Source organism: Mytilus edulis, chromosome 4 (genome assembly GCF_963676685.1).
Source record: "Mytilus edulis chromosome 4, xbMytEdul2.2, whole genome shotgun sequence".
Lineage (NCBI taxonomy): Eukaryota > Metazoa > Mollusca > Bivalvia > Mytilida > Mytilidae > Mytilus > Mytilus edulis.
In genome coordinates this window covers 29,831,314-29,975,492 of record NC_092347.1, presented here as the reverse complement: position 1 = coordinate 29,975,492, position 144,179 = coordinate 29,831,314, and the positions used below count along the sequence as shown (strand labels likewise).

General features: G+C 31.9%; 8 protein-coding genes across 24 annotated transcripts in view; 4 read left to right on the top strand and 4 right to left on the bottom strand.

The window, feature by feature from the left end:
- Positions 1–3,197, top strand: part of LOC139519377 (MIF-like protein mif-2) — a 3,285-nt gene extending 88 nt beyond the window's left edge. Inside the window, exons 2-4 of one of the 2 annotated variants that reach the window (XM_071311389.1) lie at positions 208–330; positions 1,901–2,073; positions 2,943–3,197. In XM_071311389.1, coding sequence (XP_071167490.1) covers positions 223–330; positions 1,901–2,073; positions 2,943–3,054 — 393 coding nt within the window. In that variant the 5' untranslated portion in view covers positions 208–222 and the 3' untranslated portion in view covers positions 3,055–3,197. Of the gene's footprint in view, positions 1–111; positions 331–1,900; positions 2,074–2,942 lie in introns of those variants that run through there. The other variant, XM_071311388.1, reaches the window with a different exon arrangement.
- Positions 3,198–10,556: 7,359 nt separating this feature from the next.
- LOC139518413 (macrophage migration inhibitory factor-like) lies at positions 10,557–18,984 on the top strand. Its single transcript, XM_071309959.1, has 4 exons — positions 10,557–10,610; positions 12,032–12,203; positions 18,351–18,523; positions 18,825–18,984. Exons 2-4 carry the CDS (start codon positions 12,096–12,098, stop codon positions 18,925–18,927), a joined length of 384 nt encoding a protein of 127 aa, XP_071166060.1. The 5' UTR covers positions 10,557–10,610; positions 12,032–12,095; the 3' UTR covers positions 18,928–18,984.
- Positions 18,985–24,567: 5,583 nt separating this feature from the next.
- LOC139519376 (toll-like receptor 2) lies at positions 24,568–27,446 on the bottom strand. The gene has a single exon (XM_071311387.1). It carries the CDS (start codon positions 27,421–27,423, stop codon positions 25,009–25,011), a length of 2,415 nt encoding a protein of 804 aa, XP_071167488.1. The 5' UTR covers positions 27,424–27,446; the 3' UTR covers positions 24,568–25,008.
- Positions 27,447–52,325: 24,879 nt separating this feature from the next.
- Positions 52,326–55,655, bottom strand: LOC139519375 (uncharacterized). The gene is made up of 3 exons (XM_071311386.1): positions 54,629–55,655; positions 54,115–54,207; positions 52,326–52,809 (listed from the first exon to the last, which is right to left on the bottom strand). The coding sequence occupies exons 1-3, from the start codon at positions 55,467–55,469 to the stop codon at positions 52,394–52,396; spliced, it is 1,350 nt and encodes a 449-aa protein (XP_071167487.1). The 5' UTR covers positions 55,470–55,655; the 3' UTR covers positions 52,326–52,393.
- A 6,176-nt stretch (positions 55,656–61,831) lies between these two features.
- On the bottom strand, positions 61,832–69,227 carry LOC139521332 (toll-like receptor 4). The gene is made up of 4 exons (XM_071314811.1): positions 66,638–69,227; positions 65,921–65,966; positions 62,719–62,861; positions 61,832–61,855 (listed from the first exon to the last, which is right to left on the bottom strand). The coding sequence occupies exons 1-4, from the start codon at positions 69,113–69,115 to the stop codon at positions 61,832–61,834; spliced, it is 2,691 nt and encodes an 896-aa protein (XP_071170912.1). The 5' UTR covers positions 69,116–69,227.
- A 10,670-nt stretch (positions 69,228–79,897) lies between these two features.
- On the top strand, positions 79,898–83,176 carry LOC139518412 (heavy metal-binding protein HIP-like). The gene is made up of 3 exons (XM_071309958.1): positions 79,898–80,086; positions 81,593–81,676; positions 82,728–83,176. Exons 1-3 carry the CDS (start codon positions 80,014–80,016, stop codon positions 83,123–83,125), a joined length of 555 nt encoding a protein of 184 aa, XP_071166059.1. The 5' UTR covers positions 79,898–80,013; the 3' UTR covers positions 83,126–83,176.
- A 6,887-nt stretch (positions 83,177–90,063) lies between these two features.
- Positions 90,064–140,739, bottom strand: LOC139519389 (band 4.1-like protein 4A). Of its 16 annotated transcripts, XM_071311426.1 has the most exons (31): positions 140,343–140,705; positions 131,241–131,345; positions 130,024–130,066; positions 129,417–129,498; positions 128,889–128,986; positions 128,271–128,391; positions 127,942–128,029; positions 126,933–126,953; positions 123,425–123,513; positions 122,493–122,556; positions 119,146–119,237; positions 116,018–116,089; positions 115,193–115,305; positions 114,209–114,290; positions 113,643–113,723; positions 112,972–113,085; positions 112,384–112,446; positions 111,947–112,060; positions 111,640–111,672; positions 111,189–111,305; positions 110,704–110,772; positions 109,845–109,925; positions 109,100–109,222; positions 105,429–105,471; positions 104,848–104,934; positions 103,727–103,782; positions 103,135–103,206; positions 96,005–96,106; positions 92,749–93,149; positions 92,087–92,715; positions 90,064–90,520 (listed from the first exon to the last, which is right to left on the bottom strand). In XM_071311426.1, the coding sequence occupies exons 1-31, from the start codon at positions 140,487–140,489 to the stop codon at positions 90,371–90,373; spliced, it is 3,552 nt and encodes a 1,183-aa protein (XP_071167527.1). In that variant the 5' UTR covers positions 140,490–140,705; the 3' UTR covers positions 90,064–90,370. The 16 variants fall into 16 exon arrangements, with proteins under 16 accessions (XP_071167527.1, XP_071167524.1, XP_071167525.1 ...); XM_071311423.1 differs by having other exon boundaries at positions 92,087–93,149; XM_071311424.1 differs by having other exon boundaries at positions 92,087–93,149; positions 103,135–103,203.
- LOC139519391 (small ribosomal subunit protein uS19-like) lies at positions 140,675–143,776 on the top strand. Its single transcript, XM_071311439.1, has 5 exons — positions 140,675–140,783; positions 141,582–141,682; positions 142,155–142,287; positions 143,111–143,212; positions 143,621–143,776. Exons 1-5 carry the CDS (start codon positions 140,781–140,783, stop codon positions 143,732–143,734), a joined length of 453 nt encoding a protein of 150 aa, XP_071167540.1. The 5' UTR covers positions 140,675–140,780; the 3' UTR covers positions 143,735–143,776.
- The last annotated feature ends 403 nt before the right edge of the window (positions 143,777–144,179 follow it).

Here is a 144,179-nt window from a genome sequence, read left to right as displayed (position 1 = left end):
AGTTTAGAAATTCAAAAAAAGAAATTGTCAAACTCGAAACTTTTTGTCTGAATTTAGTCAAATAATGTCGGCTTGTGTGTATATCTGTAGTAAGTAATAAACACCTCATCATTAATCTGTCAAGGAATATATATATCTTGACATGCTGGCAATGATTATATGGTCACTTGCAAATTTTATGAAACCTGTATACTAGTATTCTTACAGTGAAAAGTTATCATCATGCCAAAAATAATCATCCACACAAACTTAAAAGATGAGGATATTCCTGCTGGGTTTGAACATAAAGTGGCGGAGAAGGTATCCGAGGTTGTCAACTATTCAACAGAGGTAATATTTATAGATATAGAAAGATGTGGTGTGAGTGCCAATGAGACAACTCTCCATCAAAATAACAATTTATAAAAGTAAACTATTATAGGACAATGTGCGGCCTTCAACACGGAGCCTTGGCACAAACCGAACAATAATTTAAGCTATTGTATATTATGTATATTTGTTTGATAGGACAATATCGAGAAAACAGTAAAACAATGTCAGAGACATCTTGAGATGAATTCATCCACGTTACTTTCTATACAATATGTCGATTCTGATGCAATCAAAGCACACATTGAATTCGGATACTGTGGATTCATTTATTTTCCTGGGTATAAAGGAAAACTTGTATGTTCGTTGATATTTAATTTCGTGGTTCAGCCAAGATCTGCAAACAAGCATATCAAATATCTGCCATTCATGGAACATTTAATTTCGTGGTATACCTATTCCCACGAAATCCACAAAAAATGGTATCCAACGAATAATAATGAATCCACAGTAATAGACGACCACTTAGGAAGTTCGATATTAAGAACAGGCATATGAATACGCTTTTATTTTAGTAGTTCAGAATAAAAAAAAATCAATACAGATCATTTATATTGTTTATCACAAACATGTTCAATACATGAAAGTAATGACATTAAATGTTTGAATTATAATTCTTTAATCGGATTGGCTAACAGCAATCTTGGGTCTCTCTGAAATTAACCTTTATTTCAAAATGATATGTAAATTTTCTTGATGATACGAGCTTAATTCCAGCATAAAGTGAACATTTGAATAAAAGAAAAACTTGATAGAAATTATGTGTTCGTGATTCTAGCGAAAAGTAAGCAATTAAAAGTTTTGAGTTCTTCTTTGGTAATTGTATAGGAAAGCGTTGACCGTGTGAACATTTTTAGAAATTAACGCTTCATGCAGATTGTACCAACGGTCAACGTTTTTGCATCCCAATAAATTTACAACAAGATCCATTCAATTCTAAAATCAAAGCAAATGTGGGATTCACCTCAAGAAGACGGTTATCCATTTAAATATTCAACACAGTGTAATACACCTTAAGTAGACGGTAATTCATCGACATATTTAACAATGTGGTGTTCACCTCAAATAGACAGTAATAAATTTGTACATTCAACACTTTAAGATACACCTCAGCGAGACAGCAATCAATCTACATATTAAATAATGTTGAATATTCCTAAATGAGACAGTAATCTTGACATTAAACCGAACGATAAAAAAGCACACGCCTCTCAGAGGACTACGATTTGAATTCCGATAGAGCATGGGATAGTAAAGTTATTCCTGGATGGATTATTAAGTCTAAATTTATTGATGCATATAGCATTGTTTGTTGAAAACTAGTTCTATTGTTTACCTTTGCTATTTCTCATTTCAAAGGTCAAGTAAATCTGCTACTACCAATATTAGATTAGAAATTAAACATGAATAAAACGAGAAATCAACCACTTAAAAAAGAATATAAAAACAAGACACAAAAAAAACCACTTTGGACATTATATCCATGTGAAATTTAGAACTAACATTAGCTCTGAGCTATTAATATTTTCAGTGTATTTACGTTAGTATCACCAGAGGAGATAGAATGAGCCATAACGGTAGTAGTGCTCCAATGGCATTTATAGATATGATGACTTGTGCCAGGTTTAATGAGAAAAACAATCCAGGATATTCTCGTCAGTTCCTGAAGTTTTTCTGTAAAGAACTAAGACTGCCTTTGTCTAGGTATATATGCTTGATGATATCGCTATAGCTTTTAAACATCGACCTCAGTGAAATACGTGAACAATAGATTCCAGATTTGATTAAATAATCATAGATCTTCAATGAGCATACTAGTATACTAGAATTATAGAAATATAACAATTTCACAATGATTATCATAGCATAACAAATTAATTAAGATACATTTGTGCACATACAATTAGAAGAGGCTAACAATATACTGAATAATATCATCTGGAAAATGACAAAGTTAATTAACATACACTACGGTCTGCTCTCTGGTCTGACTGTTGTCTCTTTGACACATTCCCCATTTCCATTGTCAATTTTATACTTTAAATTAATTGAAAGTTTTTATATCAAGTATCATTTCATTTCAGTGAAATTTTATATCTTCCATAGTCTTTTGCAATATAAATCAGTTAAGACAGGACACTTAAAAAGATGTCCATTATTTTAATAGCAATATAGGCAAGAATATTTTGTTTTTGCTGAATATAAAAAAAACATATTGTAAAACAAAATAAATTTGCGTAAAGAAAAACAGATGTGGTGTATTTGTCGATTAGAAAGTAACCCAGTGATATCTTGGTGTTAACATACGATATTCTATTTAGTTAATCATAACGGACTTGTGTGGGTTTGTATTGGGAGGGGTAGAATTTGTTTTATTCTTTATTTTTTTTTTTGTCATTTAGTCTTTTTACTTTTTGGTTTGTGAACAAAGTATATCTGCTATACACCTTTGAATGGAAGAGCAATTGCAAAGTCATAGTAGAGCATTTGATTAAAAGTTTAAGATCGTGATGTCATATTTATTTTATTGTGTGCAGATAGAAAAAGTGTAAACTTATACTTGTTTATTTCAGAGTTTTGATACAATATCATGATGCACAAATACATGATTTTGGATGTATAAGACAACCACCAGAGTATAAAGTTCCAGAAGCTTTCCACGACAGTACAACCTACAAACCTTAAGTCAGTATCACCACATAAGTACAATGGCGGATCTTGACGGTAGTGATATACAAATCGCACTCGGTTGTCTATAAAGCATTAGCAATAAAATAACATTTTACATACACAATTTTAATAAATAGAATACATTTACTTTACTTAAATATTGTTTTATGTAAAAAAAAAAACCAAAATAAAACCGCATGTGAATACCAGGCTTTTTATCTAATACGCCCTTGGGTGTTCCGTTAACCGAGACTCTTCTGTGGTGCTCGAACCAGAAAGGTTGGAAGGTCAAACCAATTGCTTTTTGAAGAATATTGAAGACCAAATATTCCAAAACCTTGTTCCAAATCCAGCTAATGATATCTTTGTCAACGTACTTATTTTACTAGTGGCTTCTTTTTAATGGGACATAATTATTCAGGAAATTAACAATTAAAGAATGAAATTTAAACAAAAATGGAAAATATTTTCTTCATCTGATATAACAATGAAATCAGGAAAATAGAATAACTATCTTGTAAGTTGCTATTGTTAATTGTTTAAGAGGAAATTTCAAATCACTATCTTCAGTGACCTTTTTATAAACCAATCAGTGGCCTGCTTAGTATTCATTTGAAATTACTTCATGTATAATAAGGCCGAGAACAACTCAAGAATCAATACAAATGGTAGAATCTGCAAGCGATTAAAAGAGAAGAAGGTTAGAACCCAATAAACATGAGGTAATGTTGGATGACTACAGAATGTTTGCCTTGCAACAGACCACTCAAGTACCTTTAGAATTTGTTGGAATGGTCCTTTTCCTACACGAGGAGTTAAATTAAATGTCCAAATTTCGATCGAATATGGTTGAGAGTTAATGCATCTTGCACAGAAAAACATCCACTAATTATGTATAAGTAAGCAATGGTTTTACTGCAGGGACTGAAGAAGTCTAGGGATGATGATTTTTTTCTATATGACACAAAAACATTAGAAGTGTGCATGGATTAGAGGAACACTGACATGTAATTAAAATTGAAGGAAATTTGAAACAGAAAAGAATGTTGAAAGAAAAACTTCAATACCGAAACATATGAAATAAGTCGGAGTATGTTGAACCAAAAAAGATCTTCACTACAAATATATGGGGAAAAAAAGAAAGTCCGACACAAACGTATGTGTGTTTGTTGAGAAAGGAAGAACAAACAACAATTATTCATCCCTAATTTTATTAATTTTGTATTTGCATTATCTCATAGATCAAGTTTATTCGTTCAATGTATTTTCATTTGTGTTACTACGTCTTTTGATTGAGATAAGCCATTCCAATTGATACTTTATAGTGTGTCTTTCTATGTTGTGATGAAGGTTTGGTACCATTAAAACATTTAAACTCGCTGTAGTTGTTTGTATCATTATGTTGTCATTTTAATGTTATATTTAACAATGCCATCAAAGTGCGAGGTTTGGCATGCCACAAAACCAGGTTCAACCCATCATTTTTTTCTTTAAAAATGTCCTGTACCAAGTCAGGAAAATGGCCATTGTTATATCATAGTTCGTTTCTGTGTGTGTAATATTTTTACGTTGTGTTTCCGTTGTGTCGTTTGTTTTTTCCTATATTTGAGTGTGAATTCACATTACTATAAGACGTGTCACGGTACTTTTCTATCCCAAATTCATGTATTTGGTTTTGATGTTATATTGGTTATTCTCATCGGATTTTGTCTAATGCTTAGTCCGTTGCTGTGTGTGTTACATTTTAATGTTGTGTCGTTGTTCTCCTCTAATATTTAATGAGTTTCCCTCAGTTTTAGTTTGTTATTCCGATTTAGTTTTTTGTCCATAGATTTAAGAGTTTTGAACAGCGGTATACTACTGTTGCCTTTATTTGCACCTGTCCTAAGTTAGGAATCTGATGTTCGTCGTTCCTCGGTTTTTTTTATATAGATTAGACCGTTGGTTTTCCCGATTGAATGGTTTTACACAAGTATTTTTTTTGTGGCCCTTTATAGCTTGCTGTTCGGTGTGAGCCAAGTCTCCTTGTTGAAGGCTGTACCTTAACCTATACTAGTTTACTTTGATAAATACTGATTTGGATGGAGAGTTGTCTCATTGGCACTCATAACACATCTTCCTATATATATTCGTTGTGATTACAATTATTTGTAGATCGATAATAACAAATCACGCTTTTCAGTAGGTCTGAGGTGAAAGTGTTACTTTTGAACAATATGAATAAAGTGTTATACGAAGTTGTTTATTAATTGTTTTTAAGAATAAGTTGATGTGCTGTATTACTTTTTCAAATGTATATTGAAGTGGTATCCTTTATCAACAAAAAGTTAAGATTTTGGCAATTAAACTAGGAAAACAAAAATGTTCAGCGATTCTTATTGCCGTACAAAAGCAGTGATAAGGTATCCAGTCGTTTGATATGGTTGAGCTTTTGATTTTGCCTATTTGAGTAAGGACTTTTCGTGTTGAATTTTCCTCGGAGTTCAGTATCTTTGTAATTTTACTTTTAAATGACAAAAAAATAAACGCAACAAATCATTAATGACACTGATTTTAAAAAAGATAAAATATTTATTTATATCTTCCATGTTAATCAGATGTAATCGTTTCATATCTTATTGTCTGTATCGGTTCAAGTCCAAGGATAAATTACTTTGTTGTCTGAAGTGAGAAGGTCAAATAAATGTAATTAATAATATGTTATCGTAATGAAGGCTGTGTAAGTTAAATATACTTGATTATTCATGTTGTGTTGTCCTTGAATATATGGAAAGTAGAGCATATGTGGTAGAGTGGTCTAGCGTGTCGGCCATTGTACAAAGCGATTTGGTGCCACGATATCTCAGTAGTATGAGTTCGGATCCCGGCGAGGCAATTACAAAAAAAAATTAACAGATATAACATTATTAGGTTGGTGTTTAGACGAATCAATTATAAATGTTATAAGTACGTCTAAACAAGTCTCAGCTCTTTGACATATCCATACCTAATACCGGAGTCACACATCAGCGTAGAGCACCGACGTGCGCGGGTGTGGTCAAATATGTATTCTGCTAATGCGTTAGTAATTTTGGACCAATTTCACTTGTCAACCATATCTGTATCGTGTTCTAAACGAGTTTTAAGCATATTTAGAGCGTATGAGAAGCGTACATAAGCGTTTATCGGGTGTTCAAGTAACTTATGTTGGCGTATGTCTGGGGTTTTTTTTTGCTGACGAAGGTTTAAGTCGGTCTAGACGCCAATGTGTGAAACAGCATCAACTGAAGTGAATAAGAGTTATCATGTATATAACGTGCATATTGCATCATGTACTGTGTAACAGCTCTAGATCATACACACGAAGAAAGGATAAAAGAGGTCACCGAAAGCTGAATTATAAGGTCAGTCTAGTTTGCCGAGTGGTCTAGAATGATGCAGACGGTGTTGCCTCGATATCCCAATAGCATATGAGTTTGAATAATGACGAGGGAAGAATAAAAATATGCTTCTTACAACTTATTTTCGCGGATACTTTATTTCGCGTATAACCCTTTCTAGACCACTTCGCGGCTATTTAATTTTGAGATTTTCAATTTACTGGATGTATTATAATAAGCAAAGATCAAAGTTTTATTTATTCGCGACGATTTATATTCGCGTTATTTTTCTACTCGCGAATTACGCGAAAATAATTCACACGCGAAATTAAGTTGGTTTACAGTATTTGTAGATTTAATAATGTGGTTCTGATATTTCGATTATTCTTACCCGATTTCCCCTTTACCGAACTGTTTTTATTTTATTATTTAAGCAATGTATGGTTCAATAACCAAGTCAGGAATATTATATGGCAGATATTATCTAATAGTTCGTTTCTATGAATGTTGCATGGTTGTTTGTTTTTTGTTACACTTCTGTGTTCTGTTATTTCATTATTTTCCTCTTATAATTTCTATTTTGCCCACGGTTTTAGTTTGTAATCTGGATTTGTCTCCTCTCATCGTTTTGAACAGCGGTATACTACTGTTGCCTTTATTCATTGGTTCAAATTCGATAATGACGTAAAGTTTATTTGCTTTCCTCTGAATTTTCTATTGTGGTGTCACGGAAAATGAGACTATGCCTGATGACTTCCCATAAAAAGAACACATTTTTGCAGATCATTTGAAAAGAGTTTGCATGTATATTACTTAATAATAAATTAATTAGAGAAACAGATTCCAACACTTTATTTGGTTATGGAATTATTGTAAGGTTTATGCAGATATACAAAATGAAGTAATAGTGCCAATGAGACAATCTCTATTTAAGTCCCCACTTGTAGAAGTACATTAATATAGGTCAAAGTTTGGCCTTCAACACGGAGCCTTTCTCACACTGGTACCAAATATACCTGTATGGCAATAATCATCTGACCTTGACCTCATTTTAATGGTTCGTTGTTCATTTTAATTTTTTCCCTGGTTAGTTTGTTTCTAAGTTACTATATGCAAACGTCAACTTTATTTAAAGCATGGAATGTTTGTAAGGTGTACATGTCTGTCTGGCCGAGTTCATCTAACCTTGGCCTCATGTTCGAGGTTTATTTTTTAGATGTGCAATAGGTCAACTATATTTAAAGCTTATTTTGTGTATGGAATGATTGTAAGGTGGACGTGTATTTCCAGCTTGGTTAATCTGACCTTGAACTCATTCATAAAATCAATGGTGAGGGAAAAAAGCGAGACATTTCAGCATGTGCACTCTTTTTATATTTTTTTTAGATTTAAGTTTTGACCCTAAACTTTTTTTTATTATTTTATAAGATATTATAGTTATCAAAGGTACCAGGATTATAATTTAGTACGCCAGACGCGCGTTTCGTCTACATAAGACTCATCAGTGACGCTATATTAGATTGATGAATATTTTTTTAGTATAGTTTGTGCATGGTGATCACATACTCTTCTTGTTTATCTCTGCATGCATAAATTATCGGCAACGAATACCCATTAAATCGAGTACGAAGGATTTAAATACAAGGGCAGCTCGTAACTTGGCTGAGTGCAGCGCAGTATTATTCAACAACTTTTCAACACATCAATATACTGTACAAGCGTTTCTCAATCCCTAGATACAGTATTGTAACGTCCTACCTTAAATTTTCATTTTAGATTTAGAACAGAATTAACAAAATTTGTCTATTGTTCCGGGCTGTGTCGAAATTGCAGGAATTTTGTGTCTTGAATTAATACTAGTATTTGCCATATTGTCTCCACCTTTTCCATTCCAGTAATTAATGGTAATGTGCTTGGCATTATTTATGCTATGGAAAAGGCTTTGTAATAAAGATAAAGTGTTTGTTGTATATATACAAAAAGTTCTTAAAATACATTGTTCTATTTAATCCTTATAAATGTTGGTCCATTAATGGCACTCTATGCAGTACGCAATTATTATTTTTAAACCAAAAATGTTAAGTGCAGATCATTTTGCTGCAAACCTCATTTTGATGATTTTGGAAGAAGAAAAACCCAAACTATTCAAATATGAAAATAACAAAACCATAATCGATTCTCTCAAATATGACACTCATTGATCTTAAAATATACTACTTCGATTACCACATCTATCATTAAAAACAAAAGAACTGAGATGACCGTCTATGCCTAAATAGACGTAAAAATAGTCGAAAAAGAATTTACCCCAAACAAGTTATTTTCAACTATAAATGAGACTAACAATAATGAAGACAATATTTTTTTTATAATTAATAAGACAAATAATAGCCGGAAAATGTCGAATAGCCATGCCCAAGTACTTTCTGAGAGTAAGCAGTCCTATGTTTGATGTACACTCTATCTCCTTTCCTCAGTTGCATGATCGAGTTTACTGTTTGAGCCCCAAAGTTGGATTTAGCAGCATACCCTCCTGTATAGTATTGATAGTTCTTGTTCATCTGGAATTGAACTTCACTATCGCCGTTAGCCATAATAGTACAGGAGAATGAATAGACTCCACTTTTTGGTGCAGTGAACATTCCAGTTGTAGGGTTGTATCCACTATAAAAATTGACTCTAACGTCCTCAAACTTAACTATGTCATTAATGCTAGACAAAGTCTGGGATGTACTTAATGAAGCAAAAAATGTTGGTCTTCTTCCTAAAATTAGAAAAGAAAAATCCTTATTCTGCCTTAATTCATATATTTATATCTAAATATATGGTGTGAACCTTTGGACTACATTGTTGCCCTGAGTTAATGATAATGATTATCTGCATGAGAATATGATAATGTTAATTGTACATATTAGTATTGATACGATGATTACACACACACACAAGCCAACTTGTATCTTGTAAGACATATCAGTCGTAAAAAGGAAATAGACTGGGAATACAAAAGCAAAGTCCAACGTCAAAAATGACGAAGTACTGGCTAGAGTCTATTATGATTGATGTTAATGGGCCATACTATCAACACCAAATACAGTTCCTCGCTCATGGTTTATAGTTATTGAATTAAACATTTACTAGAGATCAAAGTCTTTAACTGATATATTCTTACCTATATAGTGATAATAATAACCAGTCCCTCCATTCACACACAACAAAAACAAGATAATCGTCGTTGAAACCATTTTACTAGTGAGTTGTGGTCGCGCGAATTTGTTTGGTATTGTTTGTTTCTTCGTTTGTAGTGTTTGATATGATTTTGGGTGTTTACCATTATGTAAGTGATATATTGATTACATTTTGTCACGCACTTCCCTGTAATAATTACATTTTACAATAGAAAGTAATTAGAGAACTAGTATAACATTATTTACAGCTGTAAAATATCACGACGAAGAATTCTGCTATAATGATATTGGAGATAATTTCAGTTTTCAATAAAACATAACATGTACATTCACAAAAAAAATAATTCGTAGTCGTCATCCTTACTGCTGTACTTTTGAACCCACTTTTCTTAAATTGTCTTGATCACACTTGGTTTCGATTACATCTGACGAATTGATTAAAAAAAGAAATTCGTATATTGTTAATAAAATAAGCCTTGGCAAATATCTTGTAAATAATGAATATCTGAAGAACATCTTTAAACATTAGATTATTGTAACACATGTGTCTTAGTAGTCTCCGTTTAAACTCATAAAAGAGAGAGTTTTAGCACTATAATACTTGGTTCAATACACCATTTTCTATATAAGGAAAGGCCTGTACTAAGTCACGAATATGACAGTTGTTGTCCATTCGTTTGGTGTGTTTTATATAAAGGCTCATTTGATATTTCCATTCGATTAGAGACTTTCCGTTTTGAATTATCCCCGGAGTTCAGTATTTTTTTTATTTTACTTTTTACATGGTACAGGAGAGGTGTCAGCTACCAAAGGTGTCATCTAACTCAAAATAACAGCATGTAAAAAAAACGAAATTTGACTGCTGAGCAACGCAAACTCAACAAAAAAAACGGGATTGATCACATGCGCTCTGGAAGGATACGCATATCCAGTTTAGTTATCGACTTTTATCTAACCCTAACATATTTGATAATTTACATATTTATTTATAGCTAAGATAACCAATTGTTACACACATATGAAACAGGTAAGTCCATTTTCATAATCTTAATTTTGCATTTTATTACCTTCAGCATTTGCTGTTTATGGTACTGCTACAGGTAAGCATTGTAAGAAGACTACGATCAACATTATAAGCAGGGTTACTCTAACATAAGTTAAAATCACTGGGGAAAGACATTTGACTAACCTGTTTCAACAGATACATGTTTATATGTTTATAATTGTATAATGTATCAGTGTAAATGCACTCAATTTAAAAAATCAGTTTATCCTGCACAATGACGATCACTAAGACGCTTGATACACGTTTATACTTAAGGGATACATGCGATCCCCTCTATCTGGTAAATGACATCACGAAGGCGCGTATAATTGACGAGTATTTTTCCGGAGACGGACAAACTCGAAAGTGGTCAACTCATTACAATTTTGGATAATGAAAATGTAACATACTAATGACAACACAATTTTTAAAAATATATTAAGTTATTATCATTCATTTAATCGTTTTGCAGATTTGTGTTCAAAAAGTGTATTAATTATTTGCATAGGTTGAAGTATCTTTTCGAATCCGTGAAAATCAGGCGTCATGTCTGTAATATAAACTAAAATATGACCACGTATACAGCCAACACGCTATTCTCATTACATACAAAATTTTGTACCTATTGTCATGACTGTACCAATAAACCCATCATAGATACCAGAACTAATATTAGTATATACGCCAGACGCGCGTTTCGTCTACAAAAGACTCATCAGTGACGCAAGATATATGATATGACTTTTGATGTTCACTTAGTTTTCTATCTATGAACTAAACATGTCGCAATATACGTATTGTAGTTCAAAAGAACATAATACACCTGTATATATCATTTGAATACATTCATTGTGTAAAGACAACAAGACAACACTAGTAAATCGATGTTCCAATCCAATCACTTAATAAAGAAGATATTGATCAAGATAAAAAAAGATATAAGGGATTCGCGTACGCAAAAAAAATGATGAATTATTGATTTTTTCCAACTGTTGTAACTACAATTTCCGAATGTAACCTATCGTATTCGACTTAAAATTGGGGTTGTAACACCACGGGTCCACATGTCGAGCAGGATCTGCTTACCATTTCGGAACACCTGAGATAACTTCCTGTTTTTGATGGAGGTTTCGTCTAGGTGAATGTTTAGTTTTTATGTTGTGTTTTGTGTACTGTTATTTTGTCCTGTGGTCTTTTTTTGCCATTGTGTTGTCACTTTATTTTTTATTTATTAGTTTATATATCCCTTTTGTATCACTTCTGAAGAACAAAATAATAGACGAAGAAAGCCTAAGCACGATATGATTATGATAGTGCCCTTAGAATATGAGACGACTTCAACTGCACACATCGTTTCTCAGTGTTTCATTTTGTATCTCCGTCGTACCTCCTTTTATTCACAGGCTTGTAATTGTTGAATTCAAGGAGGACTTGAGATTATTTATTGGTAACAGATAGATTTACAAAATGCCAAAAGCAATAATTCATACCAACCTGCAAGATAAAGACGTTCCAGAGGGGTTTGAACTCCGAGTCACACAAAAGATGGGAGAGGTGTTTGAATTTCCTGTTGAGGTAAATTTGACATCTGCAGAAATAAGTAGATATAAGCTTCACCACTTGGAACTCATGTTTCAAGAACTCTCTTGTTAGCAGCAATCCTCTATTAAGAAAATCGAAAAAGCTCTAGTACAACGTAATGAATTAGAGATATATAATCCGTATGTAGTGTTAATCTTTTTATAAGAACATACGGTGACAAGGGATTCAGTAATGTCATAATCGAAGAAAGAGGATGGGGTAGTTGTTACGGCAACTGGAACATATCCGTGGTTATCTAAGATTTCATATGAGTTGACCAGATCATAATGCATCCGTAAAACTTTCGAAGGAATGCGTTCATCAATACTATTTGGAAACCTTGTTTCAATACTTTCGTTGATTTTTAAAGACACAACCCTGGAATTCGTATAAACAAGGTATCTCTAGTCCAAATGAAGGTGCTACACGAAAATAAAAAGGAGTAGGTCCGGTAAGGGCCGATTTTGGCCTCAAATTTCAGGTTCATCTAACGAAAGTTTTTGGACACTTTTTAAACACGTAAGTGTCTATTTCAATTGATTAGATTAGTTTATGTGAAATATTTTAACTGATTTAGTCATTACAAACGCTCGGATTCAAGCTTAAATATGAAAAATCTATCAAATATGCCAAAAAAAGTCACTTTTCAGATGGTTTTTGTCCAAAATGAAAGTGGCCGCATCCGTGTTTATCCTCAACCTTTATGTATGTTTTGTATTATCATCAAATCCAACTTAAATTTCAATATAATGAAAGAACACGAATGCGGCCACCTTCATTTTAGACGGAAACCGTCTAAAAATTAACCAAAATTCTAAAGTTTTGAAGATTTCAGTAATTTAGCATGACTTAATGATGCCAGTACGCGATATTTGTGCATTGTATCGTCAAAAATAGTTCATATTTATATAGCAGAAGCATTTTACTTTCCAAAACATAGCTAAAAGATTACATTTTCACAATTTTCTAAAACTCCTATATTTTGGGGCCAAAAAGGGGTCTTACTGAACATACTCCTTTTAAAAGAACAATGGGGAAATTAAAATAATCAAAAGAGTTCTGAAACCACTATCATTGTCAATTTTTAGATGTAACTTTATCTGTTGAATTCTTCATTCAAAGTAACCAAACTCTAAATTATTCAGTTAAAGGACACCATCTGTATAATAGACTTTAAAGAAGAAAGTTGATGACAGCTTTTTGAGAATCTCCTGTATGAAATCTGATCATAGGAACAATAGAACAAGTTCTAAAGCTTAGTCATATATGATTCTAATAAGAATACCGGCTGTTAATAAACTCATCATAGATACCAAGATTAAAATTTTATATTTACGCCAGACGAGAACACGTCCTCCAATATTTATAAAAATACAGAATTGGTCTTTTACTTTATTTTATGATTTACTTTTGGATGGATTATTTCATTCTGTCTCTAATTTTACAATGAGGAACTCGTTTGTATATAAAAAAGTAAAATCATAAAAATACTGAACTTAGAGGAAAATCAATTCGGAAAGTCCATAATCACATGGCAAAATCAAATAACAAAACGCATCAAAAACTAATGGACAAGAACTGTCATATTCCTGACTTGGTACAGGCATTTTCAAATGTAGAAAATGGTGGATTAAACCTGGTTTTATAGCGCTAACCCTATCACTTTGATGACAGTCTCATCAAATTCCGTTATATTTACAATGATGCGTTAACTAAACAGACACAATAAATAAAATAGTCAAAATATAGGTACAGCAGTCATCATCGTATAACAATTTTAAAAGGAACAATTTAACAGAACACAAAAACATCTATCTACAAACACATTCATTGATTTGTGTGTCTGACGTCAGAAAATGTTATACGTCACATAGATTTATCGTTCAATGTGCATACAAACAATTTTAAAATTTACATAGGCATATTCATTTACATAAAAGAGAAGTCAAATGATTTTTACTCTTAAACGCGGAGAGGGAATTATTTGTATCAGATCTTTTGAATGATTGGTATCCTAATCTGATTCAAACTCTTCCTAGAGAAGACAAAAAGAGGTGATGAATACCTAGGTGAAATCAACATGTATAGGACGAAAGCATGACCTACAAACCAATTGATAACGAGCAACACAACAAAACGCTAAAGTAACTAAAGACTGAAAGACACAAACCATACAAAAAGACTTGAATTTAGGTGTTCTTTTAAAAAGGGTACGCAACTCCTGTTCGCATGTGATTAGAAAAAGTCTTAGTAATTTAGTAAGTTTGATTTTGATCACCGATAACATAGATGGTGATAATTTCAATTGATGCATCGAGGTTCGTCTTTCAAACCAACCAATATAACGTTTTTTTTAGAGATTTATGTTAAAATAAAAATCGATACTATCTAGCAAAGTGAAAAAAAACATTAAGTTAATATATTTGAAATTTCGACATTAGATTATTCAGAATTTTTCATTTTTTTTTCATTTTTTTTTTAATTAAGTAAATATTCTAACATTCTGCTCTTAGAAGTGGAGCAGGGTTTGTTTATCTTTCCAGGGCACATGAGATCAACCCTCGTTTTTGATAATACTAGGGAGCACATTTTTGTTAAGATGAAAATGCATAGTTGTATTCTTTTCTGTAAATATATTAGAAGAATTTTTTTTAAACTAATTAAAACTTTAAACTTAGTGTCTCCCCAGCCGTAATGCGCACCACTTAACGGGATTTGAAGTTTTAAATGTTTGTCAACTTCGTTTTAATTTCAAACTTTTAACTTGTTTTATTCGAGAGTCTCTGAAGAGCCTTAAGGGCATCCGATACAGTTTCTCGATATAATGTCATTTTTATAATTTTGAAATATGTTGTAGGCCTTGGCGAGTTATAAAATAAAACACAAAATAAAACATAGGTCACCGTGCTTGTTTTCGAGAAAATTGAGGCTGAAAATTGGGGATTTGTTCAATTTTGTAAAAAAAATAGGCAATGTTATAAAATTTTTGGAGCAGATATTCTTCGTCGTAAATTATTAAGATCGGGTTCAATCTGAAGCTGTGATAAGTGGCAATAAGGAAAAAAATAAATCACTATACGAATAACTATAAAATTATTCAAGTCTTGCTTGACATTGCGGACCAGATGCTCAAAGTGGTATTTTTCTAAACCTAAAAAAATGGAAAAAAAACTGTTTCTGAAAATGTCATTTTTATCATTTTTCTGCAAAAACGGCATTTTGTCATGCTTTCTCCAAATCTCAAATAAAAAATATAGGTCACCGTGCTGGATTCCATGATAATCACGATTTATCCTAAAAAATTGCGTCACCCCTTTGTAACCTCAACGTTAGCGCTAAAGTGCACGACGTCGCTGGCAGACAATTTCGACGTTATCGCTTCAAATTACCGGCGACATTTTTCAGATGTATAAATATTACTTGTAAAGTACTATCTATAAATTGGTAACATTGTTTTCGGAAGTAAAATCATGTGAATAACAAATACCTCTCTGTGTTTGTGGTCTAAGTGAGAAACTTCTCAAGAAAAGTTATTACGGACTGTTGATAATTTTTACGGCTTTCAAAAATTTAAGACTCGGCAATTTAGAACATGACATACAGGTACATTTACTGTACACACTCGTTTATTATTTCATACTGTATGATGACCTCTAGATGTTGTTCTTTGTTTTGTTTTGTTTGGTTGGAATGGCTGCTGTTTCATTACACATACTCCTTATATTTATCCTTTAATTCACGTTTTTATCACTGAGAAAATCCGTTTTTGTTGATACGAATTTTCAAAAAGTTAGCGTCGTTTGGACAGTAATCAAATTTGCCGTTACTTTTCTCGTTTGAGTTGTTTTATCTTGTCATTCCGGGACCTTTTATAGCTGACTATGTGGTATGGGCTTTGCTCATTGTTGAAGACCTATAGTTGTTAATTTCTGTGTCATGTTTGTCTCTTGATGGAAGTTGTCTAATTGGCAATTATATCACATCTTCTGTTTTATGTGGTCAGAAAACAGAAGCAAAATGTTACAAAGGAGAATCTTCAATTTGCTAATGGATGCTTTTGTCCAGACAGAGAAACTATAATTTTGAAATTTTTGATTTGGCAAAAAAATTATTGAATAAATAGCGAGAGGACTGGATATATTACGATTAGTTGAAATTAAAATCATTCTCTCATAGCGTAATTTTATTGGTAAATAACTTTATATTTTTTCGCCACAACGCGTACATAAAATACCGCATGTCCATTCCCCTGTCTGTCCTTCTGCACTTCTGGTTAATTAGATTTTTCAAGTGTACAATTCTTGCCATCTTTCTATAAAACTGATATCGTATGGACACGTTCGAAAATCAGTGCATATCAACTATTCTTTAAAAGAGTTATGCCATTTGGAAATATTAATTATATTGAAAATTGCATTGTATTTTCTGTCATTCCGTCATTTCTCTAATATATCCATAAAAAAAATAAAGAAAAAATAAACAGCTGCGCTTCGAGCGCATGAATCGCCCTTCGTCTCATGAAAAAAAAAACCCAACATAATATATGTTTTTAAATAACACGGAAGTCGTACGGAAGTCATGCTAGGTATATCCTCACTCATTCATTATTCTTGCTCAATAATAAGTTTATATATCACAACATGTTTTATATGATCCCCAAATTGAAGCTCAATAAAAAATCAAGAACTCAAAAATGAATTAAAGAATCATCACGAAAAAGTATACAGATCTTAAGAATAATTTAACTAAAACGTATGTGAAGTTCTATGCAATAATTATATATAGTTTCTAAGATACGGCGCGACATGTGAACCCCCAGCCCCTTTTTGTCATAAACTCAATAACTCTAAAATCAAATTATGAATCATTCTCAAAAGTATATACAAGTTCTTCAGAATTATATAACTAAGAAGTGCGTTAAGTTTAGAGCAATAGTCATAAAACGTTTTCTAGATGCAGCGCGAACTGTAAAAAAAACTGTTCTAGTTACAAAGTCCTGTAACTTATAAAGTTCACCAAAAATGATACAGACCGTTTGACCATTATGACTGAAAAAACAACCATGTTCAGTTTAATGATAATATGCTGTACCATATTTACGACGGACAGACGGACGCGGGCATTTCTATACCATTTTATTACGGGTGCATAAACATATTGTTTGCTATTACCTTTTGTTAGATAAACTACGTGCAACGTGGAGGAAATAGAAACTTTGTTCTTTTATAAAAGTTGTATCATTGTTTGTATTAGCGGCATACCATTATTTTTTGTTTACATAAATAAATTAAATAAATTTTTCAGAAAGGAAATTGACTTCTTCGTGTACATACATTTTCGGTATTAGTTTTTAAATATCATTGGTTTTCTGTGCTGTAATAAAAAATCGATCCGGACCAAATCGTGGATAATAAAATTTTAATTGACATGCATGATATTAGTAACACTAAAAGGGTCAGTCGTCTTGAGATTGCTCACTATACGATATTTGTTGAAGATCTCAAAGAAACAGTAATATGTTTTATTTCTTATTATGTTATTAGACTGTTATCCTGGTATAATCAAATGCACTGACTAATATTAATGGCGTAGAAATTAGCATGCGGGAGAAACAGAAATTGGAGCATGGAAATTCCACATTACGTTTCGTATTACGGAAAATGACACGCATTACGTCCCGCAAAAAGTGACGTTTTGCGGGAATTCAAACGCTTAACGTCGCGCCAAGAGTTAACTTCCTTGAAACTGTATCGGATGCCCTTAAGTCGACGAAACGCTTTTCTTGTGAACAAAATTGCCAGACTGTTATCTTTGACGTGTTTTGATTTGTCTACAAAACATGGAGTCGTTTTTGCTTTGTTATCCATTTCGGATATGGTGTTCTCTCTTTTTAATTGATTTTCTTACACTTATGATATTTTCTTTCTCTACCTTTAAATCAAGGCTTTAAAAATTAATGAAATTTTCGTTCATTGGTTTATAAGGCGAAATTGGTGAGATTGTTACATGATATTTCTCACCATAACACCATGTTATACTTTGCATGAAGAGTTTTTGAGAAAATAATTATTCAACTAACTCACGATGTGTATCTTCTGAATAAAATCCATCTGTATCATATAATCAACTTCTTTCAATAAGGTAATCTATGTAACTTTGACAACTGGAGATCGTATAAGTCATAATGGAAGCAGTGACCCTATGGTATTCGTTGACATGGTAACAGTGAATAAGTTCAGTGACGAGAAAAATCCTGGTTACTCCCGTCAGTTTATGAAGTTCTTCAGTGATGAGCTGAAACTTCCTCTACACAGGTATTGCATAACATCAATTTTCATCCATCTTCGTATCATCAACGCTATATTTTATAATTCATACACATTTTCTTTGACACATTCCACATTTCCATTCTCAATTTTATTTTAAATGTAAAAGAAGAACAATGAAAAGTGTTTTTAGAATTAACTGATTTTTTTTTCTAAAACAATGCAAGGTAAAATTAAAATAAAAAATTAGATTTTATAATTGCAAACTAATATTTTCAATAAAGTTGTAATATTTTATACTCTTTATGTTTTTTAGCTCATATCAACGTGTTAGTATTTTATATTTCAGGGTTTTAATTCAGTACCACGATTCACAAATGGGAGACTTTGGATGTAAGAGACAACCTCCAGAGTACAAAGATGACAGATATTTTCTTGACAACTCTAAATAACAACTTTTAATTTCAATATTCTCTTACGATTAAAGATTTGTAAAAAAAAAAAATAAAGCAGATCGTAGATACAGCCACCCAAAAACATTCTAAAATATAGAAATGGTTATTATAATCCTGGTACTTTTGATAACTATTTACACCACTTCTGGCGTACTAAAGTATAATCTTGGTACTTTTAGACGATTGTTTTCATAACGTGAGAAACGCAAATCGCTCCGATTCTATATAACATCAAAATAAAAAAAAATTAAAATAGCATATAGACAGAGTATATAAGCAAAAATGAAAGACAATAATTCAAAATTGACAAAAACATAACACTCAATGGGTGAATGTATAAGTTCCGAGTCACGTACTATATATATAAACAAATAAAGGCAACAGTAGTTTACCGCTGTTAAAAAGTCACAAATCTGGCTTACAAAATAAAACCGAGGAAAACACTTGGAACAACAGAAGTACTGAAGTGCAGCAAAAACCAACTCCAACATACGTAGAAACGAACTATTTGATAACAACTGCCATATTCTCCTGATTTGTTACAGGACAATTAAAAACAATTAAATTGAAACTGGTTTTAAGGTTAGCCAAATTTCCCGCTTATATTGCTGTGTTAAACAAATATCAATAAAATGACACAGCTTCATGACAAAAGAACAGCACACACAAACGCAAGAACACTCAGCACAGAGAAGCGCATGCATAAATAATATAATAGTCGTTACAACATGTAAACCGCAAAATAACAACGAACATCTTTCATTAACGACAGCACAGGACATCACAAACAGTGACGTTTTTTGTAACAAATATGTAATCTTTATATTCATACAATTATTTTCACAATGCTAGTCCAAATAATTTTTATTCTTATGGCGGTATTGAAAGGATATTTTTGAAAAAAAAATGCTGTGACGGCGTAATCATGGTAATACTTATTTGGAAATACACAATACTCTCTCCCTGGAAAATGGAAATTAAATCGACTATACTGACAAATAAGACACATATGAAACGTACCGAAAATATAGAATTCAAACCATAAACGATAAGTCAGAACATAATATCTAACTGAAACCACAAAAGAAACACCATAAATAAACACAACATTGTTGGATGCACAAATACCGAAAGATGTCGTATATCAATGCAAATTCACACTCGGCAAAACAGTCATGTTCGGGAAAAGGTCCCGTTCGGTACTTAGGAATCATACGTAATATCTGTTAAACCACAATCTAAGACGTGGTAAACATGTCATTAGATAGTTTAGACCCAGACGCATCGTATTGATCAACCAATTTGAAATGGTGTCAACAAAATAAGTTTACGGAAAAGTCATATATTTGCCTGTATATTCAATCTTTCCTCTTTATAACTTTGTTGGGGCAGTTTAAATATGGACTAAACACTAAGGTTTAAAATATACAAGGACAAAACAAGAAAACTTTAACACATAATAAAGATGATAAACAACGTCAGTACCTAGAATCTATTCTTAAAGATCATCGTGTATTGTTTGTGAAGAGGATACGGGATATTCATCAACAGGGTCCAAATTTGATTTTATTTTTAGAAAAAGGAAGAGACGTTCTTTGACATAACCTTGGCTCGAACTTTCTGTTAAGAAAGCTGCAAGCTCTTCGATACAAAATGAATTGAGAAAGTTATATCCAATATGCAGCTGGTTGGTCATTTGCTGGTAATGTGGGGAACATTTATTTCAAAATTAACATCCTTTCTCTTGTAAAGGTTTTTTTTAATTACTTAGTATAATGTTACTTTATCGACGTTACATAGTTAAATATGTAAGAAATAAACTAATACAAATACTTCTTTTGTAAACAGTATACAAGTCTATTTTATACAACTATATGTGTATTTAATCAAAATAGGCAATGTACCCAGCGATATGAATTAGCGTAAAGAGTAATGTCATTATCTTTCATGTGAAGAAAAGATATTGATATAGTATTTTCGACTTTTAAAAAGTGTATTAAAAATAATGTTGACTGTCAGTATCCATAATTGACAGAATTTTGTCGACGTATATTTTATATAATGAAATGTGATTTGTTTTTGCTCAATCATTAATGAATGTGAACTAATAATATAAGTGCAGCCAGTTTAGTTGAATTTCGTCAAAATAAGTTTATATAACCGGTTCGCCGACAGGGTTTGCGGTTCCTGATATGATATTAAAACTAATTTTAAGTTTCCAAATCCTTCTCTCTTCGCAAAGCATAACTCTTTCATGCACCAGATCAGTCTCTGGACGCCTAGCATAACATACTTAGTCTTTTTACGCATGAAATCATTTTCTGCAGAAATAGCATGAAATATCTAACATTTTCAGGCAACAGACCAGTTTGTGTATGTATAACATGAAATACTTAAATCAACTCATCATAGATATTTCACCCACTAGACCATTCTCTCTATGTGTATCATGAAACACTTCACTCGTTTACGCACCAGATAGTTTTCTGCATGATAGCATAACAAACTTAACACTTTCCTGCATCAGATTGTTCTCACCATAAATAGGATGGAATATTTTACCCCTTTACAACCCAGATCATTTTTTGAATGAAAGTAAGAAAATACTTAACACTTTCATGCACCAGATAGTTCTCTAAATGTTTAGCACGCAATACTTAACCCTTTGATGCATTAGATCATTTTCTCCATGTATAGCATGGAAAACTTTTCGTTCACGCAACAGGATCATTTTCTGAATGAGAGTATGAAATGCTTAACTTTATCACACATAAGATCATTCTCCGTGCAGAGCATGACATATTTAATCTGTTCACGCACAAGATCATTCTCGTCATGCAAAGCATGAATTTCTTAACGCTTTTACGAAACAGATCATTTTCTGCATGATAACATGAAACACTTCATCCTTTCACGCACCAGATCGGCCTCGACATGGATAACACGAAATACTTAAACCTTTCATTTGACTCATTCTTCTCCCCATGCAGGGCAGGCAATACATAACCCGTTCACGCACCAGATTACTTTCGGCATGAATAGCATGAAATACATAACACTTTCAATCACCAGATCATTTTCCCAATGCAGAACTTAAAATATTTGCCCCGTTCACGAACCAGATCATTTCCTAAATGAAGAGCATGCAATACTTAACCCGTTCACGCACTGGACCATTTTCTGCATGTAAAGCATGTAATACTTATCCCTATCACACACAAAATCACTCTCTCCATGCATATCAAGAAATACTAAACCCTTGCATACATCGAATCGTTATGTTTCCATAGAACTATTCTCTGCTTGCGGTTTATACGAAAGCGATGTTTTAAATTCTATGTATGTTTTACGTTGGTCGTAGACATATATTCACACCATCGTGATTAAAATCTGTACATTGTGTCAATCAAATAGATGCTTAACAGCAATATCAAGTAGATGTCCGTTCTTAATGATTTCAAAGATCAAGTCTAAAATCATTAAATGATATCGTTACAGTTTTGCAAATTCCTCTGAAAACCATGTTTTTTACAACTCAAACTACTTTTTCTGCACACTAAATCGAAATGTGGACTTTTCCTCTTATGATAATGCTATTTATTCAAATATGATTTAACATTAATTTTTACTTGGTGGCATTTTGTCCCAGGTTATATTTGTCTTTCCGATATTGTTTAAATCGCATCCCTTATGTTATTGATTTGGTATTTGCATTGTGTCATAAATCAAATCTATTCGTTCAGTGTATGTTCATTTGTTTATGTTAATATGTTTTTTGAAGGTTGGTAAATATTAAAAAATTTAAACCCGCTGCATTTGTTTGCACCTGTCATAAGTTAGAACATGATGGTCAGTGTTTGTCATTTGTTGATGTGGTTCATAAGTGTTTCTCGTATCTCGTGTTTCTCGTATCTCGTGTTTTATATAGATTTTTTAATATGAAGGAATCTCACCATATAAGAAACTTTATCCGTGAATCTAACAAAGATTGTCGAGTTCAAACAAGAACCTATGTCAAATCAGTTTACATTTTGTCAACTTCCCATCTCTCAGTTAAAACATACATGTTGTATGGTTATTACGTATCTAATGTAACGAAGGTCGAACGGTCACAAAAATTGAAATCTATGAAAACATTAAGTAAATAGTTATCAAAGGTACCAGGATTATAATTTAGTACGCCAGACGCGCGTTTCGTCTACACAAGACTCATCAGTGACGCTCATATCAAAATATTTATAAAGCCAAACAGGTTCAAAGTTGAAGAGCATTGAGGATCCAAAATTCCAAAAAGTTGTGCCAAATACGGCTAAGGTAATCAATGCCTGGGATAAGAAAATCCTTAGTTTTTCGTAAAATTCAATGTATTGTAAACAGGAAATTTATAAAAATGACCACATTATTAAAATAACTTTTGAAATTTCATTTTACAAATATGAAATACATTTGAGATATTTATAGAGAGTTCAATTTTATAAAAATAGCGTGAATATGACATGAAAACGAAACAACGGATGATTCTTCTAGTTCTGTACAACGGCGTTATGGTTAATGCACTATGTACGGGGCATGCATTTAATCCATTGCTGAAAGTCGTATGGTGACCTTTAGTTGTTAATTTCTGTGTCTGTTGGTCTACTGTGGAGGGTTGTTTCATTAACAAGAATACCACATCTTCTTATTTTTGTATAATATATCAGTTGGATGAGTTTAAGTGTAAAGAATAATTTTTAAATGGGAAATAAACTCATCATAGATACCAGGATTAAATTTGTATTTACGTCAGAAGCGCGTTTCGTCTACCAAAGACTTATCAGTGAAGCTCGAAACCAAAAAAAATAAAATCCCAAATAAAGTACGAAGTTGAAGAGCATTGAGGACCAACATTCCTAAAAAAAACTTGCTAAATACAGCTAAGGTAACCTATTTCTGACGTAGAAAAGCCTTAGCATTTCAAAAATTGAAATGTTTAGACTTCTCTTGAACTGAATTTCAATGTACGTATTGTTATGCGTTTACTTTTCTACATTGGTTAGAGGTATAGGGGGAGGGTTGAGATCTCACAAACATGTTTAACCCCGCCGCATTTTTGCGCCTGTCCCAAGTAAGGAGCCTCTGGTCTTTGTTAGTCTTGTATTATTTTAAATTTTAGTTTCTTGTGTCAATTTGGAAATTAGTATGGCGTTCATTATCAATGGACTAGTATATATTTGCTTAGGGGCCAGCTGAAGGACGCCTCCGGGTGCGGGAATTTCTCGCTACATTGAAGACCTGTTGGTGACCCTCTGCTGTTGTTTTTTATTTTGTCGGGTTGTTGTCTCTTTGACACATTTCCCATTTCCATTCTCAATTTTATTTGTAAAAGTAACTAGTCCAATAGTTTATTCAAGTTTGAGAAAAATGCGTATCTCAGTATGTTGGCTGTTATAGTCAAAAACTGGTATCAATTCTGATTAAATTAATCAACTATTTACGCTTCCAAAGCACATTAACTTTATTTGGAATTTATTAGGGGTCTTAAGGCTCTATCTTAGTTTTTTTCTGGAGTTGTGCTCTTCTTAATAGTTGGTTTTTCGCTCAAAGCTGGTATCTATGGTGAGTTAATGTACTGCACAATAATGAATTAGGAACTTGAAATGAACGTACATGTCTTTTATTATATTAGTACAAGTTTTTTTGAAATCTTTGATTATCTATAATGAAATGTATATTTAGATATATCACCACTCATATGGTAAATGAATACACAAACACATTTTTTATGTTATAAACAGGTTATTATAATTCATTTTTTCATAAAGCAGAAAATTGTATTGTGTTTGTGCTTGTGCCTCTTTGTTCCTATAATTCAGCCATGAAACAAGTAATCGATATTGAATCATTTTGGCATAAATAACAATGAGAAAAGAAAATAATGTTTATGCGAACATCATAAAAATAAATGTAAAAGTAAAAATCATATGAATATAAGTGTTTCATGAATGTCAAACTGGAAATTTATACCCCAAAAAAAAATCAAAAGAACCAAAGTCGTAGCTTTTGCCAAGCCATTTTTACTTCCTCATTCTCGACGGGCCATTAGATTAAAAGAACATCTTTCCAAATGCTTGAAAATTCTAAGGGAATATTATACAATGCGATATCTCTTGAAATAACAACTATCTTTTGTAGATTTTTGGAAAACTTTTCATACTTTGCTCGCTCTATTTCAAAACGAGTCCATTCATTTTCAACAATTGATGGCGATACTAGAAATATAACGTGTCTGCATCTATGAATGGCAGTAGCTCTCTCGGTTGCTATCGATTCGCCTACAACGAAATCTCTATCTTCGAAGCAAATTTTGAAACCCCATTCGTCCTCTACTTTCTTTTGTAACTCCTTCACAAAATAAATACAGTCGTCCGAATATGACACGTAAACGTCATAATCAAAATTTAGCTCAAGACCTTTCTCTGCAAATTTCCGGATATTTCGGAAGAAAAAGAAAATTATTCTCCATCTAAAATTATACAACAGAGTAATGCAAATCAGAGTTGACAAAACGGAAACCAATAATGAAATGCCTAACTTGATCCAAATGGTAGAATCACAGTCAATGAAATAATGATGAAAGTCTTCAGCGACAGTTCTGGTATAGTTGATTTTTTTAAGTGAAGAAACCCAACAAGAGTAATTACCATTTTTATCTAACTGTACTTTAGTGGTCAGAATCCAACGCAAAAATGTGGTTGTGCCACATGAACAAATCAATGGGTTATTACTAAGATATAATTTAAAAGTTCCATATTTGGTGTGCTGGGTATCAATCCAATTAATTATATTCTTCAGAATTGTAGTTAACTGATTGTGTGATAAATCGAGTTCGTAGAGGCTATCAAACTGTGTTACTACATCAGGAACAGCATCAAACAAGTTATGAGATAGATTGAGTTGAGTTAAATGTGGCAATTGGCCGAGCGAATTGATTTTCCACATATAGTTATATGATATATCTAAATTATTGATATTCGGACACATACTTAATATTGATGCATTGGTTTGTAAAACACGGTAAAGGTGTGTTTCCTTCATGATGAGTGTTTTCAAATGAATTAAAAATGGAATTTTCCCCGCACCAAATGTAATATCTGAACCTATACCAGACAAATCTAAATGTTCCAAACTATTAAATCCTTCTGAAGTTATAATTGGAAACACATCTGTCTCAAAATAAGAAACCTCGAGATGACGAAGGGAGCTGTTGATGATTTTAATTTCCCTGAAGCCATTATTAGCCATTATATGTGTTAGTCTCAAAACTTGAATTTGGTTTGGAAACGTAACTGTTATATTCTTTACCCCCCATCTGCCTTGGTACTGAAGTTTGTGGATTATTGTATGGTTGTTCACTCTCACCACATCAAGGAAGACTTGGGTTTTGAATCTTAATGGAAAATAGGAAAAATCAATCATTTTGATCTTTTGCATCGTGAATACAAACCAGAAAGGATTTACTCCCCAAGTGGTCAAACTAAAACTATTAGATGATAGCATTATATATTCAAAGCAGTTTGGATGTTTAAACGAAATTAATGCCTTATTTCTAACTGAAACAATCTGATTGTCCGCAAGGTCTAAGGTCTTTATACAGATAGTTGATATATATTTCATCATCTCCAGGGTCAGAACAACCACGTCCAGGTCACGTTCAATATTACTACGAGTTATTCCACGAAAAAGAATCGCATCCATTGATTTATGTTGAAATGGATGTAAAATTCTGAGAGCCTGGGTCAAGTGAATATTGCTGTTAGTAAAATTCAGTACTTTTAGATGTGGAAATGGAATTAAAACGCCGATTTCAATGACGACAAAATCTTTACAAGTTGTCATGTGGAATTCCTTTATATTTCCTGGCATATCTGAAAACGTCTCATTGTACAAAATCTTAACGTGGCAATAATCGAATCTCAACTTTTGTAAATTGTGTAGATTCTTAAATTGCTGTCTAAACGTTGCGTTCAGTACAAGATCAATAGACATTTCACGCAAATAACAAAGTTCACCAACGGGAATCCTATACGGGTTGTGTTCTGATGTATTCATATTTCTACTAATGTCTAAAATTAATAAAGTTTTTAAAGACCGAAACACTCCAGAGGGGTACGAATCACTTACGTTCAGATAATTATAAGACAGAGACAAATATTTCAATAATGATAAACCAATGAAAGCCGTTTTATGCAACACTCTTATAACATTGTTATCAAGCATTAGATGTTCTAGATACTGATATCTAAGAAATACGTTAGCATCCAGTCTGGAAAGTCTATTAAAACTTAAATCCAGTTTCTTGATATCTGGAGGTAAATTGGTCGGAACAGATGTTAATCCTTTGTCTTTACAGTTTGCCACCGTGTATTGTAACAAATCTGATGTGATATTGCATTCTGAAAATACAGCACTACATAAATATAAAGATATCATGCACAAAACTATGAAGAAGTGCATCTTTTCCCAGTGTAAGTTAACACAAAATTAATTTCAAAGATTAAGTACTTCCTGCTATAATCAAAAGTACTTAAATAAAAAGTTAATCACATGAAGTAAAGTTGCGACCGCTTAAAAAAAAGTTGATTATTTCCTGTTGAATTAATTTTTTTTTATTTTAGAATAATTTGCAGTTTTACTTCATAAATCAAAGTTAAATAATTTTGTTAAAAAAAACCACGTGATATATGTTTGATAAATTACTTCAGACAATAATTGTAAACAATTAAATTTTCTTAGTACTGGGTTACAATAAAAATAAAAACAATCGAACTTCCTCTAACTATGTCGAAAAATATAAGTGACCAATGATGTATTTAAATCGTGATATATGAGTTTCTCGTGGTAATCTTCAACTAAAATATGATAAACGGTATGTTTTCATCTTGATAATTGTCGTTTTCTTTGATGCCGATGTTCTGTTGGCATCTTAATATCTTTGCACACTTTTAATTGACTCCGCTCCGGCGCATGTTTCCGATTTCAACATATGTGGTATTTTCATGATTTAAGTTGAGCACAGAGATGTCATATAAATAAAGTAAAAAACCATCCAATGAGTTTTATCAAATTCATGTTGGTGTGTGGTCGTGTGGTCTAGCGGGACGGCTGCAGTGCAGGCGATTTGGTGTCACGATATCACAGTAGCATGGGTTCGAATCCCGGCGAGGGAAGAACCAAAAATTTGCGAAAGCAAATTTACAGATCTAACATTGTTGGGTTGATGTTTAGACGAGTTGTATATACATTATGTACACAGCCATGTATCACCATCATTGATGGCGATCCGATGGATACATCTGTTGTAGGGTTGTCACTGACTCAGACGTACTTATGAATATAATTATTTTCTGTGACTGTATCTTACATTAATTTGTAGGATCCTTTACTATAGATAATTTAGCTGATCTGTAACAATAACATCTTCATGCCTTATATCATGTACTGTAGTACGCCGCTAGATTAAAACTGACGTGGAAAGGTAACACATGCCCACCGAAAGCTCTTTTTTTGAGAGCCCAGGTGGTCGTGTGGTCTAGCGGGACGGCTGCAGTGCAGGCGATTGGGTGTCACGATATCACAGTAGCATGGGTTCGAATCCCGGCGAGGGAAGAACCAAAAATTTGCGAAAACAAATTTACAGATCTAACATTGTTGGGTTGATGTTTAGACGAGTTGTATATATATATATATATCTCCATAAAACGACCAACCATCAAATTAAGTAAGTATCGGATCGTCTATAATTGGCGATATCTCGCAGATAAGAAAAAAAACTATCAAAGTCCCTATGGTCTGATACAAAGATTTTTTTCTTTTTTTACTGAAAACAATGCATGTAATTTTAGTCTCTATAGGCTTAGATTTGAACCTTTTGCTTTCCTACAGAAGAAAAGAAAGATATTATGTGAAATTAAACAGGTACAAAAGACATTGTTAAGTGGTTTTTATACATATTTAGTAAGGTCTTTATCATGGACATCAACTTTTATGTACCTAGCTCTTCACATTTAACTCGATCCTATCAACGCGTTAGACACAGGTCATTTATACAACACATTTTGCACATGTTGTCTGATAAAATCTTCTTTTCTGTAGATTCAGAGTTCTCATAGGAGTCAAACAACTGGATTAAAACATAGAAACACTAATATTTACACATGAAAACCTGTCAACTATGTTTAGTTTTTATTCGATGATTATAAGATATAGTTTTCCAACAATTTAGTACATGTAATTTCAAATTAAATGACATCTATGAATTATCTTCCTGAGGCAATTTGCATGTCATCTCCCTAGAATCCTTCAAGGATGCTATCTCAACCATATCATTTGGGGATCTTGTCTGGGTAATCAATTATTATATTTAAGCCGATGTGCATATGTTTAACCTTAAGCTTCAACTATTGATATTTTTGTTGTAATTTGACTGTGGCAAATAATTGATTTTACATTTAAATTTCGGACCTCCATAACGCCACAGTTGCGGGATATTCCACCTGTCCCACCTGATAATGTTATTAGTATATTGATTACAGTGAATTCGTAAATTTAAATTCGATTACTTAGACAAAAGATAACCGGAAAATGTAGAGTAGTGACTTCCACGAACGCTTTCAGATGTACCAGTTCTATGTTTAACATACACTTTATCTCCTGTCCGTAGCTCGACAAGAGAGTTTACCGTTTGAGCTCCATAATTCGATTAAGCAACAAACCCTCCCGTATATAACTGATAATTTTTGTTAAGCTGGAAATGAATGTCACTGCCACGATTAACCATTACAACACAAGAGAATATATAGATGCCATTCCGTGGCGCAGTAAATTTTCCCGTGCTAGAGTCGTATCCATCTCCGATATTTTTCTTTGCGTCATCAAACTTTACAACATCATTAATACTAGCCAGAGTTTGAGATGTTTTAAATGATGCGAAAAATGTTGGTCTCCGTTCAAGATGGGAAATTTAAAAAAAAAATGTCAGTCATAATCCCTTTGCATTCATGCAGACCTTGTTGATATATTTTATAGAAAGTACGTTTGCTGTTTTAGTTCGTTTATTTTAATAAAAGTTAAATGGTGTATTTCAGTAAAAGACGTTTATAATGTTTGTCTAGAAGAATCATTTCTAGTCATAATTCATTTCAAATAAAACAAAATGGACACAATTTCGTTTCTTTCTTATTCTTTTCATTTAAGAAAATCGTTGACAGGTTCCCAAAATTTCCTTAAGTTAAGGTATACGCAGCGGACAAGGTATCCAATAATATGTGTGTGATAACATTTGTTGTATAACTTGTAATTAGAAAAGACCTGTTTTTCCTTATTCAAGTCTGTTGAATTTGGTTAGTTTTCTTTAATGTGTGTTTCGCGCAGGTGTGCGAATGGTAAGGTAATCATATTGTTATCTTTAAAAGCTCATTGTTTTCATAAGTGAAGTCACCAGTGATACCTGACTGCGTGTTTCATCTTACAGCCAGGAAGGAGAGGGAAATAAAGATATATAGTTATTTATTCCAAATGATAATTTCTCATACACATATGGAACGCCATTTTCTTTATATGATGTGCATTTACCTTTATATGATATGCATTTATCTTCATATGATGTGCACTTGTCATTATATGATGTGCATTTACCTTTATATGATGTGCACTTGTCATTATATGACGTGCAAACACCTTTATATGACGTGCAAATATGCTTATATTATGTGCAAGTATCTTTGTATGATGTCCAAACGTCTTTGTGTGATGTCCAAACGTCTTTATATGATGTCCAAATATACCTATATGATGTGCATAAATACTTATATGATGTGCAAATGTACTTATATGATGTGCAAATATACTTATATGATGTGCAAACATTGTTATATGATGTGCAAATGTACTTATATGATGTGCAAATATCCTTATATGATGTGCAAATATACTTATATGATGTGCGAATGTACTTATATGATGTGCAAACATCCTTATATGATGTACATTTTCCCTTATATTATGTGCAAACATCTTTATATGATGTGGTTGTGTCATTATTTTATGTGCTTGCAATCTTATATCATGTAATTCGGTTACCTTCATTATATGATGTCGAAACGTCATTATATGATGTGTTTTCATCGTCATGAGCATGATTAAGGTTAGAATGATAACTGTCTACGTCATAACTGATTCCGATCTGCTTCTGCGGAATAAATATATACCCGGCTCAAATCAGTAGCTATCGGTTTGAAAATGGTTGCGATTTAAATAGAGAAAAAACCTTGACATGTTGGTTCCTCGATTTAAGATGAAAAAAATCACACCAAATATTGATGGAAAATTGCCAAATCATGAATTTTAATCGATGGGTCTACAATAATGAACATACGGGGGTCTACAATAATGATCATACAGTTAAAAGTTATTAGGTTTAAGAATTAGTTCTTAAATTTGTTGCTATCGCAAGCATTTTCAAGATAAAGTGAGACAGTGCAATTTAACACAAAATAGCGTTTGAAACATTTCGGAGGAAGATTAAGATCCATTAATACAGGAGGTAGTTGAAGAATTTCCCGGCTGCGACGAAGATATGATAATACAAATTTTGGGGCTCTTATTTATAGCTTGCTATTCGGTTTGAGCAAAAGCTCCGTGTTGAAAGTCGTAATTTGACCTATAATTGTTTACTTTTTTCACATTATGACTTGAATGTAGAGTTGTCTCATTTGCACGCATACCATATCTTCTGATTTCTATTCATTGCAAAAGACACTAATGAACTGAAAGTCAATTTAAAAATAAAAAAAAATCTCTTGCATAATCATTTCGGTATGGATGATTGGTTGATTAATTTGTTGATTGATTGGTGTTTAACGCCACTTTCAACACTATCATGCTATTTCGTGGCGGTGAGTTTGTATTGATGGAGGAATCCGAAGTCCTCGGAGAGAACCACAGAAAAACTAATAATTCTATTCAATTAAGATTGGAGTCATTACCTGCTACGTGTGGGATTCGGACTCACAAGTGTTGACAGGCTAGATATTAGGACCACAATGAATAAAAGGAGATATGGGATGATCTTCAACTCGGTCCATAACATGTGCGTGCATCTTTTTATTATGTTGTCATGCATTTATTGCACAGCTTCACTTGCATGATTATGAATGGATGCTTGACCTCCAGCGGAAAATTGATATATATAACTGTATTGTTAAAACTTATGACACAGTAGAAGGCCATTTGTTGAGCCGAAATATTTGTCAAAACGATTTAATAACAACATTTTCGTATTATAACATCTAATATCAGTACCGTTGTGCAAACTTTAGACTGATATAATTTTTTCCTTATCTGCATAGTATCGCCTATTCTAGACGATCCGGTACATAGTAAATTTGCTGGTTGGTCTTTTTTATAGACTTTTATATATATATATATAAAGATATAAAAGGTCACCGTACGGACATTAACAATGAACAAAGCCCATACCGCATTGTCAGCTTTAAAAGTTCCCGAAATGACAAAGTAAAACAAATCAAACGAGAAAACTAACGGCATAATTTGTGTACAAAATATGAACGAAAAACAAATACCGGTATGTAACACATCAACAAACGAAAACCACTGAATTACAGGCTCCTGAATTGGGACAGGTGCATATATATTCGTACGAGAACATATTAATGTGAAATGAATATTAACCCTGTTTTGTACTAGACCGACACCCTGAGTCGGATTTTTAACATGCTAGTTCACAGGAATACATTTCACCTTACCCGGACACATTATTCTGATTCCGAGTTGAACAAGTCTTTCCTTTTACTCCTTAATTTCGCGTGCTTAGCAGGGAAGCAGCAAATACCAATTTTAAATTCTTTGGTTTTGAACCGGCCGGGATTCGAACCCACGACCAGACACACTTGAGGCGAACATGCTACCATGAAAGCACTGCCACTAGACAGTTACTCGTAATATAAAATGAAAGCCGCTCAGATACAACTCCAGACTCTAGTAAACAGGGCTAACATACTGCATTTTTTGTATTGTTTATTGAGGCCTAGTAGTCTCTAATTTTTCTAAGTGAAGGTTTACGGCAGTTACTTTTAATATTTTGCGTTTATCTTTAAAACTACAATAGATTAAAAAAAAGTGCAATGTGTTTTAATATATTCTATGGTAAATTTTAAGGTCCCGTTTGGTCAATTTTGGCTCTTATGAGTTTTGTTGTTTTATTGCCTATTATCTGGATAACTTATCTATAGAGAAACCACTTCTTAGCAAAATGGTATAGACAAGAACAGATTTAAAAATAAGCAAATTATAGTTTTTGTCATTTTAATCATTGGTGGTAGGGACGTGGTAGAAAACATGAGAATTTCTTTAATTTTTTCCAAGTCATTACCTTAAGATAGGAAAAAAAATTAATCAAGACCCCTTTCCAAAGACATACCCCCCCCCCCCTCCCCCCCCCGCTCGTTCTTAAAAAAAACACCAAAGAACAATTACACACACCTTTCTCAATACTATTGTTCGTAATAACAAAAAAGCACATTAAATTTCTTTTGCATTATAAGTTTAAAAGAGGGACGAAAGATACCAAAGGGACAGTCAAACTCATAAATCTAAAACAAACTGACAACGCCATGGCTAAAAATAAAAAAGACAAACAGAAAAACAATAGTACACACGACACAACATAGAAAACTAAAGAATAAACAACACGAACCCCACCAAAAACTAGGGGTGATCTCAGGTGCTCCGGAAGGGTAAGCAGATCCTGCTCCACATGTGGCACCCGTCGTGTTGCTTAAGTGATTACAAATCCGGTAAATAGTCTAATTCGGTAGGTCATATTCATGAAAGGGAAGGAGATTGTAGTTACGACGTAAGGAACATATCCGATATCATTTGTGAAACGGTTATTCCATAACGGTCAACCAACTCGTGATGGCGTCCGTAAAATTTACGAAGGGATGATTTCAACTTCCCCATTTGGAACTCTTGGTTTAATAGCTTCCTTGTGAGCAGCAAACCTCTATCAAGAAAATCATGATAGGAAATGCAAGCACGGGAATATCGTATCAATTGGGAGATATATACCCCGTATGCAGGTGCTGCTGGAATGTTGCTACTTAGAAATGGAAAGTTCACAATTGGAAAGCTGAAATCATCTCTTTTGTCGTAAAGTTTTGTTTTCAACCGACCCTCATTGTCAATTTCTAGATGTAAGTCAAGATATGAAGCCGACTTAACTGTATCTGTAGTATCCTTTATCTCGAGTTCGATTGGATAGATGCGTTCCACATAGTCACCAAATTTTGAATTGTTTAGTGAAAGAACATCATCTATATAGCGGAAAGTAGAGTTAAAGGATATTGCTAACTTCTTATCTTTCTTCTTAAGAAGTTCCTGCATGACGTCAGCCTCATAATAATAAAGAAACAAGTCGGCGAGTAGAGGGGCACAGTTTGTTCCCATTGGAATGCCGACAGTCTGTTGAAAAACACGTCCTCCGAACGTAACAAATATGTTGTCAATCAAGAAATCAAGCATCTTGATAATATCAGTTTCAGAGAATTTTTTGTTTGAATCAGAGTGATTCTTTACAAAGTAGGATTTATCCCTCCCTAAGACAAGATACTTGTATCTACGTTGGCCATTCTTTTTTATGAAGCAAAGTAATATCAACTCTTTCAATTTGTCTTTTAGTTTGGAATGTGGAATACTTGTGTACAGGGTAGAAAAGTCAAATGTTTTAATACTGTTACAAAATGAAAGAGAGTTAGATTGTATGTACTCTAAAAGATCTTTTGAATTTTTAAGTATCCACATCTGATTCACGCCACCTCTAGAATAGGCAGTTTCACAATAACTTTGAAGCCCGTCTTTGATTGCTGATAAAATAGATGTTAATAATTTAGAAAGAGGTTTCGTGGAGCACTTGGAAGACCCAGCAATATACCGTTGTTTGTAAGGACACTTATGTAGTTTAGGTATCCAATACAGTGATGGAAGATCCAGTTCTTCATCTTTGGTTGAAATTCCAAAGGAACATAGAACAGACCTATGATTATCCAGGATTTCCTCTTTGGTAAGTGTCGTGAGGGTATATGTTGAGTTTCCAAGTGAATTGTCAATACCTAATTCGTTTATCAAGCAGTTGATGTAGTGACTTTTACACACAAAAACGATGTTATTTGGGGCTTTATCTGCAGGGACAACAACATATTTGTCATGGAGGTCGGATAGGTGTTTTGCAACATTTGGGTCTTTAAAGATTGACGTAGCATGGGCATTGATGGACCCATTCAGTTTCTTAATTCTGATTTGTATCAACGACCTCACTGCCTTAATCCATTCGGAAAGAGTGTCTACGTCTTCCTTCTCGCGCTTAGCCCATTGCCTGGCATAATCCTCGACTGAATCCATCAAAATTTTAAAGTTGTATTTCCAATTGATGGATTTAGGCTCACGATATTTGGGACCTTCCGATAACACATTTCGTAGAGAAGTGTTATTTACAATGTTAAGGTCACCGGTAATAACGTGGCCAGCAGGATTATATGTGAATTTGGAACTAGCACAAGTGCAATCAGGAGGTTTAGACTTGAAGTCGTCAATATCGAGATCCTGCAAAACGCGTTTGTAATTGAAAATTTTAGTTGCAATAGGTTTGGTATAGGTATAAGAAATTATTGGTACAGACAGGTCTTTGAAATAAGGAGGTATTTTAGATTGCACTAATTTATGATGAAGGATATTGCCTAGGTTGACGCCATCGAGACCTTTGTTGGCAAAGGAAAGATTAAGAAAAGATCTTTTCTCTTTTTCATCTTTTCCAATGCGAACTGGCTTGAAAAGTCTGTGACTTGCAATATCCGAAATTATAGCTTCAAGTTTGTATTGGTTTAAATGAGGGTTTGTAACAGTGGATTCCAAACATAAATTGAACAGAGAATGAAGTTTTAAAAGGGGTAATGAATAAAGTTTCGTGCGAATGTGATGAATACCTAACGGCTTTTGTATGAATGGCAGCAAGTCATTAATAGAGACATCATGCAGAGAAGGTGATGTATAATGACGATGACCATGACTGCGTCTACGTCGAGGAGTCGAGTTGAAAATATTCATCACATTCACCGCGTTACACGAAAGACTAGATAGAATACCTTTACCATCAATTTTGTCATTGCAGCCATAAGGTGTTGCAGTTCCCAATTGTCTAATCCAGTAGTCTTCTTTTTGTCTACGGAGAGTCGTTGAAAGATTAGGATTGTTAGAGCTATGGTATATCTTTTCGATAATGCGAACTGTCATAGAAACGATGGAATAATCGGGCTGATTGAAATGCTGGTATAGAATGTCGTTAGCATTAAGGTTAATGTCTGATCTATGACCGCACATACGTTTGTTAAGCTTTCCTTTCGTTTCACCGACGTATACCAATCCGCAAAGGTTGCACTCTAATCCGTAGACGACATTTATCGATTTACAATTCAGATCATCGTAACTTCTGGTAAAATATGACTTCTTGGTCAAATTGCTAGTGAATTCAGCATCTGTAATTAAAATAGCACAAGTTTTGCAGCCTTTGGTCTCACATTTTGAAATGCGACAGTGTTGTACTGTGTCATCAAACACTAAAATGTCTTTAAGGAGAACTGAACATGGCTGTATATGTGTAATATTGCTATTGTCACTAGGACGATGATCTGAATGAGTCGTGTTTGAGATATTTGTCATGTCTGGTGATGAGGGGACACCTGCCGTATCAGACGACACCGTGTCCATGGTGACGTCTGTTTCGGACCTTTTTATACTGGGCGACGTCCGAGCCAGTTTCCTGTTTAATCTTCGTAAGTTCATGCAATTGTAGTTTTGCTACTGGGCGGATGATGTCCTCGGGGACAAAATGTCCACCAGCAGAGACATCGACCCAGTGGTAATAAAAGAGGGACGAAAGATACCAAAGGGACAGTCAAACTCATAAATCTAAAACAAACTGACAACGCCATGGCTAAGCATAAAAAAGACAAACAGAAAAACAATAGTACACACGACACAACATAGAAAACTAAAGAATAAACAACACGAACCCCACCAAAAACTAGGGGTGATCTCAGGTGCTCCGGAAGTGTTAAAATAGCACGTCAATAGTGGATCTAGAACTTCAAGTGTGAAAATTGTTTGCGACTTCGAACTTAATTTGGCTATTCCGGTTATGGTCTCATTAATATTTATCACACCTTCATTCAATATTACTAGTTTCAGATGAAACATACTCTGCTAGAAGAAATTAATTGTTGAAAATAAGGATTAAGATTTTAACAGTTGAGGCTAGGTGAGCTAGGCGTAAAAATTTACGTCTTTCGAGTCAAAACTATTATATTTTACTGGGGATTGGGGTGGGGGGAGAGAGTACGATAAGGGTCCAACCCTTAACAGTTAAGATTGTTTGTGATACATAATAAATGTGGTCTAAATTTTTCAAAAGTTGAAATTGGACAATTACCTATTATATTGTCCAATATCCGAAATCTAAATATATTGCTAGATTCAGAATATCAAAGAACCCTAATAATTGCTTGTTTTTGGTCCCGTTTTGACTACTTATTTCTAAAAAGTTGTTGTCTGGCAACAAAGTATTTACGGAAAAAGAACACATCGACAAAACATTAAACGGCGGCAAATCTATAACTTTAAACAATTGAATACAACCATTCTATTAAAAAAAAAATCAAAATTTTAGGTTCCCTTAATTTCTTCTATCCCCTCTATATAGGGGTTGCAAATGACCGGTTGTTTATATAAGTAATTACCCTATCAATGTCCGATTTTTGTCCATTTTGAGTCTTTCTTGAGAAAAGTGATATACAAAGAGAAACTTCCAAAGCTAAAATGATCAGCAAAATAAACTTTACAAAAAAATGAACATACTGGAAATTCATGTGTTTACTTCTTTGAAAAAAAACGGCTAACGCTAGGTATAAAGATATTGTCAGATATAAGCCTGGTCCAATGAGCATAGAACATGGCATAAAAGAATCCTTTTTTCATCTAATAACTTTAACTGTATGCTCATTATTGTAGACCCCGTATGTTTATTATTGAAGACCCATCGATTAAAACTAAACTTTGCAATTGATAGTTTGAAAATTTTCCAATAGTATCTGGTGTGATTTTTTCATCTTAAATCGAGGAAGAACCATGTCAAGGTTTTTCTCTTTTTAAATCTAAACCCTTTTCCAAATGATAGCTAAAGATTTGATCCGGGTTGATATTAATTCCGCAGAAGCAGATCGGAATCAGTTATGACGTAGACAGTAATCTTTCTAATGATAATCATATTGAATGACCATAACGACGATGAAAGCACATCATATAATGACGTTTCGGCATCATATAATGAAGTTAACCGAACCACATGATATAAGATTACAAGCACATAATATAATGACACAACCACATCATATAAAGATGTTTGCACATAATATAAAGGAAAATGCACATCATATAAGGATATTTGCACATAATATAAGGATCTTTGCACATCATATAAGTATATTTGCACATCATATAAGTACATTTGCACATCATATACGTATATTTGCACATCATATAAGTATATTTACACATCCTATAAAGATGTTTTGACATCATATAAAGATACTTGCACATAATATAAGCATATTTGCACGTCATATAAAGGTGTTTGCACTTCATATAATGACACGTGCACATCATATAAAGGTAAATGCACATCATATAATGACAAGTGCACATCATATAAAAGTAAATGCACATCATATAACGAAAATGGTCATAACAAGATAGTTTTTGCGTTCCATAAACCCATAAGAAATATGGTATGTTTACCAATAAGACGACTATTCAACAAATTAACAACAAAACGGACAAGAGTATGCATATTTAGACAATTCTTAGTCCTTGTTCGTTAAATTAATAAATGTTTTGATGTAAAAGTTTTGATTATTATACAAAACACTTTTTATGTCTAAACATAAACTATTTTTACGGTTTTGTTTCTACTGAATATTATGTTAACTCATAAAAACCAAGTTTATGATTTCAGTACATCAGGTCGTCTCCATGATACTCACAAGTGGTGCTAGAGTCAAAACGGTTCGTAGAATAAAACATAAAAGGTCACGATTACAATATAATTGTACAATTTCTATGATCTAAATATGTTGTGGTCTATATGAACATTGTTAACAGTTTATGATTATATGTAACACTATCTATCAGAATATTGCACTAAATGTAAGGTTTACTTACCAGTCTTTGATTGGGATTCTATAAAAGTAGGCACAACTCTCATAATCATATGCAGAAGGTCCTCTGTCACACATGTCCCTTTTCCTAGAGTAAAAGATACATTATAATTTTACAAAATGAGTGGTACATAACAAAGGCTAACTCTAATTTTCTTGAAATAAAAGCAATTATTTTCCAAAAAAAAAAAAACTAAATTATTGACTTATTTTTCTAATGATAATAGAACAATTATATGGTTATAAACACGCTTACAAGACTATTTAATTCACAAATGATTGCCAGGCAAACACTTTTAATAAAACGAACTAAACAAACAATCTGAAAATAAAACCAGAGCAAACACAATCAAGTTGCTCCAAAATTTCATCTATTGTTGATGTGTTTTAATCTTTTTTGACAGATTAGTAACATGAAAAATGTTATGAGGCAGACATAAAAAGTTCTGATGTTTTAATGACCATTTGCCTTTGATTTTACGAAAATTGTTATAAGGAGTGGGTATATTGGTTTTCCTTTGTCACTTTACCTCCAAGAGTTCATCATTTTATCCGTCTAGGATCTACGAATCAGAGTTTCCTGTTATTTTGTATCACGCTTTATATATTTTACATCCAGCGATCATCAAATGTATACTTGTATATTGAATAAATAACTCACAATACTTACATCGTATAAAAAAACCTGTGTAGATAAAACGCAGTAGAACTATACTGGTGTTCAAAAAGTCATATTTTAATTGAAAGAAAACAAATCCGGGTTAAAAACTAAAACCGAGGGAAACACATCAACTATAAGAGGAATAAAATGAACACTGAAGTTCAACAAAAACAAACGCCAACATACATAGAAACGATCTATTTGATACCATCTGCCATATTGAAGTATACAATATCTTACATATTTATATTTTTCCCTGGATTACAACTCGCCAATGCTTTTCCGACGTTTACACACAGTAAAAACAAGACAAGAGTTGTGGAAACCATTTTTCTTGTCATGAAATGTCGATAGTTTTGTTCTTTGAGTTCTGTTCCTCCATTTGTCATTTTTATATGATATTCCTAGTAAAAGATGCTGTAATTTGATACATTAATTACATTTTGTCATTCATATTTCATGTATTGTTCCATTTTTTTCTTTAAAAAGTGACAGTATTTACAGCGGTGAAATAACAGTGGGTTAGCCATCATGCTACTGTGATATTGTGTTTCGTAAAAATGTTCGATTGACAAAGATACCTCGCACCGATTCAATCGTGTTTCTTAGCAATCTGTGTTACTCTTCTTGTTGCAATTTTGTTCTTTATATTTCTTTTTAAAAGTTTTTACATATTTTTTGGTTTGTGTCACTATTGAACTTCGAAAGATTCAAAGATCTTAATTTCTCTGAGAAAAAGGGTGGCCATCGTTTCCGTAAAATTATCACTTAAGAGACATATAACCAACAAGTAACTAGACTAATACGCGGCAAATGTTCCATATGTCACAATTCAAACGTTAAAAATGTGGTCAAGAGTATGATGACAAATAAAATATACCAAGTAGAAAAAAAAGCTTATGGGGAAAACGTCTCTTGAGTAAAAAACAATCGCTTTTTAAATTTGTGATCTCGAATATAAATTATGAATTTCGTCGGTCCTCAATAAATGTTCGTCAAAACCTTAAGCCAGTCGAAATAAGATAGGCATCATTATGACCATAGGATAAAATTCAGAGAAAAACAATAAAGTCAATAATATTTCGAATGAAAACAACACGAAAAAACAACGGATGTCTTCCGGATGGTTTGGCGTTTCCTGTACCGTTAATTGCACTCATTACATAATGTTAATACCGGGGGGATTAAAATACAATAGGCTCTTCTAGAAAGAAACATATATGCAACCATCAAATGATTAACAAGTGGAAATGGGGAATGAGGAATGTGTCAAAGAGACAACAACCCGACCACAGGGCAGACAACAGCCGAAGGCCACCAATTGGTCAAATAAAGTAATTTTTGGCGGAAACTATTTTTGGCCTTGTTTCTCTACAGTTTATTTTTATCCATCTATGTAGGTATTGTGGATTCATGGTGTTTAACTCGATATTTGTTTTTTTTAAAACTTGTTAAATGCAATCAAAACCATATCGGTCAAGGCAAAACATAATGACAAACCATTACGCATTTAAAGACTGAAATTTGATAACATGCACCAACTGTAGTCGTGAATCGAATTGGTTTATAACGCAGGAAGAAATAGCACATTAAGTTAATCAAAAATAATGTATATCATCATATCAATTTGGATTATACTTGTTTATCCATATACAATTGTACATTATAAATGCAATATCACATTAAACATATCAGGAGATAAGGAGGCTTAATATTCATACCAAGGATTAACATCCGTTCCGATAAACTTACCGTCTGACTTAAAGAAGTTGGATTTAAGTCATAACAGACTGACACGACTAAATGCCAACAGTTTTGATAGATATAAGAATCTAGAACATATGATACTCGATAATAATATTATACATTGTTTGGATGCGAAGGTTTTCACCGGTTTAACATTATTACGACGTTTGTCATTGGTAAGAAATAAACTTAATGTGTCTACATCGTACCAACCTGGAGTCTTTGAATCCTTACAGAATTTATCAGCTTTAGATGTAAGTAGAAATATGAACACTTCAGAGCATTTGGACAAAAATAATATCCCCGTTAGTGACCTCTGCAACTTAAGTGAGCTGTCTATTGATCTTGTGTTTAATGCAACGTTTGGACATCAATTTTAGAAACTGCAAAATTAACAAAAGTTGATATTTGACTATTGCCACGTTGATGTTTTATACAATGATACATTTTTAGATATGCCGGTACACATAAAGGATTTCCACATGACAACTTGTAAACATTTCGTCGTCATTGAAGTTGGAGTTTTAGTACCATTTCCTCATCTAAAAGTACTGAATCTTACTAACAGCAATATTCATTTGACGCAGGCTCTCAGAATTTTATATCCATTTCAAAATAAATCAATGGATGCCATTCTATTTCGTGGTATAACTCATGGTAATATAAAACACGACCTTGACGCGGTTGTTCTGACACTGGAGATGATGAAATATATATCAACTATATGCATAACGACCTTAGACTTTTCAGACAACCAGATAGTTTCAGTAAAACACAATTCAATAGTTTCGTTTGAACACCCAGACTGCTTTGGACATATGGTGATATCATCTAATAGTTTTAGTTTAGAAACTGGGGCAGTTAATCTTTTGCTTTTTTTTTACGTAGGATGACAAACATTAAAATGTTTGATTTTTCCTATTTTCCGCTAAGATTTAAAAACCCAGTTTTCCTTGATGTGGTGACAAAAAATGACCATACAACAATCCAAAAACTTCAATACCAAGGGTGATTAGATGTGCAGAATATAACAGTTACGTTTCCCAGCCAAATACAATTTGTGAGAATAGCACATGTAATGGGTAGAAATGATTTCAGGGGAAAAAAAGTAAATAATAGCTACATTCGTCATCTCGAAGTTTCTTATTTTGAAACAGATGTTTTCCCAATATTGACTGGAGTAGGATTTAATAGTTTGGAGCATATAGATTTGTCAGGAATAAGTTCTGATATTAAAATTGGAGCGGGGAAAATTCCATTTTTAATCCATTTGAAAACACTCATCATGAAGGAAACACAATTTTACCGCGTTTTAAAAACCAATTCATCAATATTAAGTCTGTGTCCAAATATAAAGAATTTGGATATATCATATAACTTTATATTGAAGCTAGATTTGCTTGGAAAATTGCTGCATTTAACTCAACTCAATCTATCTCATAACTTGTTTGATGATATTCCTGAAGTAGTTACACAGTTTAATAGCCTCACCAAACTCGATTTATCACACAACCAGTTAACAACAATTCGGAAGAATGTACTTCATTGGATTGATACCCAGCACACCAAATTTGGATTTTTTTAAATTTGCTTCGAAGATAGAGATTTCGTTGCAGGCGAATCGATAGCAACCGAGAGAGCGAATGCCATTCATAGATGGGTCAAAATCTTTAATTGTTTTTACATAGGCGGTAATGGTAACGTTTTTTCCTGTAGCTCAGTCCATATCGTAGACTTGGATATGTTTGATAGCTCGTGTTGAAGCTGTGACATTTTCGCATATGTGGTTAAATTTTCGGGGTACGAAGTGAGATTAATTTTTCCGTAAATTAGTTTACCCCGAACATCCTTTTGTGATGCGGCTCCTTGTGGTAAAATATCCCCTTTTTAACACAATAAGGTCTTTGAAAATTAAATACTTTGAACACATTTAATAGCTGCATAGTTTTTACACATTTATTCTAAGTTCCTCTACTTTCATAATCACCACAAATGGTTAAGTTCAGTCATTTGTAAAAAATAGAAACATGTCCAATATCACTACACAGTGATTTTTTCTTTACACGTGACTTTGAGTTCCTCATTTCGAGGCGCATTAGGGATGTTGTCCCATATTTAAATCCATAGTTCTGATTTTTCCAAATATTTTTATGAGATCTTCATCGGTATGACATTCTGAATAGATCTGTGTATTTGTGTCCATATCTGAAAAAAAATTAAGTTGTTTCAGCACTATAAGGCAACGACACTTTTATCGCTATATTTATTTATTTTGAATACAATGTGTATGCATAATTAATTTCTTCCAGTATACCTTCACTAGTCAAAAGAAGGACAAAACATCTGAAGGTAACCTTAAATTACAATACAAAGACCCTGTTAAAGCATTAAATAAAATTTTCTGGTGCCTAATAGTGCATTTTGACAGAGAAATTATGCAAAAATGAAGATTTCATTAAAAAAAAGCACCAAAATACTTGATTATTCTTGCCAGTGGAAACCTGGTATTTTATACTGTAGAAACCAATATAAACTACTTTAAAAGTCATTTGTATTATATAATTAGAGTGCAATGAAGTGCAAATTTTTAAAACTTGTTCTTTCACATAATTCTATTTGAGAAAATCTTGTATCAGTGAGAAATCGACATGAGGTTTTAAAGGAAACATTGTGACATCACACGTTATATGGCGTCATTAAAAATAAGACATATCAAAATAATGCTAATTATAGTTTGCAGTGTTACATGAGGAACAGTTGCTGCAAGGTTTAACTCGAATGGAGTCGAAAAGATCAGTAACCAAGCATTTTCATTTAATATCAAGACCATAGCAACAGTTTTCATATCAGTATATTTTTCACATACCGACTGTAATTTCAATTGCATAAATACCATAAATAAACAACTTAGAGATTGCCAAATAAAAGAAAATGCTTACCAGTTATTCAGGACTTTTAAAAACCTCTAGTTTGGCATCTCAGGTTAAAAAGTAATGATATGTCTGGAACTGAAATATCATAAGACAAACAATTTACTCAGGCTGTGTTATTATTTGGTTTAAATACATATTAAAGTATTATTGAGAGAGCAAAAATCAAATTCTTGAAAGCTTTATCGCAAAGAAAGAAAAATGCTTCTCCCTTGTGGCTTATCAACCTTCATTTAAATCTTTTATATTAGAAGCATTGAGAGGTAGCTGAAAAGGTGCAGCAACCCAGGAAACACATGCCGTCCTTGCGACGTTATGTATTGGTCGCAGGAAGGTCATGACTGACGTTACGTTAGTACGACGTTGTTGCAACGTTGTGATAATGTAATTTTACGTCACGTCAGATACGACGTAGAACCGACGTTAGTATTATTTTTTTAATAACGTTTATATTACGTTGTTGCAATGTCATATTGCGACGCATCTGTCACGTATCTGTGACGTTATAGCAAGGTCGTCATATTTTTGGTCGATTAAGTATTAAGTTGATTTTTACGCTATTATAAAAGAGGAACCATGTTTTTGTCATCAATTATACATCGTAATAATAATAAAAAAATAAAAAATAAATATTTGCAATATGTACTGTACATCAATCAAATAAATCACGTAATTAAAACGTTGTTTCAACGTAATTGTCGACATCCCTAAAATTTACAATAGCAAAATGTCTTCTTCTATTATGCACTAAATTTAATTTGTCTTGTTTCTATTGGTAGAACTAATGAACACTATTTGATATGAGGCAGGCATTACCTGTGAAAGGAGACAAAGTCTGTACGAATTCATTCTTGTTTAAAAAAAGATACGGAAATACGTAACGTTTCCGATTTTGGTTCCGTTGTTAGGCCTTTCAGTCGTGACGCTATTTAAGTGATGACGTCATATTCAAAGTAAACACCATTCACCAAGCCACTGCACTTAGATTCAACGTAAGTATATTTATCTGTATTCTTTAACTGTTGTTTTTTTCTTCTTACTTTTTATAGAGTTTATATCATAAAGGAACAGAATGATGTTCCCGTAAAATTTTGACATCGTAAAACAAAACATCTGACGCCACAATGGAAAAGTGATTGTCAAAAGTTCAAGAGGCCGGTATATGTCAAAATACAGAATTTGGTGTTTCGAACATGCTTTTTGTGCTCCAAGCAATATCACTATCAGCGACGTCACAATGTGCAAAATGATGTGAGAGGTGAATTTATCAGCAACGTCACAATGCGGGTTTTCTTCGTATAAATGTCGAAAAATATAAAAGGTTCACATTGTGCCGCGGGGCTGATAGTTTACAATATCAGCGTGTAGAAAACCCAATAATCTATACATATCGCACCACTATTCTGGTTTTACAACACGTGCATGATGTAATATATGAAACCATTTTAGAAATAAAGGCAACAGTAGTATACCGCTGTTCAAAACTCAAAAATCCATGGACAAAAAACAAAATCGGGGTAACAAACTAAAATCGAGGGAAACGCATTAAATATAAGAGGAGAACAACGACACAACACTAAAATGTAACACACACAGACATGGACCAAGCATCAGACAAAATCCCACGAGAATAACAAATATAATAGAAGATAGACATGATAGATAAGAAATTAAATTTTGTTGTGCTCTTGCTTTATAAATTATTTTTTATACAAAAAACTTTTGTTAATTTCGTCTGCAGAAACCTAAACACGTGTAGCTAATTTGATTCTAATTGAGTTCAGGATAGCAAGCTATCAGTGGTATGTATTTGCCATGTCATGTTATAAACTTTATACACAGACACAGTGATGGCTCAGGCGTCAAAGAAAAAAAATATAATAGCCTTTCAAAACGTCATAATTATTTGGACTAAGTGATGGCATACCTTGAAAATAACTCAAGCGTATTTACAATATAATGTCTTGTGCATTGAACTCATAAACTAAAGAACTGATAAAAATTTAGTATGAATAAATACAAAAGATTTTTTACAAAAGTCAACTTTGTAGTTTTTAATTTCTGTGTCATTTTGGTCTCTTGTATTTTATATTTCTGTTTTTAAATTAAGGTTATGTTTTTTTTTTAATAACATATCTTAATTTTAATTATTATTTGAAAAATCCAGATAATTTTAAACATTTTTGACGTTTAACTATGTTTTTCAATTTGTATTTGTTAAATAGGTATGTATTTGTATATAGTGTCTCATAAGCCTATGTAGGCTGGGTATTTGTCTTATCTCACTATTGTGCAATGTATATTATATATTATCTGTATATAAAAACATCTGTAGACGAGTATGTGACACTTTAATAAAATAAATTATTATTTATAATTATTTATTTTTGTAAGGGACAATATAATTTACAAAAAAATCATACCACTGCTTATTTTATTATTATATATATATAATGACTGAATAAAAAGTCAACGATTAATCTTACAGTGATATTGTTGGCTTTTTTTAAAACTACCTCTACACTTTTTTATTGGGAAAATATGCGTAATTTTCAACAAATTATGAAATTTAAAATAAACCATGAATATGACTGAAACTTCAATTTACAGACCCATTTTCAAGAGTCAAACCCTGCTTTAAAATAAGACCCTTATTTTGTCAGTGATGATACATAAATAGACCCTCAAATGTGCACATATAGTCATTTTAGGCAAGAAAATTGTTTAAATGAGTGTTTTTCAGTTTGAATTCATGCACAATTACTACTGAGACTGCACTGTTTGGGAAAAAAGTTGTCTTTTTGGGAATAATTTTAAGCCATTTTTTTCAAATTGGGATTCTTCTCCAGGGAAAAAAGCCTTTATTCTCCACTTATTTAAGGCAAACAATAACACTGTCTTTTACATATATGTTCTAGACCGTATATATGAGTTTTTGGACCGTATGCGTACTTTTTTCAAAATACTCATACGGTCAAACTAATATAAAGAAGTTGGTCAAGTTTAATGCAAATGCATATATAAACAGATAAAGATAACTTAACTCTCAAATTTATATAAAAAAAGATCAAATGTAATTGAAATAAAAACTTTATATTTTAACTATTTAAAAAATTCGCGCTAATTAAATCTGTTAATTTCTTGTATGTCTTAACATGTCGACCAGTAAGACCTTAATTGAATTATATGATCACTGAAATTAAAGATATCGGAAGAAAACATAATGTGGGAGGACAATATTTAGCAATTTTACAAGCAAACATGTAAATGCAAGGGAAATGCATGAACAGCAAACATTTAAACGCAAAAAAAAAATCCTCATTTCGAGGCGCATTAGGGATGTTGTCCCAGATGTAGACACGTTATATTTCTTGTCTCGCCATCAATTGTCGAAAATGAATGGACTCGTTTTGAAATAAGCGAGCAAAGTATGAAAAGTTTTCAAAATATATACAGAAGATAGTTGTTATCACTAGAGATATATCGTTAGATAATATTCCCGTAGAATTTTCCAGCATTTGGAAAGATTTTCTTTTAATTCAATGGCCAATCAAGAAGGCTGAAGTACAAATGGCTTGGCAAAAGCTTCGACTTTGGTTCTTCTGATGTATTTTAAGGGTAAACATATCTAGCTTGACATTCATGATACACCATTTTCATGTGTTGTGCATATCTGTTTACATCTTTATTCATGTTAGCGTATTTAATCTAAATAGTTTGTCTCAGCGCTTTGAACATTTAAACAATAGCCATTGTACAGACATGATCGCTTATCTTGCTTGTGAACATGTGTATTATAAGAACCTTGATTAACTATGTGCATTGTATCCAGTAAATTAGATTGTAAATTGTGTTTGTATAGTCATGTTGCTGATCAAAGCTGTACTTATAACATGTATAATAGTAGGTATTACAATTGGCAGGGGTAAAGAGGCCGCATAAACCTAGATGTTGAGAAGACTTTTTTATTTTTTGTCTTATTCTTTTGTGTTTTCATTTTGACTTGGTTTTAGAGAAAAAATGTTAAAGCTCAAATTTGAATATGCACTTAACTGTTAATTTAAAAAAAAAAAATGGTATCAAATTATTCACACTCTACAATTAGACTTTTTAAGTTTAATTGGTAAAGACATTTGTACTTTTTTAAATAGTAAGTTTTTTTAAAACATTTTTCAAAGTCGCAATTTAGTTCTTATATGTGACTGAACTTACTTTATAACGATATTAGAACACACCTGAGAAATCGCGGACATTTAGTGCATTATGAAGTATATAAATTGTTGTGAAAGGGTTTTATGACTTGAGGAAATTTAGGAAAGGTATCAAAAGTCTTATCCTGCTGGTATCGTGGTGACAGGACAATTTTTAGCCCTCCCCCTTTTTCCTAAGTCCGTTTTTTTTTGTTTTCTGTTTTTCTGTATACTATGATAAAATTGAGAATGGAAATGGGGAACATACATATACTAAAAACAAAGAGTATTTGCTGTTTACTATCAATTCCAAGTGTACTTACTATCCACGGCAGTCACTGATATATTATACACCTCGCAAAGCAAAAAACGAATTTAGAATAGTTATCAAAGGTACCAGGATTATAATTTAGTACGCCAGATGCGCGTTTTGTCTACATAAGACTCATATCAAAATAGTTATACAGCCAAACAAATACAAAGTTGAAGAGCATTGAGGATCCAAAATTCCAAAAAGTTGTGACAAATACGGCTAAGGTAATCTATGCCTGGGATAAAAAAAAATCCTTAGTTTTTCGAAAAAATTCAAAGTTTTGTAAACAGGAAATTTATAAAAATGACCACATAATTGATGTTCATGTCAACACCGAAGTGCTGACTACTGGGCTGGTGATACCCTCGGGGACAAAACGTCCACCAGCAGAGGCATCGACCCAGTGGTTTAAATAGTCATCAAAGGTACCAGGATTATAATTTAGTACGCCCCACTAAACATGCCCCACACCAACACCAGGAAATCTGAATTGCGTCCAATTGTCGTAGAGGATCACAGAAAATTTTTAATTGTATTATATATAATGAACATTTACAAATGTAAAGCAAGATCTTCATTTGAATGTTGGGATATACAATTGCGCAGCCACGGCCAAATACGATTGAGTTTTATATCGTTCTATGAGGTATTGTATTTCTGTATAAATGAATTGCATAATATTTACCTGTACTTGTACGAAAGGACAGCTAATTTTATACATAAATGCATATTGTATTGCATTAACACTGAATTGTTTACTTGAGGTACAAATCAACTGTACTTTTAGTTGAATATTGGTGGAAGGTTGTGAACACCTGATGTCTGGTGTACATGTTTGTTGAATTTTGGTTGACGGTAGTAGTCGTCATGTTGAATAGGCAGTGGAAACGGTTGAACACGTTCAACTGTTGGTGTGTCAGGTTTGTATATATACCTATGTTGTTTTACAGGATTTTCACTAGTTGACGATCTGCATTGTGCCAGTATAACATGTTGAAGATGGCTGGCTACCTGTTGATCTTGTTGACTGTAGATGTTGTCATGTTAAACAAACAGTCCAATTTTCAGATCACAGTCATTGCTGTATTGTATATCAGATGAGTCTGTTTATGTCTCACTCACCTACACGACTTAGTATGAAAGAATAAAAAGGACACCTCCAATCGTAATTTGCCGCAATGAATGGACTAAAAAGGTTTTTAAATCTTGACAATTTTATCTTGTAAAAACGAGGAAAAAACCCGAATCTTGCATGGCCTTAATCTGCAACAATAGAAACATCCTATGCTTAATCAAAATCATTTATAAATTCAATCCTTCTCTTTAAAATTCCAACACATTACTAAACTATACATGAGAGTTAACCTTTACACTTGTCAACCTGTCGACCTATACATTTATAGACTTTTCAACATGTCGAATAAACTCATCATAGATACCAGGACTAAATTTTATATATACGCCAGACGCGCGTTTCGTCTACAAAAGACTCATCAGTGACGCTCGAATCCAAACAAGTTTTAAAAAAAAAGCAAAATCAAGTACGAAGTTGAAGGGCATTGAGATCCAAAATTCCTAAAAGTGTTGCCAAATACAGCTAAGATAATCTACGCCTGAGGTAGAAAAGCCTTAGTATTTAGAATAAATTCAAAATTTTGTAAACAATATCAATGATAATATATTGTGAACTGTCAACCTGTTAACCTTTACACTTGTCAACCTTGTAGACCTTTATAGTGTCAACCTATAACCCTTTCTAGTGTCAACCTGTCTACCTGATACTCTGTCAACTTATGTACATATAAACTGATTTACTTCTTAAATTTAATCGATTTCCGATTGAACTACAGTACCGTTTATCTTACTTGACCCAACCTTATGAGGTATAGTCATGTAGTTGAAGAACTCCTTTCGGTCAGTTCGATCGAACGCCGACCATGCAGACCTACATTTTTGTATTTACATGTATTCTGGTATGGTGAGGTTAATGAATTCCATCAGTCCCCAGAAGACGGAAGACGGATAAAAAGGAACGGAAAATATTTACCGTCAAATACCAAAAACGTTTGTGGTTAAAAAAATATTCTGAAAATGTGTTATTTTCTAATTTGTGTACACATTTTACCTTCGTTCAGCTAAATAAATGTCCAAGTTTTTGATAAGGGAGCAACCCTTTTATTTTTAGGGGACGGGTGCATGGATAAACTTGTTTTAATTCTAACTTTTTTGTCGAAATTTCGTTTGAGCCTTAATTGTCCTAGCTTGCCAACATGATTTTTTCTATCTTCCAATCATTTTGTTTTGCGCCCCCCCCCCTTTTTTCATTGTGCCTTTTGAATTTGCAAATATTCTTCCAAAATTTGTTTCACCCTAAATTTGAGAGTCCTGCCAGTTTATTTCAAATTTTATCTAGGCCCCTCCTAGATAGCTATGATTTTAAAAAGAAGAACCTTATGTTTTACGCATACACTTGTTTAATTTGTCTTTGAGTCATCGATCATTTAATTTTACGGGCGAGGGAGAGGAGGTGGGATCTTGATTCGGAATTTTTGTTTTTAAAATTTTCAAATGGGTATAATGTAGACATTTTTTTAACTCAAGGTACTGGTCAGCTGTGAAATCAATTTCATTCTGTCAAAATCAGGGCCAGAAATATATTCATTTTAAATTCACAATCCCCTCCCCCCCGAGAATCGAATGGTCCGTGCCTGATACATGAATGTTATTTCAGAATTAAAACAATTTTATAACTATCCAGTATCCGACTGAAATCTAAAATGCTGAAACCGGCAAAGGGAGACAACCACAATTTATAATATGTCTTATAAGTCCGAACAATTGTAAACCTAAGTCACTTGTGTTAGCGAACACAAGTTTCGTTTGAAACTTTAAATTCTCTACTAAGTGATAATAATATTTCGACGCTGTTTTTTTTTTTTGGTTTTTTTTTTATCTAGAGCATTATTTTGGACTGTAAAACAAAACAAAAACGGTGACCTCATTATTATTTAACATCAATGATATTGAAATTAACGTATAAACAACATATCAATTTTATGCATTGGTTAAATAAGTTCAATCATTTTAGAACATTTACATTACCTTATCCGTAAGTTTTTTTTTGAATTAGGAACTTTGGAAGTGTACTCAATCGACCTGCTGTAAAATAAACAGACTTGAACTTCTTAGGAAAATGTAGTGTAATATTCGTTATTGAAACAAACAAAAAATATGTCCATTTCTGCTTTTATTTTTACAATACAAGTGACAAAATTTAAAAGGCTTAAAAACGTACATCTTTATTAATTCATAATCAAATAGCCAGAAAATGAGCTGTAGACATTCTGATTACTGTGAACTGTGTAGCTTCCACGTGACCTCATGGTAACTTTATCTCCTTCCTTCAGATCCAGCATCATATTGGTTGTGCCCATTTCAAACGTTTTACTTGCAGGATTCAAATAAATACTGGTTATCTTCACGTCATTAAGGTAAAGAGAAACACTCAGTTTTTTTCCGTCGGCGTTCATGACGGTAGACGAAATATGATACACTCCTTTACTGGGTGCAGTGAATATACCTGAAGTTGGGTCGTAGCCGTCTTTAATGTTGACGATAACTCTGTTAAACTTGATAGCAGCATTTGATGTAACATTTAAAGGATGTGTGAGAACAGATGAAAATACTGGTGTTGTCTTCCTATTAGAACACTGACAATCTGAAATTAGAAATAAATAATTAATTGTTAAACGGTAAATTGATATTAAATATGAAAAATAAATTATATCAATGTAATATGGCAGATACCGTGTTGTGTTATCTAGTTTCAGAGTATATCATACATTAACGTCTCTTGCTTGAGGGAGATATGAAGATTTGTTAACCCAAGAAAATCAAACTTTTTCGACTGCATCGCCTAAGGAAATGCATTTTTTTTTATTCCATTGGCTTTACTATTTATTTCTTAATGCACATACAACTATTAACCTATATATGTAAACAAACATTCTCATCTGCTTGTTCTTATAACAAACAAAAAATAAAATAAAAACGACATAAATATTGATTAACAGTACCAATCAAAATGTTATTAAAATAATTATTTATTTTAGCATGATACGTTTTTCTCTTAATTGTTTTCACGTCTGAACACAATAATGACTACACTATCGCCCAAAACGATTCACATCACACGAAGTAGTCCCGATCATCAGATGATGATACCAAGCTTTGTTCAACGTCACCTGGAATTGTCTCAACCAATACAATGTTTATTTCGCTATCACCATTTACAAACAGTCAAATACAAAGAATATTTGTTCTAGGTATGTTTACTTTTGTAATTAAAAGTGGTGTTTTAATTGTTTGTTCAGTCAATCATGTTGCTCATTTGTGTTGTAATTTGTAGATTAAAAGATCTGGCAATATATTACATTGTATTGTGTAATGCATTTGGTATACAGTAAAACAAATGTGACCTCATAATCAAATTGTGATCAGTGAAGTATGATTAAACGAACCACACTGTTATTAGAAAAACAAAATCAACCGGTCGGGGAAAAAGATAAATCTTGAAAAAGAAATAGAGTAACAATTTCTCTAATTATGTATCCATTTTAACCGATTTTTATTATAACAACCAGTTGATAAATTTTGTAAAACCGTTGAACGTACAAACAATGTTAGTATCGCTTAAATGTCCCAGTAAATGAACAAAAAAAATCATTAATTTTGTTGTTGCAGAATATAAAGGAATTTTGGGGATATCATTGTTGGTAATACAAGATGAACATAACGTCACTTTATTGGTTGAATTTCCGTTGTTTGGGACAGTTTCAACCATTCAGAATGATTTGGTGTGCTTTTTTTTTCTTTTTTTTTTTAAATATTACTGATAATTTTGCTTTATATTATGATAGGCGGATTATTTTGGAAATAGTAAAACGGAATTTATTTTATGTAGTAAAGATATGTTACTAGTATTATGTTAAATATCCTGCTGTTATTGCATAACATGTCTTACCTTTAATTTGAGCTAGTTCTACCTTCAGTGCTTTATTATCATTTTCCAATGCATCTATTCTCCTTTGAACTATTTTGTAGTCTTGGAACAAATCTAAAACAGTTTTGTTGACTTTTGAAAAACTGATATTCACAAAGGCCAACGGCCGAACTGAATATCAGTTTTTCAAAAGTCAATTAAACCACACATGAACTGAAACAAAAGACAGTATTTGTATATTATTCGACATTGGTATCATTTTAGTATGCTTTCTCTTAATGTTTTGTGCCATGTTCCGAGAGAAATGTATTTAATGGCAATTATTTACCAAAAGCAATTGTACATCAAACGTTTTTTTACCAAAATTATTTACCTAATAAAAGAACGCGACGTTTTGCGTGGTGAATATAAGTTTTCGGCAGGAAAATATGCAATTCATATAAAAAAAACTACTAAAATTTATCAATATGGAACACGTTTATTAAATATAGTGTTGTTTTTATTTTTGACAAGCCATATAAGTATTCATACGAACCTTTATCTGAAGAGTTACGACTGTTTTGTGATTTTTCCTCTAGAGATAAAACTAAGACTAAACAACCAACAAATACTGCAAGGACGACAATAGCTACACCAATAAGCCAAGCCCTTGGACTTACAGCCTGTATTCTGTTGCTTTTATTTGTTCTTTCACTAACACATTCTTCCCTCTGCATATCCTGGTGAACATCATTATCTTGACTTGCAGGAACGAAATCTTTGTTTAAACTTTGTACCATACCTTGAACATGCTTGGTATCATTCTGACGATCTTTAAATCCACTTACATAAGAGTAATCTGGTTCATTATTACCGATACTTTCTACGGATTTTTGTTTTCTGATTCCAGATTCTGAAGCATCTAAGCTATGTTTGTTTCCAGTAGAAATGTGCAGCTGTTCATTATAGTATTTAAGATTTGTTTTATCGATATTTCTATATTCATGCCCAGATGTTTCTGATATGTTCTCGCGATCTCTAGAACAGTCGACGCCGTTTTCCCTATCTGCAATAATAGCTTTAGTGTTTGTTGTTGAAACTGAAACTGTACTGTAGTCATATATATGATGTTCCCCAAGTGTATCATATTGATCTTTTGTGACAATGGATTTCCTTAGTTCTGTATATCCATTATTTTGATCTTGTAGTGTGTCATATCCAGCAAAGTTCTGTTCAGACGACATTGTTCTTGCAAGATCTGTATAGCCAGGAACATTTCGTGTCGCTTCATCATTATATTCGCTTCCCGTGTGTTTGGCCTGTGTCATCCGTTCGGGAGTATTCTGACCTATTTGTTCTCTAGAATGTTCTAAGTCATCGTCAGTTTTCCGTTCCATTGGTTCTGTGGGATGTCAGCATTCGTTGTTGATTCTCTACTTTGAACATTGAACTAATTTTCAGTTCTGCTTCATTCTTGTTTACAAAACAGACACAGTCAAGGTAGAAATTTTACATTTTAACTTTTACAGATGGACGGAAACAAAGTTAGGAACAATCAGCGGGAAATGAGCATTTAAAAAGACAGTTTAATCGGATGTAGTGGTAAATAAATAAGGTGTCTAATTCATAAATTGTCATCAATACATGTTGTACATATATATGAGTCACATCAGAAGAAGAAAGTGTTGTTTAAGATTAGAGTTGTCTTCAATTATATTTGTTGTTTACGCATCATTAAATTGATGGAAAGAAAAACAAATTTGTATTTTTCTCGAGATTTTTTAAGGTTTTTTTTTTTATTTCTAGATTGTTGGCTGCTTCAGTTTTCTAATTTTGTGAAATAAAGACTTTTTACGGATTTTACCTATTTTTTTGTTGGATAAACTTGCCAAATCTATGCATACAATCAAACTAAAATTACGTACCACCTGTATACAGGTTAACTTTAAGTGCCGACCATATGTATATGTATTTAGTTCGTTGCAATATATGACCGTAATTCCCCACAACCCTGTGTATTTTACTCTTATAATAAACTTTTTAGATGTAAACATATTTTATCAAAAGAATTGTTATGTATAGCTACAAAAGGAAAGACATAAAAAGAAATCTAAAAATGATTTATTGACTGGGATTAGGAAACAAGAGAAGTGGTCTGGTGTAAACCCGTCTCACTGAATAATCTGATTGTGTAGTTTCCATCCTTAAAGAAGAAAAACTTAAATTTTCATCTGAAACCATTTATTATAGTCTATAGTGGCTTATACTTTCGATAATAAGTTTTAAACCGCATGGTTGTAAATTATGTTGATGTAGGCATGTCGACAGTCCGTTCCCTGGCATGTTACAAGTGCAAGAAAACATAATAATAGACATTGGGGGTGCATTGTTTTAACTTCCACTTGAAACGATTGATACGAATAGACACACTAATTCTTGTTATAGGCTTTAAGATTATAATAAACTACAGATGCTTCCTGTTTACGTCACTTAATGTAAATACATATTCATATCTACTTATATGTATCAATATCAAGTATAAATGAGGCCCCTCATGGGGGGTCCTAGTAATCACATAATCACCATTTTTTTGCCAATATAATCACATAATCATTAAATATTTGCTTATCTTTAGTAATCAAATAATCATAAACTAAAAATACAGTCCTAGGTAATCAAATAATCATGAAATATTTGGCTTAATAATCAAATAATCATGAAAAAAACGGCCAAGTAATCACATAATCAAAAACCCCATGAGGGCCCTCATAAATCATATCCTTTAAGAATATCGTTGGAGTTGCAAACTTTCCTTCCATTACGCTATTGTGATACATATATTTCCAATATTGGTTAGCAACAGTTTGAAAAAAGCAAGGATACACAAAGTGGACAAATAAAAAAATCATAAGTGGACGACAAAAGCCATAGAATTTCATAAGAATTGCATGGAATCTGATAATCAAATATTAAGTGATTCGGTTACAATAGATATATCAAAATAGAAGGTTAAGTAAGACTATTTTCTCCCCCTGAATTGAAAGTCTCAAAGTATTAAAATCATAAGGCAAATGTTTGCAACACATCAAAGAAAGTTTTAGTAAACTCATTATTAATACCAGAATATGCATTTGGTACGGAAGACGCGCATTTCATCTACACATGACTCATCAGTGACGTTCGAATCAACATTTTGTCTACACATGACTCATCAGTGACGTTCGAATAAACATTTTGTCTTCCATTATCACAATGATTGCTCTTTGTTTTCAATCTTCTTGCATGGTTGGAACTCTTCCCACTAACATTTTTAATGAACAATCGAGATGTTGATGTTTGTTTATGTACACTTGGTAATGTGAGTACCATTTTAAGTAAAACTGTTGCTCACATATCATTTCACCAAAAGCTATATTATTACGTACATAGAATTTGCATAGCGGTCATTTTGCCTTATCATGACGGTAGCCATTACAAAAGGATTAGGTATGCCCCTTAAAAAAAATTGTCATAAATTTATAATTTATAGAGGTTTTTTAATTCATGCCTTTTGGTTGTCTCTACAAACATGACAAAGGTTTGATGAAAAAAAAGATATACGGTTTTAAGATCTTTTAATATTTTTATGCAAATTCTGATAAAGAAAAATGAATTTGCCTACCTACCTACCCACGCCCAGTCATCATGGGTCGGGTTTGGGCAAACTGAAATATCTTTAATTGTGGCCTGATGTCTAATCCTTAATACATGTACCTTTTCTTCTTCACATTGGCTTGAGTATAACCAATTCTTTTCAGTAGACTATATTCTGAGTATAACATAAATATAAAAAAGGAGATATTGCATATATATCAATTAAACCAGCATAAAGACCAAAAGACATTTTTTACATATTTAAGGCAAATAGTCCATTCTAAATGGTAATTGATAATCTTTCTCATGAGGGTTATTTCATGGATGTAGATCATTTGTATCAGCTGTCATAAAATATTGTGCTTCAATAGGCTATTTGCCAATTCCCGTAATTGACCCTGTAATTAGAGATCCCTAATTTGGTTGTTTCCCTTATGACGGACAATATTTTTTATTTACAATGGAGAGCTAACAGACAGAGCAAATTTACCTGTGCGTAATGTGAGTAATCTATAAGGTTTTTTCAATCTTTTAATTACATTACTTTGTTGTTTAGCTTAATACTTTTGACATCAGAAATTGTTTTTCGTGAAAAATGAGTTAAACCGCAGATACATCACTTGCAATTCACCATGCTTTGCATTGGCAAAAGCAAATTGTGTCCGGTATGGAACCAGTCTATTATTGACAAAGGGAAGTAATTTGTTTAAAAAGTGTGTAATAATAGAATCAAATCGGTAATTGGCAAATTGACTATTCTAATTGTAAGATAGGGCAGAGTAAATGTATGCCTTGCCAAAAACAGTTCTGGAAGGGAGGCAAAAGTTGAAAAGGAGTCCTTTTTAAAGGACAGACAACACCATCGTATTTAAATGTTGTCATTTTGATTTCCAACTAAATACTACAAGGATATACTCATTGATTTATAAACATACATGAAGATATGTAAAAGAATCAAATTGTTAGTGTTTACGTAAGAAAAGACAAATATCTATGGTTTATCCATTTATACCAACCAGAAAAAAACTCCAAAAAATCATAATGTATTTGGAATTTTTTTGGATGTTGTGGACAACAAAAAATGTTAAAACAGAGATGTGTTACCCCATACAAAAATAAAACTTTCATTAAACTGGTGTAGATGACAAAAAAAATCCAAGAACATACATACCATGGGTGCTGTGGAAAAAAAACAAATGTAAAACAGGTTTTGAAGACTACAAAAACATGTATAAATAGTTGTTGCGGAGAAATAAAAACATACGTAAAACAGGTGTTGGAGGACAAAAAAATACATGTAAAACAGGTGTTGAGGACATTAAAAAACATACGTAAAACGGGTTTTGAAAACCCCAAAAACATACGTAAAACGCGTGTTGAGGACCAAAAAACATATGAAAAACGCATGACTTAACGGGCGTTTAACATGCTTTTACCCGTAAAACGGGCGTAACACGTAATAATTTTACGCATGTTTTACGCTCACGCACGCATTACGTGCGTTTAACATACGTAATGCATACGTTTCAAACGGGTGTTGTACATGCGTGGTTCTCAATATGGGTTTTACTTACGTTTTATAACATACGTAAAACGCCTGTTTTACGCATGAAAAACGGGTATGCAATTTTTGCTGTGTACCGTAGCTGTATTTGGCACAACTTTTTGGAATTTTGGATCCTCAATGCTCTTCAACTTTGTATTTGTTTGGCTTTATAACTATTTTGATATGAGTCTTATGTAGACGAAACGCGCATCTAGCGTACTAAATTATAATCCTGGTACCTATTGACATCTATTCTAAATTCGTTTTTTGCTGTGCGAGGTGTATAATATATCAGTGACTGCCGTGGATAGTAAGTACACTTGGAATTGATAGTAAACAGCAAATACTCTTTGTTTTTAGTATATGTATGTTCCCAATTTCCATTCTCAATTTTATCATAGTATACAGAAAAACAGAAAACAAAAAATAACGAACTTAGTAAAAAAGGGGGAGAGCTAAAAATTGTCCTGTCACCACGATACCAGCAGGATAAGAATTTTGATACCTTTCCTAAATTTCCTCAAGTCATAAACCCTTTCGGAAAACTCATTCACAACAATTTATATACTTCATAATGCACTAAATTTCCGCGATTTCGCGGTTGTGTTCTAGTGTCGTTATAAAGTTAGTACTGTCACAAATAAGAACTAAATTGCGACGGTGAAAAATGCTTTCTAAAAACTAACTATTTAAAAAGTATAAATGTCTTTTTAAAAAGTCTAATTGTAGAGTGTAAATAATTTGATACCTAAATATCTAAATTTGAGCTTTAACATTTTTTCTTTGAAACCAAGTCGAAATGAAAACACAAAAGAATAAGACAAAAAAATTAAAAAAAAGTCTGCTCATCATCTGGGCTTATGCAGCCTCTTTACCCCTGACCATAGTAATACCTACTACTATACATGTTATAAGTACAGCTTTGATCATAAACAAGACTATACAAACACGATTTACTATCTAAGTTACTTGATACAATGCATATAGTTAATAAAGGTTCTTATAATACACATGTTCACAAGCAAGATAAGCGATCATGTCTGTACAATGGCTATTGTTTAAATGTCAAAGCGCTGAGACAAACTATTAAGATTAAATACGCTGACATGAATAAAGATGTAAACAGATATGCAGAACACATGAAAATGGTGTATCATGAATGTCAAGCTAGTTATTTTTACCCTTAAAATACATCAGAAGAACCAAAGTCGGAGCTTTTGCCAAGCCATTTGTACTTCATCCTTCTTGATTGGCCATTGAATTAAAATAACATCTTTTCAAATACTGGAAGATTCTATGGGAATATTATCTAACGATATATCTCTAGTGATAACAACTATCTTCTGTAGATTTTTCGAAAACTTTTCATACTTTGCTCGCTCAATTTCAAAACGAGTCCATTCATTTTCGACAATTGATGGCGAGACAAGAAATATAACGTGTCTGCATTTATGAATGGCAGTAGCTCTCTCGGTTGCTATCGATTCGCCTACAACAAAATCTCTATCTTCGAAGCAAATTTTGAAACCCCATTCGTCCTCTATTTTCTTTTGTAACTCTTTCACAAAAGAAATACAGTCATCCGAATATGACACGTAAACGTCATAATCAAAATTTAGCTCAAGACCTTTCTCTGCAAATTTCCGGATATTTCGGAAGAAAAAGAAAATTATTCTCCATCTAAAATTGTACAACAGAGTAATGCAAATCAGAGTTGACAAAACGGAAACCAATAAGGAAATGCCTAACTTGATCCAAATGGTAGAATCACAGTCAATGAAATAATGATGAAAGTCTTCAGCGACAGTTCTGGTATAGTTGATTTTTTTAAGTGAAGAAACCCAACACGAGTAATTACCATTTTTATCTAACTGTACGTTAGTGGTAAGAATCCAATGCAAAAATGTGGTTGTGCCACATGAACAAATCAATGGGTTATTACTAAGATATAATTTAAAAGTTCCATATTTGGTGTGCTGGGTATCAATCCAATTAAGTATATTCTTCAGAATTGTAGTTAACTGATTGTGTGATAAATCAAGTTCGCAGAGGCTATCAAACTGTGTTACTACATCAGGAACAGCATCAAACAAGTTATGAGATAGATTGAGTTGAGTTAAATGTGGCAATTGGCCGAGTGAATCTATCTTTAGCATATAGTTATATGATATATCTAGATTATTGATATTCGGAAACATATTTAATATTGATGCATTGGTTTGTAAAACGCGGTAAAGGTGTGTTTCCTTCATGATGAGTGTTTTTAAATGGATTAAAAATGGAATTTTCCCCGCACCAATTGTTATATCTGAACCTATTCCAGACAAATCTAAATGTTCCAAACTATTAAATCCTTCTGAAGTTATAATTGGAAACACATCTGTCTCAAAATAAGAAACCTCGAGATGACGAAGGGAGCTGTTGATGATTTTAATTTCCCTGAAGCCGTTATTAGCCATTATATGTGTTAGTCTCAAAACTTGAATTTGGTTTGGAAACGTAACTGTTTTATTTTTTACCCCTAATCTGCCTTGGTACTGAAGTCTTTGGATTATTGTATGGTTGTTCACTCTCACCACATCAAGGAAGACTGGGGTTTTGAATCTAAGTGGAAAATAGGAAAAATCAATCATTTTGATCTTTTGCATCGTGAATACAAACCAGAAAAGATTTACTCCCCAAGTGGTCAAACTAAAACTATTAGATGATAGCATTATATATTCAAAGCAGTTTGGATGTTTAAACGAAATTAATGCCTTATTTCTAACTGAAACAATCTGATTGTCCGCAAGGTCTAAGGTCTTTATACAGATAGTTGATATACATTTCATCATCTCTAGTGTCAGAACAACCACGTCCAGGTCACGTTCAATATTACTACGAGTTATTCCACGAAAAGGAATTGCATCCGTTGATTTATGTTGAAATGGATGTAAAATTTTGAGAGCCTTGGTCAAGTGAATATTGCTGTTTGTAAAATTCAGTACTTTTAGATGTGGAAATGGAATTAAAACGCCGATTTCAATGACGACAAAAGCTTTACAAGTTGTCATGTGGAATTCCTTTATATTTTCCGGCATATCTGAAAGCGTCTCATTGTACAAAATTTTAAAGTGGCAATAATCGAATCTCAACTTTTGTAAATTGTGTAGATTTTTAAATTGCTGTCAAAACGTTGCGTTCAGTACAAGATCAATAGACATTTCACGCATATTACAAAGTTCACCAACGGGAATCCTATACGGGTTGTATTCTGATGTATTCATATTTCTACTAATGTCTAAAATTAATAAATTCTTTAAAGACCGAAACACTCCAGAGGGGTACGAATCACTTACGTTCAGATAATTATTAGAGAGAGACAAATATTTCAATAATGATAAACCAATGAAAGCCGTTTTATTCAATACTCTTATAACATTGTTATCAAGCATTAGATGTTCTAGATACTTATATCTAAGAAATACGTTAGCATCTAGTCTGGAAAGTCTATTATAACTTAAATCCAGTTCCTTGATATCAGGCGGTAAATTGGTCGGAACAGATGTTAATCCTTTGTCTCTACAGTTTGCCACCGTGTATTCTAACAAAACTGATGTGATATTGCATTCTGAAAATACATCACTACATCATGCACAAAACTATGAAGAAGTGCATCTTTTCCCAGTGTAAGTTAACACAAAATTAATTTCAAAGATTAAGTACTTCCTGTTATATTCAAAAGTACTTAGATAAAAAGTTAATCACATGAAGTAAAGTTGCAACCGCTTAAAAAAAGTTTATGATTTCCTGTTAAAAAAAACCAGTTTTATTAAGAATAATTTGATGTTTTACTTCATTAATCAAAGTAGAAGGATTTTGTCATCAAAACCAACTGGATATATATGTTTGATCAGACACTAAAATGGTCAATAATTCGAAATTTTCTAAGGTTTAGTTTACAATTGAAATGTAAATAGTTGAACTTCCTGTAACTTGGTCGACCAGTATTAGTTGATATATATTGTATATAGTTTAGTTTAAACATATCTATTTATAGTGGATTGGGAATCAAGTTTTGCAACTTATATTAATCCCTTTCCACTTTGCGGGTGCGAGTGCTGCCTTGTAGCCTACTCTTTTTCGAAATCTACAAGGGTGCCTTTAACGTGGCTCTCTCTTAACACGGGTCAGTCATTTATCGTCCCCTTCCGACGGACTATCATCGTTTCCTAAAGACCATACTCGCAGATGTTGTCAAGGGAGAGCCGAAAATTGAGTTCCTGAAATTTTCATCCCAAACGGGAATCGAACCAGGAACCTTTGTGTTGTATTTATCCCAAACGGGAATCGAACCAGGAACCTTTATGTTGTATTCAGATCGTCATATTTTGGTTTCTATAGGTAATCTTCATACTAAAGAATATGATAATATGTTTCCATCATGATAATTGTTTCCCCTTGAATCTGATGTAATATTGCTTCTAAATAGCTAAAGCACAATTTCAATTGCTTCCGCTCCGGCGCATGTTTCCGATTTCAATATGTGTGATATTTTCATATTGAGCACAGAGATGTCATATAAATAAATTAGAAAAACATCCAATACGTTTTATCAAATGTATGTTGGTTGTAGATTATTTTGGTTTAATAGGTGCATTTATTGGCGTAATGAGTATAGTATTGTTTTAAATTATTATCAATTTTTTTTTCGTTAATGTTGTGATCGAAATCATATCTTAAAGCAAGGTGAATGTGTTCACTGTGTACAAAGCTAAATAAATAAAAATCAAGGTTACAAACAGAAACCGAGAAAATCGAACGAGCTCCGTAAGGATCGAAACCGGGTACGTCGAAAGGTTAATTGTTTGCTGTTATGCATTTCAGCATGAGAATGCACACACAGTAAAATGTCACAATCCGGAATAGGACAAAAAGGGGTAAACAACGATTATATTAATTTCATAAAGATATAAATAAGGGCAACAGTAGTATACCGCTGTTCAAAATTCAAAGGTCGATAGAGAAAAAAAAATCCGAGTTACAAACTAAAACTGAGGGAAACGCGCCAAATAAAATAGAACTACGACACAACAGAAACACAACATTAAAATATAACACACACGGCAACGAACTATAATATAACAATGGCCATTTCCCTGACTTGGTACAAGGCATTTTAAGATACAAATGGCGGGTTCAACCTGGTTTTGTGGCATTTCAAACCTCCCTCTTTAATGGCAATGTTAATCATACCAACTATAATACTGCGAAAGCTTGTCAAAAATTGGTTGAGACACTGACATAGCGTATCGATCAACCATTCATGATAGTGAACTTATGTAGTGCTAATTTCATTCGTTCTTTCTCATAGAAAAAATACTAATATTACAATTTTATTAAATGGAATTGAAATGCACTATTGTTTCTTCCAGTATTGTTAGAATATTGTACAGTACTGTATTTATTCGTCTGTGATTTGTTTTCATGGGGAGGGACGGTATGATGTCATAACAACAGGTACAGAACTTTGATCTTGCTTTGTGTAATAACTTGATACGATAACATCTTCAAATTCTCAAATGTGCTCTTTTGTCTTTCCTTTGTCATTTAATACATATAGATATCCATAAAACAACCAACCATCGAATTAAATAAAGTATCAGATCGTGTATAATTGGTGATATTTCGCAGATAAGAAACAAACTATCAAAGTCCTATAATGTTATTGACAGCTAAATAAATACCCTATTCAGCGTTAAAGTTTTATTGGATGCTATACATTATGCATTTATGTACAAAATTAGCACTCCTTTCGTACAAGTGCAGATAAATATTATGCAATTCATTTATACTGAAATACTACTACTCATAGAACGAAATAAAACTCAATCGTAGTTGGCCGTGGCTGCGCAATTTTATATCCCAACATTCAAATGAAGATCTTGCTTCACATTTGTAAATGTTCATTATATATAATTAAATTGAAATTTTTCTGTTAACCTCTGCAACAATTGGACGCAATTCAGATTTCCTGGTGTTTGATTGGGCATGTTTATTGGGGCGTACTAAATTATAATCCGTTTACCTTTGATAACTATTTACACTACTGGGTCGATGCCTCTGCTGGTGGAAGTTTCGTCCCCGAGGGTATCACCAGCCCAGTAATCAGCACTTCGGTGTTGACATGAACATCAATTATGTGGTAATTTTTATAAAATTCCTGTTTACAAAACTTCGAATTTTTCGAAAAACTAAGAATTTTTTTATCCAAGGCATAGATTACCTTGGCCGTATTTGACACAACTTTTTGGAATTTTGGATCCTCAATGCTCTTCAACTTTGTATTTGTTTGGCTTTATAACTATTTTGATGAGCGTCACTGATGAGTCATATGTAGACGAAACGGGCGTCTGGCGTACTAAATTATAATCCTGGACCTTTGATAACTATTCTTTGAATTCGTTTTTGCTCTGCGAGGTGTATAATATATCAATGACTGCCGTGGATAGTAAATAAACTTTGAATTGACACTTTGTTTTTAATATATTTGTGGTCCTCATTTCCATTCTCAATTTTATCATAGTATACAGAAAAACAGAAAACAAAAAATAACGGACTAAGGAAAACAGAGGGAGGGCTAAAAATTGTCCTGTAACCACGGTACCAGCAGGAAAAGACTTGTGATACCTTGCCTAAATTTCCTCCAGTCATAAAACCTTTTAGAAAATTCATTCTACAACAATTTATAAACTTCATCATGCACTAAATGTCCGCAATTTCGCAGGTGTGTTTTAGTATCGTTATAAAGTACTGTCACAAATAAGAACTAAATTGCAACGTTGGTAAATGGTTTTTTTTTAAATGACGATTTAAAAATGTACAAATGTCTTTACCAAGCTTAAAAAGTCTAATTGTAGGGTGTGAATAATTTGATACCCCTTTTTCAAATTAACAGTTAAGTGCATATTCAATTTTGATTTTTAACATTTTTTCTCAGAAACCAAGTCGAAATGAAAACACAAAAGAATAGGAAAAAAAAATAAAAAGTATGCTCAATATCTGGGCTTATGTGGCCTCTTTACCCCTGCCCATATTTATACCTACTTATATACATGTTATAAGTACAGCTTAGATCAGCAACATGACTATACAAACACAATTCACTATATGGGTTACTTGATACAATGCACATAGTTAATAAAGGTTCTTATAATACACATGTTTACAAGCAAGATAAGCGATCATGTCTGTACAATGGCTATTGTTTAAATGTTCAAAGCGCTGAGAAAAGCTATTAAGATTAAATACGCTGACATTAATAAAGATGTAAACAGATATGCAAAACACATAAAAATAGTGCATTATAAATGTCAAGCTAGTTATTTTTACCCATAAAATACATCAGAAGAACCAAAGTCGAAGCTTTTGCCAAGCCATTTGTACTTCATCTTTCTTGATTGGCCATTGAATTAAAAGAACATCTTTCCAAATGCTAGAAAATTCTACGGGAATATTATCTAACGATATATCTCTAGTGATAACAACTATCTTCTGTAGATTTTTGGAAAACTTTTCATACTTTGCTCGCTCTATTTCAAAACGAGTCCATTCATTTTCGACAATTGATGGCGAAACAAGAAATATAACGTGTCTGCATCTATGAATTGCAGTAGCTCTCTCGGTTGCTATCGATTCGCCTGCAATGAAATCTCTATCTTCGAAGCAAATTTTGAAACCCCATTCGTCCTCTACTTTCTTTTGTAACTCTTTCACAAAAGAAATACAGTCGTCCGAATATGACACGTAAACGTCATAATCAAAATTCAGCTCAAGACCTTTCTCTGCAAATCTCCGGATATTTCGGAAGAAAAAGAAAATTATTCTCCACCTAAAATTGTACAGTAGCGTTATACAAATCAAAGTTGATAAAACAGAAACCAATAATGAAATGCCTAACTTGATCCAAATGGTAGAATCACAGTAAACAAAATAATGATGAAAGTCTTCAGCGACATTTCTAGTATAGTTGATTTTTTTAAGTGAAGAAACCCAACAAGAGTAATTACCGTTTTTATCTAACTGTACTTGAGTGGTCAGAATCCAACGCAAAAATGTGGTTGTATCACATGAACAAATCAAAGGATTATTAATGAGATATAATTCAAAAAATCCAAATTTGGTGTGCTGGGTATCAATCCAATTAAGTATATTCTTCCGAATTGTTGTTAACTGGTTGTGTGATAAATCAAGTTTGGTGAGGCTATTGAACTGTGTAACTACTCTAGGAATATCGTCAAACAAGTTATGAGATAGATTGAGTTGAGTTAAATGTGGCAATTGCCCGAGAGAATCTATCTTCAGCATATAGTTATATGATATATCCAAATTCTTTATATTTGGACACAGACTTAATATTGATGAATTGGTTTGTAAAACGCGGTAAAGTTGTGTTTCCTTCATGATGAGTGTTTTCAAATGGATTAAAAATGGAATTTTGCCCGCTCCTATTGTAATATCAGAATTTATTCCTGACAAATCTAAATGCTCCAAATTATTAAATCCTACTACAGTCAATATCGGGAAAACATCTGTTTCAAAATAAGAAACTTCGAGATGACGAAGATAGCTATTATTTACTTTTATTTCCCTGAAACCATTTCTACCCATTACATGTGCTATTCTCACAAATTGTATTTGGCTGGGAAACGTAACTGTTATATTCTGCACATCTAACCGCCCTTGGTATTGAAGTTTTTGGATAGTTGTATGGTTATTTTTTGTCACCACATCAAGGAAGACTGGGTTTTTAAACCTTAGCGGAAAATAGGAAAAATCAAACATTTTAATGTTGGTCATCCTACGTAAAAAAAGAAAAAGATTAACTGCCCAAGTTTCTAAACTAAAACTATTAGATGATATCATTATATGTTCAAAGCAGTCTGGGTGTTTAAACGAAACTATTGAATTGTGTTTTACTGAAACAATCTGGTTGTCTGAAAAGTCTATGGTCGTTATGCATATAGTTGATATATATTTCATCATCTCCAGTGTCAGAACAACCGCGTCAAGGTCATGTTTTATATTACCATGAGTTATTCCACGAAATAGAATTGCATCCATTGATTTATTTTGAAATGGATGTAAAATTCTGAGAGCTTGGGTCAAGTGAATATTGCTGTTAGTAAGATTCAGTACTTTTAGATGTGGAAATGGCACCAAAACTCCAACTTCAATGACTACAAAATGTTTACAAGTTGTCATGTGGAATTCCTTTATGTGTACCGGCATATCTAAAAATGTATCATTGTATAAAATATCAACGTGGCAATAGTCAAATCTCAACTTTTGCAAATTTTGCAGTTTCTTAAATTGTTGTCCAAACGTTGCATTAAACACAAGATCAATAGACAGCTCACGCAAGTTGCAGAGGTTACTAACGGGGATATTATATTTGTCCGAATACTCTGAAGTGTTCATATTTCTACTTACATCTAAAGCTGATAAATTCTGTAAGGATTCAAAGACTCCAGGTTTGTACGATGTAGACACATTTAGTTTATTTCTTACCAATGACAACAGTCGTAATAATGTTAAACCGGTGAATGCATTCGCATCTAAACAATGTATAATATTATTATCGAGTATTAGATGTTCCAGATTCTTATATCTATCAAAACTGTTAGCATTTAGCCGTGTCAGTCTGTTATGACTTAAATCCAATTTCTTTAAGTCAGACGGCAAGTTTGTCGGAACGGATGTTAATCCTTGGTATGTACATTCAGCCTCCTTATCACCTAATATGTTTAATGTGATATTGCATTTAGAATGTACCGTTGTATATGGATAAACAAGTATAATCCAAATTGATATGATGATATACATTATTTTGATTAACTTAATGAGTTATTTCTTTCTGCGTTATAAACCAATTCGATTCATGACTAGAGTTGGTGCATGTCATTAAATTTCAGTCTTTAAATGCGTAATAGTTTGTCATTATGTTTTGCCTTGACCGATATGGTTTTGATTGCATTTAACAAGTTTAAAACCCAAACAAACAAACAAATATCGAGTTAAACACCATGAATGCACAATACATGCATAGGTGAATAAAAATAAACTGTAGATACAAGGCCACAAAATACTTTTTTTGACAAATCGGTGGCCTTCGTTGTTGTCTGTTCTGTGGTCGGGTGTTGTCTCTTTGACACATTCCCGATTTCCATTTTAAATTATATTTATCACAGATGGGAAATGTGCCAAAGAGACAACAACCCGACCATAGAGAAGTTTGTAATTTCTAAAAAATATATACAAATTAAATTCAATCTTTTTTTCTTATTTTTTCTGTATCAAGTACTTTAGAATAACGCACACGGTATTTAAATGTTGATTAATGCCAGCCTATTCGAAATAGTTGTTAATCATTTGATGTTACATATATGTTTCTTTTCTAGAGAGAAAACGGTCCTATTTATTCTGCCATAGGCGACAATACTAACATTTTCTAAATTAACTAGTTTTTATAATAAAAACCTGGATAAAACTGTTATGTGTGGTGTTAGCACTTTATTATTCTATTTTAAAAAATGAAGCCAATTAGTATCATGACCAATTTCCAACGGAGCTTGTTTATGTTATCCATGCCCACTGTCATTTTGCATCAAATTTATGAAATTTTGGAAGCATTTTCGAATAATTCTCTAGAAAATATTTCAATAGGTTTTAAAATTTATATTGTAAATTTACACACTGCAGATATTCATAGATGAATAAAAAAATATATTGTATCCTTACAGCCAATCACAGCGCTCCTAAGTTAACTTCTCACCTGTTTTGGGTACACAAAAGGCCAACCTAATGCTGGGAAAATGTAATACTACCGTTTTCCCTAGAATGGCCTATTTTAATTTAATTCCCCTGTATTGACATTATGTAAAGAATGCAATTAACGGTACAGGAAACGCCTAACCATCCGGAAGACGTCCGTTGTTTTTATGCCCCACCTACGATAGTAGAGGGGCATTATGTTTTCTGGTCTTGGCTCCGTTCGTCCGTCCGTCCGTCCGTCTGTGGTTCCGTTCGTCCGTCCAGGTTAACGTTTTTGGTCAAGGTAGTTTTTGATGAAGCTGAAGTCCAATCAACTTGAAACTTAGTACGCTTGTTGCTTATGAGATGATCTTTCTAATTTTTAAGCCAAATTAGACTTTTGACCCCAATTTCACGGTCCACTGAACATAGAAAATGAAAGTGGGAGTTTAAGGTTAAAGTTTTTGGTCAAGGTAGTTTTTGATGAAGCTGAAGTCCAATCAACTTGAAACTTAGTACACTTGTTGCTTATGATATGATCTTTCTAATAGTAATGCCAAATTAGATAATTACCCAATTTCACGGTCCATGGAACATTGAGAAGGATAGTGCGAGTGGGGCATCCGTGTACTTTGGACACATTCTTGTTTCGTGTTGTTTTCGTTCGTAACTTTTCGAAATAGTATTGACTCTATTGATTTTCTGGGTTTTTTCCTATGGTCATAATGATGCCGATCTTATTTCGACTGGCTTAAGGTTTTGACGAACGTTTATTTAAAACCGACGAAATTTATAATCTATATTCGAGATCACAAATTAAAAAAAATAGATTACGGATTAAAATCGTAGAATTCAATATGAAGAATTGTTTTACTTTGTAATTTGTTAATAATTGCAAGTGATCTATTTTTTAACCCTCAAAGCTGAAAAGGTAAAACATCATAAATTTCATAGAAAAGGAAAATATGGTCATAAATTCATCAGCAGTATATACAAAACGATAAAAGAACACAAACAATTTATGACACAAATAAGAAGAAAAACGAGTTCTTGTTACTCAAGAGACGTTTTTCCCATAAGCTTTTTTTCTACTTGGTAAACTTTATTTGTCATCATACTTTCTTGACTACATAAATAACGTTTGAATGAATTGTGAGATTTGGACCATTTGCCGCCTAGTAGTCTAGTTACATTTTGGCTATATGACCCCTACATGATGAATTCACGGAAACGATGGTTACTTTTTTTCTGAGAGATATTAAGATATTTGAATCTTTCGAAATTAAGTGGTGACATAAACCAACAAATATGTAAAAACCTTTTAAAAGGAAATATAAAGAATAAAAGCGCAACAAGAAAGGTAACACAGATTGCTAAGAAATACGCGTGAATCGTACCGAAGTATCTTTGTCATTCAAAAATTTCTTGAGAAACGAAATATATCACAGAGATAATGCTTGACCCAGTATTATTTCAACAGTGTAAATACTGTTACACTTAAATGGAACAATACATGAAATATGTGTGACAAAATGTAATTAATAAATCAAATTAGAGCAGCTTATACAATAAATATCATATAAAAATGACAAATGGAGGAACCAAATTCACAGAACAAAACTTGCGACATTTCATGACAAGTGAAATGTTTTCCACAACTCTTGTCTTGTTTTTACTTTGTGTAAACGTCGAAAAATCATTTATAATCCAGGTAAGAATATAAATATGTAAGATATTGTATACTTAAATATGGCAGTTGCTATCAAATAGTTCGTTTTATATGTATGTTGGCGTTTGTTTTTGTTGAACGGCAGTGTTCCTTTTCGTTCACTTATAGTTGATGTGTTTCCCTCGGTTTTAGTTTGTAACCCGGATTTGTTTTCTCTCAATTAAAATATGAATTTTTGAACACCGGTATAGATCTGCTTCCTTTATCTACACAGTTTTTTTTTATATAAAATGTAAGTATGGTGAGTTATTTAATCAATATATATGTATTCAAAAGAGGGACGAAAGATACCAAAGGGACAGTCAAACTCATAAATCGAAAATAAACTGACAACGCCATGGCTAAAAATGAAAAAGACAAACAGACAAACAATAGTACACATGACACAACATAGAAAACTAAAGAATAAACAACACGAACCCCACCAAAAACTAGGGGTGATCTCATTAGCTCCGGAAGGGTAAGCAGATCCTGCTCCACATGTGGCACCCGTCGTGTTGCTTCTGTGATAACAAATCCGGTAAATAGTCAATTTCGGTAGGTCACATTCATGAAAGGGAAGGGTATTGTAGTTACGATGTAAGGAACATATCCGATATCATTTGTGAAACAGTTTTTCCATAACGATCAACCAACTCGTGATGGCGTCCGTAAAATTTACGAAGGGATGATTTCAACTTCACCATTTGGAACTCTTGGTTTAATAGCTTCTTTGTGAGCAGCAACCCTCTATCAAGAAAATCATGATAGGAAATGCAAGCACGGGAATATCGTATCAATTGGGAGATATATACCCCGTATACAGGTGCTGCTGGATGTTAAATCTATAAAGCGTGAAACAAAATAACAGGAAACTCTGATTCGTAGTTCCTAGACGGATAGGATGATGAACTCATTGAGGTAAAATGACAGAGAAAAACTAATATACCCACTTCTTATAACAATTCTCGTAAAATCAAAGGCAAATGGTCATAAAATCATCAAAACTTTTTATGTCTGCTTCATAACATTGTTTGTGTAACAAATCCGTCAAAAAAGATTAAAAAAAACCCAACATACATCAACAATAGATGAAACTTTGGAGCAACTTGATATCGTATGTAGGAGGTCAAAGTTGTGTTTGCTCTGGTTGTATTTTCAGATTGTTTGTCTGGTTCGTTTTCGTAAAGGCGTTTGACTAGCAATCATTTGTGAATTAAATAATCTTGCTAGGGTGTTGAAAATCATATGATCGGTCTATTGTTAATAGAAAAATGTTCCAAGTTAATAATTTGGTATATTTTTTTGAAGGAAAATAATTGCTTTTATTTCAGTAAAATTTGAGTTAGCCTTTGTTATGTACCACTCATTTTGTAAAATTATAATGTATCTTTTACTCTAGGAAAAACGACATGTGTGACAGAAGACCTTCTGCATATGATTATGAGAGCTGTGCCTACTTTCAAAGATTCCAATTCAAAGACTGGTAAGTCAACCTTAAAGTTGATACAATATTCTGATAGACAGAGTTGCTTATAATCATGAACTGTTAACAATGTTCTTATAGGGCAAAACGTAATCAGATCATAGAAAATGATTATGAGAGCTGTGCCTACTTTCAAAGATTCCAATTCAAAGACTGGTAAGTCAACCTTAAAGTTGATACAATATTCTGATAGACAGAGTTGCTTATAATCATGAACTGTTAACAATGTTCCTATAGGTCAAAACGTAATCAGATCATAGAAAGTGAACAGTTATATTGTAATCCTGACCATTTATGCTTTTATTCTACGAACCGTTTTGACTCGAGCACCACTTGAAACTTTGATGAAGACGATCTGATGTACTGAAATCATAAACTTAGTTTTTTATTTGTTGATAAAATATTTAGTAGAAACAAAACCGTAAAAAATAGTTTATTTCTAGACCAAAAAGTGTATTGTTTATCAATCAAATAGTTATCAAAGGTACCAGGATTATAATTTAGAACGCCAGACGCGCGTTTCGTCTATATAAGACTCATCAGTGACTCTCATATCAAAATATTTATATCCCAAACAAGTACAAAGTTAAAGAGCATTAAAACATTAAGATAAAAAAAAATTAATTTAATTTAAAGCTCTGATTCCTTTCACGGACTTGGCTATACTTTTTGGACCTTTTGGATTATAGCTCTTCATCTTTTATATAAGCTTTGGATTTCAAATATTTTGGCCACGAGCATCACTGAAGAGACATGTATTGTCGAAATGCGCATCTGGTGCAAGAAAATTGGTACCGTTAATTTTATTAATGAACAAGGACTTAAACGTTGTCTTAATATTCATTCTCTTGTTCGTTTTGTTGAAAATGTGTTGGATAGTCGCCTTATTGATAATCATCATTTTTCTTATGTGTTTGTTTGAGAAATTATCATTTGGAATAAATAACAAGATATCTTTATTTCCGTCTCCTTCCTAGCTGTAAGATGAAAACCGCGGACAGGTATCATTGCTGAGTTTACTTATGAGAAGAACAATACTTTAAAGATAACATTATGCTTACATAAAAATTATTCTAGACAAACATCTTTGGATAAAATAAACCATCAAACTTTTATCAAAATGAACGAACTCAAACAACAGACGTACCTCCTATACATTACATTAACAAAATCTGTATCAATACAAAAAGATAATGATAGCCATTATTTTTTTCGAATTTCAGATCTTGAACGAAGACCAACATTTTTTGCATCATTAAAACATCTCAGCAAACTCTGGCTAGTATAAAGGATATTATAAAGTTTGATGACGCTTAGATCAATATCGGAGGTGGATACGACTCAAGCACGTGAATATTTACTGCTCCACGGAATGGAATCTACATTTTCTCGTGTGTTATAATGGTTAATCATGGCAGTGACATTCAATTCCAGCTAAACAAAAACGATCAGTTATATACAGGAGGGTATGCCGCGAAATCGAGGTATGGAGCTCACACGGTAAATTCTCTCGTCAATCTACGAATTGGAGATAAAGTGTATATTAAACACAGAGTTAAAGCATCCGAGAGCGTGTTTGGAAGCCACTACTCTATATTTTCCGGTTATCTTTTGTCCAAGTAATAAAATTTACTGTTGTCATTATACTAGTAACTGTTTCAGTATCAAACTTGTCATTTCAATTTGAAATCACATATTCTAAATTGTTGGAAAATTCTATCTTAGCAACATCAAATAAAAATTGAATATAGTGAATGGTTGTTGAATTTCAAACTAATTGGAGTAGAAACGTTCCTATCTTCTCTTTGTTTGATTGAATAAAGACTACACCGGAACTGCAGTTAACATGCAATTGTTTAGCGCTGAAACAAACAGTGTCTTAACAGGTGTACGATGTCTACATGTGTCAGTGATCAATTGTTGCAATTTACTAGTATAACAAAAGAAGTTAGAAGTTTCAGATATACATTCCAAGAGTGTCCTGTTTGGAAGAAAGAAACAGTTTTCAGAACTTGATTGAAATTGATGTGTCATATTAGATAAAATCCACACATAAAACATTTAAATTATATTTATTTTGGGCATAACGTCTGCTATTGTAATGCAAAAGTTTATATCTCAGAATTAGGTATGGCAAGTATTAAAAACGGACTCCAAGAGCCTGAATCACTCACTTGTAATATTTTTCTTAAATCCTTCATCAATGATTATTTTTGCTTTTTAATATATATTAATGAGTGGCTTGAAAATGCCATTTGAAAGTTCTTAGTATCTTGTCATATTTTCTTCAAAAGCCCCCAAAAAATGCATTTACCCCTATGTTCTTTTTTATTCATAGTGGCTATGTTTTTGACGTACAAGGAAATATAATACAAACTTTATAATGGATACAATGAAACTCATTCAGCCCAAGTTTGGTTGAAATTGATACAACAGTTACAAAGGAGCAGATATTTATTTAAAGAAAGATATTAGATAGACAAATTGTAAAAAAAAATGTTTTTAAGGGGCAAAAACAGCATTTACCCTATGTTCTATTTTTAGCTTTGGTGGCCATGTTTTTTTATGAACCAGAAAATAAAACACACACTTTACTGAAGATAACCTAAGAACCATTCAGCTGTTCAGTGGAAGGGCATCATGTATTCAATCAGATATGTAAAACTAGTTACTTTTAACCTTTTATCTCAACGACAATGTAAAAATAATATGTCTTTAAAGAAAAATATTGTAAGCTGTTGAATTGTACGCTGTCTAAATGTTGTTTTATATACCTATCTGTATTTAGAGGTAATCATAAATTCATGTCACCTGTCATCATTTTCAGGTAAATCAGAATATCACATGTGTGATTCTTCTCACCATATTTGACAAAGGAGTGCATTCACTGTCAACAAATATGTTGCAATAAATATAACAGAAATATATTGGAAAACGGTCCTACTAAAAAGCGCCCGGGAAAAGAAAAAGCGCCCGGGGAAAAGAAAAAGCGCCCGGAGAAGGAAAATTAGCGCCCGGAGAAGAAAATTAGCGCCCGGGAGAAAAAAATAATAATATTTTATAACATTTTGTTTTTTCCTTAAAAAATAACTAATCATTGCTTGTTTTGTCCTTAATATAAATGGGGATATGTACGATGGTACATCTAAAGTTTTGTTGCACTTTTACATTTTAGATTTCAAAATTGTATATAAGTAAGTAAATAAATATAAATAAGAGTATATAGAAGAATCATGAAAGACATTGTCCTCGATCAAAATGTATATTTTGTTATTTAAAAATAATCGGTGCCTGAGGTCTAATATTTTCGCAACTGCATGGTGAACACTTTTTTATACAGATGCTGAGATAGATTTATTATATCATTTTATAAAACTAAAACTGCTTCAACATGTTCAATGGCTATGCTTATCAGGGTTTTAATGCATAGACTTAAATTTAAACCAAACACCTGTTTTTACCCCCTTGTTTTAACTACGGTACATGTATAGTACTGCTTTTTTTCATGTGCTGATTTATTATGTGTACCTCTTTTAATTTTTGATTAAATTAATATTTATCTGTGAAATTTGGGTTGTCTTATACATTTTTCATTTTGATATCGTTTTTGAAAAACATGTCTTTTGATGTCTTACATTTTATAAATCTTCCGCATAAACTGTGATCCATTGTTATCAATCTTTCGAAAAGTATTCATATATTATTGTTAAAATTGAAATATTCATACTTGTTTTTGTGCTTTATTAAAAATGTCTATTATCTGAATTTGCAAAATAATTGTCTAAAATTAAAAAAAAATAATTTTCATATCTTAACAAATTTGTCTCATGCCAATAAAATATCTATATATTTTCCCCGGGCGCTTTTTCTGTTCCCCGGGCGCTATATTTTCTTCTCCGGGCGCCTTTTCTTTCCCCGGGCGCTTTTTCTTCACCCGGGCGCTCCCGGGCGCATTTTAGTAGGACCCTTGGAAAATGATACATATATGTATTACTCTGTAACTTCCATGTAGGAAACCAATCATTTGTTCATTTACACATTTCCATTACTCATAATAAAATGGCATGTTCAAATTACTACAACTGTCCTGGATATCCAAAAGTTACAATGAGATTTGTCTTTCTCTTTGTACTAATTTTCAAAACGTTGGCTAAAATGAAAATTAAATGCTAATAAAACACGTTTTAAAAAAATTTAAAAAGAAAAGAAAAAAAGAACAATATACTAGCAAGATAACGATATTTATTTATCTTGCTTTCTAGATGAACATTAGCTATATGACCCCTCATGCCACAGAACGAACAGATTGACCCTCATTTTTGGGGGGGTTCTGACCTGGAACCATAGGACTGAAAAAAAAATCATTCAGTAGTTCGTGTTGTTTATTCTTTAGTTTTCTATATTGTGTCATGTGTACTATTGTTTGTTTGTTTGTCCTTTGCATTTTTAGCCATGGCGTTGTCAGTTTATTTTCGATTTATGAGTTTGACTGTCCCTCTGGTATCTTTCCTCCCTCTTCAGTAAGAATGTACTTATATAATTGCATCTGAATTTCAAAGAATTAGGTAAAACTAGGGTAAAAACTTAAACTAAAAAAGTATACTGTTCATCTGAAAATATACATTGTACAAAGGAGGATGCCAATTTTTTAAGCTGAAAAAAAAACATATTCAGATTGTATCAAATCGCGCATGTTCAGTTGAATAATTATTTGGGGGAAATATTAACCAATGGAAACGATTGTCATATTTTTTATCAGATCTAATAAAATCCTTGGATCATTCGAATCGTCAGTTATGAAATAAACCAAGGCATATGTTATTTTGTTTTAAAGAAATACATTGTATGTATAGAAATTTAAAAATCAAAGAGTTGATAGCTGGAAGAAGGTGAATAAAAGGCATCTTGAATTACCATAAAAGCAGCCCCACTAACCCAGCCAGCTTTGGTCCATTATCGTTATGACATATGTTTTTTTTTCTTTAAACAAGAATGTTTCATAAGTACATGGATTTCCCATCCGCACAATCATTTTCTATGTTCAGTGGACCGTGAAAATTAGGTAAAATCTTTAATTTGGCAGTGAAATTAGAAAGATCATAGCATAAGGAACAGATGTGTACTAAGTTTCAAGTTGATTGGATTTCAATTTCATCAAAACTACCTCGACCATAAACTTTAACCTGAAGCAGGATGGACAGACAGACCAGAAAACATAATGCCCATAAATGGGGCATGAAAATAGTAAGACGTGTTACATACCCGCCAACTTTTGAAAGTTCCAATGGGGTTGTTTAGTGCGCGACAACAATTTTAAAGGTTCAATGATTAGTGAGGTATTTTGCACGATCTGGGTTGTCTAGAAAAAGTGTCATATTTGTATAATGAGATTACATGCCTTTTTCTTAAGTCTGTCTGCATGATTGTAGTTATTAAATCGATAGAAAAGATGAACATGTAGCTAGCAGACCAGGGTTTATTGTCTTGTGTAAGAATATTAGATGCTTGTCGAAATATCCAATTTTGAATTATGCACAAAGATGGACCTTTAACAGGTTGGGAACAACACTCCAAATGAAGGGTAACTCTCATTAGAAGAACATTACAACCCACTGTAAATAATGAGCCCCTTTAAATTCATATTATTTGATGTAACTTTTCCCCAAGAACTATGCATCTATCAAGTATTAAATGGTCAAAACATCTCAAAAGAATTTTGTAATGTTTCTAAACTTATTTCTTCTTTATTAATTCAACTCCTCATTTAAAAAAGTTGTTCCAAATATAATGAATTTTCCCACTTTTGAAGTAAAAATCTTAAAAATATTCTTTCTTTTTTTTCAACAGTAAAATGACCCCTTGTTGTAGAAACAGTCCCTCATTTAAGGGACACCACTCATAATGGGGGAGGGGGGTCGCAACCTGTGTGTTGGTCTTTATGAAAAAAGAATAGTACATTGTCCTTTAAATGATTTAATTGAATACAAAAATAAAATGTGTTAAAACAAGTATTATGTCAATAAATTAGTGAGAAAAAATACTATTTATTATCTTTATGTTAGTACTGCATCATTGAATTTTGTCAATCACCCATACTTTTATCCTTAAGCTGTGTAAGAACAAGCTTGCAGATGCAAATTCCTATGCCATGATTTTACAACTAGATGAATACAAAACAAGTTCAAAATCTAGCATGTTAGAATAATCTTCAGAGAAAACGTTTTTGATTGGCTTATTACTTGATTATGAGAAACACAGAATTTGATTGGCTGAACACGATTGTCTTACCTTGGGAATAAAATAAGGAACAGATGATTTTCACTAAATCGTGTTTTAGAGTTTTTTTAAACGATACCCTTAATATTAATATTTTTTAATAAATGCTAGGACCTATTATAAAACGTTTTTAATAAGAGTAAAGAGTAAAGAGAATGAACACAGGGCGAACGTACTATACAAGGCATCAAGGAGGATAACAAAGCTAACAAAGCTATAGATAAGAAATACTTGTGAATCGGGGTGGGGAATTTTTTTGACATTTGCAAATATCTTGAGAATAATAACATCACATTTCAATTATGCCTGACCCAGTGTTATTTCAACACTGGTTTAACATGTTTAACTGTTACATTTTCAAGTAAAAAATGGTATACTACATGCAAATTGCGTGACAAAATGTAATTAATGTATCAGATTACAGCAGTTTCTACACAGCATATCATATAAAAATGACAAACGAAGGAACACAATTCATAGAGACAAATCGTGACAAGTAAAATGGTTTCGTCAACACTTGTCTTGTTGTTACTGTGTGTAAACGTCGGAAAAGCATTGGCGAGTTGTAACTCAGGTGAGAATACATATATGATAGATATGAAAATGTGTATGAATTGGTGTTAACTAGATGTAAGTTGTATTGTATGTAATTTCTTTCTTTAATAGTTATCCCACAAGGACGCGGTGTGTCAGTGTAAGATCGCCCCGATGGCCGGAGGCCAGAGGGTGATTTAACACTGACACACCAAGTCCGAATGGGATAACTATTTTACATCCCAGCTGTTTTAGATTAGACGGAAAACCATTTATAATTCATAAAATCTAGTTTAGAATGCCACACAACCATTATAATATACTTTATATATTACTATATTATGTATACCCTTAATGATCCTCAAACACGATGAGTAGATATCAAATAATGTCAACTCACCACTCTTGCCAATCGGCCCACATTATATCGCCACTTTATAAAAAAAATCGTCCCACCCTTGTTTACCGACTCGCCCCACTTTTGAAAAAGTGTAAAATCAAATTAAACAATCAGTCTGAAAACTCACTTATTCATGTTATTAACGAAATAGGTTTAAACCCCACTGAATAAAGGTTTGACAACTCGCCCCACTTATAAAAAGATCTTGCTTCCTTTAAGTATGTCAAATTACTATTAATTCGTATCCAGTCGTCCTGGTGTAGTGGTATGTGTCGTGGCTTGATATGCTAAAGGTTTTGAGTTCGAATTCCACCATATACACTGGATTTTTTCTGCGTGAATTTTGATAGATTATAATTGATTATAAGTTTTATAGTGGATTTGACATTCCCGCCAAAATGTTACAGAACAAAGGAAAGCATGCAAAACAAAGAAACTCAAACTGGGGTGATTTAGTAGGGGTGATCCGGCTCATATCACCCCTGTTAGAACAAAGGAGCTGGGATGTAATCAGTAATCAATACAAGAATTTGATGATCGGTGAATGTAAATATACACTCACATAAAGCGTGATACAAAATAGCAAGAAACTCAGATTCGTAGTTCCTCGGAAATATGCGACAATTTCATAGACGGACAGATTAAAGAACACGCGGACGTACGGACAGAGGCAAAAATATATAACAACTGCTTTGAAATGTTGATAAAATAAATCTCGTGAAGTCAAAGTCAAATGTCCATTCAATCATCAGACCTTGGTATTGTCTTCTTCATAAATTCTTTATTTAACAAATCCGTCAAAATGATAAACACAAAACAAAAACAGATGAAACTAATGATCGAAGCATCCTGATATCATAGTATTATGTCAACACTGTGAATGCTTTGGCTATAATTTCAAGATTACTTGTTTGGTTCGTTTTAGTAAAGGCGTTTGTCTGGCTATAGTTGTAAAAATAAATAATTTTGCTACCGTATTCATAATTATATTCAGTCGATTATCAATTGTGAAACTGTTCCAAGTCAATGTGTTTTCTTCCGTTTTATGGGAATTGATTGCTTTTATTTCAGAAAAAATATTGTTAGTGTGTTATATGTCAGTATGTCACTCACGTTTGTAAAACTATAATGTAACTTTTACTTTAGGAAAAACGACATGTGTGACAGAGGACCTTCTGCATATGATAATGAGAGCTGCACCTGCTATAAAAGATTCCAACTCACAGACTGGTAAGTCAATCCTAAAGTTAATTCAGAATTCTGATAGTGTTGCCAATAATCATGACCTGTTAACGATGTTCCTATATGACACAACGTAAAAAAAATCATATGAATTGTAGAATTGAATTGAAATCTTATTCCACGAACTGTTTTGATACAAGTGCCACTGAAGTGTCTTATGAAGACGATTTGACTACTGAAATCATAAGCTCGTTTTTATGAGTTTAATGTCTAATGCTTAGTTTGTTTCTGTGTGTTTTACATTTTAATGTTGTGTATTTGTTCTCTTATATTTAATGCGTTTCCCTCAGTTTTAGTTTGTTACCCAGATTTGTTGTTTTTTTTCTATCGATTTATGAGTTTCGAACAGCGGTATACTACTGTTGCCTTTATTTATACAATATTCAGTAGAAACAAAACCGTAACCATCTGGTTAATTTTTTAACAAACATTGTTTTGTATCATAATTATAACTTTCAATTACTAGTAATCTTATTTACGAATTGAACAAGGATTATAACGTTGTCCAAATATAAACACCCTTGTGCTTCGGTCTTTAAGTTCATGGATAGTTGTATTATTAGTCATCATACCACATCCCATTTGTTCTATGTCTGAGCAATAATCGTATCAAATAGTAAATAACCAAAAATCTATATTACTTGTTCTGTGAAAGTTGACAATTGCGGTAAGGGATTATTCCTATTAAGTAGGGAGAGGTGTGAACGATTAAAAGTGCCTGTATGAAACTTTGAGTGTTTAACATCTATATGTCAAGTCTGATATCGGTTGTTAACACATTGTAAGGGGAAACGGTAACTTAAAAATAATAAGATAAACTTAAAAATCGTATACTTAATTTATTCTTGAAAGTTAGAAATTAGTAAAAGAGCTAACGTCAATGGGTAAATCAACTATATTAAATTCTTAATTCGTGAATTCCTGTCATATTTCTTGTCGACAAAAGAATGAACTCAAACAAAACAGATACCACCTTACATATAATTCAACAACATAACGAATGTGCATCAATGAAAAATAGATTTTTTTTTATATTTAGATCTTAAACGAAGACCAACATTTTTTGCATCATTAAAACCATCACAAACTCTGGCTAGTATTAAGGACATTGTAAAGTTTAATGATGTAAAGATCAATATCGGAGGTGGATACGACTCGAGCACGGGAATATTTACTGCTCCACGGAGTGGAATCTATATAATTTCCTGCACTATTATGGCTAGTGGTAGCAGTGAAGTGCAATTCCAGCTAAACAAGAACGACCAGCTATATACAAATGGATATGCCACTAAATCGGGTTATGCAGCTCAAACAATAAACTCACTCGTCGATCTAAGAAAAGGAGATAAAATGTACATTAAACACAGAACTGGTGCTTCCCAACCCGTGTATGGAGAACACTTCTCTACATTTTCTGGTTATCTATTATCTGAGTAATAAAATTGACTGTTCTCAATATTCTATTCACATTTTTAAAACAAACATGTTGTTGATCGTTGTTGTCATTTTTATTTAATACTGAATTCTTTGAAAATCGGTCTTATGATCGTCGAATAAAACTTTCCCATCTTTTGCCGTTTTGGTGGTTTTATAAAAGCATAAACCCAAACTGCAGTTTACATGCAGTTTTTGTTAGCTCTGATACAAATACTGTCTTAACAGGCATTATAATAGGAATATTTTGTATGTGCTGTGTTCAATTGAGCTTTCATATAAGAATTCAAGAGTTTCAAGGTTGTTACTACATTCCACAGGTGCCCTGTTTGAATGAAACAGTTTTCAAATGTTTTCTTAATAAATACATAGATACCATCATAAATTCACATTTGCACCGTTACATACTAATTCCCGAAACTAAAATGTAATCTAAAGGGACATAGTAGAAACTAAGAATTTTAAAGTTTTATAGTAGAAACTAAGAATTTTAAAGGTTCATAGTAGAAACTAAGAATTTATGATAGCTATGAATTCATTTTATGCAATTTTATTTACTTTCAAAATATTTGGTTCACATTAAATCTGTAGCAGTATTGGCTTGCCCTCCCAAACATCTGAGATCACCCACGGTTTTTAATGGGGTCTGCGTTGCTAAGTCTAGCGTTTTCTTTCAGTCATTTTTCTTTTTTTGCCATAACAATGTCAGTTCGTTCTAGACTTATGAGTTTGACAATATCTCGGAATCTTCTGTCTCTTCTTTTTGGGATACAGAGCTTACCACAACACAGCCTTATTTTAAGTGAAATAATCTGCAATTCATATTTTAAAATATATATATCCGCAATTGGTGTTATCCCAAAATCAACAACGTATGTATGACTAAATATTAAACTGTTATAAATGCGTCTGGTTTGACAATATGGGGCTTACTATTAGGAAAATGTTATTAATTGCAGCTAATTATCAGTTAACAGAACTTTGAATTTTTTAAATGCTAAGGCTTTTCTACCCCAGGAAAAGAATACCTTAGCTGTATTTGGCAAAACTTTTAGGAATTTTTGGTCCTACATGCTCTTCAACTTCGTACTTTATTTGGCCTTTTTAATTTTTGATACGAGTGTCACTGATGAGTTTTGTGTAGACGAAAAACGCGTTTGGCGTCAATATAAAATTTTAATCCTGGTATCTATGTTGACTTTATTTATATCAAGTTCGATGGGATAGATGCATTCAAAATAGTCAGAAAATTTTGAATTATTCAGTGAGGGAACATCATCTATATATCGAAAAGTTAAGGACACTGCTAACCTTTTTTCTATATTCCTAAGAATAATATATAAGTCACATCCTGTTCCTATGGAAATGCCGATTTTGTGCTGAAAAATACGTCCTCCAAACATAGCAAATATGTTTTCAATGAAAAAATCAATCATTGTGATAATGTCAGCATCAGAGAAATGTTTTTTCGAATCAGTGTATTTTTTTAGGAAGAAGGATAATGTCATTGAAATATGTTTCAATCCTTAATATCCCTTTCTTAGATAAGATAATACAATGTACGTTGGGCAATTTTATTATGAAAAAAAGGCAGGACCAACTCTTTGAATTTATTTTTATTTTGGATTTGGGAATACTGTGAAAGTGTAGAAAAGTCGAATGTTTTATATGTTTGCAAGATGATACTTTTAGATTATGTGTACTGTAAAAGATCTTTGTAAATTTTTAGTATCTTATATTATTCACATCACCTCTAGAATAGGTATTTTAAAAATAACTTGGAAGCTTTGCTTTTTTTATAAAAAGAGAACAATTTGAAAAATGAAATCTTATCTTTCAAGGCTAAATAATCATCAATGTGATAGATGCATCACATGTGTATAGTTCAGTGGAAAGTCTTTGACATAGTTGTGCATTTACTGTCAACAAATAGGTTACAATATTACATATATTTATTATTTTGAAACTTCCATGAAGGAAAACATTCATTTGTTCATTTACTCACAAATTAAATGATGTCTTCAAATTTCTGGACTACAACTGCCCTGGATATCCAAAATTTACAATAACATGTGTTCTCATTTCTCTAAATAAACTGTACTATCAGATTTTCTAAAAGTAGCCTTGGAAACAAAGTTAATGCTAATAAAACACTTAATAACAAATTTAATAAATAACTAGAGGCTCTAAAGAACCTGTGTCGCTCACCTTGGTCTTTGTGCATATTAAACAAAGGACACAGATGACGTATTTGGCACAACTTTTTGGCATTTTGGGTCCTCAGTGCTCTTCAAACTTTGTACTTGTTTGGCTTTATAACTATTTTGATCTGAGCTTCACTGATGAGTCTTCTGTAGACGAAACGCATATTAAATTATAATCCTGGTACCTTTGATAACTAAGAGTCATGACAAAATTGTGTTTTGGTGATGGTGATGTGTTTGTTGATCTTACTTTACTGCACTGCACATTCTTGCTGCTTACAATTATCTGTATCTTTAATGAACTTGACCCTGTAGTTTCAGAGAAGATTTTTGTATAGAAATATTTCAAAAATTTAGGAAAAACAAGAATGTGTCCTCAGTACACGAATGCCCCACTCGCACTATCATTTTCTATGTTCAGTGGACCGTGAAATTGGGGTAAAATCTCTAATTTGGCATTAAAATTAGAAAGATCATATCATAGGGAACATGTGTACCAAGTTTGAAGTCGATTGGACTTCAACTTCATCAAAAACTACCTCGACCAAAAACTTTAACTTGAAGCGGGACAGACGGACGAACGAACGAACGGACGCACAGACCAGAAAACATAATGCCCCTCTACTATCGTAGGTAGGGTATAAAAATTGTTAAAAATTGCCTACAAAGGGCAAAAACTCCTTAATGGGTCAACAGATCATTTTGGTCTTGTTGACTTATTTGTAGATCTTACTTTGCTAAACATCATTGCTGTTTAAAGTTTATATCTATCTATAATAATATTCAATAAAATAACCAAAAACGGCAAAATTTCCTTAAAATTACCAATTCAACAGCAGCAACCTAATAACGGGTTGCCTGAATGGTCTGAAAATTTCAGGCAGATAGATCTTCACCTAATGAACAATTTAATCATGGCAGGTTTGCTCTAAATGCTATGGTTTCGGAGGTATGAGGCAAAAACTGCATTTTACCCTATGTACTATTTTTAGCCATGTCGGCCATCTTGGTTCGCGGGTAGGGACATCGGACACATTTTTTTGAACTAAATACCCTAATGATGATTGAGGACAAGTTTGGTTTAATTTGTGTAAGTAATTTCAGAGAAGATTTTTGTAAAATATTACAAAAATTTACGAAAAATAATTAAAAATTGCATACAAAGGGCAATAACTGCTTAAAGGGTCAACAGATCATTTTGGTCTTGTTGACTTATTTGTAGATATTACTTTGCTGAACATTATTGCTGTCTACAGTTTATCTCTATCTATAATAATATTCACGATGATAACCAAAAAACGGCAAAATTTCCTTAAAATTACCAATTCAGGGGCAGCAATCTAGCAACAGATTGTCCGATTCATCTAAAAATTTCAAGGCAGAAAGATCATGACCTCATAACCAATTTTACCCCCATGTCTGATTTGCTCTAAATGCTTTTGTTTCAGAGATATAAGCCAAATAAATTTGACCCAGTAGTGTCAGAGGAGAAGATTTTTGTAAAAGTTAACGACGACAGACAACGGACAAAGACAGACGACGGACGCCAAGTGATGAGAAAAGCTCACTTGGCCCTGTTGGCCAGGTGAGCTAAAAATGATATTCAAGCAAAATAACGATGTTCTTTTTATCTTGATTTCTAGAAGAATTTTCACTTGATTTACATATTATTGAATATCAATCCTAAATAATGTATCTTAAATAAAACATTATATTCAAATCCTTAGAACTTCAAACTGTAAGCTTCCAATTAAGTTGAACATTCAAACCAGTTAAAATGAGGATAATATGGAGTCCCACAATTAGTTCAACCATGCAGTGAATGTAGGTTTAAATGTTTATTACAAGTAATATTACAAACAAAAGTATCAAAAATATAAATTATATCTACAAATATATATGTACACTCAGCAGTTATTGCATACTATTATTGCTTAGTAACACACTCTCTTATCTACGATTAATTTTTACAAAATAGTATGTATATATATTTAACCAACAGTATACAAAAACTTCAATAAATATTGTTAATCAATAGACTGAAACAAGTCCATATATGGACACATAATAGGAAAAATGACATTGTCAGATCTAAGTAAATGTAAATGTTTAAAAAACAAACATGCATAACAAAATTGTTATTGTCCCTCAAAACACCAGACATTGATCCCTAAAATCACCAGCTATTGGCCCCTCAAAACAACACCTATCAGTCCCTTGAAATATAAGCTGTAGGTTCCTGAAATAACCACCTATAGGCCCCTCAAAACACCAGCTATAAGTCCCTCAAAACATATGCTATGGCTTTTTCACACATTGGTAGGTAAATAATTTAGGAATAATATGGGTACGTTTATACAAAAAAAATTTTAATGTTTACTATTGGAAACTTCTAAAAAAGTGGATGGAAAACTTTTATTAGATAATTAATGTTGATGGCTAAAGGATCAAGCCTATCTTTATTGTGATGGTTTATTTGGCTACCTTCAATTAAATAAAAAAAATTAAAGAAAAATGTATAGATGATAACCCAATGAAAACATTGAGACTGAAATATTCAGGTATCTATATTTTTATCTTTGTACAAATTTACAATGTTATTTATCACCTGTAAGTTTCCCATATCTATGGTAAAACTATATAATATAAAACATATACAAATACAGCCAGTATATCATATATATGCCAATGTACAATGTTCTGTTGAGAACTATGAGCAAGTTTGACCTTCTTGTGTCTTTGCAATATACTCTGTTAATGATATTATTCAACTTGGTCACATTTGTCATGCTATTACAGTTCCAAAGAGAAAATAAGAGGGAAATTTGAAATTGTAACAATTAGAGAACAAATAAGAAATTGACAATTAAAAGCCAAGACAGTTGAGAAAAGTTTTAATCAGCTATAGGTTTTGAGAAATATATCTGTATACAAATACATGTATATTGACAACTGGCAAGATCACAAATAATCAATCCCATACATTTACTGACAATACTACTGGTATGTAAAATCTATCAAAAACATCCATAGAAACTCTTGTTTTTCTTACAATACAAAAATTAGTGTCAAATCACATATGAATTTTCTTATCCTTTAGACTGTTTCTGGCTTTCTTCATTCTACAATCTTTACAGTTTACACAAAAAACAACCTTAACAAAATTCAATCATTTGTAACGTAAATTGTATATTTATAGATATGAATACTAAGTATAATATTTTATATAAAAGAAACAGTAGGTAGACAACCATACAAAGTCAGCACTATAAATAAAGTCTTATAAAATCATTATGTGTTCAACAACTAAACAATAAATATGTAAGTTGTGTTATCACAGAATAGACCTTTTTGTGGAGAGTACTCTGGTAACTTGATTAATTTCTACTTGTTTCTCAATTGTTCAAAAAAACTTCTGCATATGCAGTTATACATGTAAATATGAAGAAATTAATATTTGTTCTATGAAATAAAAGTACCTCTTGGCCTATTCTCATTTCAACTATATCTCAACAAAATAGTGGATCGAACCCCTTTGTTATTTATAAATTCATCAAGTTTCTTTTTGCTAATCAATCAATTTCTAGAATTTAGCTAGTGTTAAAACAAATGATTTATGTGATTAAAATTAATCAAAAAGAATCAACAGAAACTTATGAATTTTCATATATAAACCACTTAATAAGTAGTACAAAAATGTATTAATAATCTTATAATGAATGATACATGAGACATTTTAGTTTTAATGCTGGATGCCTGAGATTCAACCAGAATACACATTTTAAAGCAATCCTGGTGGCATATATCAAGCATGTTCCATTAGCTATATATTTTCATAGTTTATTTTAAAATGTTACCCCAATGTGAACAATAAAAAAGTTTCTCAAACACCTAACTCTATTTTCCCATTTATTATAATGACCGACTAAATTTTCAATGGTATTGAAAGTTATTTGTAAGATATCTGATTTTTTCTGCATTTTTTGCTTTTTGTTTTATCATTCATTTTCAAAATCAATATACATTGTTTCGTGCTTCAAGTTCGGAGAAATTCCAATGACATAATTCCATACCAGGGCTAGTTGGTCTATTTTAAGTTTTTTTAAATCTCAAAAGGATCACCGCTTCAAGAATTCACTTTGAGGATCTATAACATTACAGTGTATTTCTGAATATTTGACCAAATTGTTATTGTCTAAAGATGGGCAATCATTAATCAAAGCAAATATCAGTAAATCTTTGATACTGTCAATTTAGGATGTTAACGATGTTCTCTATACAAAACCTAGTTTAAAATATGTAAATTTAATTCAAATTGTCTACAACAAATATGTTAAGTTCTGAATACCATCATTAAGGTTTTGGATGAATACGAAATCATTGAAAATTTAGCAGTCTATTAATTATTTCTTTTAATATTAAAGAAAAAACTAGTGACAGACAAATAGAGGAGAAATTCAATAAACATCTTACAATAAACGATGAAAGTGGAATGTTTTTATTTTTTGTGTGTATCTGTCTAAAAACAGAACTGCAAAATGATATCTATCCTCAACATACTAAACTAACTTCGCAATACATTTTGTATTAAACAAAAGGTCATAATGACCTTCCAAACCATTAAAATTGAAAAAAAAGGCTGTAGTCTTAGATGGACATACATTTTTTCTAAAACATAGATGGATGTATGGAATAAGTATAGTTTAACATATTGTTTTATTTAAAACTATTTCTCTATTTCTTTTGACTATGCTCAGTCTTTAAATATGCTTCATAATAAATGTAAGGCATATGACTGCAATCTTGAGATTTTCTATAATTGATAATATATGTCAGATTTCTATGTACTGATCTCCCCTTTCTTACAATTCTTTGTGGTTGGGAAGTAAAGAATACTAGTGACAATCCTTTCCGGTGCATTCTATTGTATCACTAAGTAAACAATGTTTTGGTCTGCAGATTAGTGAGTCGTTCAGTTGGAAAAGGATTTTATATTTCTATCCACTGTACGTATCCTCGTGAACGTTTGGATTATCAGAGGATTTCATATTTCTGTCCACAGATCACGTCCTTTTGATGTTTTTGGTTGATTCAGGACACTAGGGTCAATTCTTTCATGAGTCATAGTTCTGTGAGAATCTTGCCGATGTTTAGTAGGTGAATAAGATGGATGATACTGTTGAGATGATGGATGCTGAAATGTATATAAACAGATGTATGATTAAATAGTATTTGCTGATTATGACAACAAAATATTAAGGTCCCAGGATAACCTTAAACTGTGTTGCATGTTGCATCAAGAAGGAAAGTAGGGGTTATTAAACATGATTGATGGGATTGAAAAATCACCAAAACAGATTTGAGGTATGGACTTTCTCAAAGTCACCTCAACAGTGAAATGAAGTTCAAGTAAAAAAATCATAACTGAAAAACAGTGCAATAAAATTGGAAAATTGAAAATGGTATGTTAAAATTCCAGGATATCTAGGCCTTACAAATGAATTCAATCACAAAAAACATTGGTCACTCAATCATTGAACTGGGTTTTTAATGGCCAGCCCTTTATAAGTTATAATTGTAAGTATATTTGGTATTAAAGCAATGCATTTGTATCAATTTCATTTATAAAGTATTATGAGACCTATTCTATGTTTTTGAGTGCATGTGATTTATGTGACCTTTACCCCATTATATTGGCAGTGTGACAGTGCAATCAGGCTCAGTGTTATAATATATTGCTAATTATTTACACAGCTTTTTACCAACGAATTTTAACAAGATATGTAGTGATGATGTTAAATGAATTGTTTAAAGACACTCCATATAAAACTAGATCATGCAGTTAATTATTTCTAGTTTTTACTATCAAGGTTTATTGTTAGGCTAATTTGCATTAACCTATATCAATACATGAAATGTAATTGAATGTTAACTGTCTTTACACTCATGTGTCGAAATTAATCAGAAAAACTTATGTCATTTCGAAATATCTTAAATGGGGAAAATGATGAGCGCTGGTGAAATATTAACTCTTTTACAACATCTATTTTAGCTAAGAATATTAATTTTACCAAAAGAACACATTTCCTTATAATTGGGAATTGAATAGCTTATGCTTGATCTTACATGACAGAAAAGTCTTTTATAGCAATAATTTTCTAAAGATACTTTGCTCCTTTTCCTGCCATGTTTGACCTTAAAAAAAATTAATGTCAACCTTATTTTGATACTGCAACGTCTTTTTTGAACAAATTAGTTGCTTTTACGACGTGATTTCCATGAAGACGTAAAAACATTAAAATTAACTTATTTTTCTGTACTTTGAGGAACTTAAGAAAATTAATTATCAAGTACTAATTAATTCAAACAGTTAGTATTTAGTGCCACACAAACATAGTATTTAGTGCCACTCAAACATACAACTTCAAAGAACAGTTGGCACTGTGTGCAGATAATTCAACGTGAAATTATTCCTCTGAAAACAGAACAATGATCAACTGTAATACGTAAGGTAATTAGAGTACTTCTGCAATGTTTTCAAACATTCTTTTCAAATGCATTAAATTCTGTATAAAATGGCCAAATAATATCAAAATAGTCTCTGCAATAACTGGTGACAAAGTTCAGAATTTTGATTTTTTTTTTTTAAATATTTCTTCAACAAAATATACCTCAATCTAAAAACTTTCCCTCACCTTAAAATCAAAACTAATGTAAAAAAAAGTAAATATAAATAATTATTTTAAAAAAAATAACTTACCATTTGTGAATTTGGATGTCCCCTAACTGACTGAGGGTTTGGTCGATAATTTGAATCATTTGGACTATTATACATTCTTCGTATACTATCTTGTGTAGCATACATGCCCCGAGAATCTTTTGGTGAACTGTACAACTTTTTAATGCTTTCTTGAGTTCCATATCCATGACTATAAACATTTGATGAGGGTTGATTACGGTCGGGGGTCCTTTGATATGAGTAATTTGAATCAGTAGACACACCAGTGTTTCTAACTGAAGGAGAAATTTTCTGTGAGTATTCCTGAGATTTATCATCATTACCAAATTTATTTACACTGTTAAAATTCTGTCTAATTGTAGTCTGATTTGCTGTACTACCTGGGGACCGCTCTCTATTGTACGTGTTATAATTCCCTCTATCAACAGATCTGCCTTGATTCATTTGACTATATGCCATTCCTTGAGATGTTCTTTCTGGAGGTCCATACCCCCTAGACATAGGCCTCTCTGGAGTCCCAGAATTTCTTGTTTGTCTATCAGGTGTTCCATACCCTCTAGACATAGGCCTCTCGGGAGTCCCTTGAATTCTTGTTGGCCTTTCAGGTGTTCCTGAATTTCTTGCTTGTCTCTCTGGTGTACCTGATGACCCTCTAGTCATTGGTTGTTCAGGGGTTACTGAACCTCTAGTCATTGGTCGTTCAGGGGTTACTGATCCTCTAGTCATTGGTCTTTCAGGGGTACCAGAACTCCTAGAGATCCTGTCAGCCATAGAAGAATCATTTGGTCTTTCTGGTAGAGGTCTGTTAGAATAGTTTGTATATGAAGTTTGTTTCCCCTGATTATAGCCCTGATATCCATTAGACTGATTATTTGGTGTTTGCCTGTAATCCTGATTGTTCATGGGAGATAACTCAGTCCTACCCATGGGAGATAATCCAGTTCTGTACTGATCCTGTCTGTGTGGATTTGAGGTGGTCTGGTAATTACTGTTTTGATTAACTGGACTGAATGCTGTTCTTTCATTTGATCTAGGCAAAGGTTGTCTAATAGTTCTCTCATTTGACTGGGGAAATGGTCCTTGTCTACAACAAATAAACAAACCAAAACTCAAAAATAAATTCAAAATGTCTCAATCAACTGTATACTAGACTATCTTTATACTAAACATACAAGTACAATGCATCAGTTTAACCAAAATTTGGCAAGTTTTTAAGAACATTTAAACATTCATTTACCATTGAAAGATCAAATTTCTATTGGCATTCAAAAACAAATGTTGTTTTTCTGTTTCACTTCAGAAACTGTTAAAACTTTCAATTCATTAAAAAATAAAACACCCAAATTAATGTTATAGTTCAAAATAAAATTTTTACCACACATATTTACACAACTAAATTTATCAGCGATGATTAGATGTTGAGCAAAAAGTAACTACTGAATGTATCATCTTTGCACCTTTGATTCAAAATTAAGAAAGAGTAAAGGCCTATTAAAGAATTTATTTATTTCTATTCTAATTAATCATTATTTGTTTCAACACCAGCTTTTTTTTTAGGATTAAAGATTCTTCTATAAAAGATGGATTGATGTTTATTTTAGTAAAGTAATTCGTAGGGTTTCTGTTTTGCTGACGTTTACTCCACACCTCATATTTATTGATTATTCTTGTTTCAGACCATCTACCAAATGTTATTACTTTAAAATGAGTTCAAAATAATATTCAAGTTTTATGCACCATGTCATAAATATCCAACCATTATTAGTATTGATCTGAGAATGATTTTGTTATAGAATGCAGCAGCCATGTAAAATATAAATCCCAGATGTTTTTACAACCACAGAATATCAAATCATCTAAGACACACCCAAAATTAAAATCTTTAAAAAACCTTTAATAATATCTTTGGAACAAAATAAACTGAAAAAAAAACAAGACAGTATAAAGAATATAATCAATAAACTACAGACTAAGGTAAGCTCATAATTCACACTTGACGTTTATGCTGTTTCTATAAGATATGTTTATTTTTCATAATTATTCTTTATAAAAAAAATGTTATACTTTTTTAGGTTGCAATTTTAAAATGATTTGATTTAATTTGCTAGTATTTTTTTTACTTCCCAGTTGTGAGTAAAAATATCAAGCAAATATTTTAAAATATTGATTTCAATTGTAGACTAAATCAAAAAGGTAGAACATTCAGAAAAATTGACGAACCTAAAGTGTTAACAGACCCCTAAACTCCCCAATAAAATGGGGAAAGTTTCAAGTAACCTGATGGCATGTTTGTTTTTCTGTTTACTTTTAAATGTGATTTATTTCTGATTTTTTTGTAAACAGTAATGTTGTGTCTCAAAAATCTGGTTTTTTTTTAAGGTAACCTTGACCTTGGACTAATTGAGTTCATAAATCAATAAATATAAATAATCATCCTCTAATTAAACGACAACATATCTATGCATGGTTGCCATCCCAAATGAAGGGTTGATTTTGGACCAGGAAACAACTTATCTTCACAAAATCTCTTTTATTTCAAGTAACTTTAACCTTGAACTTAAACAAAGTGACTTTAAATCCAAAAGGGATCTTCCTCTCATTAACTCATTCGCCCCCAAGACATTTTTGGAAAATCAGGCATTTTCGAAAATTTGCAAACATATGCAAATTATATGCAAATGAGCAAACTCCTGATGCTGTAACTGATGCTCATCTATTAAACTACTTATTGGGATTTGGGGGCGGATGGCATGGGTGGGGGGTGGGGTGGGAGGTGCAATATTTTCTCGTGGGTTTGAACCCACCCCCAGTGAAAAATGGTGATTTTCCGTCTATTTTCCGATTTCAAAACGACCTTGAGAGGTGAACACTGACACGACTGTGTTTTTTTTTGTCATTCAAGTATTACCCTATAGTTACAGTAGTCCATTCATGCTAGCTGGGAGTATATTGGACTTCAGTGTCTTGCTTGGGAATTATTATTGTCAAGTCAGGTCTGCCTAAATGTCCGTTTTTATGGATTTTTGACAAAACGGTGACCTAGATTTTACAGACTAGATTCCTATTGGCCATAGTATACCTCGTCGTGTTCCTATACCACCTATGCATGCATATATGATAATAGTTTTTGCCAACAGTCACTTCCAGTTACGTAGTGGCCATCAAAAGATGCCCACCCCCACCGGATTTTGGCTACTTTTCATGTTTTTCCGATTTTGAACTCTTAAACGGCTTTCAAAGTGCCATATTTTCATGAACAGACATCTGAGAAGAGTTGATGGACCATGAACTACTTGGTTGAAGTCCCTGCTATCATGACAGTTCAGCTGGGGCAGTTCAAAAAAAGTATGGAGGGTCATACGGGCCATCAAAGAATGGTTGTCGCCATCACGCCTACAGGCGGGATTGGGGGTTAAAGGGTTAAATATAACAATACATCCAAGTGAGATTGCAATCAAATGTGTAGAATTTGTATCATTTTCAAAGAAACCACTTTTCTGCACACATTTTGGTCTATTTTTTTTTCATTAAATTTAACCTTGGTTATAGAGACCTCATAAAATTTATATTCTTCTTATCATATGTGACCACATATCCAAGTAAGGTTTCAAATCCAAAATAAAGTATTTGAACAACTGGATACCAAAATGACTGACCAATCTATTCAAAACTATATACGGTACTAGCATTGGGGTATAATAAATTCAATGCGGTTATGTTGACTATAATGTGTTAATCATGAAAATATTATCTAAGTTTACTTGGATTACAGTATTAACTACATTGTGCATGTTATTCACTTTCAATTACAAAATATATACATGTATATATAAAAAAAAGTACATAACAAAGATGAAATACAAATAAGAAAAAATATTCTCTTCATATTCTACAAAGTTTCAGATAATATCACAGTAAGTTATATGGTGTACAGTTTACCTGTTAGTAGTATTAGATTCAAATACACTGTCTGACTCCTCTGATACTGCCTCGTTGTTTGTTTGTATGTTTGTCTGTGTGTCTGCTGTTTGTTGTGGTGTGCTGCACGGAAATCATATCAAAATATTTTTGGATGATTTGTTACTGTGATTAATGTATGTGATGGGATGATTTGTGATGAAATGTTTTGTTTCCACTCTCTAAACCATAAAGAATATGCAGATATTTAAAAAAGAATATATAAGATATATAAGAATATGTGTCCACAAGTCACACAAATATAGATTTCATCACTGCAATAAGAGTGTTACGATATTTCTCCACTCAAGACAGTTAAGTTTTAATATTTTTAAAGCATGAGGCTTGCCAAGTTAAATAATCTAAATTTAACTGTCAAGAGTGGAGGAATATTGTAATACATAAGTTATAGTGTCGGAATCTGTTTTTCTAATGAGTTTTATCCTTCCATTTTAAAGATTTGCAAAAAGTTTCGTTCTTTTAATGTGACATCATCAAACATCTTTTTTCAGGACATAGGAAATTTAGAAAACATCAAGAAAATTTAACTTCATAATAAAATTTCAACCAATCATTTGCTGGGAACAGATTTTTCACTAATGATGAGAAAAAAAATTTCCATGGCTCAAGAAATGCGAAAAAAACATTGAAAATTAAAGAATCATATTTCCATGTTTAGTGAACAGTGAAATAAGGGTCAAAACTGTATTTTAGCATATAATTTAAAAAGTTCACATCTTAAACATGTAAACTGATTTTCAAGTTGAAATGACAACAACTTCATGGAAAACTAACTTAACCAAAAACTACACCATGAAAATTTAATGGTTTGACACTATCGTGTATCACATTTATAATATATGATAAGTGAACAGGGAAATTATGGCCAATATGAGTACCAAGTTTCATGTTGATGTGACCTCAACTTTTTTTTTTTTTTTACGGTTTCTATTTTGATTTTATTTTTAAATTTGTTTATATGTACTTGTTTCATTGTTTTTTATGCATTGTAAAGCGTTTATTTAGATAAGCGCTATATAAGCACTGTAAATAATAATAATAAAAATAACTTCATGGTATTTAAACACTAAAGTAAAACTTAAACCTTATAGTCAGGACTGGGTTGCACAAACGTCTATTAAGTTAATAGACTATTAACTTCTAATAGACTATTAAATATCTAATTGACAATTAGTTAATAGAGTGATTTAATAGCGTTGCACGAATCACTTTTAAGGATACTATTAACTAATAGACAATTAAGTGACTATTAACATTTTAATAGTCAATTAAGCTCCATTTAATTCTGCGAGTTTCATCATTTTTTCACAACATCATTACGATTTTCATCGTTTTCACGACGTCATCATGATTTTCACGATTTTCATCAATTTTCCATGACGTCAACACGATTTCGGCGATTTTCATCAATTTTTCATGACGTCAACACAATTTCAGCGATTTCAGCATTTTTCAACGGGGTTGTGTTCAACATCGAAGCAGCTAAATAATGCTACATAGTGCTACGTAGATTTATGACTATTGAACGTGTAGCTAGCCTAGCTGCTATTAATATCTACGTAGCTGCTAGGCTAGCTACACGTTCAATAGTCATACATCTACGTAGCCGCTAATATATTGAACGCAACCCTGGGTCTACTTTCAATTGACACCAAAACATGACCAAAATACAAGAAATTGCATATGTTGTATTGAAAAAGATGGAAAAGTCTCGAAAAACGAGGGGAATAGGGGAATAAAAAAGCATTAGTCTTAAATTCCATTATGTTACTAATTTAAATGTAAAGTTCATAGTCGACGTCTACAAAAGAAAATTGACAACTGCAGCCTGCTATATTTATATCTTCCATTTTGAGAGTCTGACTCAATCTAAGTCCATTTTTCACTTCGTTTATGGAAGGTTGGGAACTCGAATAAATTACTATAGTATTTGGCACAATCGTGGTAAAATCATAAATTTTTAATCTCCCATGAGAAAAATTTAGCCGCTAATTTATTTCAAACAAGATACAATAAATTGCTTGTGTTGCCATTGCAAGGGATTGAAAATTCTCGAAAAAAATACACGAGGGAAGAAATTAAGTATCATAAATCGGGGCAGCCCCGTTATTCAGATGTTCCATTAGTCTGACACCACATTGGTGCGACAACCCAATAGTCCGACGTCCCATTAGTCCGACACCCCATGATAGTCCAATACCCCAAATAGTCTGACATGGAATAATTCAACAACTTTTTTGAATAAATACTTTTGATTTCAAAAAAATAATCCAATCAGTTAAACCTACATTCCTCCTGATAGTCCTAAAAACAAGTAAAACTGTGAGCTTCTGCTCACTGATGATACCCCCGTCCAAATATGCATTTGCTATCAGGTGTAAAAATGATACAAGTGTTCGGTAAACAGGAAGTTGTCGAGTGATGAATCTGAAAACGCATCACACAGTAAAGCTGACTTATATCAAGCCTGAAACCAAATTTCAGAAATTCTGGAAGTGTCGTTCCTGAGAAAAATGTGACGAAAAATATTCATGGGACGGACGAACTGACTGACAGACTGACGGACTGAAGGAAGGACAGACAGAGGTAAAACAGTATACCCCCCTTTTTTCAAAGCGGGGGTATAATAATAATACAAGTAACATATCATAAAGTACTTACAATCAATATTTCAATTTTGCGTGATGTCCAGTGGCAAATATTATTGACATGCATGTTCAGGCCGAGAACAATCATTTGACAGTAAAAAAAATTAGATAGACCCTGTAATAGTTGCCATCCGGCATGAAAAAAGGGTCAATGACACTTGAACTGCCACAAGACAATGAAAGTACATACTAGTATTGAATAGGAAACGCCGGGAATTTTGCTTGCAGAAGGCTCAGACAATTTATCACAGTTGATCGGTAGATATGTATTAGTGAAAGTGGTCGGATATATTCACCCCTAAAAATAAAGAATGAATGAGACGCGGTGTAGCGAACATTTTGTCAAACTAAATAAGCTTTGTCAAGCTTTATCGAATAACTTACATGACGATACACAGCTATGTATCTCTCCCAAACCATTTCGATAATTTGGCCCAAAATACCAAAATCACAAAATTAAAAACACGGTAAAATTCAGCATGCCAAAGTACCCCAAATATTCAATTATTGTTGAAATTCAAAAGAATATATTTCTTGACAGTTAGGATCCCACAAACTTGTTAAATGGACCAAAAAAAAACAAAAAAAACACAATCATGTATGGATTCAGCCTACCAAAGAACCTCAAGTTTTATTTTGGACCCTGTGGGCCAATTTAAAACCGGACCAAAAATCAAAAATCTTACGTCAAAACCTCGTTGAAATTGGTCAAGAAGAGATTTATAAAAAAATATTAGAAAAGCATTGGTTTTTTTTATCCCTTTTTTATCCCATTCTATTTCGATAGACATGATAGATGTACGTATTCAGTGATGAAGTGTCATTGCATTGTATAAATAGAACTGCACTTTAAATAAAGATGCTGATTAATTATAAAAAAAAACGATGACATGCTTCTGCTTTGTAAATAGACCCATACTCAAAATCCAATGATAAAATTTGTTTGCACATGCGTATAATGACTACTGCAGAAACATGAATTTTATCAAATTGGCATGCATTTTAAAATATATTTCTTTAATCTAAAACAGTTACACTTTCAACTCTTAAATGATCCACATGTTGTTATATTATGACTACAATGTATTATATTTAAAATAAATATTAATTCTATTTAATTTAATGGATTGTTCAATAAAACTTTCCATCTCAAAGTCAGTACTATCAAACCCTTTTCTTACTTTAATCATTGTTTGAGCAAGTCGGCTGAATTAGGAATTTATTGCATAAAAATGAATAAAATGCATACAGTGAAAATGCACCGCATATACAATACTAATGAATCGCTCTACAGTGAAAATGAAAGTAATGTATCATTATTCAACAGTAAACATGACTCGATAAAGATAGCATCATAGTGGAATTCAATACAATATGGACAAACTGAATAACAAAAGCTATTCTACGTTATACAGCATTAATAATTGTGTTGAAATGAATATTTTTCTTCAACTACATCTTTCCTGCTAGTTTTTAATCACCTGCACGATTTGTTCGTAAAACGTCCTAAATATTCACCTATTTCGGTATATATTTCACGTATGGATGGCTCTCGGCGCGATAAAAACCCGTTCCCATCTCGTACTTTGTCTAACTTGTATCATTTATTACTAAACATTTACATGTGAACTATTTTTCTTCATTTTCTTCAAATATCATAATTTTTTCGTCTGTTTATTTACCATTCCACATCAGAAATGCATGGCATATACAGTGAAAATGGTATTTTAGGATCCGCACTTTACATACACTGATATCTGTATTCTTTAAAATGTTTGCCATTTTCTCTATTTTTTATACTTTTGCCCATTATTTTAGGACCTCATTTTTCTCTATTCTTTAACCCCCCCCCCCCCCCCCACATCACTATTCTCTATTCTGTAAATCCACATCAACACCCTCATGAAGCTCTACTCATGAAGTATATTTTCTATTACGACACTTATTAACCTTTATCGGACTATTGGGGTGTTGGACCAGTGGGGTGTCTGAATATCTGGGCGATCCCCAAAAGTCCAATAATTGTTTATGTTATTATGAACCCTATCCAATGTCAATATCAGATATTTGTTTGAAGTTTATACCCAAGATATACCAAAGTGTCGGATAGTTTTGTTTCTTCTTCATTACAGTTTTCGGTTGCAAAAAAAAATTGTTTTAAAAATATGTATTGGATATAAATATTATGGACAATATACACCATGCCATCTTAAATAAAAAAAAAAGATCAAAAGTGTCACGTAGTTTCTCTTATCTCCTACGACTAACAATGTATTCTATTGTACGTTATTGTGCACTGTTCTGTTATTCATTTCTCCAATCTGTAGTAATCATTAAAATGTTAACCCGGCATGCCATACTTAATAGAAATGCGGACGTGAAAGAAAGCACTCTTTATCAAAGCGTCAACGGAGATTGCACATTCTTCACCCCTGTTATAAAAGGTTTTCAAATGTCCAATGCTTTCGTCCATGCATGCCTTTTAAAAATTGTTAATTTTGGAGAATGGATTTTATATTAAGAAATATATTTCAGTTTGAACAAAGCATACTTCCAAGGATGAGGGCAAAAGTTTTTTTCTTCAGTTTAATGACACTTGCCGTATTGAAAATAAAACCATTGTTTCCCTAATAGATTCATAATGACAATGGTTAATCATAGAATTACAATAATATCTTCATTTATGCTTCAAAAACTTTTTTAATCTTTTCTTTCTATTATTATAATTTAATAATAACAAAAACAATTCTTTTTGTGGCGAAATCATACAATGTGGGATATCACCGGCTGTGCGAGGCTCTCAGTCCGTCAAATCATCGAGTTGAGAAGCCTGTCACGGTATTCTTCGGCTGATTTTGAGGTACAAGTAATCCAAGCACTTGCATGGCATCCATTTTAAATGTACAATTAAGGACTTAATAGCGCTCCTTCGTTCAATTAAATTTAATAGTGAGTTAATAGACTATTAACGTTAATTAAATTTTGTGCAACGCAAATAATAGACTATTAAATTTAAGTGTACTTTTAATAGACTATTAACTTTAATAGACGTTTGTGCAACCCAGTCCAGGATGTAAGAACAGAACAACTGACAGGGAATACAATCGAACGAGAATCCATGGAGGCAATTAAAAATAAAAGTTTGTAGAAAAATACACTAAAATTAATGTTCTAAGTTTGATTTTGACAATTTTTTTTGGCTTCAAGCTTCTGTCCTTTAAAATCCAACAGAAGCAAGATTTATGCCATGTAACTCTAAGACAAAACAATAAAATACTTAAAAAAAATTTTATTATTTTTTGTTGTTGAAAAATAAAGAAAAGAGAACATATTCGTCCGTATGATTAACTTTACAAATTTCCCCAACTTTATATGATCAGAGAATGGAAGCAGATATGATTGTGATGTTGTGATTTATACAGTTATGAATATATATATTGTCTTGGTTATACTGTGAAACAGACAAGAAACTGACAAAACAAATATATCTGTTGTTAAACTTATTGTACCAGGAATCATTTACACACATAATTACGTGTATTAAAAGAGTGCAAGTATTTCTAAGAAAATAATTGTGGGTAAAAACCCAGCAAATTTGATTAGAACGCACATATATAATATCTTGCCAATAAAAAAAAAAATCACTTTTTGTTTACATTCTGCATGAAATTCCAATAAAAATCACAAAAACAAATTACAATTTCAGGGGAGTTACTCCCTTAATTTCAGGTTATATTATGTAAATATTAATAATGATAATAATTTCCAGATGTGAAGCCCATTAAAACTGGTTCATTTAAAAATTAATCTTAATAAATAACACTATATAAAAACTTTTGAATTGACTATTTTTGTGTGTTAAATTTAGTTAGATTCTTAAAAATACTTACACCTTACTTGTGATATAAACAAGGTATATAACAAAAGTTACGTAACTTAGTTATTGAGCCAGCTTGGCATCTCATTAACATCAGAACTAATTTTAATTTTCTTTATCTTATATTTATCAACCATAAAATATCGTGTAACTCTTTTTTGCCAAGTCTAATTTTGAATATATACTTATTGTTATAGGTCAAAGATAACCAGAATTATAGTAACCAAGTACTTTGTTTCTAAAATATACAAGATAAGTATCTATTCCCCTTTGTTTTAAGATATTTTCAAATATTATGTATTTTAACAAAATTGTCATGCTAATCCAGATATTTGATACTCATCATTACATGGTAATTCACTAGACAAAATTATTTCATTGTACGAAGACTAAATCTATTTATTGTTTACTAATGAGATTTCTAGCTAAGCCTGATACAAAAATTGTTGAATCATGCAAATAATTAGAAAATCATTCAAAAAATAATTAACTGAATAAAATTAAACACAAAACTGATCTGATTGACTACTGTGGATAGATTAAGTACACTAAGTCATGTGACCTACCTTCTTCCTGTCTGCTGCTGTTGTTGACCTTGAGCTTTTTGTTCTGTACTTCTTATGTTCATAACATTGCTTCTGTCAAGAAAATTTTGTAAGCTAAAATTACAAGTATTCTTGTAAACAGAAATGGGTATTTTCCTTCAGTGCAATAAAAGTGTTCAAATATACTCTAGATACACTTCTGATCGTCCAAATTTTCCATAACCTTCAGCAGGAAAACTGCCTTCCTTTGTGCCCTGTGCTTATTCATGTATATTTGCAATTGACTGTGATTAAAAATGTGATTTCCTGGTTTCAGAATTATTGTTTTAAAAACATTTTCTCCATATTTATGTTTCTGTATTAGCCCTTGTATATATTCTATATCCGTTGCTTTGACCCTGGACTCTCTAGGTAACAGGAAATACAGCTAACCTTGAATCTTTACCAAGACAAAAAAACATAAATAGTGCCCGATCTTAAATTGTCAGAGCAAAAAACTACCACCAAATACTTGAATGTATGATTCCAAACGGTAATGTTCTGAATTAATGATACAGTGTTGTACATGAAGTTTTCCCCTCACAAGAAAGTGAATACAATTTGATATCATTACCTGTAATTCTGTCCAGGTGTACCTGTCCTTTGATCTGTGTTATTACTGTTAGATGTCTTCAAAAATAATATAAAACATTAATATTATCTTCAACATAAAATTCAAAGCATAGCTAATATAACATAACTTCCTATTGAACATCACAAGTTGATGGTCAATCACCTGTCTAAACCTTAAACCATTAAATAATTGTAACATGGAAAAATGACAACAAAGCATAACAGTTTGGTCAACTAGAGTATATATAAAACAGGAACCGGTTCTGTTCTACCTCATTATCTAATAAAATATATGTACCATGCCTTATAATTTCAATATTCCAATGGCATATATCATTTATTTTATATATATATATATATATATATACACAAGTCAAAATTGAAAACAACGATCAAACCTATGACTGTGTTGGATAAAAACAGCAATTTTTATGCATGTGCATGTAAAAAAGATTTCGTTGTACAGGGGTCTAAATACAGCACAAACAACATTTCCAAAAAGACCAAAAAAGTGAAAAAGTATATTTAAATTTTTTTTTTATATATATATATATCAGTAGCATGGGTTCGAATCCCGGCTAGGGAAGAACAAAACATTTGCATAAGCAAATTTACAGATCTAACATTGTTGGGTTGATGTTTAGACGAGTTGTATATATATATATATAGTGTATGTTCTGTGACTGTTAATGCATGTTTTTCTCTTTTCTGTTTTGTTTTGTTAGAATATAAGCTAGACTATACTTTGAGTTTAATACACTTGTTTGTGTTCATGTTCATAGATAGTAATTCTATATGCGAGTTTTAAAAGATAAAGTTCTACAAATTATTTAGAAAATTGAGAGAAATTGTAAAATATTATCCTTCTTATTGATGATGACTTTAACATTTCTAACAATTTGTTTTAAGGGAGTATGAAAGCCATGCATGTCTACATTAAAATAAAGCTGAATCTTAGAGATTAACAGATCCCCTCCCCATTTTAATTTGTAGAAGAAATAAAGTTCTATAATAAAATATTAGCAATATTTGTTTTATATTAGTCTACTAGTACTGTTATTGACTAATAGAAGATTATTATTATTTGTGAGATTTAGACAGATATTACTGAAGAAGTCAAACCTGATCAGAATTATTTGCGTCATCACGGCTCAGTACAGTATCATAAGACGCTAGAGATATTGAATCTGGGAACCAAGGCTTAAAACCCTGAGTTGTAAATAAATACAATATTGTAAGACGTTAGAGATATTGAATCTCGGAACCAAGGCTTAAAACCCTGTGTTGTAAAAAAAGGGGATACAAAGATTTTGCAACAATTTACATTTTCTAATATCAAATTACTGCTGAACTGATTTTCTTTGTATCAATTTTGAGGCTGTGAAACATTGTTGCTTCAAGAACTTTCATTTCAATGTCATGTATAAACATATACAGACAATTGAAAAAGGGTAATGAATTTCATGATTGGAAAAAATCACAAAATTCACAGTTACACAATTTTCTTTATAATTACTTTTTTTAATTTTCAATCCACAAGTTGTTTTTATCAAGACCTCAAAATTATCTTGGTGTAAAATCCAATAAAGTATCTCAAAATATATTTTTCTTTTTTTTTTACTCGAGGCAACTTTTTCCTAATTTTTGGTAAAATAAGATATAATATCAATTGGAAGGAGCGAAGAAAATAATAACTTCCTTACCTTAGATCTATCTCTCTGGTCATACATTGGATTTCTCTGATTACTGAAAGTACAAAAGTAAACGTTTTTTGAAGTGCCCCTAATAAATAGTCAATGTATATAATACATCTTTACCAAAAGAAGTTCCACATACTGTAAGCTTATTATAATTGCAGACATTTTTTTTCAATTTTGTTCTGATATGATTTTGCAACTTTGTAACTTTATTGCTGTATTTATATAATAGAAGGTTAAAGTTTGACATACACATGATGATTTATATCTGTTGTAAAACTAGTTGGTTTACAGTATTCAGTGTTACATGTCAATTTACATATCTGTATCTATGTATGGTAAGTTTGATTACTAATCAACCAAAATTCTGAAAGTGAACCATCTCAGGTTTAGGGAGCTACCATTTGATTTTTATGGGGGGGCTAGGATGAAATTTGAAAACCAGGTGCTCCGCAGGGCGCAGCTTTATACGACCGCAGAGGTCGAACCCTGAACAGTTGGGGCAAGTATGGACAAAACATTCAAGCATGATACAGCTCTGAATTTGGATTGTGATCAAATTTTTGACATTACATGGTTTTTTTTTACACAAAACAAATGCCAAGATTTTACAAATCAATTAAAGATTTCTTCTTCAAACTTTTTAAATCTAAAATTAAATAGTTGACACAGCATAGGTTTCTGACACAGAATGAATGTGGTCTAATGAACTTAAAAGGTTTTTTTTGCCTTTGAGCAAATCACTATGCTGTTGAATATTAATCCTCTCAAAAAAATGTTTGAAGAAATTTTCTTTTTATTTATGAAATCTGAAATGAGAAAAATTTAACCCCCCCCCCCTTTTTTTTCACATCCCCGTTTCCCTTTTTCAAAACTGATATCAATTCAAATTTCTAATGGAGTTTGCAACAATAACTACTCATTTAAATACATCATAAAATATTAAGATGTAAAAAAACTGCTTGTTATCACTGAATGGTAAAGATTATTTAAATTTATCAGTTGGTAGTAAAAAGTGTATATACATTGTATATTGTATATAACAAAGATTTAAGTTGATTCTGGACAAAGAAAGATAACTCCAATTAAAAAAAATTCTTGCTATTGCACAAATAGGATATTTCTTGCTTACTATTCTGGACAAAGAAAGATAACTCTAATTAAAAAAAAATTTGCTATTTCACAATATTGTGCAATTAGATATTTCTTGCCATTGCACAATACTGTGCAATTGAAAAGACTTGCTATTGCACAATACTTAATATAATAATTTTAGATCCTGATTTGGACCAACTTGAAAACTGGGCCCATAATCAAAAATCTAAGTACATGTTTAGATTCAGCATATCAAAGAGGCCCAAGAATTCAATTTTTGTTAAAATCAAACTTAGTTTAATTTTGGACCCTTTGGACTTTAATGTAGAATTTGAAATTTGAAAACAGGACCAAAAATGAAGAATCTACATACACAGTTAGATTTGGCATATCAAAGAACCCCAAGGATTCAATTTTTGATGAAATCAAACAAAGTTTAATTTTGGACCCTTTGGACCTTAATGTAGACCAATTTGAAAACTGGACCAAAAAAACTTCAATAATCAAGAATCTAAGTACATTTTTAGATTCAACATATCAAAGAACCCAACCGATTCATTTTTTGTCAAAATCAAACTAAGTTTAATTTTTGACCCTTTGGACCTTAATGTAGACCAATTTGAAAACGGGACCAAAAGTTGAGAATCTACATATACAGTTAGATTCGGCATATCAAAGAACCCCAATTATTCAATTTTGATGAAATCAAACAAAGTTTAATTTTGGACCCTTTGGGCCCCTTTTTCCTAAACTGTTGGGACCAAAACTCCCAAAATCAATACCAACCTTCCTTTTATGGTCATAAGCCTTGTGTTTAAATTTCATAGATTTGTATTTACTTATACTAACATTATAGTGCGAAAACCAAGAAAAATGCTTATTTGGGTCCCTTTTTGGCCCCTAATTCCTAATCTGTTGGGTCCTAAACTCCCAAAATCAATACCAACCTTCCTTTTGTGGTCATAAACATTGTGTTTAAATTTCATAGATTTCCATTTACTTAACCTAAGGTTATTGTGCAAAAACCAAGAAAAATGCTTATTTGGGCCCTTTATTGGCCCCTTATTCCTAAACCATTGAAACCAAAACTCCCAAAATCAATCCCAATCTTTCTTTTGTGGTCATAAACCTTGTGTCAAAATTTCATAGATTTCTGTTAACTTAAACTAAAGTTATGGTGCGAAAACCAAGAAAATGCTTATTTGGGCCCTTTCTGGCCCCTTATTCCTAAAATGTTGGGACCAAAACTCCCAAAATCAATACCAACCTTCCTTTTATGGTCATAAACCTTGTGTTAAAATTTCATAGATTTCTATTCACTTTTACTAAAGTTAGAGTGCGAAAACTAAAAGTATTCGGACGCCGGACGACGACGCCGACGCCAACGTGATAGCAATATACGACGAAAATTTTTTCAAAATTTGCGGTCGTATAAAAATAGGCAGGACAGGATTTTTGAGTAAAAAAAAAGGCAGGATGAGACACTTACAAAATAAAAAGTCAGGACGACAATTTAGGTAAAAAAAGTCGGGATAAACTAAAAAAAAAAAAAAGGCAGGTCCGAACAGAGTGAAAAATAAAAAGGCAGGACAGAGATTACAGCTAAAAAAAAAATGCAGGACAAAATTTTTCATCCTAGCCCCCCCATAAAAATCAAATGGTAGCTCCTTTAGTTTATTTCATTAACTGTTTTAAGGACGTTATATTATAGCCTGAAACAGAAGCTCTTATAGTCATTTAGTTATTTTCATATTACTTACTGACTTTTGACTCTGGTTTATATTATTTTTCGACAGGTTACCTACGACATCCTGGTACTCTGTCAATTAAGAGCAACGTAAAGAAGTAACATAAAACTTTTAATCTGTACAATTCTTGAGGAAAATATACTGCTTCATTTTTCTTCACACAACAAACTCATCGGTAAATAGTAAAATTTCCATTCAAATTACACTGATTAAAGGTTTGATATTACTTAATATGATTCCTCGTAATTGACCAAGTACCAGGATGATTTAGGTAACTTGTCAAAAATAATATAAACCGGAGTCAAAAGTTGGTAATATGAAAATAGCCTATTGAGAGGAACACAAATTAATGTTATCAGAATACCAATCAAAGAAAGTTCTTGTACTAAAAGCATGGTCATCAACTCATACAAAATACCAATCAAAGAAAGTTCTTGTACTAAAAGCATGGTCATCAACTCATACAAAATATCAAAATATTGAAAGTATACTACTTTTGTACTCGTTGTGTATTTCTATGGTTAATACATTTACAAATCATTTATGCATCTTGATCAGGTGAAACCTTCTGGCAATTTATAGTCTGATTATTTTTTTATATAAACCTTCTTGCCATACAAATATATGAAGTCTATAACAATAACAAACCTGAAAGAGTTAGTATCACTGTAGTAATGTTTCTGTCCTGCCTCTTGTAACAAGGAGGAGTAAGGGGGAGGTAAGTATAATACAATAACAAACCTGTAACAGTTAGTATCACTGTAGTAATGTTTCTGTCCTGCCTCTTGTAACAAGGAGGAGTAAGGGGGAGGTAAGTATAATACAATAACAAACCTGAAAGAGTTAGTATCACTGTAGTAATGTTTCTGTCCTGCCTCTTGTAACAAGGAGGAGTAAGGGGGAGGTAATTCAGCCTCACCAGAACTCTGAGGTAGATTGGCATTGTGGTCTGGTTCCCTGTAATAGAAAGTTTGTATACATTATCTTTTTCCCAACAGAATGGAGTAAGGCAGAGGTAGATGAGATTCTGATTAAAGGTAAGAAAGAAAGCTATATTTTACCTGAAAACGTGTATTTCATAAAATGAAAATTACTTGATTATGGACATTATTTTTTTCTATTAACATTATCTAACTTAAGTATTTACAAAGATCAAACCATCTAGAAGTTTGTTTTTCATATTATTATTTATATAGAGAAGGGTTAAGAATCACAATACATGTTTAACTGCGACACATTTTTGCACTTGTCCAAGTCAGAAACCTCTGGCCTTTGTTAGTCTTCTATTGTTTTTTTTTTCAATTTGGTTCATTGATATGTTTCAGATAATAGCTTGGTGTCCATGTAGCTTAACTAGTAAACATTATTGTTTAGGGGAGAGCTGGAGCCTGCCTCCAGGTGTTGGATTTTCTTGCTGTGTTGACGACCCGCTGTTTATTCTCTTTGGTTCGGTTGTATCTGACACATTTCCTGTTTCTATTCTTAATTCTTGATCCAATTCTAAATTACTTGTACAGTATTTCTAACTTGTCTGTTGTTCTTTATTAGCAGATGCTTCACACTGGCAATATAATTTTACCCATAGCTTTTTCTTTTAGGAGATCTGTATCTTTGTCTGGTATTTGGAGAATATTTCACTTTAAAAGGCTCGGCTTTGGTCCTGAAATCAAATGAAACAACACATAAGCACTTGCACAGTATCTGCCATGGTTTTGATGAATATCATATAATGATTGCCAATGAAACAACTATCCATCAAAGTAAGCTTCCTTAAAACAAAACTTTACATGAGTTACTTGCCAGAACAGCAGACAGAATAAGAAGAAAAGACTAGAAAACATAATAGTGTCCCTTTTACTATAGGTGTGACAAAGTAAACATTAATGTCTGTTTATATATAATGGATAGACTTTTAGGTAATCTCTTTAATCCTCATGGGAACAATTTTGGTTTAAAAGCCGAAAATGTATCAAAATATTTGATAAAGTATCAAAAGTCAGTTAACAAAATTAATTTATGACCAGGCAAACCAAAGTGTTTTGAACACAGAACTGGTCTTTTTTGGAACAGTATGTTTTTATCAAGGGCTTACAACTCTTGATATCATTAGAACAGGCATAAATTTTGCAATCATTGCACCTGTCCAAAGTCAGGAATCTGATGTTCAGTTGTTGTCATTTGTTAATGTGGTTCATATGTGTTTCAAGTTTCTTCTTTTTTATATAGATTAGTTCCTTGATTTTCATGTTTATATGGTTTAATGCTAGTCTTTTTCGAGGCCCTTTATAGCTTGCTGTTCCATGTGAGCCAAAGCTCAGTGTTGAAGACTTTGACCTATAATTGATTACTTTTACAAATTCTGGCTTGGATGGAGAGTTGTCTCATTAGCACTCATACCACATCTTCTTATATCTATATCTATAAATTTCTATACTTACTCTACTTGTGTAAATGGTATATCTCTTAGTTGCTCTACTGACATTCCCTCAGTGTCTACCAAGTTATACCTAGGAAAAGAAATATCTTCGTTTAGCAATACAAACAATAAACTACTTTATTTATTTATTTTTTTTACATTAAATGACAGTGTGTAAGTTCTGTGGTTTATAGATAAGAGGATCGATAAAAAAAGCATTGCATCATGGGGAATCAGTTTAGTGAATGTCTCTTAAATAAAGAAGAGTCTGTTGAATGGCTTAGCACCATAGAACTTAAGTTGAATGGCTTAGCACCATAGAACTTAAGTTGAAAGGCTTAGAACTTTGGTTGAATTGAAAGGTTGAATTTTCAATTCAACCAATGAAGCACTAAACAAATTGTTTAACATCTTCTATTTGTAGTATTATATAATATATAGGCATTAACAGTCATTTGGTTGTTCCCGGGACACGTAGTTTTCATTATATCAAAAAGTGATACTTACTTGAAATGTTCTCTCAGTTCTTCTGGAGGTCGTTTGGTTGTTCCTGGAGATTTAGTTCTCCTTCTCCTCCTTCTCTTGGCTTCTCCTGCAGGAGCTGAGTTAATAGAGGGTATGGAGCTACAAAATAAATGTTCACTTTAAATAATAATTACATTACAACTTTATTTTTGAAAAAGTGGTAAAATTAACAAGCAAAAGAAGCAGTTTCTTTTATACTTCACTAAAATCAAACTGAAATATTTAAATGATTTAAATGATGAAAATAAATGTTCAAATGATGAAAATAAATGTTCAAATGATTGAAAATGTCATTATGTTTTTACAAATTTCTTACATTCATCATCATGTAGTTAAAAAAAATGTCCTAAATTATCTCCCCCTAGTTTATATGCATTACCTTGTAAATACATGTAGCTAGAAACACAATTTCAAAACAATAGTAAATACTTACCCATTCATATGCGTTTCCTTATTTGGATAGTACCTAAGGATGTAAATATGTATATTTGTAAAACAAATCTGCAAGATCCTATGACAACCTAAGGACATATTTTGCAAACAGAAAAATCTATGAAAAAACTTGATAAAGAGAATTACTTTACATCGCTTCAAATTAAATGATGCGATAAGGCATCATTTTGTAGAAATTATCATTAATGTTTAATTCTCTGTTACCGTATAATGCTTTATATTTTCATATTATAACATTCTCTTTTTTATTTAATTCCTAATAATTCAGTGTAAGTGAATGAAATTACCCTTCCATAGCGTCCTTCCATTGAGATTCAAACCAGTCTCCAGAACTTTTAGGTCGTCTATGCCTAGACCTAACAGGCGAGACATCAGATTCACTGCCACTATCCACTTCTCTTCTGAAAATATAGAATACATCTTGAAACCAGAGCATTAGTTATGCATGGATGACCATTAGATTTGGAAGGGCAGATTAAATTTTACTTTGAAATATTCGAAAAATTAAGTTGCATGTATGTTTAAAGCTATGAAGGGATTTCTCATGATCACTTTATATTTTTAGAAGACAATTTAGAAAATATATAATATAAATTAAAAATATTTTCAAAATTCAAACCAACTTTAAACATATTTATTATGAGTTCTTTATTTTCACCTGTGTTACCTGTAAAATGAATGAGCCCATATGTAATTGCCTTTTTCTTCAAGAACTATCTATTACCTTATTCTTCTAGAAAATGAGACATCACTTTCATTATCTGATCCTTTATTTTTAGGAAAATATCTGAAATAAATTATATAATTACTTCTACATTTACATCTTAACATTTATAAAAACAAGAATGTGTTCTAAGTACACGGATGCCCCATCCACACTATCATTTTCTATGTTCAGTGGACCGTGAAAATGGGGTAAAATCTCTAATTTGGCATTAAAATAAGAAAGATCATATCATAAGGAACATATGTAATAAGTTTCAAGTTGATTGGACTTCAACTTCATCAAAAACTACCTCGACATATGAACCATGAATTCAAATGTTCAGTGATTTACAAGTTCTCTATAGGCTTTATATGCAGAGATTGAAATATGAAATACAAATTTTCCTGAATCTACGAAAATGATAACCACAAAAATAATTGAATCCACAGTATATATTTATGGATATTAATATCTACTGTTCTAAATACATAAGTATGTAAAAAGGTGATCTTACTTCAATAGATAAATGTCCAGAGTGAAACCTTAGTGGAACTATAATTACCACTTAGTTTAATTGGTAAGTTTCTACATTACAAATAGACTTACTTTCTCCTATGGCCACTTTCTGTATCGCTACCTTGACCTTGTGACTTTTTAGGAAATTTATTGGCATCACTATACATAGAAACAGGGGAATCCCGACCAGAGGTGTATAATCCACTGAAAAACATATACCATATATAGAAACAGAGGCATATAATCTACTATGAAAATTCTGTCTATCTAAAAAAAAATTGTATTTTACATTTAAATGGAAGCTATGAAATATGATTGGGGGAGAATTATTATATATCTGAAGTTCATTCATTAAGACTGTAATAGCAAATTTGAAAAAAATTGTACAAATGCACAAAAACTTAAAAAATGAAAATTGAAGTTGAGTCTTCCATGACCTGTTATAGTGCATAACTAACACATGAGACGAAAAAAGTAAATTTTGAGAGGATATATTTCAAAATGGAAAACCAATTTCTACTGATAATTTATATGAAATACAAATAAAGAATTTCATATCTTACTGTTTTTATTGGTACAATCTATTTCAAACATGAATATTAAATATATAGAGTAGGTAACCTACCAACTCACTACAAAATGAAATTTAAGAATAAGGAAATAACAGCTGAATATACATATGACCTTTGGGAAAATTAAAAGAAGCTGTGAAACTTAGAAACTGAGGGAGCTCTTTGAATTCTGTGTATATGATAACTTACACATCTGTGTTCACTTCCCATGGTGCAGACCTTGTACTCTTTGGAGAACCATGTAATTCTGGTAAAGATCTATGTCTAGGCCTACAAAAACAAAATAAATATTTGAAAAAAAAGGAAACCAATGAAAAAATCAAATTTTCAAACACAAATTTGTACACAAACCTCAAATAAATAGACACTTATATTCATAACAGACTCAAATATTTATTTTTAAAAATCAAATCAAATAAACCCCACATATTTTTGAGGGTTGTAAACAAAATGATTTTACAGGAAATACATGAACAATGTTATTTTGCTGCACCTAATTAACATAATTAGAGTGAGCTAAGTTAAAAAGAATTGTATCAAAGAGGGAATGAAAAGTCAAAAATTGTAATGCTCAAAAGGGCCCTGTGAATAGGAAATTAAAAAAAAAATGAACTTGTACATTTGTAAAAAGAAAATAACAGCAAATTTTCAGAATTTTGCCACTAAAATAAATACTTAAAACTATGATTTTATTAAAATCTGTATGTCTTTTATCTATTTTAATAGGTTCTCTGGCTATGACTAAAAGTACTCACCCTTTGACATATTCTGGAGCTGCTACCATGGAAACAGATCTGTCATTTTGCATATATGGTAATCCATCTGAAGAAAGCTGAGCTAAAAATAGGTTAATTTGTTTAGGAAAAATCAATTTTTATTCTATTGTTCTAAGGTTTTTATTCTACATAAGAAATCTAGTCAAAAGAAACTCTTTTCTGTTCATAGAACATGAGGATTGTTATTAATATTAATAAAACAATACGGTCAATAGGACAATAGGTGATTAAAATACTGTAAACCAAAAATAATTTGTGAGTGATTTATTATAGTGACTTCCAAGAGTAGAAAAAATATCACAAATATAAATCGTCGTGAATATGCTACACTTGTTTTTTTCCTTACTGATCTACATCAAGTAAATTTGAGAATCGCAAAATTAAACGGCTGCTAATGGGCTAGAAAATGTAAAATGCAAAATTAAAGTATCTGCAGAAATAAGTTGGTTTACAGTATTCAAATGAAATAACTCCATTTATACATCGATCAATAATTATCACTCACTATTAAACTATTCGTCCTGATAGTGTGTTGAGTCCTCATTTCTTATTCAATATTTGTTATATTTTTTGACATCATAAAAATGCATGAAATATTTGCAAATGAACATTATAAAACTCCCAATATAACATGTAAACAGTTTAATCATGCTTTGCTCCTTAATTTTCAGGAGTATTCAATTACAAATCATTTATCAATGTTCTTATATGAAATTTTGTAATATATTTCTTGCAAGAAGATTTCATGCTTTTCAGTACAATTCTGATGGTTCAGTTTAAACAATATTTATTTTTCAAAAGTGTGCAAATTACAGTAAATACAAAAAAAATACAGGTTTACAGAAACAACAAAGAACTTATATTAATCCATCTCAATTAAAAAAACAATATATTGGGAACATTGTATATTAAAACCTAGATGAATTATTCTGATGGTTTGTGAAAGTTTATTTATTGACTTACAACTTAGTCTTGAATCTGAAGTTGTCCTTCTGGGGTAACGTTTACTATGTGCCCTTGGTACATCTGGCTGGGATCGTCCTGACTCTGACTGTGTGTCTCTTGATTGGCGGCCACTGAATAATGCCAAAAAAATAAATTTATAATCCTTTATACAACTTTAATCATCAGAATTTTTTTGTCCTTGTTTCAAAAATTCAAATAGGAACATTCCTTGTTTCAAAAATTCCAATAGGGAAATTTTTGTGTTAAAAACTATATTTATTCCGGAGAACTAATATATTAGTGACAATATTTTGAGAAATAAACTTCATACTTTGATTGAACAATACTGTAAATTCAGTAATTATTTTGTCATTTTAAACTAAAGTGCTATTTTAGATTTTGCAATAATGAGAAAAATACTGTTGAATCCATATAAATAATTTCAAAATGCGAGTCTTTATAATTACGGTTATAACCCATTCATATTTTTTGCAATAATTTCTGAATTTACAGTATGTACGCCTGAATCACGAACATTAAAAATCACTTTATAATTTTTAAAAGTAATAGAAACTTCTAGCTTGTTCATTATAATGTTTCAGTATGACATGCAATTTTTTTATGATTTTAAATTATTGTAAATATATGTACTAAAAAATATTAAAATAAAAATTTGCAAACATGCTGTGACTAAGTAAATGAGATTTCAAGAAAAATTAGCAGTATAGATTTTATCTTTTAAAAATCAAAATAGTATCATCAGTAGAAAAGCATCTACAACAACTGATAAAATCATGCAACCCAAGCACTATCTGTGTTATTGGGAAGCTTTAAATGTCTTACCTTTTACTCCTTCTAGAGCTTGACCTGAAGTGTTTTCCTGATATAGATAATGCATCTGCCACTTGGTTTAGTCTAGCATGAGAATAGCACATGAAAATGAAGTGATAAATAATGTTAACATGAGATGATGGTCGATGAAACTAATATAAAAATAGAAGAATAATAGCTCTATCAAATCTACAAGCTTGAGATTTCATTCATTTTTATCTTGACATTACATGAAATAAATGTTTCTAAACAGATGATTTCTGAAAACGTGCAAATTCAAAATTGAAAACAGAAAGCCTTGTGGAATAAAATATAACTGTGTATCCTCATACATTGGTTATTGCTGTTGTATTTTTCATAGCTAACATAATAACTACATCACAGAAATCCAGCTTACTATACCATGTGATGTGTTGTAACAAGTACTGGATTCCTGCTTTATAATAGACTATTTTCATATTACCGACTTTTGACTGTGGTTATAATTTATTTTTAACAGGTTGCTTAATCTGTGGTGGGACATCCTAATACTTGGGTAGATAAGTGCAACAAAAAGATGTAAAATCAACCATTTAATATTGGCAATTTTTATTTAATTTTAATTTTTCTGGTGTGGAAAGGGGGAGGGGGGGGGGGGGGGGGGAGTTTACTGTTTACCAATTATTTTGTAGTGTTAAGAAGACATAAAAATGTTAATTATTCCTCAAAAATGTACCAATTGAAAGCTTTATTTTACTTCTTTACATTGCTCTAACTTGACAGAGAACCAGGATATCCTATGAAAAAGTAGGTAACCTGCCCAAAAAATATCAACTCTGTAGTCAAAAGTCAGTAATATGAAAAAAGTCTATTATATGCTAGCAAAGGCATGTTTGTCATCAGCAATATCCATGTATTAGGATACCGAGTGAATATGTTAAATTAAATGGAATGTTTTGTGTAAATTGAAGATATTTTATTGACTTGGACACCAGATTTGTTATATATACTTAAGAGAATAATTTTATGCAACACTACTTATTTATTGGTATTTCACTTTTTTTTTACAATTATGAAGACATTGTACGCTAGCAGATACCATCCAAAAATATAATGCCAACAACTTTCCCCAACTCTTAAATAAAAATTCAATCCTTACAATGTTTTTCATTTTGTTTCTTTCTTAATATGAATAAATGTATTCAATTTGCAGTTTTGATGGATAATGAATGAATAAAACAATTTCAATGTACCATTTATTTTGTATATGAACATACATAATGTATATCCCAGGGATCTCCATGGATGAAAATTGAACCATGGAGGAACTTTCACCATTACAAACCGTGTCTTCGCTGTACAGTGTAGCGCGATCGGAAGTATTTAATCCCTCCATACAAGGAATGGTGAACATGCTAATTCATTGCTAATTTAAATTATATTTATTTGAATTTTCATTATAAAATTAAAAGTATCAATATTTTCATTGATTGCCGTTTTTAACCATTTAAATGCCAAGTCTTCATGGTCCTCCCTTAGTCGAGAATGACCAAAAGCTGTCATGAAGGTCCCCATGTAGATTTCTTGTATTTTTGGTTATTGTTATGGGGGTTAAAAATCATATGATGTGGAGCTTATTTTTCATCCATGACACTGTCAAATTCAGAACCCATTACCGGTATGGCTGATTTGCAGCAACAACAAAACGATTCGTACGGGTTATGTAAAAGGTTAAAAAGATTTGTAAAGCAAACGTTGACAAATGAAAAGGTTTTTAATGACTTTATCTGGCAAATTGATGCTGTGCAACATGCATCGAGTCTGAACAGAAACCGGAAACGCGGATGTATCAATTTGATTGTAATATACGAAATGAATTCGGAATTACGATACGATATTTCTTTACAGGAAATATTTTTAAGTTTTTACTTTTAAACTTTTAAATAATTCTAAATTATCGTTACAGCAGTACTCGAGTTATTTGCGATGAAATAATAATTACTGTTTTGCGTCTTATTTTGTACTGCTTAAAAAAGAGGGATGCTGATTGCGTAAGTCAAAATAAAGCACGTGTTCTACTTGTTAAACTGTTTTCTAAGTAACTGGATTATTAATTTATTTATTTAATCTAAATTATCATAATCATTTGCTGAAACTTAGTTGATTAATTCGACAAATGGATCGTCTATCCTCAGATAGTATTCCCCTAGTCTGGTTTGTTGATCTACCTGTACAAGCTCAGGTACAAGTGATTAGCGATCTTAATCCGGATATCCCTCAGGCGTTAGAACTGTATTGGATTATAAAAAGCCTAAGTGTTATGCAATTACATGCATTTGATTATAATTGATAAAAAAATGGCGTCGGGCTACAAAAAACGATGAAGTTTTGAACGATGGCGGAAGACAATTTAACGATGGCGCAAGATAATTTAACGATGGCGCTAGTCATTTGACGATGGCGCAAGACATTTGAACGATGGCGGGGCGCCATCGTTAAACAGGCCATGGAGATCCCTGTATCCAATAGAAAAAGTAATTCATTTTTACTATTATATATTATGATTGTATATGCAATGCATAACACAATGACACATTGAAATTATACTTGCAACTACTCTACAGATATACATATTCTACTAAAATCACACAAAGCATATAAATAGTAAAAAGTGAGAAACACACCAGATATAAAGAAATCTGATAGACAATTAAATAGTGTTACTAGGCAATATTTTCACAGGAATATAAAACATGTTTAAAAGTGCAATAAATACATATTTTCAGAAAACTATTATGTTTTAAATTTCAATGGTCATCTTTTGCATGATGATCTTTTTTTTTTTTTTAGTTTTCACTTTTCAAACATAAAATTATGGCCGTCAATCAACCAACAATAAAACACATAAAAAATCTCCACCATGACTACATGCTTGTCTTTACGATTAAAACAGTCATTCACTTTCTTGTTGTCCTCCATGTACAAAATATTTCCAATACAATTATATGAAACTTGGGAAAAAATCTTTCTATTTCATACAGAAAGTTTAATATCGATTGTGCAATACATTTAAGAGAAACTTCTTGCAGAATATGTTTGTAAAGCTTCAGTACAGTTATGTGGTTGTGTTTGTGCACCTGTGTACAGGTGTTAATGTTTACCTGAAGAATGCATGATGTTCCACACAACATTTCCACAAATGTTTACATGCTGCCTTGGTTCCCAACTCAAAGGCATAAGTATGCTCTTCACTCTGAAAACAGAAAAAGGTATAAGTATGCTCTTCACTCTAAAAACAGAAAAAAGTTTAAGTATGCTCTTCACTCTGAAAACAGAAAAAGGTATAAGTATGCTCTTCAGTCTGAAAACAGAAAAAGGTATAAGTATGCTCTTCACTCTGAAAACAGAAAAAGGTATAAGTATGCTCTTCACTCTGAAAACAGACAAGGAATAATATAAGTTATCTACGTTCATATCCGTAGATATGAATATTTTAACACCCTGAAGTACCCCAGTACACCATGAGGCGTAGCCGAAGGGTGTACAGGGTACTGAAGGGTGTTAAAATATCCATATCTACGGATATGAACGTAGATAACGAATTTATCCCCAATCTTAGTCCGAATAGGGCGAGTTTTATGGAAATTCGGGTACAAAGTGTAACGCGAAAACAACGTTTTTTTCATTATCTAAAAAAGTTTTATTGAAATTTGGAAATTTTACATATTTTTTACGGGGTGTAGAACCCTACAGGTAGTCAAATATAAGACGTTTTTAATAAGGAGACAGAGAAACTGGATTGAGTCAAATTTGGCGCTCAATGTTGTGAGCGTTATGCCATAGATGGCGTGACGTCAACGTTGGTAATTTGCATAGCTAGGTCAGTAGTCCCATTCCTTGAAAATGTGGCAGTCAAGTGATGCATTTAATGAAATGAGTGTAAATGATCGGCATAATAGGACAAAACCGTTAATGAATTAAATATTTAATTAAAAACATCATGGATAATCTACAGATTTCAATATTTCACTAGGAGCAATCATGGAACTAAGGAAAACTTGCGTGAAGTTCCCCGGGATAATGGTTAGCAACGTCCGGGTATATGGGTTAGCAACACCCAGGGGCTATGGGTTTTGTAACGATGTGCGTTAACCAATCAAAATCCTAGATATATACTAAGCCGAGGATAAGTATGCATTTCACTCTGAAAACAGACAAGGAATAAGTATGCTCTTCATTCTGAAAACAGACAAGGAATAAGTATGCTCTTCACTCTGAAAACAGAAACAAGAGCCTCTCAAGAGCCTGTATCGATCACCTGATTCTACTTGGGTTTTTGAAATCATATAAAAAGAAAAAAAAATGGCTACAAAGTAACAACACTTGGCCAGCACCTCATTAAGAAAGGAATGATGTGGAACTGGGTGAATTTATTAAATGGGCTCCTATTGCCTGATAGTGATAGCAAATAGCAGGGCTCACGCTACCAGGCGACTTGGGCGAAGAAGTCGCCTTCCCGACCGTCACTTCGCTTTCCCCGACCACCAAAAGCGAAATCAAGTCGCCCTGTTCTTGACGATACTCGCTTTCAGTCGCTTCCGTCATCAGACATTTTCAATTTTTACCAAGTTGATGAAACATCAATTTTTTATTGATAATTAAAGAAATTCAGACATAAACGATTCATTATCTTTAGAAAAGAGGTTGAAGCATTGTCTTCGCAGTGTGAATCCATTTATTGCATTAAAAACGTCATGTTCCTTTTCAAATAACTTGTCAAACATCGTTTATTTTTGTAAAATTTTCTTGCATTCGTCTGCCATTGACCGATTTCTAAACTACGGATCTGAACCGGACCAGCTATGACTGAAATCCGTACTTTTACAATAATTACTACGGACGCACGGACGGAACAGCTTACAGAAGAATATTGATCCCAAAGGGAAAAATTACGCATTCCACACACATTAAGAGACTTTTGGTTACATCTAATTGATTGGTGTATATAATTCCCTATATTTTTTATGGATTGTTTCAAACTATTGATTAAGTTGCTTAACTCTGAGACTATTATACTAATTTCAATATATTATGGCCCAGCTTAATAACTTTTATATTTTTTTATGAGAAACACTGAATTTCATACACAAGATAATTTTTAATTAAATTGTAATAATGATATATTATATAATTTCTTTACATTTTTTTAAATAATCTTTTTTTTTAGTGCCAGATATTTAGTTGGAATAAGTTTCTCACAAGAACCTTAGTAAAACTTAAACAACTTTTAATTTCAAATGTTACTTTAATTGTATTTTTTTTACTCAGATATGAATTTAACAATATAAAAAGAACATTATTTACATATGGCCCTTTATACTATTGTAAAATCCAAACATTGTAGCGCACCGCGCGAATGAGCACTTCTCTTTCAAATCTCACCACTTCTCCCTATCAGTTTCAAAAAGAGAAGTCACTTCTCCCTATAATTCTGAAGTAGTGTGAGCCCTGAAATAGGTTCCTATTTTATATTTTGACTTTGATACTGAACACGTTTATTTATCATCATAATTATTTAGGTAGATAAAATCATTAAAATGACCTTTGTTGAAAGTTGACGATTTGATGCAAAAATTTGGTGACTGCCGACTGTGTTAAAACAGATGAATGATGAAACAAATTAAATTATACAGAGAAAATGTTTGGGAGGGTCTGTAAGGGATCTTTAGAGCCAAATGACAGATGAAATGATGTGACACAAGGCAGGTTTGTCTGTAAGTGGACAGAATAATATTCTTTGACTTTTCATGTAGGAAATTCAAAATTTTATTTTTATCTAATGCTCCAATGAAAATGTGAACTGTGAGTAAACTAGTAAAAGGATACCAACACAGTAATTCTATAAGTACATTAATTATCTCCCCTTTGGAGGACATTGCTAAAATTTCTTTAAGCTAGTTCCTAGGTTGTGTTCTACAACTGTGTAAATTTTATCAATTTCCATGTAGCTGCTTAGGAGGAGTTTCTCTTAAAAGAGTATGTAATTCTGACTTGCTCCCTTTTTATCATGTAAGACCACATGAAGTGTTTCATAACTGTGTAAAGCTTGATTAATATCGATCCATTCCATTAATAAGATTAGCAAGCAGTGCAAATGGATTCACAGACAAGTAGATGGACAGACAAAATGCATTAAATTTATGTTTGATTTTAATTGACCCCCTTCCCAATCCCCCCCAAAAAATGGTTTGTAGGGGTAGGAGGGGGGGACTTTGTGTTCTTAAATCAATTTTATACTTGATTTAATTCTCATGTCATTTTGTTGTTATGGGGATTAAAAGTCAAGTCTTTGTTTATGCTCAGTGCTAATATTGATTTTGATGTGACAACATCCAATGTGCTCACATTTTGTTTGTGGTTTATGATGTTTTCATCAAAATGTTCTTTTCAGGTACTTTGTGTGATTAAATGAAACCTATATCATCAAGTTGAGTTAATAAATACTTACGTTTTTATCTTTGACTTTTATTATAAATATTTTTTGTTTAAAGGTAACTTTGGTTATCCTTGGCCTGAAAATGTAAATTACATCAGAAATAAAATATGCATAGTAAGTTCTTGTATAAATATAACTAGCTAAAATGTTTATGTTAAATCTCATTCAACAGTGGTCGGTATCATTTTCTGATTGTGAAAGACCTTTAATAGCTAACTATGAGGTATTGACTTTGCTCATTGTTGAAGGCCGCACAGTGACCTAAAGTTGTTAATTTCTGTGTCACTTGGTCTCCTGTGAACAGTTGTCTCATTGGCAATCATACCACATCTTCTTTTTTATAATTATGTATTGAAGAATCCAGACAGACTTTTGTCTGGAAAAATATTTTCATTTCTGATGTGATGTCTGCTAACTTATTTACAGTAAGTTCAGAAATTATCGTGAGTTTTTTGTTTATGCAAATAATGCAACTTAATGGGTTTCGCAATAATAAGAACTCACATTCTGATAACAGAAACATAGATCTGTATGCAGGATTTTTTTAAATTGCAATAATTAAACTGGCATTTTTGTCTATTTTTAAAAATCGCAATTAATGCCCACTATAATTTCTGAATTTACAGAACTATGAGTTTTTTTTTTTAAATTTAATGAAAATAATGAAAAATATGAATAAAGGAATATGTTGGGTATATGTCAATAATAAAAAGGTGTCTATAAATTATGTCAAAGATGAAATAATATAGTATTAATTCAGAAATGAATGTGTGCATTAACTATGTGAATCACTGATATCTTGTAAATTTGGGAGATTTAATTAATAGTGCAATAATTTTGTGATTGGAAATTATATTGGAAATTCTGAATGCAAGTTTTAATGGTTCTTTATAAAAGCAACTCCATATTTCTGAAATTTAGACTAAATAAAATGACATACTTACCAGAAGTAGTTTCCCACTTTAGTTTTATTTTTATACACCACAATACCCGTAGGAGTAAGCCCTAAAAAATACTCTTGATTTCCTTCACCCTGAAAATATAGAAATCAGTGATAAATGACATAAATTACAATAATTACTGCCTATTACCATCATGGCTTATTCAGAATTAATTGAATGGGGGTTGGAAAGCATTGTTATTAAAAAATTAAATGGGTGGTGGTTAATTTAAACAGAAAGCCTGAACATTTACATGAAATTATAAATTAAAATTTCAGGCATGTTAGGGTAAAATAATAAATGCCTTCACTCCCTATACATAATATTGCTGTAAAATGGATGGGTCAAGTCCTTAGCTTCAACAAATCATGTAACATAAGGGAAATACATCAATCCATTTAAGTCCAGAAATGAGGTCACAGCAACCCAGAAATAAGTGCACAGGAATCCAAAAAAAAGTTCACATGAACCCCAAATAACAAGGATTTCAAAAAGTAACACAAGTGTTTCTAAACTAGGCAGGCAGATAAGAACACAAAATTTTGGAGAACAAGAATCCACACACTGAAATGTCTCGCCTTCTTTACTAATCATTGATATTATGTTTATACTTCTAAATATAAAGCTTTATTACGACTGTCACATAAACTTAACATGAACCATGAAAATGAGGTCAAGGTCAGTTGAACCATATGCCAGGCAGACATGTACAGCTAACAATGCTTCCATACAACAAATATAGTTGACCTATTGCTTATAATTTAAAAAAATAGACCAAAACACAAAAACTTAATACTGAGCAATGAACCGTGAAAACCAGGTCAAGGTCAAATAAAACCTGCACAACTGACATATAGATCATAAAATATTTCCATACACCAAATATAGTTGACCTATGACATATAGTATTAGATAAAAAGACCAAAACTCAAAAACTTAACTTTGACCACTGAACTATGAAAATGAGGTCAAGGTCAGATGACATCTGCCCGCTAGACATATACACCTTACAATAATTCCATATAACAAATATAGTAAACATATTGCATAAAGTATGAGAAAAACAGACCAAAACACAAAAACTTAACTATAACCACTGAACCATGAAAATGAGGTTAAGGTCAGATGACATCTGCCCGCTAGACATGTACACCTTACAATCATTCCATACAACTAATATGGTAAACCTATTGCATAAAGTATGAGAATAACAGACCAAAACGCAAAAACTTAACTATAACCACTGAACCATGAAAATGAGGTCAAGGTCAGATGATTCCTGCCAGTTGAACATGTACACCTTACAGTCCTTCCATACACCGAATATACTAGACCTATTGCTTATAGTATCTGATATGGACTTGACCACCAAAACTTAACCTTGTTCACTGATCCATGAAATAAGGTCGAGGTCAAGCGAAAACTGTCTGACAGGCATGAGGACCTTGCAAGGTACGCACATACTAAATATAGTTATCCTATTACTTACAGTAAGAGAGAATATAACATTACAAAAAATCTTAACTTTTTTTTCAAGTGGTCACTGAACCATGAAAATGAGGTCAAGGACAATGGTCATGTGACTGACGGAAAATTCGTAACATGAGGCATCTATATGCAATATATGAAGCATCCAGGTCTTCCACCTTCTAAAATATATAGCTTTTAAGAAGTGAGCTAACATGCCGCCGCCGCCGTAGCCGCCACCGGATCACTATCCCTATGTCGAGCTTTCTGCAACAAAAGTTGCAGGCTCGACAATTATAAAGGATGTTTGAAATTTTCTTTTATATCAATTATATTATTTTAAATTATATTTCCCCAAGGTTTTAAGACAACCGCAGCATACTTCAGTATCCATCCTGATTACTCTTCCAGCCTGTACCTTTAGAAGGTGTTGGTTCACTCATCTCGATGATTTATATTTTTTGTCCAACATTACATCAATTTTATGTTTAATACACTTTTATTCATAAAATAAACTTTATACAATATGTTTTTATTCTTTTTCTGAAATATCTCAGTATGCCATTAAAGCAATTATATGAAGATTTTAATTGCTGTTTTAAGCCTCATTAATCTTGAATACTTTACACATTCAGCAAATAGCTTAAGCTCTTACTGTTTTAATTTATTATTTTTCGTGAGCATAATATATTAATCAGCATATTTGTTATTGATCAATGATTTCAGCATGTTACCTGTATACATATAAATTAAGTTTTCTTTTCTTTAAGAAATAGTTAAAAAGAAAATGCTAGAAACAATAGAAACAATGACAACAAGAGGCTGTCACAACTACAGCAAACCGGATTTATAAATATTTATTGTGTCCTGGCAATATCACAATAACCATTGCTGATGAATGGTGAAAGTGAAAATTGACAATATCAAATTTGACCTCCATTTTGTCATCAGTATCAACATCTTAAAATTTGAAAAGCTTAGATTAAATGGTTCATGAGTAAATGCAACAATGTGAATGGAAACGCCATTTCACAATCTTTCAAGAACCATAACTCCTGAACGGTAAAAGTCAAAATCGTCATTATTGAACTTGACCTCTAATTTGCCATCAGTAACAACATATAAAAATTTCAAAAGCTTTGGTTGAATGGTTCATGAGAAAATGCACGGACACGACTGGAAACACCATTTTTCAATCTTTCAAGAACCTTAACTCCTGAACGGTAAAAGTCAAAATTGTCATTATTGAACTTGACCTCTATTTTGTCATCAGTAACAACATATTAAAATTTGGGAAGCTTTATTAAAACAGTTCATGCCTAAATGCACGGACACGACTGGAAACACCATTTTTCAATCTATTAAGAACCATTACTCCTGAACAGTAAAAGTCAAAATCGTCATTATTGAACTTGACCTCCATTTTGTCATCAGTAACAACATATTAAAATTTGAGAAGCTTAGGTAGAACAGTTCATGCATAAATGCACGGACACGACTGGAAACTCCATTTTTCAATCTTTCAAGAACCATAACTCCTGAACGGTAAAAGTCAAAATCGCCATTATTGAACTTGACTTCCATTTTGTCATCAGTAACAACATATTAAAATTTGGGAAGCTTAGGTAGAACAGTTCATGCATAAATGCACCGACACGACTGGAAACTCCATTTTTCAATCTTTCAAGAACCATAACTCCTGAACAGTAAAAGTCAAAATCGCCATTATTGAACTTGACCTTCATTTAGTTGTCAGTAACAACATATTAAAATTTTAAAAGCTTTGGTTGAACGGTTCATGAGTTAATGCACGGACAACATTTGATTGCCGCCCGCCCGCCCGCCGTACATCCCCAAATCAATAACCGATATTTTTGTCACAAAAATCCGGTTAAAAATGAAAAAAAGATGACACATACAAAACAGTATATAAGAGACATCAACAAAACAGAGAGAAATAACATGGAGTCCTTGCATATGTGGCACATATAATTGTTTATTAATATACAAATTTATGTTCATGAATCAAAAGTGCATAGTTTACCTGTAAAGTGTATGGAAGATTCTGTTGAAGAAGATTATAATGGAATGATCCCCAACATTGTGTATTTATAGAACATTGTAAATATTTGTGGTACTGGTTACTTATTTCTCTAATTCTTTAACAATTTATCCCTTTCTGCACCCATAGTATGAAATAATTTAATCAACGTGGGATTGCCAGTGATCGCAGAAGATGATATGATGAGCTCACTGGATGAATCAAAATATATACTAACAGGTGTAAATAAAATTGACAACTTTGTGGAATGTGGAAGGCACTCGAATGAAGATTTATTTTTCAATCATTAGAGAAACATATTCTTACACAGTTACTTACAGGATTTATCCAATCTTGATAGTTAAATCATAAAATTTAAAGTCCTCGCTGAGGCTCCAACTTTAAAATTGATAGTTTATCAATTTTATTGGATAACACGATGAATCTAAATCAATCTGTTAACACACAAATAAGGTGTGTATCTTTTATACAAAATTCGGTATGTTGTCCTCAATTTTTGAATTTGATCACTGACATGACGTGTGTCTTGAATTTATTCAACATAATCAATTTAAGCGGCTCGAGGGTATAAAAATTTCAGCAATGCCATTTAAACTGAAATATCATTTTTTCTTTTTTTATTTCGATTTAACCTCTATTTCTCCCATTAGTTAAACAGGAAAAAATGTACCTTTACAAAAATGTATGCTTTTTTTTTAAGGCAGATTGTGAGTTTAAATGAACGGTGACCCCATTTTTTATTTTATTTTTCTTTGTGAAGTATATGATAAAGTTTATTTATAGAAAAATATAGCGAAATCCTATATTTAAAAAAAAATGATTTATACTCGTGAGCCCCCTTAATAATAAGCTTTTATAATTGTAATAAACAAATTATGACGGATAATGTTTAATGAAAGAAATGTCGTTCAAATATAAGCCACAACCCAAAAAACCTGGACTCACTCAAATTGTTTCACTAAATTTAGCTACCTCCTTAATAAAACCTTACCAATACTGGATGAAGGTCAACACCATACATATCATACCATTTCACTTTGTCTAAAAATTTATACTCAGCTGATGTCGGAACTAGGCCCCTGAAATATAAAATAAATGTCATATATTACTGTTATTCTTGGTCTTTTTTAAAACACTAAAAGTGAGAAAAAAAACATTAATTCAACAAGCAGCTATTTATTTTTAAGATGTGATGTACGGATAAAGTATATGGATATAAGTGTTGTCTGTTTGGTTACCAAAAAATCATTTGCTTATTCCTTTACTCTAAATCAGATATCCGTAAGAGAGAATTATATCATACAAATATAAAATTCTTACACTAGTCTCCGATGACAAGCTGATATTCTTTCTTCAAGCTCTTCTGTCTGATTTGGCACAAATCTAAACTCGGATATATATCCAGTGGAATACCTCTGAGGATCATAGTCACCAAGCTCAGCTAAAAATTGAAATCAATTTGTAATTATTATAAAAACTCTGAATTATATCCTGTGTAATACCACTGAAAATCATGGTCATTTAACGCAGCTTAAAATAGGAATTAGTAAGTGTATCAATATAAGGAACTATGAGAGCCTACATACGGTAATTAATACAAGTTAACTTAGGTTGTGAAGTCAGTATAACAAGCATCAAAACAATATGTTTAATTTTAAACATCCAAATTCCTACAAATGTAAGCTCTTCATTAATACATCGGCAGCAGCTATTCAATGAGTGTCTGATTTTTTAAGGGCATAATTTTTTGCTTTTTTCATCCTGACCTCTGTTTAAAACTAAGTTGATGTGGTATGATTGCCAATGAGATAACTATCGACACGAGACCATCAAACACAACTGTTACTTTCCTGTTTATATAATGTATTTTTGTTAGGTTCTCTATAAGTCATTAGACCAAGTCAGTATTCTTATTATACTTTAACAATCCTCTCTTACATTGAACTGCATAAGCAAACAATTCTGTGGCTTCGTCAAAAGTCAGGGGTAATCTCCCCTGGAGGATATCTCTTTTTACTTGCAGGAAAAACTGGTATCTAAAAAATAGTATATTAAACTATAATGTTATCATATATATGAATTCTATTTGGAAATTACTGTTCAAATAAGCCAGAACATTTTGTACTTTTTTAGTCAATAAAATCCAAAATTTATAGAATATTTTGTCTTCATATTTAACTCATATATAAATATAAATAGAAGTTATATAATGTATATCGGTGCATATTTGGTACAGAATCTGTATACCCTTACTGTCCACATTGGTTTTTGATGGGTACTTGTTGCATTTCTTAGGCAGTTTTTCTGGCTGTTGTCATTTGTATTTTGATGGGAGATAACTCATGTACAAATCAAGAAACTGAAAAACTTTTTTAACATCTGATTTTTTTTAATTGGAGCTCATTCAGCCTGTATTTCTCTTTTCATTCCGATTTTTGATAATTGAGAACAGTTTTATTGTAATACCTTGTTATTTCTTCTCTGACTTTACATGGATCTGCTGGGTAAAACTTGACACCAAAATATAATATGTATGGAGTATTGCACACTGTCAAAATAAACAAACAAATACTAAGCCTTGGCAATATACATAAAACGTCTTATTATAATGAACATGGCAGTATTGCCCAGAGGTACAGCAAAATATTTATACCTAAAATAACACTGCATGCAATGAAATAAACCAGTAAAGTGTATAAAACAGACATATGGAGAGTTTGCTGTATATTTCATACATCATTTTAGATTGATTACACATGCATGTAACCTGCACAACTTATTAAACTATAAATATTGTATATTGAACTATTCTGCAGCACTTACTTTATCATGACATCTCAGTGTTCTATGAAAGGTCTATGGACTATTATTTTAAAAGACATCTAAGGTTGTTAATTTTCAATGGGTATTTTGATTAAAACAGTTTACTTTTATGTAATATTTGGTAAAAATTATCCACAAAGCAATGAAAACAATACTGATTATGTCCCCTTGAAATTTCATTTTTTTTTTTACTAAAGTGCTGTCAAAAATTAAATACTAAAATAGAGTTTGATAACAAATATATACTTACATTTTAACTGTGATGATAATGATTTAAATGGATCTAACCAATGCTGTAAAATATTAAATACCATACAGACATTACAAACGAACTATATACATTGGTAATAAATTTTGGAAAATAAAACAAGGTTTTGGATAAATCACTATTTCATTGATGTGCTTTTGGCTCTATTTCAAGGACTTTCAGTCCATTTGAGCAATATGTTGGGTCTCAAAGCAACCTGATAGAACTACATGCTACATTATAGAATTCTGAGCTCTGAAGATAAGCATGTTTCAGAACTTGAGAATTAAATTACATCAAATAAAAAAGTTATAACCATTAACCTGTAAATGTCATGCTGGTTTTTTTACCAGACACCTGCACAAAATCATTCTCATTCTGTACCAAGTTAGGAATATGACAATTGTTATCCATTTATTTGATGTGTTTGAGCTTTTGAGTTTGCCATTTGATTAGGGACTTTTTGTTTTGAAGTTTCCTCAGAGTTCAGTATTTTTGTGGTTTTACTTTCTCTATAAATTGCTTGTTATTAAATATAATAGGGGTTTTTTTCAGAGACATTTCAGTTCAATTATTTCTTTGAATGTACATTAATTTGGTAGTTTCATAAAAACTCTCTCATTCTTGCTTGTACTTTGACACTTCCACTGTTGTTTTACTGTATCTTTTCAGAGAATTTTTTTTTTGTTTTTTAATTCTTCCTGCTTAACATTTTACTTTCTATTTACTGATACTATTTACTTTTTCCTTTCTTTTTACAGTAGAAGCTTTGTAAGCTTTTGAATTTGTTTAATTTTTTTAATGTAGGCGAACCTTTCATGTCATTTGAATGGTTGTAGTGGTTGGTTTTTTTCCTGCAGATCCTTTCATGTAACTTGATTGGTTGTAATATTTTTTCTACTGTAGATCCTTTTCTATTTTGAATGGTTTTAGCTCGTTGTAGTATTTTCTATTGTAGACCTTGAATGGTTGTAGATTTTTTTTAATATAAACACTTTCATACCATATGAATGGGTTGGGTTTTTTTTAAATACAAAACTTTCCTTGATTTTAAATGGTTGTAGTATTTTATTACTGTAAACACTTTCATTGCTTTTGAAAGGTTGTAGTATATTATATTCACTGTAGATATTTTTATAGTTTGGATGGCTGTAGTAATTTTTTACTGTATACACTTTCTCGGCTTTTGTATCTCTGCAGTAAATTTTGTTTGTACTTACTGTTTGGTCTGAGGTATCAAGATATCGCAGTCCAAAATAATCTTTTTCTTCTAGATTCAGATATGAAAATACTTTATCAAGGAGAGAAAGTCCCTTGTGACTACTCTAAAATTGTAAAAAATTAACAAGTTAAAAAATTTAAAATCTAAAACAAAATGTCCTTACATCATAGTCAAAGGTTTCTATCTGACTTTTTATCATTTTTCATTTTCTAGAATCTCAAGAAAAACCATCTTAACCCTTTTCTCAATGACTTTTTTTTTTTGGAATACTTGATTCACATAGGATTTATTTTTAAATGCTGAGAATATGCTTTAAAGTATCAACACAATGCCAAAAAAAACAAATATTTCATCAAATAAATTTAAGTCAGGTATTCTTATTAATGTCCTTTTCATATTGGATACAAATGTTATTTAGTCTGATTTCGTAGTCAAAGAGTTTCAAAGTTCTGAGGTACTACACAGGCGTCAAAAGGCTTCATTTTTTAGTTAATGGGATGGCGTCAAAAGGCGTCATTATGGTGGAAAGGGATAAATATTTGTATCTATCTATTTTTTCTCCTTTTAGATGAACATGTACAAGTTTTACAGTATCATGATCAAGCAAATGGTTCTCTATGTACATTTTTTTTGTACCTGTTTGACTCTGTCTGGGCTCTTGTTTACTAATGAACCTTGTTATTGTAATAAATACAACTTATATTTATATAAATCTACATGCAGGAAGAAAGGTATAAACAACATAGTATCAGGGGCCTTATCTTAATGTACTGACAATCATCACCAAAAATGTAAAATTAGAAAACTACAAATATGTCAAGACCTTATGTCAGGATTCTCACAAAGATAAAAAATCTCATTCACCTTTAATGACATTTAATTTCATTTTTTATTCTACTATCTTCAACTCCTTTTCTATAAATCAATCAGAGCAATTCAAATATGTACAGGTTTTCTATTAAAATTCACTATACCATTAAACGAAAACTTTTACAATCAGCTGGTTTCTTTATCAACCATGAATCAAATAAATTTCAATACACTGATATGTGTAACCTTATATTTAGTTATTAACTACAAATACAAAATAACGGACTCGTTCTTTTTGTAATACCATCATTTAATTCTTACTCTATTAAAGAATGACACGACATTTGATGACACAAATGACATTTAAGGTTCTTTTAAAACTCCTGTAATTAAGTTGACAAGAGTTGATAGAAATTGAATACATTCGTTTTTTGTGAAATGTAAAGTGATAGCTAAACATTAAATTTATCTAACAAACACAAATCACTGGTAAAAACAATAATTCTCAAAACACAAAAAGTCTCTACCTCAAAATAACTGTAGAAAACAAAAGGTATCTGCAAAGGATGGGTAATTGAACAGACAGACAGTGGAACAGGAGTGATACAATATATATAAAAGGTAGTTCATACAGTATCATATACATGGCTAACTGTCTGATACAGGTCTAAGACAAAGTTCATGCTTTAGACCATAGAACTTTCAGCTCTACTGAAAGCTAGTATAAAGTCAATGTCAACTAATATTGAAGACCTATTGGTGACTTTCTTCTGTTCTATGGTGGGGTTGTTGTCTCTTTGACACATTCCCCATTTCCATTCTCAATTTTAATAAAAACAAGAGTGCACACGCTGAAATGTCTCGCCTTCTATACTAATCATTGATATTATGTTGATAGTCCTAAGTATAAAGCTAAGCTTTATACAACTGTCACATAAACTTAACATTAACCAAGATAACTAAACAAAGACCAATGAACCATGAAAATGAGGTCAAGGTCAGATGAACCATGCCAGGCAGACATGTTGAGCTAACAATGCTTCTATACAACATATATAGTTGACCTATTACTTATAGTTTAAGAAAAATAGACCAAAACACAAAAACTTAACACTAAGCAATGAACCGTGAAAATGAGGTCACGGTCAAATAAAACCTGCGCGACTGACATAAAGATCATAAAATATTTCCATACACCAAATATAGATGACCTATGGCATATAGTATTAGACAAAAAGACCAAAACTCAAAAACTTAACTTTGACCACTGAACCATGAAAATGAGATCAAGGTCACATGGCATCTGCCCGCTAGATAGGTACACCTTACAATCATTCCATACAACAAATATAGTAGACCTATTGCACATAGTATGAGAAAAACAGACCAAAACACAAAAATTTATATATAACCACTGAACCATGAAAATGAGGTCAAGGTCAGATGACACCTGCCAGTTGGACATGTACACCTTACAGTCCTTCCATACACCGAATATACTAGCCCTATTGCTTGTAGTATCTGAGATATGGACTTGACCACCAAAACTTAACCTTGTTCACTGATCCATGAAATGAGGTTGAGGTCAAGTGAAAACTGTCTGACAGACACGAGGACCTTGCAAGGTACGCACATATCAAATATAGTTATCCTATTACTTATAATAAGAGAGAATTCAACATTACAAAAAATCTGAACTTTTTTTTCAAGTGGTCACTGAACCATGAAAATGAGGTCAAGGACATTGGACATGTGACTGACGGAAACTTCATAACATGAGGCATCTATATACAAAGTATGAAGCATCCAGGTCTTCCACCTTCTAAAATATAAAGCTTTTAAGAAGTTATATAACACCGCTGCCGCCGCCGTAGCCGCCGCCGGATCACTATCCCTATGTCGAGCTTTCTGCAACAAAAGTTGCAGGCTCAACAATAAAAAAAAACATGTTCATTCCTTTAAAGGACGACATCATATATAAAAGTACAGGATCATTGAATAAATAACCATATAAGGACTAAATCACATAACAAATTCATATCAATTGACCAGGGGTGGGCTTAAATACTTAATAACAGTGCAAAATCCAGAATGTTTTAAATCTCTCCCTGTTGCTCAAAAACGCACATTTAAAATATTAAATTATCACACAAATTGTCCTGTTTATTGTATAAATGAGTAGATCAAGAAGCTTAAGTATCGGGTTACAGCAGTTTGTCAATAAAACATGGCTTTACATAAACATGATAAATTGGTATAATAGTTGTATTCATGTGTTTGATCTGTAATATATATCCAGATTTACTCAAGCTATCATTGTATGAGGTCTTGTATTAGTACATACTTATTCTACATGTTTTAGTTAGATTAAAGAATGTTTAAATAAGGCCACACCAAATTAATTTCTTGTTCTACGGATTTTTGGACTCCAAAATTTGGGGCGAGCGAGCGATTTGAAAATTTTAATAAAAAAATATTTAATTTGAAATTTTTTGAGGCGAAGCTTGAAAAGTAAAGGCGAGCGATTATATTTTTTTTTTGTAAACATAAAATAGTAGGTTTTGACAATATTAAAACTTGATTTATAACTTGTACTTTGACATTTTTTAATTTCTGAAGTATTTTTTCCCTGTTCACCAAGAAATAATTAAATCTGGTCTATGTATGTGTGACTGACAATGATACAATTCTCCATCCAAGTCATAATCAGTTTGGGGTTGCCCCTTAATTTTATAAATATCCCTTTTACATGTTTTATGATGGATCATATAAGTTCTAATATATTTGTTTGTACAAAAGGGCTCATATTTTCTCAAAGAACTATATATCTATCTATATCTAGTATTAAATTGTCAAAACATGTCCAAGAATTTTGTAATATTCCTGGACTTTAACCATGTTAAATTAACACATTTACTTTTAACAGTTTAATATTATTAAAAATGAGTGGACCCCTCTTTTAGAAAAAGTTGTTTAAAATATGATGTAACTCTCCCCTTTTTGAGTACAAAATTCTAAGTTTTCAAAGTTTTTGTATAGAAGAACTATACAAATCCTTGGTATTTCTATTTTCTTTTCTACATCAGTAAAATGACCCCTTGTCTGAGGGAGGGTTGTTCTCAACCTGACAATAACAAACACAGGTCAAAGTACGGCCTTTTACACAGGGCTTTGATACAGACCAAACAGCAAGCTATAAAGGATCCCAAAATTATTAGCGTACACAATTCGAACAGGAAAACCAACGATCTAATTTATATATTCAAACGGGAAAATACCAATGAACAACATCAACAAACGATAACTGCTGAACGACAGGCCCCTGAATCAATCAGGACAGGTGCATAAACATGCAGCGGCTATAGATAGTTTTGTTTTGCCAGCGCACAATATAATTGCAGTTGAAGGCAAATCCTTCAGAAGTTCTTTGTACTTTATTCTAACAACGGAACATTTTGGATAGGGAATATAAGTAAGGGGGAAAGAAACCAATGTTGATATCTTTTTATAATATTTAAAAAAAAAAACGGTGCGGGAAATAGACATGTTTACATTTCCGGATGCGGGAAGCGGGAATATAAAAAAAATAAAAAAATTCTGTTTTGAAAAAAATAGGTGCGGGCGGGTCCGTCGAACAAGGAATCAAATTGGTGTGGCCTAAGCTATGTTTCTTTTGACAAATCAGACAATTTTAGGTTACAGGATCATTTTGTTTTCTTGATAATATTTTACAACCAGACAAGGGAACTGATCCATGGTTGTAAGGTTAGGGGCTATATTTTTTCATGGAGAGACAGGGGCGGATCCAGCCATTTTAAAAGGGGGTCCCAGCCCAGCCTAAGGGGGGTTCAAACTATATGCTCCCATTCAAATGCATAAATCGGCAAAAAAAAGGGAGGGTCTGGTTCCAACCCCCCAACCCCTTGATCCGCCACTGAAAGATACTTTTATATGAAAAAGAGCTGTTAAAAAACCCATTGTACCTTTTTGACTTTACATGGGGAGGTGCTCTAAGCACTGATAAGAGCCAATCCTCAATCTGTGAAAGAGTACGTAACAAAGCATGTAAATGTTTTAAATTTAAAAAAAAATATGAACAATTTTCAACAACTCTAACAGCAAAACCATTTATCATATAAATTGTTGCAATGCATATAAGAATTATGCAATGTACATTTAAAGTAATCAATTATGCATTATGAGCAAATTTGTAACATATACAAATGACCTAAAAGTTGACAATATCAATGGTTTTAAGAAATTTAGAAAAGAAAAACCTGCATTTAAGCCAAACCTATCTAGAATAAAATTGTGAAGATATTTTAAATTTCTATCAATTTTTAAAGAATATTGTTGATCTTTTCAAACTTTTCATTATGTTTTGAAATGCAGATAACATCTAAGAACTTGACAGAACAAATTAGAGGATTGAATCTAAATCTCTTACTATCTGATCAAAATAAAAACATAAATAATCTACATAAGAATAGGTAGTCAAATTTACATGAAATAAGAGGAGAAATATGCCAGGTTTAACAAATATGGTGTTAAAGTTACATAATGTAAAATACAATTACACACATTTAAAAGTCTTTCACACTATGGGGTACATTCAAATCTTTTATCATAATGATCTGCGTATATAAATCTTGGGCTATTTTAAAAATACAAATAGATTTAACTTTTAAAGTTAAATACTCAAAAATTCCACACAAACAAAATTAAATTATTGCAGTTATATTTTGTAAAATATATTTATTTTAAATTAAAGAATTTGCACATAAATGTAAACATACAAATGTAGTATGTTTACACTAGCATGTCTTCAATTTTTATCAAATCAAAGTAAGAAATACAAACATAATTCAATAACAAAATTCTAATAAATCATGTAATACTGTGATTTATAAAAGTGCAAATGTAGACATGAGAGAGATATGGATAATTGCCAACAGCAATCCAACAACAAAAAACTGAATGAAACAGCCATCTGGAGGACACAATCATGTACAAGTGACCATAGACAATTGACAATTTCAAATTCATATGCAACTATGACCAAATCTTAATTACTATATTTATTAATACATCTGAAACAAACATAAATATATAATACACCAGAATTAGGGCACTTAAATCTGTACAATAACAAAATAGAAGTTACCTATATTGTGGTATAGGTTAACTCACTGTTATTATCAGTGTTTTTTTTGTTATACATGCATATGTATCAGATTTCTATAGGCACTTCGGCATATAAGGAAATGTTATGCTTTGGGAAACATCCAAATTCCTTGGCATCCCAAGATAAAAGTCAATATATGTAATTATGGTAGAGTAACAGACATCAATAAAAGGAGACCACAAAAAATCTTTCAAAACAGATAAAGAAAAAATGTTTTCAATTTGTGTGTTCTGTCCCAGTGGCACTACATGAACATAAATTTCCCTTGGTAAAACCCCAAACACTATTTATAACAAATAAAATACTAGGTTCACACTACTATTTCAAGTACTTCTAATGATTCTCAGAACGTTTCAATTAGTAATTAAGTCACTAAATTAAGGAAAGGGAGTTCAATTGGAAAACAGGGTCTACTGTCTAGACTACTTTATGGCAATTTTAAGCTTGGGTCACCCTCTAGAACCCAAGGGAAAGGCTCAACATTTATTTGTTCTGTGTAATTTCCATTTCATTACTATGTATTTCCTGCATTAGGATGTTTATTAAGATAATCTTTATCTCTTCATAATTTTTTGGATTTTCTCATTTCATATCTTTCAGAAAATTTCACATTAAAACAAAACAAAAGAGAAGCATAAATATTCAGACATGAAAACATTGTTAGGTATATACATGTATTACGACTAGATTTTGATAAATGATAGTTTTATTGTTATATTAAGTACTTCAATTAAATGTTATGCATTAAAAGACAATCACACTTGTTTGTATATATGTCCACACATTTTCATTCATAACTACAGAAGAATTTAAATAGTTTATACATCCCTACCTACAAATTGTATTATAGACAGGTGCTCTAATCAAAATTTAATTCTGTCAGTCATATTGACACAAACAACAGACATAAATTCTCTTTAATCAATATCCACCTTCTTTTAAATTCTTTCCTTATACATACATGTATGTCTATAATATGTTTGTCTATACTGTTACATGTATTTACATTAAAAATTCAAATTTACAATCCTCAGAAATATACATTGTGATATATAGTTTTAATGTGTGAAATTTTGCCTTCATAAATATTTAACATTTTAATATGATTAATAGCATTTAAAGAAAGAATTTTCAATCTTTCCCATATTGATAAGACATGATTTCCTTTAACATGTTTAATGCTTGTTTTTACTTTTATCATGTTAATATCATAAGTTATTTACTTCTTGGTTAGTTTAAATTTTAAATACATGTGCACTGTAAAGTTAGAATCATAACATATACATGTAACTTTATTGCAAACTGGCAATAACAGTTGCATTACTTCAGAGTTCAAAATGATGTAAAAACACAGAATCACTATAAATGTACTTTTCTATATTTTATTGATGATAAAAAAAAATGTTTTTAACATTGAGGATTACATTCATAACAGATGGTTAAATTAATAACAAATGTAGTACACTATCAGTACATCTTGCCCTCAGCATAAACTTCACCAGACTGTGAAGATATCATTTGTACTTTGTAGATCATCATATAACATATAGACCCAAAAGCATGATCAAAATAAAACATTGTCACTGTTCAAAAGTCACACAATTATTTTAAATGTGTACCAAGTTTATATGTACAAATGTATTGTAAACTCTGTACCATGTCAGGAAATCTTCGAACTTTATTTACATGTACATGGCAACAATAAAAAATAAACATAGATAATTATTAATACATTTTTACAAAAAAAAGAGATAGATGCATTAGCATCAGTGTACATGTACATAACATCATCATGTATATACATATAACACTTTAAAACTTTCAACATTTCATTCCTTAAAATAATTGACCAGAAAGAGAGTGGTTACATGTATTATAGTAATGTCCACTCAAAATTTCAATCGACCAGTATTTGCCAGTATTTACCAACAGCATGGTCAATACAATGTACTAGCTTAAGCTAGTATTGACCGCTTTTTTGCCAACCTTGAGGTACATGTACATTTGTACATAACTTTAAGAAGACACTTAATTTTATTTCAAGGGTTAAAACTGTCATGTAAAATGTACTCAACATTAAGTGACAAATTTTCCAGCATTTATCTGTTCACAAAGGAGCACATTTTGATGATCATGAAAATCTTCAGGGACCAAATCATGGCAAATGACAGATTTAGTCAGCAAAATTAACCAATATATGTCAGAAAACTGGTTAACAATACATGTACATTAGTACTTCATCTTATCATATGGGAAACATGTACTACAGCTAATATGTGTATTGATCTTGAAGGCTTAAATTTTTAGTAAAAGCTTATTTACAATGTTAATATCTCAAAATAGCTTTTATTTTAAACATAATACATTGTAAATCATATACATGTAGGGTTTTCAAAAGGTACAAGTTAAATTGGCACCTGGTCAATTAGACACCTACATTTACAGAAAAAGTCAATTTGACAACTATTTTAAGTCATTTCAGCATTTGGCTAGTCAATTTGTCATTTAATATTAGATTTAGTTTTTGTCCAATACATTTCTTGCATACACATGTAGTAAAAAATTCTGTCATGAAATAAAAGTTTCTTTATAATTACAATTTCCATTAGGAACAGATATTATGCCATTGTTTACTTTTTTTAAAGTTCCTATTTGATTAACTTCTGTTCTCAGTGACCCTGAATTATAAGTTGACACTTAATGTGAAAACATTTAAAATAAAAAAATACCAAAACCATCAGTAGTTGACTTGCAAAAACATAATGTTATTCATGAGTGACGGAAAAACTACATTTGATGCTGAATTCTGATTTGACTAGGTGCGGAATCAACCATGTCTTGAGTCAACCAAAGGACTAAAATTCATTTTCTGGTAAAACATGAACATTCATTTTCGTGTATTCTGTGTACCAGTTTTATTGTTGTCCTATATAAACTCTCTAGTGCTTTTTCCTTTGCAAAAATTGAGAAACAATCTTCATTGTCAAATGACCTCTTTTCTCCCATATATTACCCTATATAAAAGTCAACTGGGGCAGTTCATTCAAAAATTGGAAATTGGAAACTTGGCTTTAGTAGTATAGATGTATTCATTTATATACAAACCTTAAAAGGAAATAATTGATCTGTTTCATCCAAAAATATAACTTTACAGACTGGTCCACCTTTTGATTCACTTGTCCTATTCGAATTTTGCTTGTCGATTCTAAGGAATCGAGGTAAAAGTTTCGTCAATCGAAAAGAATGGGACATTTTTGATACAAAAAGTTTGTATCACTTTTTGGAAGTAGATGACCATGAATTTACATGCTTCGTCCTGGTAAATTTAACTGTTCTTGAATTATTATGCATTTCTCTCTGTTACATATTCCATAATTTTTCAATTCTTTGATCTTTCTTGTGGTGAATTTTCACATTTTAATAGTGTCCAACTTCACCTGTCAACAACATTCGCACCTGTCTTCGGTTACTTCCGGAACTAGCGAGTACACGCTTCTACACTACATCCGATTCTTTCTTTTTCCGGTTTCACAACACATCAAAATGGTACATATTACCAACATTTTTACTATCTGTAAAATATCACTGCCATCACACTCATATTTGTTGATTTTAATTCTTTTAAATCATCACAGCAACTAAATTTAGCAATATCTTTAATATTTTTAAAGAAATTTGGCAATAAATTGAATGTATTCAAATTGATCATGCAACGACCAACGTTCTCCACTTTTTCATTTGGATTGGATATAGACAGAAACGGGCTTAAGTAACACAAGCTCTATAGAATATTTAATAGTTATATACATAGAGTCTTTTAAAACAGTACAAAAAAATCAACGGTTACGTGTATTTTTACATAATCAGCATTTTGAGCAAACCACCACTGTAGTAAATAAATGCACCATACATGTGTATATATATATATATTTATAAACTGGCATAACTTCTCAAACCTTGCTTGTATATTTTAGTTTAATCATGCCAACCTTGTGTCATTTCTTTTTAGAAGTAATTAACTCGTTAGAATAAAAATATATTGTTTATCTGTGAAATGCCAATATTTATCAACCCAAACAGCATAATTGCGGGACTTGCACCACTTTTCTGGTAGCCCTAAATATTTAATAGTTTGAATCAGCAATTCCCGGGAAAGATATGATCTGCTTGAATGAAGGTTTAAATCCCTAATATTGCCAGGCATCAAACTGGTTAAATTTTTATCTTGATTAGTGAAAATATAATTATTGTGATTTTGTCGGAGGTCACAAATGATTATCGTTACCATTAATTTTCACAGCACAAATATTGACTCAATTCCTAATTTCGTTTTAATATTTACAGGAAGTAGACGAAGTTGCCTTGGCAGAAAAGAAGAAGAGGCGTACCTTCAGAAAGTATGCCTACAGAGGTGTTGATTTGGACCAGCTGCTTGATATGTCAAAGTAAATATAAATTGACCAGGTCTAGATCACATGTTTCACCTTAAAATATTAAAATAAACAAAGCAACTCTTTGCAAAAAGACACTTTCTGAAAAGGTTTTGGTCAAACCCTCATTTAAAGATTGGATGTGTATTAGCCATAAACATCAGGAATACCATCTATAGTCGCCGTCAGCAGAAATTTGTAGCGGTTTATATCAATAAAAATAATCTAAACTATTAATCACGTTCACTCGAGATATAGTTTTTCACATTCCATTCATAAATCGTCAAAAGAAAAACCACTACTGAATAATAAAGACCAGGAATAAATAAATTTCCATTGGTTTTCAGGACTGAACTTTGTTTCAATTAATTGAAGAAAGTATTTGTGCAGGTCATTAACTGAAATTCTTTTTTTCAAAATAACTAGATATATATATTTTAATTAAATCTTTGATAAAATGAAAATTACAATTACTGTTTATTTTCAGTGAGCAGCTAATGGAATTGTTCCCCTGCAGAATTCGTAGAAGATTGTCCAAAGGATTAAAGAGAAAGCCAATGGCCCTGATTAAAAGATTAAGACAGGCAAAGAAAGAAGCTGGACCTCTGGAAAAACCAGAAGTATGAAATAATCAAAATAGATATGGAGTTGGTTTCAAATTATAAAGTGAATGATTTAAATTCAACTCAAAACTTATTAGAGATATTTTTTAGAAATGTATAGAAAATTTCTTTCAACATGAAAAGATAAAACATAAGCAATTTGAAATGAATTGTATATGTATGAATGCTGATAGACTGTGGACTTGTACCTCTTGAAATACTTTGCCACAAATTTATTTGCCTATTAGTCATATATGTCCATGAAATTCAAATATTTCCAATCTTGAATTCACAAAAATGAAAAATAATCAAATATATATTTAGAAATTATTTTAAAACTGTCCATACAAATAATGATACATGCAAAGTAATAAGTATGCAATCTTTCAAGATGTAAATATCAGGGATGGCAATATAAGTTTTAAAAAAGTGAAAGCAAAAGTCAATGATTTAAGTTGCCCAGTGTTCTACATGTATGATCAAGCAAACATATGAGATTGATATTATACATTGTAGTCCAGAGAATTTCAGAGTGAAATTAAAGAAAATAATACATTATTACTTGCACAAGTTGAGCAAATATAGACGATCCAGGGATATAACTCTACTTGTACCAGTAAATAAACATTACTTATGGATTCCAAAGTAAATAATTTTTTGGTATAACAAAATGTACTAACTAAATTAAAAAATTACTGTATATAGAACAGGTAAAAATACCAAACTAGATATTGATTCTTGTGCTCCTTAAAAATCTTTTGTCCATCAGAAAGAATAATAGAATGTTGGTTCTGGAAACAGTGATGCCATTATGGCTAACATCTGTCTATTTATTTAACAGGTAGTGAAGACTCATTTACGTAACATGATCATTGTCCCAGAGATGATTGGCAGTATCATTGGTGTATACAATGGTAAAACTTTCAACCAAGTGGAAATCAAGGTTAGTAGCAGTCAGCAATTCAGATTGGTTGTTAATGGTTAGAAAAATCAGAGGTTAATATAAAAAAGAAGATGTGGTATTGGTATGATTGCCAATGAGACAACTGTCAAAAAGAGACCAAAATGATCTCTCACGAGCAAAAAACCCGTAACTGTAAATATATAAGGGCATACACTACAGGCACAAAACTTGAAAATAAACACTTCAATATTTATCCTTATAGGACAGATCTTGATCGAATATCAAAATCTTTTTTTTGATATGTGAAATCTAAAATGTTGGATATTAAATTAACAAAGCAAACATAATACCAAGACAATAGTCCAAACTTTTTGTCCAAAAATATCTGAAGTATTTGATTTTTTCTGAATGAATTATTTTATTCACCTGGTCAACTTTATTTTTCAGCCTGAGATGATTGGACATTACCTTGGAGAATTCAGTATCACATACAAACCAGTAAAGCACGGTCGACCAGGTATTGGTGCCACTCACTCTTCAAGATTTATTCCTCTGAAGTAGAAACTGGACTTAGTGATGTGAAAATAAAAAAAAATAAAAATATTATATTATTCATATTTAGCCTACAAATCTTAAAGGATGTGAAACAGGCAATGCTTAAAGATCTGGCCTCACAGTTTTCTTGTCAGGATATACACCCGTAGTTACTTTTGTGGGCCTCTGGTGAAGGAAGTAATAATAAAAATCATAATGGAAATTCATAAATGGTATTATTTCTATTCAAACAATACATCAAATACAGTGGTTCATGAAACAAAATACATTAATAATATAATAAGCAATACGGCAAGGTGCGTTCATTACACCAAGTTTAATAAAACAATTGCTCGGTGCAAGAAGATCTACATTTGTACTTGGTGCACGGCATTCAAATACTCAGCGTACTCGGTGCAGCAAATCTACTTGGTGCACTGCATTCAACTTGAATACTCAGCGTACTTGGTGC

Bases quoted from the DNA above. Each gene is read 5' to 3' on its own strand.
- LOC139519376 (XM_071311387.1), bottom strand. From the start codon at position 27,423: ATGCACTTCTTCATAGTTTTGTGCATGATATCTTTATATTTATGTAGT.
- LOC139519391 (XM_071311439.1), top strand. The intron at 141,683-142,154 runs GTAAATATAAAT...GTTTATTTTCAG, and splicing joins CAGCTGCTTGATATGTCAAA to TGAGCAGCTAATGGAATTGT. The intron at 143,213-143,620 runs GTTAGTAGCAGT...TTTATTTTTCAG, and splicing joins TCAACCAAGTGGAAATCAAG to CCTGAGATGATTGGACATTA.
- LOC139519375 (XM_071311386.1), bottom strand. From the start codon at position 55,469: ATGGAACGGAAAACTGACGATGACTTAGAACATTCTAGAGAACAAATA. The intron at 54,208-54,628 runs GTTCGTATGAAT...AAACTGTTTTAG, and splicing joins TCGTAACTCTTCAGATAAAG to ATTTGTTCCAAGACTACAAA. The intron at 52,810-54,114 runs GTAAGACATGTT...TTCTAATTTCAG, and splicing joins AGAACTAGCTCAAATTAAAG to ATTGTCAGTGTTCTAATAGG.
- LOC139521332 (XM_071314811.1), bottom strand. From the start codon at position 69,115: ATGTATATCATCATATCAATTTGGATTATACTTGTTTATCCATATACA. The intron at 65,967-66,637 runs TGATGTATTTTA...AAATTGTTGTAG, and splicing joins AGCTTCGACTTTGGTTCTTC to AATGAATTTTCTAAAAGGTT. The intron at 61,856-62,718 runs GTATTTCTTAGA...TTTTCCACTTAG, and splicing joins TTTCCAGACTAGATGCTAAC to ATTCAAAACCCCAGTCTTCC.
- LOC139518413 (XM_071309959.1), top strand. From the start codon at position 12,096: ATGCCAAAAGCAATAATTCATACCAACCTGCAAGATAAAGACGTTCCA. The intron at 12,204-18,350 runs GTAAATTTGACA...TCTTTCAATAAG, and splicing joins TGTTTGAATTTCCTGTTGAG to GTAATCTATGTAACTTTGAC. The intron at 18,524-18,824 runs GTATTGCATAAC...TTTATATTTCAG, and splicing joins CTGAAACTTCCTCTACACAG to GGTTTTAATTCAGTACCACG.
- LOC139518412 (XM_071309958.1), top strand. From the start codon at position 80,014: ATGGTTTCGTCAACACTTGTCTTGTTGTTACTGTGTGTAAACGTCGGA. The intron at 80,087-81,592 runs GTGAGAATACAT...CTTTTACTTTAG, and splicing joins ATTGGCGAGTTGTAACTCAG to GAAAAACGACATGTGTGACA. The intron at 81,677-82,727 runs GTAAGTCAATCC...TTTTATATTTAG, and splicing joins AGATTCCAACTCACAGACTG to ATCTTAAACGAAGACCAACA.
- LOC139519389 (XM_071311423.1), bottom strand. From the start codon at position 140,489: ATGTCCCATTCTTTTCGATTGACGAAACTTTTACCTCGATTCCTTAGA. The intron at 130,067-131,240 runs GTAAGTACAAAC...AATATTTTACAG, and splicing joins TTGATACCTCAGACCAAACA to CATTGGTTAGATCCATTTAA. The intron at 129,499-130,023 runs GTAAGTATATAT...TTATTTTGACAG, and splicing joins ATTATCATCACAGTTAAAAT to TGTGCAATACTCCATACATA.